This window comes from Hypanus sabinus, chromosome 2 (genome assembly GCF_030144855.1).
Source record: "Hypanus sabinus isolate sHypSab1 chromosome 2, sHypSab1.hap1, whole genome shotgun sequence".
In the NCBI taxonomy this organism is placed as follows: domain Eukaryota; kingdom Metazoa; phylum Chordata; class Chondrichthyes; order Myliobatiformes; family Dasyatidae; genus Hypanus; species Hypanus sabinus.
Genome location: NC_082707.1, coordinates 158,163,845 through 158,308,023, shown reverse-complemented (window position 1 = coordinate 158,308,023; position 144,179 = coordinate 158,163,845). Strand labels below are relative to the sequence as shown.

The 144,179-nt window shown below is 40.5% G+C and overlaps 2 protein-coding genes across 4 annotated transcripts; one reads left to right on the top strand and one right to left on the bottom strand.

The window, feature by feature from the left end:
* Nucleotides 1–84,998: 84,998 nt before the first annotated feature.
* cdkn3 (cyclin dependent kinase inhibitor 3) lies at nt 84,999–111,317 on the top strand. 3 transcript variants are annotated; one of them, XM_059957752.1, is made up of 9 exons: nt 84,999–85,411; nt 90,775–90,857; nt 94,506–94,561; nt 104,127–104,204; nt 105,078–105,122; nt 106,586–106,808; nt 108,356–108,387; nt 108,517–108,617; nt 110,294–111,317. In XM_059957752.1, exons 1-9 carry the CDS (start codon nt 85,403–85,405, stop codon nt 110,381–110,383), a joined length of 717 nt encoding a protein of 238 aa, XP_059813735.1. In that variant the 5' UTR covers nt 84,999–85,402; the 3' UTR covers nt 110,384–111,317. The 3 variants fall into 3 exon arrangements, with proteins under 3 accessions (XP_059813735.1, XP_059813741.1, XP_059813751.1); XM_059957758.1 differs by lacking the exon at nt 104,127–104,204; XM_059957768.1 differs by lacking the exons at nt 94,506–94,561; nt 104,127–104,204.
* Nucleotides 111,318–114,036: 2,719 nt separating this feature from the next.
* On the bottom strand, nt 114,037–142,780 carry cnih1 (cornichon family AMPA receptor auxiliary protein 1). The gene is made up of 5 exons (XM_059957777.1): nt 142,622–142,780; nt 141,945–142,013; nt 127,664–127,776; nt 117,157–117,300; nt 114,037–114,668 (listed from the first exon to the last, which is right to left on the bottom strand). Exons 1-5 carry the CDS (start codon nt 142,700–142,702, stop codon nt 114,641–114,643), a joined length of 435 nt encoding a protein of 144 aa, XP_059813760.1. The 5' UTR covers nt 142,703–142,780; the 3' UTR covers nt 114,037–114,640.
* Nucleotides 142,781–144,179: the final 1,399 nt, after the last annotated feature.

The window sequence follows — 144,179 nt, the reverse complement described above, 5'->3', positions numbered from 1 at the left end:
AAGCTGATGAATAAAAACTGGAGCAGTCTGATGCAGAGAGCAATATAACATGGAATAATGTGGTCTTCTAAGTTGTTTCCTCCTTGTCAATCTTCCGTGGGGAATGCTCTTTGTTCTTCTGTGAGTTATAAACACCGATCATGATTGTACCATTGTTGGCCAACTTCTGTCAGAAAACATGGATCACCCATTGAAAACACTGCTCACCCAATGACATCATTAACTGTGGAAATGACACCAGGCAAATGTCAACAATACCAAGGGCATTCAAGCCTGTAAATGCCTGAGCCAATTACCTAACAGTAAACAAATTGATCGCCAGAACCAGGGCATTAAATAGCCTTTATATGTCACAAGCATGCAAAAACAGAGGAAATGAGTCCAATTTCTAGGTAAAGGTGCTTCACTTTTTAAAAAAAATATCTGACTATAAAATGTTCTTCAAACAAAATAATTTCTGTCTGCAATTAAATTAATGCATTAGAAGAACATATAAAAGAGATGCTTGGATATTTTGATGTGGGTGGTCTGTGCAGATTGGTGTTCCAAGCATATCAGCCCACAGATAAAAACAAACCAGAATTGACCTGTTGTTCAAGACTTTAAAGCATAAAGCTTAGCATATGTACAAATTAAATTACATACTGTATATAAGTTTTCACAAGCTACTGAACCTCTTTACTTCCGATATTGTTATTGGCCCTGCTTAGAAAGTCAATTCGTTTTTGGATTTCCTGTTTAATCTTGAAAAGCCTGTTCTCATTGTTTACGTCTCTTAGGAGAAACATATGGCTTAACCTTTTAACTGCTGACACAAATATTATTTCGTTTAACTTAATATCTTAAAGTGACTTAAAATTTCTTTCAGCCTCACTTAAATCCAATAAGCATCCTTTTTTTTGTAAACATGTTCAATCAAAATATTTAAAATGCTCTGCCAAGAAAGATGCTCAATTTTTGAGCTAATTAAAGAGTTTGAAATGCTGGGTGTCCTGTGAAGTATCTATGTCGAGATGAAATGGTAAACAACAATCATTCGGACCTTTATACCATGCAAAGTAATCTGAAAATCCCTGAAAGCTGCTTCCTGCAGGGGACTCCTCTGACACTAACCAGCTCCCACTGACTGGAAATAGCCACTTGAGAAACTATCACTTCCTTTACTTATCAACTTCTGAAGAGACAAACCTACATAAAGAAAAATTACTTAAATGCCTGATCTAGCTCCTTACACTTAAACTGCGTACACTGCTGTTTACACTTTATGCAAACAATGGCACATCTTTCATGTAATGCACAGACAGAGGGCTACAGGATTCATGCTCTCAACTTCAATTTATTTGGGAGATTTTGTGTGTGCTCTGCTCACTTTGAAGGATTCCAACTAGTGATAACTGACTTTCTCAAGTGCAATTCATTACTTGAAAACATGGTTTTAATTTCAGTTACTTGCATCTCAAAATACTTGCTTTGAAATAGAAAATACTGGTGGAACGCAGCAGGCCGGGCAGCATCTATAGGAAGAAATACAGTCAACATTTCGGACCGAGACCCTTCGTCAGGACTGAAGCCTTTTGTGTGTGTCGCTTCAATTTCCAGCATCTGCAGATTTCCTCGTGTTTGCTTTGAAATGCTTTTATTTTCCCCAATTGCAATTCTGATTCATAGATGCGTGATTCTACAGTGGCAAGATCTTTAGCCAAGTGACAACCTCTACCTGTAAACCTAACTGCAGACATTGCCAAACCTTTCAGTGTGAGGGATAATTGTCGTCAAGCCTGCTCTTGCCCTCATTCGCGCACATGGAATCCTTCCAGTTTAGGTTACTAATTGTACATCAGAAACAGAAATCCAGCTAATTTGCTTCTCCATTGCAAACAAGACCAATTTGTGAGAATGAGGGCAGCATGGTAGTGTAGTGGTTAACACAGTGCTTTACACTACAGGTGACCTGGGTTCAATTCCCACCGCTGCCTGTAAGGAGCTTGTAGGGTTTCCTCCGGGTGCTCTGGTTTCCTCCCACAGTCCAAAGTTGTAGTGGTTGGTAGGTTAATTGGTCACTGTAAATTGTCCCGTGATTAGGCTAGGTTTAAATCGTGGGTTGCTGGGTGCCACAGCTCAAAGGGCCACAAGGCCCTGTTCTGTGCTGTATCTCAATAAATAAACAAACAAACAAACAAACTAATGGAATATAACTTACTCAACTAGGAAAATTATAAGTAAGTTGTTACTATACCTGGGATGGGTGGATGATCTTTGGCATCCCTGAGTGGTAGAAATAGTAGAGGTAAAAGGGCTGGTGTTGCTTCTCCTGTCTGTCCCTGTCCCACTAGGGAAGAAGACATGCCATATCCCCGTTAGGACCACTGGACTCAAAAACAGTTATTTCATCCGGCTGATCAACACCTCTACTCATTAACGCAGCCAATCACCCCACCACCACTATATACACATCACCTAGGGTCACTTTATGTACACACAATCAGACTATGTGTAAAACAATTACTTGTACATTGTGTTTTATAGGATTGCTTTTATATTTATAATTTTTGCATTTCTTTGTTTTTTTATGTTTATTGTGTTTTACTATTTTGCATCAGGCCCAGAGTAACAGTCATTTCAGTCTCCTTTGCATTCTTGTACTGAAAAATGACTGTAAACAATCTTGAATTGAATGGGAAGTACGGGGAACCCATGTTTGGTGATGAAATCTTGCTGAAGGTGACAGGAATAATGGAGGCTGATGCATTGATCGTGGAGAGTGCTGTGCTGGAAGAGGGAGTTCTACCCTCACTTTCGGTGAGATGAGAGGCTGTGTAGGAAATAGAGCAGACACAGTTGAAGCCAGGAAGCCATGATTAAACCATGCCCGTTTTCTAACTTCTCCAATTTTGATAAAAGGACCTTAACCTGAAACATTACTTCTCTTTTTCTGACTATGCCATGCGTTCTGCTGGCTAAGCCATCATTCTCCTGCAGAGGAAACGGCCACAAACAAACGAAGTCTCAAGTTGCATTAAAAAATGCCTCATCCACACCATTAACTTGCTTGTTCACTCTACTGCTCCTGACTGAGCTACATAATTTTTCAGCATTTTCTCCTTCTGTAGTATTCATACACCCATCACATCAAAGATTCATTACCTCACCACAAAACTGGGTTGATAAGAATGGCAATGGTAAATAAATTGAGCAACATCAACATTGCGAACACTCTGTAACTTAATGCACAGAGGGCAAAACTTGCAACACCATAAAAAATGCAGACTGTACAGAAGACGAGAAAGTGTAGATGGTATAGCTGTGAAACTGAGAGAAGGTGATAAATTCCATTGGTTCGATTCAAAAGTCATTCTGGAATAGTAGAAGCTTCACCTGGAAACAGCAAAGAGAACGTCCATCCATTCTATTCATTCTTCCAGAGTGAGGGACTGAACTGTGCTTTGCTTTAAACTTGCAGACTGCACTCTCCGCTCATGGTACAGTTTACACAGATTATACTGTATATGCGCTTTCCTGAACAATCTAAAGTTCACAAGCATGCTTGCAAAAACCAGTGGCTCATGACCAATGCCTATGTCGCTCCAAGTTTGACATCATATAACCCTGAGATTCAATCATGCGTTTGAGCTGCGATCTTATTTCCAAATTCATTTCAAAATCATTCCTGAATGCCTGGTTTTACATGTTTGTATCTACTTATCTTACACTAAAACCTGACCTCCATTGCTGTACTCCCTTTAATGACTTTTTTTCAATTTATCTGCCATTATTTGATTGAAATGATCATTTTGGTCCAATATTCATGTAGAATTGTGAAGAAGGGATGAAGGAGGGGGATTTTCAGAACCTGGAGGGAAGGTTTTTCTTAAATGATAGTGATGAGATTAATCTTAGATTATAGTATAAATTTGATAAGGTGATATGTTGGGCAGAGAAATGGTAGATGGAATTTAATCCTGATTAAATATGAGATGCTGTATTTGGGCGGGGACTAACAAGGGGAGGACAGAGAGTAAATGATGTTAAGTCCCATGGGAGAGCAATTGAGAGAAATATATATATATATATAAGGAAGTCCATAAGGCACTGGAGTAGAATTAGGTCATTCAGTCTATCAAGTCTGCTCTGCCATTTCATCATGGCTAATCCCAGATCACACACAACCCCATACAACTACCTTCTCACCATATCCTTTGATGCCCTGACCGATCGGAAACAATCAACTTCCGCCCTAAACATACCCACAGACTTGGCCTCCTCCACAGTCTGTGGCAGAGCATCCCACAGATTCACCATCCTCTGCCTACATTCCTCCTTACCTCTGTTCTAAAAAGTCACCCTTCAGTTTTGAGGCTGCGTCCACTAGTTCTGATTATCCCCACCATAGAAAACATTCTCTCCACATCCAGTCCTTGCAACATTAAATAAGATTCAATGAATTCCCCATGCAATCTTCTAAATTTCAATAAGTGCAGGCCCAAAGCTGCCAATGCTCCTCTTATGTTAACCCCTTCATTCCTGGATCATCCTTGTGAATCTCCTCTGGACTCACTCCAATGACAACACATCCTTTCTGAGAAATTGGGCCCAAAACTGTTGACAATACTCTAAGTGCAGCCTGACTAGTGTCTTATAAAGGCTCAGCATTGTCTCCTTGCTTTTATATTCTATTCCCCTTGAACATAAATGCTCTTAATGAGTCTCTTAATGTGAACAAAAGAGATGGCTGTTGACTTCAGGAGGGCACGGAGCGACCACTCCCCGCTGAACATCGACGGCTCCTCAGTAGAGATTGTAAACAGCACGAAATTTCTTGGTGTTCACCTGATGGAGAATCTCACCTGGTCCCTCAACACCAGCTCCATAGCAAAGAAAGCCCAGCAGCGTCTCTACTTTTTGCGAAGGCTGAGGAAAGTCCATCTCCCACCCCCCCATCCTCATCACATTCTACAGGGGTTTTATTGAGAGCATCCTGAGCAGCTGCATCACTGCCTGGTTCGGAAATTGCACCATCTCGGATCACAAGACCCTGCAGCGGATAGTGAGGTCAGCTGAGAAGATCATCAGGGTCTCTCTTCCCGCCATCACGGACATTCACACTACACGCTGCATCCGCAAAGGAAACAGCATTATGAAGGACCCCATGCACCCCTCATACAATCTCTTCTCCCTCCTGCCGTCTGGGAAAAGGCTCCGAAGCATTCTGGCTCTCACGACCAGACTATATAACAAATTCTTGTCCCAAGCTATCAGACTCCTCAATACCCAAAGTCTGGACTGACACCTTGCCCTATTATCCTGTTTATTATTTATTGTAATGTCTGCACTGTTTTTGTGCACTTTATGCAGTCCAGTGTAGGTCTATAGTCTAGTGTAGCTTTCTCAGTGTTGTTTTTCTTTTACGTAGTTCAGTCTAGTATTTTGTACTGTGTCATGTAAACTATGGTCCTGAAAAATGTTCTCATTTTTACTATGCACTGTACCAGCAGTTATGGTCGAAATGACAATATAAGTTGACTTGACTTGACTTGACTTGAACATTGTGTTTGCCTTCTTTACCACAGACTCAACCTGTAAATTAACCTTCTGGGAGTCTTGCACAAGGACAACTAACTCCCTCTGCACCTCTTATGTTTGAACTTTCTCCTCATTTAGATAATAGTTGCAAACTTGTTCCTTTTACTAAAATGCATTATCAAACATTTCCCAACACTGTATGCCAACTGCCACTTTTTTGCCCATTCTTCCAAATTTCTCTAAGTCCTGCTGCAGTCCTATTACTTCCTCGGTACTACCTACACCTACACCTATCTTTGTATCTTACGCAAATTTTCCCACAAAGCCATCAATTCTATTATCCAAATCATTGATAAGCAATGTGAAAACTAGTGGTCTCACTAGTCACTGGCAGCCAACCTTTTATTCCCACTCGCTGCCTCCTGCCTGTCAGCCATTCCTCTATCCATGCCAGTATCTTTCCTGTAATGCCATAGGATTTTATCTTGTTAAGCAGTCTCATATGTGGCATCCTATCAAATGCCTTCTGAATATCCAAGTAAATGACATCTACTACTTCTCCTTAGTCCACCCTGCTTGCTACTTCCTCAAAGAACTCCAACAGATTTGTCAGGCAAGATTTCCCCTACAGAAACCATGCTGACTTTGAGTTATTTTATCATTAGTCTCCAAGAACCCGGAGAGGATGCACAGAGGATATGGGCACCTGAATGAGCTGCCAGGAGAAGTGGTTGAGGCAGGCACATTTGCAATACCTAAGAGACATTTGGATAGGTACATGGAGGGTTAAGGGCCAAACACATGCAATTGGGACTAGCATGGAGAACGGTGTGGTCAACATGGATGAGTTGGGCCAAAGGGCCTGTCTCGATGCTGTATTACTCTATGACTATGAAATTCACCAGGACGTTATGTAGTACAGAGGGTGTCAGTTACAAGGAGGCATCAGATCTGCTAGGTTTGTTTTCCTGGGTGGAGAGCTAGCCAAGGGTAGACCTGATTGAAGTGAACAAAATTATGAAGGGTGTAGGTAATAATAAACTTTTCCTCAAGGTGGAGTTTCCCAAAGTCTAAGGACCTAAACTTAAAGCAAAGGAAAGGCATTCAGAGGAAGATATTTCCACCTAGAGGGTAGGTGGATCCTGGAATACACTGTCAGAGAGCATGCTGGAAGTAGACTCGCAACATTTAACACGTACCCAGACACGCACTTTGTTCACAAAGGTATAGAAGGCTACAGGCTAGTTGCTGGTGAATGAGATTAGTATAAATGAGTGCTTGATATTCGCCATAGATATAATGGGCTGAAGGGCCTGTAGAACTCCATGACTGAGGACTGGGTACTGCGGCCTTAAAATACTACGCCTCCTTAAAATAGCTTATTGAGCAACCCATTTTCTGAGAACAGGACAGGGATCCTGAATGCCCCCTTTAACACTACAAGTAAACAATCACACTTTTTTTCTATCTCAGCTTTTCAATCTGCTTTGGCTTGGTGGAGTTAAAGTTTCCTGCTACTTACTTTGAAATATAATTATGCTCTGCTTCTATTTGCATGCTCAAGCATTGTAGTGCATATTCGCATTCTTGGATACCAATCCACATCACAGATCTCGACTCTCCTGTTATATGTTGCAGTCTTTACTTTTATTTATTTATTTAGAGACACAGCAGTGTAACAAGCCCTTGCAGCCCAATGGGGCCATGCTGCACAATTGCACCCATGTGACCAATTGACCTACTAACAGTGTGGAGTGTGGAGGGTCAGAGAGATCTTGGGGTCAGAGTCCACAGGACGCTCAAAGCAGCTGCATAGGTTGACTCTGTGGTTAAGAAGGCGTATGGTGTATTGGCCTTCATCAATCGAGGATTTGAATTTAGGAGCTGAGAGGTCATGTTGCAGCTATATAGGACCCTGGTCAGACCCCACTTGAAGTACTGTGCTCAGTTCTGGTCACCTCGCTACAGGAAGGATGTGGAAGCCATAGAAAGGGTGCAGAGGAGATTTACAAGGATGTTGCCTGGATTGGGGAGCATGCCTTATGAGAATAGGTTGAGTGAACTCAGCCTTTTCTCCTTGGAGCGACGAAGGATGAGAGGTGACTTGATGATGTATAAAATGATGAGAGGCATCGATCATGTGGACATTCAGAGGCTTTTTCCCAGGGCTGAAATGGTTGCCACAAGAGGACTCAGGTTTAAGGTGCTGGGGAGTAGGTACAGAAGAGATGTTAGGGGTAAGTGTTTTACTCAGAGAGTGGTGAGTGCGTGGAATGGGCTGCCGGCAACGGTGGGTGGAGGCAAATACGATAGGGTTTTTAAGATGCTTTTAGATAGGTACATGGAGCTTAGTAAAATAGAGGGCTATAGGTAAGCTTAGTAATTTCTATGATAGGGACATGCTCGGCGCAACTTTGTGGGCCAAAGGGCCTGTGTTTTGTTGTAGGCTTCCTATGTTTCTATGTGACCCTTATGTCTTTGGAGTGTGGGAGGAAACGGGAATACGTGGAGGAAACCCACGCGGTCATGGGGAGAACATGCAAACACCTTACAGGCAGCAGCCGAGTTGAATCCGAGTCACTGGCGCTGTAATCATGTTATGTTAACTTCCACGTCACCTTGCCGTCTCAGATACGATTTTACCATAATACAAATCAAAAGTTTTGGAAAACCTCAGTTAAAGCAGCACCTGTGGAAAGAGAAACAATATTATCATATCAGGCCAGGTATACCTCATCAGAACTGAAAGAAGGAACAAGCTAGTTTTAAGTTGCAGATGTCATGATTTTGGAATGAAAGGGATATAGAGAGCACTTTGAAAAAGGTCAACTTAGTGAAAAGATGTCAATGAAGCTATTTCGTTTGGCAGATTAAAGATGTTAGTTAGAGAGAGAGGAAACAAACAAAGTACTATGTAAAAGCTGCAAAATGTGTTCGCATGACCTATAGCAGAAATGGCCAAGCAGGGAAAGCAAGTTGTGGTTGTTGAATCAGTATTGTACCTGGAAGGATACAAGCTTTAGCTGTTTCAGACTTCCAGTATCTGGGGTGTTTCAAACTTTATTTTTAGAAATTGGAATCCTGGGCATTCATGAATTCCAACAGTTGGAATTGAAATAAACTATTTGCAAAAATTGCACAAGAGACTCTACAAAGAAACTAGACAAAAAGAGGCTGACTAATGAAGAAATAGAAACAAAAGGCATTAGCAACCACTGTCGATAGCTTTAAGTTCTAAGCTATGTGTTTCATCCAAGCCAAAGTGATTGTAGCAGACCTGCTATACTCTTAACTTAGAGAATATAAAATCATTTGCCGTACCTTGCACCCTGGACATCCCTAATCTGCATGCTTCAGCTGCTCATAATTTTTTCTTCTAAATCATTCTGCTGACCACTAACCATTCAATTTTGGCTTAAAGTCCAAACTTGCAACAGCTTGAAGTTCCTGGGTGTCAGCATCTCAGAGGATCTATCCTGGGCCTAATCCTTTGATGCTATCACAAAGAAGGCAGGCTAGATACAGTAGGAGTTTGAGGAGATTTGATATGTCACTGAATTTCTATACACGTACGGTGGAAAGCATTCTAACTGGTTCCACCACTGTCTGGTATGGAGGTACCAATGCACAGGGTCAATAAAAGCTGCAGAGGGCTGTAGACTCAGTCTCCCACCAACAAGGACTTCTTCAAACTACAGTGCTTCAGGAAGGTAACATCCTTCACCATCCAGGACATGCCTTCTTCTTGTTACTACTACTGGGGAGGAAGTACATGAGTGTGAAGACTCAGTGGTTCAGAAACAGCTTCTTCCCCTCTACGATCAGATTTCTGAACAGTCCATGAACCCACAAACATGACATGTTATTTCACTTTTTTGCACTATTTATTTATGGTTGGGTTTGAGTTGTTCACTGATCTAGGCAAATTACTTGCAAGTAAATTGCCAAGATCAGAGAACAACTCATCCTATCCATCAACAACCTGAGCTACACATATTCCACATTATTTCCACAGTTTATTTATTTCTGTCATTTATGATCATTTTTATGTCTTCGCACTATATTGCTGCTGCAAACCAACAAATTTTAAATCATACATGCCAGTGATAATGTGTCTGATTCAGATACTGAGCAATCCTGCGCCCTGGTAGTTACTGACACCAACAACTCTGTATTGACTCAAAACAAAACCCAGCAAGCAATCAGCTCCATTAGGAATGAACATTGGAAACATACACAGAAGACATTTAAGGAAGGGAGGGATTGAAACATAATAATATCTTCAGACTAAGTTGTGATTGACCCACTTTAGGTAGTTCTATTTTTCTCCCCATTTCTCCCACATTGAGATATACTTGCCAAATATTTAGCTAATTCTATCATAGTAAATCTTCACCCTTTCATTTCATGCAGGGTTTTGTGCTAGAAATTAGAACGTGGAGCTGAATTTCTGAATGTACACAGATCCACATCAGGAGAATTAAATATGAAAACTTAACGCGATGTGAATTCTTATAGCAAGTGACCGATAATATTTTGGCATGGCATTACTTGATTGGCAAAATGATCTACACTTCGAGAGAAGTTACTGAAAAGCAGATGGTATCCATAACTTTTGTTTGGTTTTCCTTTCTATGCCTCAGGCTCATAAATTAATTGTATTGACCTTACCTACAAATAATAGCCCATCTTAGATCAGTCAGGGGAGTGTTAGCTATTAGTTTTGGGCCATACCATAAATCACAAAGTGTTTTCTGCTGTATCCCCAGGAATTCATGGAAAGATTATTCTTAGTCAATTAACTTTGTCAAGAAAATTAAGCAGACCTCAGGTAAAAAAATTTTTGGAATACATGGCTTTCTGCCAGATCCAGGGCATTTATTTCAGATGCTTCTTGTAGTCAAGACAGAGCAATGACATTTTGATAATTTGTTACTACTTCATGCGAAGAACCCCAAAAATTCAGAGGAAACAGCATTTTAAATCTTCCACAATAGGAAGAGAATACTAATGTCTCTGGAGATATTAATAATGTAAATGCTTGAAAGCAACAAAAGATCAGAACTTATAAGAAAAAGAAATAGACTAAATGTTTATCTCCAAATTCCAGAGCTATCATTGTGATGAGGAGTTCAGGAGTCAGACTCCTAATACAAGTTACCCCATTCCTGCTGCCATTAATCCAGGTTGAATAGCATGGGAATACATTACAGCTAATAGTTAACATATCACTGATTTACACAATTTACGCATCTAAGCACAATTGTTCTCATTTGGGTGTCTCACTGAATATCATTTGTACTATATACTTTGGGAGTACAACAACACAATGCATGATCTGAAATAATCTAGAATATGGATTTACTTTCAAGGAATGTACAACTCAGGTTCTCTGTGTTATTTATAATTGTGATAGAAAAGAGTTTGCTGACTGCAAAGGTTCTAAACTCAAAGGTCTTAAGCCCTATTGCATATAAACAGCCACAAATACACTCACAAAAGGAAGGTTATACTGTAACTACCTAATCTTCAAAGACTAGTTCACTTCCCTGTTTATTCTCCATGGTAAGTTTTAGCTGCCAATACCCACTATTCAAGCAGTGAGTCCTGTTTCCCTACCAAAAAGAAGACACTTCCAGCTAACAAAGTAGTTTAAAACAGTTCATTTATTTGCAATATACAAATTTGAATCCACACATTATTAAAACATGTTTAAAACTCACAGAGAATTTCTATCTTAAAAGTTTAGTTCCCAATTGCAAACTGTTTCTAAAGCAAAAAGCATTTCTTAACCCCAAAAGGTTCCCAAAACACAGATAATAATCCCTACAAACTAAAAAGGCATACCATGATGCGGACAAGCAAGTCATCTAACAAGTTGAAGCAAGACTAATGCTATTCAAGCCACTTTCCTATCATTCTTCTTGATGTTCCCCAGTCATTACTAATAAGCCTGAACTGCTTTCTACATTTATACCATTTTTCTACTACTTGGCTGACTTCTCACGCATATATTTCCTCAGTTGTCCTTTCAACAGAAATAGTCTAAAAACCTTTTGGAGCCATAGTTCTTCAGCTACTTACCATTAGTGCTATAAAACCATGAAGCTAACTTCTTGAGAACATAATATCTATCAACTGAAAACAGATAATAGTTATTGATATGCTAAATAGTATTATTCCTCTGTTCTGCAAGCTTCCTTGAACCAAGCAATTTAAGAGTCAGCTTGTCTGTTTGAAACAACTTCAATTAAACAACTCATTGTCTTATATTGCATCTTGGGCAGTAATAAAACAGGTGTAGTGTGCTAAAGCTTACTTCTCCCAGACAGAATGTCTACACCTACAACGCTTGTTTGCAAAGCTGGCCTTCAGACAATACTTGTTTTAACCTCAAAGTGATTAGCGCTTACTGCTTCCATTTACACTTCAAGAGCTAAAGACTGACTTCCTTTTATGACGAGAAGTCAAACAATATTGCTGGAAGTGTACTTACATCTGTTTTTGATCTTACAAGTGGCAGATGCTGTGTTTAAAAAGCAAGATTAGCAACCACCCAAGAAAGAGAAAGAGACCTACTGGCCAAGAAATGAATATCCATCACAATATTGTTATTTGTTTTTTGTTGTTTCTGCACAGTTTGCCTTCTTTTGCACACTGGTTGCTGTCAATCTTTGTGTGTGGTTTTTCATTGATTCTATTGTATTACTTTCTTTTACTGTGAATTCCTTCAAGAAGATAAATCTCAGGGTAGTATATGCCAACATAGACCTACTTTTTTTGATAATAAATTTACTTTAAACTTTTAAACATCGATGCTGACAGCCTTTGTTTCACTCTGAGAGATCTCAGTTCTGGCTATGGTTTCAAGGATCTCTTTCCTGTGGTATTGCTCTAATTCTTTGCATGCAGCAGGTTATTGAAAGACTAAGGTTTCACTCCAATTTCAATGTTTAACTGAGTTACTGATCACCAGTAGCTGGGCTTAAGAGATCATTGGAGCGATTTGCTGACACAAAGTTGCCTGAGTCTTATCTTAATTGGTAATCCTACATCAGTTGTGGAGAATTTGGTTGGCACATGTACTGAGGTTCAGTGAAAAACTTTAATTGAATACCACTCATTCAGATCATTGAGGTATTAGAAGGTCAAAGCAATAAAAGTGTGCAGAATAAAGTGTTACGGTTGCAGAGAAAGTGCAGTGCAGCTAGACAATAAGGTGCAATGCTAAAACAAGATAGAGGTCAAGACTCCACCTTATCACACTAGGGAGCCATTCAATAATCTTATATGAGCTACCCTTGAGCATGGTGGTATGTGCTTTTGGGTATCTTCTGCCTGATAGAAGTCGGGGGGGGGGGGGGAAAGAAGAGAGAATATCCACTGTGGGTGGGGTTTTTGACTATTTAAGCTGCTTCACTGAGAAGTCTACACAGAGTCCATGGAGGGGAGGCTGGTTTCTGCAGATTCTTTCCGGTCACAGGCAGAGTAGTTGCCATACAAAGCTGTGATGCATCTGGATAGGATGCTTTCTGGCGTACACCGATAAAAGAGACCGTGCCTAATTTCTTTAGCCTCCTGTGGGAAGTAGGGGCAAGGGTGACATTTCTTGACCACGGTGCCAGCATGTTTGAACCAGGACATGCTGACATGATGATGTTCACTCCTAAGAACCTGAAACTTTCAAATCTCACAACCTCAGCATTGTTGATGTAGACAGGAGCATGTACACCACATCCCTTCCTGAAGTAACTGACTCGTTCTTTTGTTTTGTTGACTATAAAGAAATGCTTATTATGATGCCCTGTCATTAGATTCTCTATCTCCTTCTTGTACTCTGATTCCTTATTATTTAAGATATGGCCATTCTGGTAATAATCATCTGCAAACTTGTATACAGAGTTACAGAAATCTGATCATGCAGTCGTGAGTGTACAGGGAGCAGAGAAGGGGGCTGGGGCACCAGTGTTGAGGATAATCATAATAGACAGGTTGTAACCTGTCCTTACTGATTATGGACTGTTTGTCAGAAAATCATGATCCATTTGCAAATGGGTGTTGTTGAGTCTCAGGGCAAGGAGTTTGGAGATGTGCTTGCATGGAATTATAGTACTGAGGGGGCACCTGTAGTCAATAAATAAAAGTCTAGAGACAGTAGGTGTCTTTACCGTCCAGATGTGCCAGAGACAATTGTAGGGCCAGAGAGATGACATCTGCCATAGACCTGTTTCAGCAATGGGCAAATTACAGTAGGTCACGGTTGTCTGGGAGGCTGGAGCTAATGGGCGCCATGACCAACCTCTCAAAGCACTACCTTATGATAGATGTCAGAGCCTGCAGGCAACAGTTATTAGAGTAGGTTACCTTGCTTTTCTTGTACTGAGATGATAGTGGCCCTCTTAAAGCAGGTGAGAGCCTCATATTGAAGCAGGGTGACATTAAAGCTATCTGCAAAAGCCCTGTGAGCTGACCTGTGCAGGATGTAAGAACATGACCAGGGACACCTGTCCAGGCAGATACTGATCATGTACCTGTCTGGGCAGATACTGATCATGTACCTGTCCAGGCAGATACTGATCATGTACCTGTCTGGGCAGATACTGATCATGTACCTGTCCGGGCAGATACTGATCATGTACCTGTCCAGGCAGATACTGATCATGTACTTGTCCGGGCAGATACTGATCATGTACCTGTCCGGGCAGATACTGATCATGTACCTGTCTGGGCAGATACTGATCATGTACCTGTCCAGGCAGATACTGATCATGTACCTGTCCAGGCAGATACTGATCATGTACCTGTCTGGGCAGATACTGATCATGTACCTGTCCGGGCAGATACTGATCATGTACCTGTCTGGGCAGATACTGATCATGTACCTGTCCAGGCAGATACTGATCATGTACCTGTCTGGGCAGATACTGATCATGTACCTGTCTGGGCAGATACTGATCATGTACCTGTCCAGGCAGATACTGATCATGTACCTGTCTGGGCAGATACTGATCATGTACCTGTCTGGGCAGATACTGATCATGTACCTGTCCGAGCAGATACTGATCATGTACCTGTCCGGGCAGATACTGATCATGTACCTGTCTGGGCAGATACTGATCATGTACCTGTCTGGGCAGATACTGATCATGTACCTGTCTGGGCAGATACTGATCATGTACCTGTCCGAGCAGATACTGATCATGTACCTGTCCGAGCAGATACTTTCTCAAGATTGTTTAATGTCATTTACAGTCCTAGACTTCAGCAGGGAGTGAATCTCTGGGTTCATCCACAGTTTGGGGAAACCCAGATTCTCCTATTTGGTGTACAGTCCTCAATTCACTTGATGATGTAGTCTGTAACAGTGGTGGCATGTTTATTTAGGCTGGCTACCAACACAGTCACACAGAAGCTCATCTGCTTCCTGAGACCAGCAGAATAAGACGTTCTGTATCAGATCCTCCTATGTCAGCTTCTATTTATATGCAGGGAGAAGCAGTACAGCCTGGTGGCTTGATTTACCAAAGCTGGTAGACATCTTTGATGGTTGTATAGCAATGATTCAGGGTGCTTGAGCCATTGGTAGGACAGGAATCATGCTGTTAATATTTTAGTAACATATTCTTGAAGTTGGCCTGTTTGAAGTCACTGGCAATAATCAAGAAGATCTCAGGGTACGCCATTCTCAGGCTCTTGGCCATAGATTGAGTTCATTGAGTGCACGGTTCACAACCACCTGGAGTGGGATGTAGACTGCTGTCAGGAGAGCTGAAGTGAACTCCCATGGCAGATAGAATGGGTAACACTTCACTAATAGATACACTGATAGGAGAGCAGGGGTTAATTCACTGATTTCTCACCATCCCTGTAACATGACTGGATTTGAGCCATTCTTCAAACCCTGCCACCAAGTACTACTTGGTCACAAATGTTGGAAAATCATCAGCCTAGAAATATGAATGTGTAGCACTATTTATTACAGTGCATAAATGTGGGGGGGGGGGGTGGTTTGTTTTCTGGATTGGAACTGAATTGTAATTTCTGTGTTGAATCTCACCACTCTACTTCCGTTGGCCAATTCAAGCCAAGTTGAGTTGAGTATAGTTTCATGTGTATAAAATACAAGAAACTGAAAAACTTTCAGTTACACACAGATAACACACAGAATATAAAGCATTAATTATTATCCAAGACATTGAAGAGAGAGAGAAAAAAATACTGTACATAAAAAGCTTAGTGCAAAAGAAGGACACAATCAGAGAAAGGGTCATAATGGAGCAAGAGGTGATCCATGGTGTTCTATTGCTTGAAGTTGGATTAGGGTTGTTCCTGGTAGATCAAGATTCTGACAGGACATAGAACATAGAACTTTACAGCACACTACGGTCCATTTGGCCCATGTTGCTGTGCTGACTTTTTTAACCTAACCCTTCCCTCCACCTTAGCCCTACACTTTTCTATCATCCATCTACCTATCAAAGAGCTTCTTAAATGTCCCCAATGTATCTGGCTCTACCCACCACCCCTAGCAGGGAGTTCCATGCACTCATCACTCTCTGTAAAAAAATTACCCCTGACATCTCCACCTCCCCACCATACTTCAATTTCTTTATTTACCTTAAAATTATGCCCATGTTTTAGCCAATTCCATCCTGGGAAAATGTCTCTGGTTGGCCCCTTGATCTATGCCTTTTTTTTTTATCATCTTGTAGACCACCTTTCATTCTCCTTCACTCCAAAGAGAAAAGCCCTAGTGTATTCAACCTATCCTCATAAAACATGCTGTCTAATCTAGGCAGCATCCTAGCAAATCTCCTCTGCACCCCCTCTAACTCCCACATCCTTCCTATGACCAAAACTGATCACATTATTCCAAGTGTGGTCTAACCAGGATGAATGCAGAAAGTAACTGTTCCTGAAACTGGTGGTGTGGAGCTTGAGGCTTCTGTACTTCCTGCCTGATGGTAGCAGTGAGAAGAGGGCTGAGCCAGAAGAAGTCACCTTTCTGAGTTCCTCTTGCTAAAGCTTTCAATGCTTGGGAGAGTGGTGTCCATTATTTTCTGCAGCTCCTTGTGCTCCTGTGTTTTCGAATTGCCATACAGAGCCACGATACAGTCAGTCAGGTTGCTTTCGACATTTCACAAGTAGAAGTTTGTTAAAGTGTTTGATGTTGTGCCAAATCTCGTTAAGCTTCCAAGTAAGTAGAGACACTGGGGTACCTTCTCCATGATTGCATCAATGTGCTGTGCCCCAAAAGGTAACCAGAGATGTTAATGCCCAGGAATTTGAAGCTGCTTTTTCTCTCTAACTCTGAACCACCAATGAGAGCTGGCATGTGGTCTCCAACTTCCCTTTCTGAAGTTAGCAACTAGCTCTGTAGTCTTGTTAACATTAAACTCGATGCTGTTATTACAGCACTACTCAACAAGATGTTCTGTCCCACTCCTGGACACTGACCCATCACCACCTATAATTCAGCAAAGCTATTGGAACTGAGCTAGCCAGATAGTCGTGAGAGTAAAGGCAGCAGAGCACAGGGCTAAACATACAACCTTTGGGTTCACCCCTGTGTTGATGATCAGTAAAGAGCAGATTTGTTACCAATCCATACAGACTGAGACCTGCTGATGAGGAAGTTAAGGATTCAGTTCTAAAGGGAGATACAGAGGTCCAGATCTTGGAGCTTAGTGATAATTTTGGAAGGGATGATAGTGTTGAACACAAAGCTATAGTCAATATATAACATAACATATCGAGATGATCCAGAACAGTGTGGAGAGCCAGTAAAGTAGCATTTGATGTTGACATACGTGGCAACAGGCAAACTGAAGGAGATCCAGGTCACTTCTGAGGCAGCAGTCGACTGGTAAGATAACCTCTCAAAGCACTTTAGTCAGGTGGATGTTTATTGAGCAATTGCGCTTGCATTGATAAATGTGCATATAATGACATTCCTTTAGTATACTGCAGGGGAAGCTTGTACCTGCTGTCGGGAACTCTCAGAACAGCAATGATTAAATAGTGGTGCATGACTGACAATTGTACACTTTGAAGAACCATACAGAGCTCAACAATGAGAAACCGATTCAGGCAGGGCCCTTTAATTTAATTGTTTACCAAAACACCTCAAGTCCACATTCTCATAGCTCACAATTCTAGGGCAATCCATTCCCCCACCCTCTGATCTGTCATGCTCCTCCCTCTCACTTACCAATTAGTCAACCCCAATTCACTCTCCACAGGCCTGATTGGAACCAACCGACTGAGCCAAGCCTCAACCTCCAAGACTCACTCCCCAATGACTCAACCTCCCTCCAAGGCAGTGCCCAGTGAAAAGGATTTAACTGAAGGGAAGGTAAATGCCAGCTTAAATTCAGGATCAGAGGCACATTAGCCGAGAGGGAGGGTAGATCTAAATTCAATGGCTGAAATGAAAGATTATGCTTGGTAGAAAGAGTTCCTTTAAGTTGACTTGAACTGAGGGAGGTCGTGGAATATAGCAAGTCTATAGTTAAAGGGACAGAGGGAAATATGATCGGTTTTGAAGGAAATTGCTAATAAGGAACAAAAAGAGACACCAGTATGAATATTATATCAGTTTAAAGAAGAACAGATAGTTTAATGGGAAGAGAGAGCTTAACGAAGTCAGGGCTGGTGGAAGCAGAAGATGAGTGGCCCTGTGAACTGACAAGTAGAGATTGCAGATGAAGGCCAGACTCAGCTGTAACTCCAGACAGTGAGCAATCAAACCCTCAGACACCTTGTGAACTGACCAGAAGACCACTTTTGTGTCACTTTGACAAATTTATGAATAATATCATGAAAAGTATATTTCTCAAAAGCCCAAGTCAATGTGTCAAAAAAAGACAATTTCTCTGCAAGAAAATTAGATTAGATTCAACTTTATTGTCATTGTGCCGAGTACAGATACAAAGCCAATGAAATGCAGTTAGCATCTAACCAGAAATGCAAAAGAATAGTGTTATTTACAAAATAACTGCGAATAAAAAGTAAATGCTACAGCACACAGATATAAAAGTACTGAGACAGTATAATGTGGATGCGCTGTGATGTGAGGTTCAGCAGGGTCACAGCCTCAGGGAAGAAGCTCTTCCTGTGCCTGCTGGTGCAGAAGCGGAGGCTCCTGTAGTGCCTTCCGGATGGGAGGAGAGTAAAAAGTCCATGGTTAGGGTGAGATGCATCCTTGATAATGCTTTTCACCCAGCCCAGACAGTGTTTATGGTAGATGTTCACCATGGTGGGAAATCGGGTGCCGATAATCTGCTAGGCAGTTTTCACCACATGCTGGTGTGCTTTGTGGTCCGATACAGGACAATTATCACACCACACTGGTGAGTATGCTCTCAATGGTACAGCGGTAAAAGTCCGTCAGTATCCTGGGACAGAAGTAAGCTTTCTTGATGCTCCACAGGAAATAATGGCGCTGTTGCGCCTTTTTTGATCAGGATGGAGGAGTTCAGGGACCAGGTGTGATCATCGGAAACTTGGGCACCAAGGAATTTGCAGCTTGATACACACTCCACTACAGCTCCATTGATGTAGATGGGGACATGAGTGTGGCTTCTTGCATGCCTGAAGTCCACAATAATCTTCTTGGTCTTCTGGGTTTTAAGGGTCAGGTTGTTACCAGCACACCACGTGGCCAGGTGAAAAGAAAAGCCAGGAAAGTTTCAAAGTTCTGATCATAACAAGATTACACAAGTGTCAGAATACTACCAACGTGGGCAGCTTGAGTTACAATATCCCAGCTCAGGGATGATACTAAAACCCAACCTAAATATTCACAGCTAATGTGAATCCAAGCCCAAGAAACTGACACACATCATCGGGTGCTGTCAGGCTCATGATAGATTGCCAGTATCTGCTTCTATGTGCTGCAGTAGTACTGGGAGAACCCACCACCAATGTCTCTTCAGCTAGCTTTCTTAGTGCTATCGGTTCTCGTCAGACTTCTTGTGTTTTCAAGGTTGGCATGTAAGAGTTATGAGTTGTCCTCATTTAAATCCACAGAGGCAGCAAAACCAATTTATCATCATCTTGTTTCCAAACACCATCAGTCCTTTCAAACAGGAGTATACGCCAGAATATCCCATTAAGATTTACTACTGGTATTCTAGTGCTTTGATGAAACAGATGGCATTTAATCAGCAAATAATGTGGGCAGTTTACCAGTATTGCTCAGGAATGGAGGAGTGTTCAGTTCATTTGTGCCTTATCTATTGACACAGCCAGTTGTGCAGTAATCGTGCAGCGTCACTGAGTAAACTTCTTGACTTTGTGGATCATGTCACCGCAAGCAAATTTAGTAGTTCAACATTTCACACAGCTGCAGAACACACTCATTTCCGAACCAAGAGACAGATTCTACCAGTTCCAGGGATGTAATATCAACCTGGCTTCTGACCTTTAGATCTTTAATCACTCCAGATAAATAATGACCTTAGACTCACTGAAGCTGAAACTCCACAGGGGTTCTGCTGGCCTCCCTGTCGCAACTTCAGACAGACACCAGTCAAACCTTCATGACATTTCAGCCCATTTGCAAATAACTGCATGTGTTACATGGCCAAAATATGAACTTCTTTGTGGCATCTTGTTGCTCAACTGAAGACATCAGTTCTTTGCAAGAATACTGTTTCGTAGTCATTGATCATCTTGCAGCACTGTGGCTGAGTTGCCAATAATTATTTGAGTGTCTTTGATGATGTATTCAGCAGACGTGGTGGTTAATGTCAGAGCACAGTCCTGTCCTCCATTAGTGCATGTACAGTGGCATTGCAAATCGAGTAGAGTGTGGACATTTGTTTCCTCTCTACCTACATCCTAGGCACTCAGGCGAACGGTGGCAATCTCTACATCTGAGATCTTGCAAAACAATGGTTCGAACTGGGAGTCACAAATTCTGTGCCTTAACCCAGCAGTCAGGGTAGCTGGAAACTGTTGTGGGCAAATGGGAGTAGTGTCCAAGGGCAAAAAGGTCAGCATGGACATGTTGGGCCAAGGTGGCCATTTCTGTTCTGTATAAAACTATGACTCTGACTCCGTTTTGATAGGAAACACTCAATGAAGGGGTAAAAAGACATCGATGACATTGAAAATGTAAACCAAGATGTAGCAGTAAATTAAGGGAGACAAAATGTGGGAAATAATAGAAGCAAATGGACTAAATTTGAGGAGCAAGAGGTTGGATCAATAATTACAGAGCTCCCAGCTGCTCTGTCCTGCTAATACTCTGGTCCAGTTAAACAATAACCCCCAGATGTTGCCTGTACAGGGTACCAATGGAATACAAATGCTGCCATTTGGTGCAACAGAATGGAGAATGCTGCAATATTATACAATAAAGAACGTGCTTATATAACTTAGAAATCAGGCCGTATCTGTGGGGAAAAGGGAAGAGTTTATTAAGATTTCAGGTCAAGACTATCTATTTTTCTCCCTATCATTGCTATCTGGCCAGCTGAGTTTCTCCCATACATTTTCCATTTTTGCTTCAGATTTTTACCAGCTACAGTATATTGCTTTCTATTACAGCCTTATTTTATGATTATTGTGCTCAATATCTTCTCATGTTCAACATCCTCATTTTCTTCAAAATATAGTCTGACATCCCTTCCACTCAACACAATGTCATAAGATACCTTATATTCAGTTAACAATATCGGGGTTCTGAGATCACCACAGAATGCCCTGATCCTGTACTCCAGCTGTCATGATTGATCTTGCATCACCACATTACACTCTTCCATGCAAAATCCCTGCTGAATATGTACTTCTTCATCCTGAAACCGAGGCTCTAAATCAGGGGTTCCCAACTTTTTTTATGCCATGGAGCCTTACTATTAACCAAAGGGTCCATGGACCCCAGGCTGGGAACTCCTGCTCTAAATGAAACAGATATTTATCTTAAATTGAACAGGTAAGTTATGGCATCTTTGTCAATATATCAAATCTATCCAAATTTCCCTCTGTACCCAAACTTTAAATGCATTGCTCCCTTCTTAAACTGGGAAAACCCTGCAGTTTCAAAATTGCTGCTGAACTAGCACAAGTCAGCAAAACATTCTTCTGCGTCAAAAGCTGAACACTGGTCTTGAATGAAGCAGGTTTCTCAGATAAATCCAGTGCAAACCTCTTTGAAGTTAAGTGAAAGGCCTCTTTTTTTGCCCTCTTTAAATATTAACTACATATGCAGCCTTTGACAATACTATCTGATGCAATGTGCAAAGTGAAAGCTTTGGTCTCCAACTCTATCACAGAGACTTCCGTCAACGTTGCATCAGAACAAGAAACAGGAGCTTGAAAAGGCCACTGAATAAGGCATGGAAAGCTCACTGAGTCTGTTCCACTCTTCAGTTAGATCATGGCTGATCCCTTAGAAGACAAATTAAATCAATCTCAACATTCAATATATTCAATGCTAATCATCTGTAGCCCTTTTGGATGAAAAAAAAACCCTGAACATTCACATTCCTCTGAGGGGAAAACATTTCTCCTCATTTCAGTCCTAAAACCCTCATTATGAGAGTAAGTGGCCATTTCTCCTCCTTTCAGTTAAAGTGGCCATAATTCTCCGTACAGGGGAATCAGCCCTTTGGCATCTATCCTGTCGCCCCAGATCTTCTTATGTTTCAATGAGATCACACCTTTCCTCTAAACACCAGCTGACATGACTCATTCCGCTTAATCTCTCCATATGGACAAATTAGGAACAGTGGTACACTACTCAGCACCTGGAATCTGCTCTGCAACTCAATACTGAACTGATTGTAACCTCCATTCTGCTAATCTTTCATCCCCTTGCTTATCAAAACTCTATCTGCCTTGGCTTTAAAATATTGTTTCCACTGTTCTTTGGGGAGGAGAGTTCCAAGCGTTTTCAATGTTAAGAGAGAAGCTTCTGCCACTTAAACCAGTGATGCTTTAGTTTTAAACAGTGGCTTTCTGTTCTAGGTTACACAAGGAAACTTACTTTCCTCATCCTGTCGTGACACATCCCAGAGTAATCCTGTATAGTTGTAGCAACATTTCATTACTTTTTCAGAAAACTGTATTCTCTTTCCTAATTGCTTGCTGCATTTGCTTATTAAGTTTGGTTTAACATACTCCCAGATCTGTCTGACCACAAACACTTAATAGCTTTTCTCCACACAAAAGAAAATATTTTTTCTGTTCCTGCCTCAAAGTATGTGACCTCACATTTGCCCACATTCACACACTAATTGCTGCCTTCCTCCTGACTCAACCTGACCAAGTTTCTTCCAATGCTCTTTATGTTTACTACTAATTTTCAACATAGGACATGCAGCCAGAAGTCAGCAACAAGACAAATATAAATACTAGCACACTTGTCATTACTTCACTGGACTTCATATGGAGCCTCAGGGCAGAGCCCAGACATGCTAGGAGTTCCCAGCATTATGCAGGCAATTCCAATTTTGTAACCCTACTTACCATAGCAGAAGTGATCTATCCATATGAATGGAGATTTCCGACCTGGAAGTTAGGAACACAAGGGGAGGTTCAGTTCAGTGATACATTGCTTGAATATTGTACTTCATTTTGATATTTTATTCATCATTAATTGGCATTTTAATTGATTTTTTAATATAATTTTTAAAATTGTAAGTAATTTTAGTTTTAACTATTTAGAATATTTTCAACCCCGACCTTTGTCTGCTGTCAAAGACCAACAGTGTGTTCAAATGGCTGGCTGGACGATGTTCCAAAGTGGGAAGCCCAGTATGATTATTCTCACACCCATACATCATCCCCTGTTAGTATCAGAGTGGGTCATGGTATGAGCCAGTCCAGACAGCAGACCAAGCATAGCGTAATTCAACCCATCATGATCCCTTGAGCACTCTATTTCAACTTTGACAAGATCCCATTAACCTTTATTAACTGGTCTGTAGCTCCCTACATTGTACAATACTATGCAAAAGTCCTCGGCACATATATATAGCCAGGGTGCCTAAGATTTTTGCACAGTATGGTATTTGCCAACGTGGTGCAGAGAGCACGTTTGTAAATCTGGTGGGAGCAAAGGATGTTGGGAATGGTGAGGATGGATGGGAGGGGTGTGGGACAGGTGACAAAGAAGGAGTTCCAGGGGTGGTGGATGGTGTGGGTACGCCCGGTACTGAGTCAACAGGCAAGGTCATTTGATTCAAAACAATTGGTTCATTGATCATTACAGACTGTCTCTGTGGTTTTTCCCGCTCCCTCCCTCTCCCTTCCCCTTTTTCCAACCATAATCCTCTCTCCCTGTCCCCTTCCCACTCTCAGTCACAATAGAGACCCAAATCAGAGTCAAGTTCATCATCAATCACATATAGTCACAAAACTTATTTTCTTTTTTTGTGGGCAGAGTATAGGGCAATACATAAAATTAGTACAGAACTGTGCAAAACTCACAGGCACCCTGGCGATATATATGTACACAGTATTATAGCTCTGTATTTTATTGCACTAGCTTCCTTCTAAACTGCGGTGATCTTAAAGATGACCACTGGAACATCCACAAACTCCTAGAATACAGAGCATCTGAACTAGGACACTTAACGACTTCTTGTCACATTAAATTTTCCTGAACTTTTGTTTGTAAATATAAATTCAAATCCCTTATTCACATTAAATGGTTATTTCTGTCATTGTTATTCTGTCTCCTGTTATGAAGACAAGAATCCAAATTGTTTTTTTAATCATCCCAGCCATTTCTTTAATTTCCACAATTGACTCCCCTGCCATTCATCACGTTCACTTCTTTCTTCCTTTTGGAAAACTTTAGAAGCTCTTACAACCAGTATTTACATGTTCAAGTTTTGGCATACACAGCAATGTACCTAAAGTGCTTTAGGACCTCCTGTTGTCCTGGTATGTTCTTTCTTTGTTTTTCATACCTTAACGGTGCAAACAGAGGTATAATGTTAAGCTATTAGAAGTTTGGCTCGTGCACAAAAACATAGATGGTCAGGAAGTCACTTTGTGCACACCTGCTTGTGCAAGAAAATTAATTTTGCATCATTCAAGATAATTCCACTGTTCAAAGTAAAGCCACAATATCAAGTCTCCCCTGCTGCACTATTTAAAATGGCACTCTGTGATTCAGCTTGCACCTTTATTCAGGATATAGTAAGATGTTAGCAGATTGGAAGTGTTGCTCACCAATTTGATATACCGTACAGCGAAATGCAGGCCCACCTTATTCTGGCGAACCATGCTGCAATAGTAACCTTTCCCTTATCTGTTGCCACACCCTCTAAAATCTTGAGATCGAAATCACTCTGGTATTTCCTGCCAAACAGTTTAAATGTTTTTACTGCTAGAAAGGCACCTTGTAATGCCAAGAAAACCAACTTTCCACACGGTACTTCTTACATAAAGACTTCCAAAGATGACACAGAAATTGGTGTTGATGCATACTTTCCTAAAGCTATACCATCTTCTACCATGCTGAGAAGATGAATATGCTGCCTTCAACCTTTAAGAGTTCTGATTGTATGCTTGTTTTCCCCTCCCAATGATAATGCATTCCCACAGCTAGGCCTAATCCAAGACAGGAATTCATGAAGTAGCTGGAGTCTGCCTTTGCAGAATATCACGATTGCTCTGACACAAAGTCGGTGAGTATTATATTTGTTGAACTGAGTTACTGTCACTTTAGAATCAGAAAATGCTCTCTTGGTCAAGGATACATGAATCAGAAAAAGAACTTTGAAGGAATGCCATGGGCAATTGCTGTTGTGAATTGAAACAAAGGATAACGATGATAGAAACAAGATTGAAGACTAGAATTAAGATGACAAGCTCAATGCATTATCAGATCATTTTTTAAAATTTGGAAAAAGTAGAAAGGTGATCTGGATTAGATATCAGTCCTGATGAAGCATCTCGGCGCGAAACATCAACTTTATACTCTTTTCCATCGATGCCGCCTGGCCTGCTGAGTTCCTCCAGCACTTTGTGTATGTTGCTTTGGATTTCCAGCATTAGCAGATTTTCTACTGTTTTAGAAATGCTGTTTTACTGGTGATGGTAACACAACCTGGCTTCCATTTTCTCTCTGGTTATAGAAAGGTGACAAAATAGTAAGAAATGAGTGAAACGAGGTCCCATACTGGGATAAGTTACACCACCACCTCAGATCTCAATCACTGCTCTGTTATATAGAAAAAGACTCCAATATACTGCTTTCTTTCATTAAAATCAATAAACATTGACCAGCTCAATTACTCCTCCAGGACACAGAATGTCCACCACTCCAGTTAAAACCTGCTGCCATATTTAAGGCATTATCACATTTGAAATGTTCTATGGCATCACAAAAGGGAAACAATAAAATTGTATATTTGTGACTTTACTACTGGTAGATGTCCAACGACATATGACAGCATGAATAACGAGTCTAAAGTCACAGCTAGTGTAAAGACACTGTTCAAATCTCTGTTCCCTTTCATTTCATGTTCATGTGCTCAAGATGAAAAACATTTTGTGCATAATGGAGTAAATATTTCAGCTGCACTTGGCCGAAACAAGAATTTCAGTCCAATTGGATCCATTCCAGAATGCTAATATTAATCTATTATTTCTGCACAATCATAGCTTAATAGCAGTGTGCACATTAAGAATACATTAAGGACAAATTATTATTACTTTATTACTTAAAACTCAGTAAATGATTTGTTGAATGGATTCCTACTTTGAAAACATTTTTTCCTTAATAAGCCACCGTTTCCATTTTGACTTTGGGTTATTTTATCATAGGTGATAAGAATGATCAGTTATTTCAATACAGATGTCAAATCTAACTGTTAGAAATTTGGATTAGCTTCATCATCAGATAACATTTGGAGAATTGAACAGCTCTATAATATGAATGTCAGTAATTTTAATCTGCCTTTTGTCATTTTAGATACCAATGGATCTACCGGTTATCATCAGCATCTCCTATTTTAGTATTTGGTTCATCACTTTTGCTCTTGAAGTCATGAATATCATTAGTTCAGCCCTGCAAAATATAAAACAGGATCATTTGAAATTCAAAACTGAACACCAGCAAAGTGATTTACATAGCACGTTTGATCCTGCAAAATGTCACAAGATACAGGAACAACAGCAACCAAAATTTAGGAAGCAGACACAAGGAAGATATTGGAACAAAAAAAACAAATATTTGATCAATGAAATAGGTTTCAATAAGGAAAGAGAAATGGAGAAGTGGGGAGGTTTAGGAAGGGAACTCCAGATCTAATGGAGCAGCTGGTGGGATTGTGACTGTGAGGGATACGTAAATTCAATCATTTGACAGCAACTACACTATCAGAATCAGAGCCTGGTTTATTATCAGCAGCAGGTGTCATGAAATTTGCTAACTTAGCAGCAGCAGTTCAATGCAATGCATTATATAGAAGAAGAAAACTAATAATAAAACAATGATTAATAATAAATAAATTGTGGTATGCGTATATTGAATATATTAAAAATCATCTAAAAACCAGAAATAATATATATTTAAAAAGTGAGATAGTGTTCACAGGTTCAATGTCCATTTAGGAATCAGATAGCAGAGGGAAAGAAGCTGTTCCTGAATCACTGAGTGTGTACCTTCAGGCTTCTGTACCTCCTACCTAATGGTAACAGTGAGAAAAGGGCATGTCTGGGTGCTGGAGATCCTTATTAATGGACGCTGCCTTTCTGAGACACCGCTCCTTGAAGATATCCTGGGCACTTTGCAGGCTGTTACCCAAGATGGAGCCGACTAAATTTACAACCTTCAGCAACTTCTTTCAGTCCTGTGCAGTAGCACCCCACCCAAAACCCCATACCAGTGATGCAGCCTGTCAAAATGCTCTCCACAGTACAACTACAGAAGTTTTTGAGAGTATTTGTTGACATACCAATTCAACAAATACTCCTAATGAAGTATAGTTGCTGTCTTGCCCTCTGTATAACTGCACTGACATGTTGGGACCAGGTAAGGTCCTCAGAGATCTTGACAACCAGGAACTTGAAACTGCTCACTCTCTCCACTTTTGATCTATCTATGAAGATTGGTTTGTGTTCCTTTGTCTTACCCTTCTGAAAGTCCACAATCAGCTCTTTCTTCTCACTGACGTTGAGTGCCAGGTTGTCGCTGCGACACCACTCCACTAGTTGGCATATCTCGCTCCTGTATGCCCTCTAGTCACCCCCTGAGATTCTACCAACAATGGTTGTATCGTCAACAAATTTATAGATGGGATTTGAGCTATGCCTAGCAACACAGTCATGGGTACAGAGAGAGTAGAGCAGTGAGCTAAGCACACACCCCTGAGGTGCACCAGTGTTGATCATCAGTGAGGAGGAGATGTTATCACCAATCCGCACAGATTGTGGTCTTCTGATTAGGAAGTTAAGGATCCAATTGCAGTGAGGTACAGAGGTCCAGGTTCTGTAACTTCTCAATCGGGATTGTGGGAGTGATGGTATTAAATGCTGAGCTATGATCGATGAACAGCATCCTGACATAGGTGTTTGTGTTGTCCAGGTGGTCAAAAACTGTGTGGAGAGCCATTGAGATTGCATCTGCCATTGACCTATTATGGTGATAGGCAAATTGCAAAGGGTCCAGATCCTTGCTGAGGTAGGGGTTCAATCTAGTCATAGTGTGAGTGTTACCAGGCGATAGTCTTTAAGGCAGTTCACGTTATTCTTCTTTAGCACTGGTATAATTGTTGCTGTTTTGAAGCAAGTGGGAACTACCGCCCACAGCAGTGAGAGGTTGAAAATGTCCTTGAATACGCCCACTAGTTGATTGGCACAGGTTTTTAGAGTCTTACCAGGTACTCCATCAGACCATCTGCCTTGCAAGGGTTCACTCTCTTTAAAGACAGTCTAACATCGGCCTCTGAGACAGAGATCACAGGGTCATCAGGTGCAGCAGGGATCTTCACAGCTGTAGTTGTGTTCACCCTTTCAAAGCGGGCATAGCAGGTGTTGAGTTCATCTGGTAGTGAAGCATCGCTGCCATTCATGCTATTGGGTTTCGCTTTGGAGGAAGTAATGTCTTGCAGACCCTGCCAGAGTTGCTGTACATCCGATGTCACCTCCAACCTCCTAGGAAATTGTCTCTTCACCCTTGAAATAGGCCTCTGAAAATCTTTCTTTTTAAATCTTTTTATTAATTTTAAACAAACATAAATGAAACATGAATACAAAATGTTTGAGAGTACATAATTAATAGTTTAAATAGACATTTAGATATGTAATAATAAAAATATATAACCTCTCAAACCCAGAACAATAATGAACAAAGAAGTAAAAAGAAAAAAAAAGAAAAAAAACTCCCCAAAAAAAGAGAGAAAAAAAAACAAAAAAAAACACTAACCAACATGGGCCATTGAGTAATATTAAGTACATATACAGTAGTGCCAATAACTCCGAACCTCCATCCAATCGATTAAGGATAATATAAGTAAGGTTTAGGAAAAGACAATTCAACTCATGTGAAAATGTTGAATAAAAGGTCTCCAAGTTTCTTCAAATTTAACTGAAGGTTCAAAAACCACACTTCTAATCTTTTCTAAACTCAAACAAGAAATAGTTTGAGAAAACCACTGAAATACAGTTGGAGGATTAATTTCTTTCCAATTTAATAATATAGATCTTCTAGCCATTAATGTAACAAATGCAATCATTCGTTGAGATGAAGCAGATAAACGATTATTATCCGTCATTGGTAAACCGAAAATTGCAGTAAGAGGATGTGGTTGAAAATTAATTTTTAAGACTTTTGAAATAATACTGAAGATATCTTTCCAATAATTTTGTAAACAAGGACAAGACCAGAACATATGAGTCAATGAAGCAACATCAGAATGACATCTGTCACAGGTTGGATTAAGATGAGCCAGTTTATCCTTAGACATATGAGCTCTATGTACAACCTTAAATTGTATTAGGGCATGTTTAGCACAGATAGAGGACGAATTTACCAATAATAAAATTTTTTCCCATTGCTCAGTAGATATAAGACAATGCAACTCTTCTTGCCATTCCTTCTTAATTTTTTCTGATACATCTAACTGTAAATTCATGATCATCTTATAAATGATGGCTACTAAACCCTTTTGATAAGGATTAAGAGCTAAAGTTCTATCTGTAATGTCCAATGGACATTCTTTCAAAAAAGACTAACTCATTATACAAAAAATTTCTAACTTGCAAATATCTAAAAAAATGGGTTTTAGGTAAATTATATTTATTAGATAGCTGTTCAAAGTACATAATGTTATCATCCAGAAACAGATCACGAAAACATGTTATACCTTTTGTTTTCCATAAAAGAAAAGCTTGATCCATAGATGAAGGCTGAAAAAAATAATTAGATATTATAGGACATGATAAAATAAATTTATTCAAACCAAAAAATTTACGAAATTGAAATCAAAATTTGTAATGTATATCTGACTATAGGATTAGTTATCTGTTTATTCAATTTGAATAAAGAAAAAGGAAGTGAAGATCCTAAGATTGAAATCAATGAAAAATCTTGCACAGATTTACATTCCAAATTTACCCATTGTGGGCAAGTAGCTATAGTCCATTCTTGTGTCCAGAATATTAAATACCATATATTGACTGCCCAATAGTAAAATCTTAAGTTTGGTAAAGCCAAGCCGCCCTCCTTCTTAGGCTTCTGTAAATATTTTTTACCCAATCTAGGGTTTTTGTTCTGCCACAAATAAGAAGATATTTTTGAGTCAATAGTATCAAAAAAAGCTTTAGGAATAAAGATTGGTAATGCTTGAAATAAATATAAGAATTTAGGTAGTATCATCATCTTAATAGCATTAACTCTACCAACCAATGACAAAGATAGTGGAGACCACCTAATAGCAAGTTGCTTAATTTGATCAATTAAAGGTAAAAAGTTAACCTTAAATAGATCTTTATGTTTTTCAGTAATTTTAATACCTAGGTAAGTAAAATAATTTGTAACAATTTTATATGGTAAATCTTTATAAATTGGAACTTGCATATTTAATGGAAATAGCTCACTCTTGTTAAAATTCAATTTATAACCAGAAAAATTACTAAATTGAGCAAGCAAAGACGAAATAGCAGGGATAGATTTTTCAGGGTCAGATATATATAATAACAAATCATCAGCGTACAATGATACTTTATACGTCCTCTCCCCATGGGTAATACCCAGAATATTAGGTGATTCCCGAATAGCTAGAGCCAACGGTTCTAAAGCAATGTCAAATAGTAAAGGACTTAAAGGGCAACCTTGCCTCGTACCACGAAATAACTGAAAAAAAGGGGATCTTTGATTATTGGTAAAAACCGAAGCTAAAGGTTTATGGTATATTAATTTAATCCATGATATAAATTTTGAACTAAAATTAAATTGTTGCATTGTAGTAAATAAATATGGCCATTCAACTCTGTCAAATGCTTTTTCAGCATCTAAAGATATAACACATTCTGGTATTTTAGTTTAATTCTTTAATTCTTAAAAAAGATAAAGACCCTACTGAATGTGCATCCTATCGACCTATATCCTTATTAAATACGGATTTTGGCTATTAGATTAGAAAATATATTACCTTGAATTATTTCTGAAGATCAGACTGGATTTATTAAAAATTGCTATTCATCTTTTAACATTAGAAAATTAATTAATATTATTTATACTTCTTCAGGCCTCTGCAAATCATACCTGGTTTTCTGGTACAGGCCTGGGTCGCCAGACTTGAATGCCACAGATATGGCCTTCAGCAGGCAATGTACCTCCTGGTTCATCCATGGCTTTTGGTTTGGGAATGTGCAGTAAATCTTTGTGGACACACACTTATCCACACGGGTTTCAATGAAGTCGGTAACAACAGCAGCATACTCATCCAGGTTCGACGATGAATCCCTGAATACACTCCAGTCCACCGATTCAAAGCAGTCCTGTAGGTGCTCCTGTGCTTCCCTTGTCCAAACCTCCTTGGTCCTCACTGCTGGTGCTGCAGTCTTCAGTCTCTGCCTATACTCAAGGAGTAGAAGTACAGCCGGGTGATCAGACTTCCCAGAGTGAGAGCGTGAAATAGCACGGTAGGGTATCAAAGCACTACTCATGTTCTTTTTGTTGTAAAAGAAAAATACCCCAGCAACAGAAAGTGAAGTCCAAGATAAATTTTCAGATTTATCTAATAGTAATACAAGCCACAGGTTTTGTTTCTGAATGAATGCAAAAGTAAGGTTAAATGAAGATCAAGTTCCATTCTGCACCTGATGAATTCTGTTAGTCCAATCCAATCCAATTACAAAAATGACAGTTTAAGGAAATGGAGACCCTGGAATCCAGATGTGACTCTTCTGGAGATTTATTTTCAAGGCCGTGAACGCTTTGACTATCCAGCTCAGTTTGCTTCTTCATCTTTCACATTTTTTTTCAAACCAGCCTGTAATTTCCTTGTTCATTTCTGGTCTCACTATCCTGCCGTGGTTTTCATGTTATCGGACCAAACTCTGGGCAAACCATAGAACTATATATAAACGACATTTGAAGAGCTATGTATGAACGATACCAGAGGGAGCATTGTTTCAAAATAATAACGATATTTTTGATATTTGCCAAAGGGTTTTGGCCCGAAATGTCGACCTTTTCTATACATGCTGACTGTTTTGCCGCTGCTCCGAGTAAGGTACAGATTCTGTTAATTTCGTGGCTGGCTGGGACTTGCTGGCCGTTTACTGCCACTCCGAGCAAAGAGACGAATGGACTGTCGTTGTGTGGTTTTGTCTCCTCGTTGTCCAAGTCTGTTCCAGCTGAGTTGGTCTGGCTGTTTGCTGCTACTCCAAATTGAGTATTCTGTCTTTTCGTGGTCTAAGTCCAGTCCAAGTCCAAGCTCGTGGTCCGAGTTCTGAGTCCAAGTCAAGATCCAAGTTCCAAGTCCAAGCCGGGGTCCAGGGTACGAGTCCAAGCCGGGGTCCAGGGTACGAGTCCAAGCCGGGGTCCAGGGTACGAGTCCAAGTCAAGATCCAAGTTCCAAGTCCAAGCCGGGGTCCAGGGTACGAGTCCAAGCCGGGATCCAGGGTACGAGTCCAAGCCGAGGTCCAGGGTACGAGTCCAAGCCGGGGTCCAGGGTACGAGTCCAAGCCGGGGTCCAGGGTACGAGTCCAAGCCGGGGTCCAGGGTACGAGTCCAAGCCGGGGTCCAGGGTACGAGTCCAAGCCGGGGTCCAGGGTACGAGTCCAAGCCGGGGTCCAGGGTACGAGTCCAAGTCAAGATCCAGGGTACGAGTCCAAGCCGGGATCCAGGGTACGAGTCCAAGCTGAGGTCCAGGGTACGAGTCCAAGCCGGGGTCCAGGGTACGAGTCCAAGCCGGGGTCCAGGGTACGAGTCCAAGCCGGGGTCCAGGGTACGAGTCCAAGTCAAGATCCAGGGTACGAGTCCAAGCCGGGATCCAGGGTACGAGTCCAAGCTGAGGTCCAGGGTACGAGTCCAAGCCGGGGTCCAGGGTACGAGTCCAAGCCGGGGTCCAGGGTACGAGTCCAAGCCGGGGTCCAGGGTACGAGTCCAAGCCGGGGTCCAGGGTACGAGTCCAAGCCGGGATCCAGGGTACGAGTCCAAGCCGGGGTCCAGGGTACGAGTCCAAGCTGAGGTCCAGGGTACGAGTCCAAGCCGGGGTCCAGGGTACGAGTCCAAGCCGGGGTCCAGGGTACGAGTCCAAGCCGGGGTCCAGGGTACGAGTCCAAGCCGGGGTCCAGGGTACGAGTCCAAGCCGGGGTCCAGGGTACGAGTCCAAGCCGGGGTCCAGGGTACGAGTCCAAGCCGGGGTCCAGGGTACGAGTCCAAGCCGGGGTCCAGGGTACGAGTCCAAGCCGGGATCCAGGGTACGAGTCCAAGCCGAGGTCCAGGGTACGAGTCCAAGCCGGGGTCCAGGGTACGAGTCCAAGCCGGGGTCCAGGGTACGAGTCCAAGCTGAGGTCCAGGGTACGAGTCCAAGCTGGGGTCCAGGGTACGAGTCCAAGCTGAGGTCCAGGGTACGAGTCCAAGCCGGGGTCCAGGGTACGAGTCCAAGCCGGGGTCCAGGGTACGAGTCCAAGCCGGGGTCCAGGGTACGAGTCCAAGCCGGGGTCCAGGGTACGAGTCCAAGCCGGGGTCCAGGGTACGAGTCCAAGCCGGGGTCCAGGGTACGAGTCCAAGCCGGGGTCCAGGGTACGAGTCCAAGCTGAGGTCCAGGGTACGAGTCCAAGCTGAGGTCCAGGGTACGAGTCCAAGCCGGGGTCCAGGGTACGAGTCCAAGCCGGGATCCAGGGTACGAGTCCAAGCCGGGGTCCAGGGTACGAGTCCAAGCCGGGGTCCAGGGTACGAGTCCAAGCCGGGATCCAGGGTACGAGTCCAAGCCGGGATCCAGGGTACGAGTCCAAGCTGAGGTCCAGGGTACGAGTCCAAGCCGGGATCCAGGGTACGAGTCCAAGCCGGGATCCAGGGTACGAGTCCAAGCCGGGATCCAGGGTACGAGTCCAAGCCGGGATCCAGGGTACGAGTCCAAGCCGAGGTCCAGGGTACGAGTCCAAGCCGGGGTCCAGGGTACGAGTCCAAGCCGGGGTCCAGGGTACGAGTCCAAGCCGGGGTCCAGGGTACGAGTCCAAGCCGGGGTCCAGGGTACGAGTCCAAGCCGGGGTCCAGGGTACGAGTCCAAGCCGGGGTCCAGGGTACGAGTCCAAGCCGGGGTCCAGGGTACGAGTCCAAGCCGGGGTCCAGGGTACGAGTCCAAGCCGGGGTCCAGGGTACGAGTCCAAGCCGGGGTCCAGGGTACGAGTCCAAGCTGAGGTCCAGGGTACGAGTCCAAGCCGGGGTCCAGGGTACGAGTCCAAGCCGGGGTCCAGGGTACGAGTCCAAGCCGGGGTCCAGGGTACGAGTCCAAGCCGGGGTCCAGGGTACGAGTCCAAGCTGAGGTCCAGGGTACGAGTCCAAGCCGGGGTCCAGGGTACGAGTCCAAGCCGGGATCCAGGGTACGAGTCCAAGCCGGGGTCCAGGGTACGAGTCCAAGCTGAGGTCCAGGGTACGAGTCCAAGCCGGGATCCAGGGTACGAGTCCAAGCCGGGGTCCAGGGTACGAGTCCAAGCCGGGATCCAGGGTACGAGTCCAAGCCGAGGTCCAGGGTACGAGTCCAAGCCGGGATCCAGGGTACGAGTCCAAGCCGGGGTCCAGGGTACGAGTCCAAGTCAAGATCCAAGTCCAGGTTCCTAGTCCAAGTTTTACCAGTTTGTTATCCAACATTACGTCCATGTTGACATTTAGTCCTCGCTCCCTGGCCTTCCTAATCAATAAACACTGTTCTGTTTATACTACCTCTGTGTCTGTGTCCTGCACTGGGCTCCACTCCCAACGCCCCCTTGTAACAATATGCTGATTCGTCACCATCTTTGATTCAGCCTATGGCAGTGGTGTCATCAGCAAACTTGAACGTGGCACTGGAGCTATGCTTAGCCTCACAGTCATAAGAACCCATTCCAGATATCTAAGTGCTTCCAGTTCAGGTCTCTTGGTCATCGCCAGAGTTAATCATGGCTTCACCGGTGGCTGGGTCTCCCATATACCTAAACTCTGGAATTTTCCCACCAAATTTCTTTATCTCTCTATCCCCTTCAAAATGCTCTTTTCAATGTCTTTCTTTGATTAGGCAGCAGAAAATAGACAGTTAGTCTGACCTCAGAGGTTGAGGTCAATTGTTGAGGATGAGCCTATGGAGTACTTGGTGACACAGGACAAGTTAGGACAAAGTCAGTGTGGTTTCCTTAGGGGAAAATCTTGCCTGAAGCTTTGAAGAGTTTACAAGTAGGATAGACAAAGAGGATGCAGTGGATGTTGAATATTTTGACGAGATTGCACACATGCGGCTGCTTACCAAGTTAAGAGCCCATGATATTACAGGACAGTTACTGGCATCATTAGAGCATTGGTTGATTGGTAGGAGGCAGCGAGTGAGAATAAAAGGAACCTTGTCTGGTTGGCTGCCAGTGACTAGTGATGATCTGCAGGGGTCTGTGTTGGGACTGCTTCTTTTCATGCTGTATATAAATGATTTAGATGATGGAATAGATGGCTTTGTTGCCAAGTTTGCAGGTGATACGAAGATTGTTGGAGGGGCAGGCAGGTAGGAAACAGAAAGGCTACAGAAGGAATTAGACAGATTAGGAGAATGGACAAGAAAGTGACAAATGAAAGACAATGTTGGAAAATGCATGGTCATGCAGTTTAGTAGAAGAAATGAATGTGCAGACTATTTTCTAAACAAGGAGAAAATCCAGAAATCTGAGATGCAAAGGGACTTGGGAGTCCTTGTACAGAACACCCTAAAAATTAACTTGCAGGTTGAGTCAATGGCAAGGAAGGCAAATGCAATGTTAGCATCATTTCAAGAGGTCTAGAATACAAGAGCAGGGATGTGATGAGGAGGCTTTATAAGGCACTGGTGAGGCCTCACCTTGAGTATCGTGAACAGTTTTGGGTTCTTTATTTAAAAATAAATGTGCTGGCATTGGAGAGGTTTCAGAGGAGGTTCACAAGGATGATTCCAGGAATGAAAGGGTTATCATACGAGGAACATTCAATGGCTCTGGGTCTACATTCGCTGGAATTTCGAAAGATGAGGGGGGACCTCGTTGAAAACTTTTGAATCTTGAAAGGCCTAGATGAAGTAGATGTGGAAAGGATGTTTCCCATGATGGGCGAGTCTAGGATAAGAGGGCACAGCCTCAGGATAGAGGAGCGTCCATTTAAAACAGCAATGCAGATAAATTTCTCTAGCCAGAAGGCGGTGAATTTGTGGAATTTGTTACTGTAGGCAGCTGTGGAGGCAAGGGTGTATTTAAGGGAGAGATTGATAAATTCTTGATTGGCCATGGCATCAAAGGTTACAGGGAGAAGGCCAGCGAATGGGGATGCGGAAGGGATAAAAGGATCAACCATGATGGGCCAAATGGCCTAATTCTGCTCCTCTGTCTATGGTCTTATAGTTCTAATCACTTGCTCTAAAATATTGATCAGTTTCAAATTTGCCTGATTACAGGTCAATGTAGCACCTCTCATCATATTGCTGTTAATAAAATTATATTACTACATGTTATTATAGTTTTTCAACTGATATCTTACAGAGCTTGCCTTGGATATCAACTGTTCATGAAAGAGTAAAGGGCAGCCTATATGCTTTTGAGAATTCCTGAGAGGCATCCACATTATTAGTCGAGTGGAGTTCACATTAATGACAACCTGAGTAATGATTCAATGGGCTAATACACATCTGTTACAATGGAAAGGTGTAACAGTTGATTTGTCTGTTCTGGTGCTGGTGAGAGAGTAGATCTGCAGTTGGGATAGGAGGTGAGAAGAGAATGTAATCCTGGGGTTATGGTTAATAGCTAGCCAGTGGTGGAAAATGTGGATGTGAAATGGTGACAAATTCACCTCATCTTGGACATCACTGGCACTCATTTCCTGAACAAGTGCGTTAAGAATGTGCACATTGCTTAATTTTCAGAGGCCTGTAATAATGGAACAATATTTCAGCACTAATTAGCACTTTCAAGCAAAAGGAGAAAAAGTGCAGCACATTAATGAGTCATTCACTCTCATTCCTGTGTTTGGGTGACTTATGACTGAATTCAGTAAGGAGGAATACAGGTGATCACACCCTGAGATTACTCTGTCCTCATTGCTGTGAATTACTGAAAAATACACAGTTCATCTTGAGTTCTTCTTTCCTGCACCTGCAAAGTGCTTTTTGCATTTACACTGCGTTCAACTTCCAAAGTTCAACTGCAATATGTTTTCATCAAAGTCAAAATTGAGTTTATTTTCCTATCTACAATTACATGTATATGCACACATGCAATGAAAGACATACAGACAGCAGTGTCTCAGTCATGGAGATTCAGATACACAACATCCAAAGTGCATAAATTAAAAGATAAATTGTACAAAAGTTTTATAAGGAAGAACATAATTAGAACACAAAAAAACAATCCCATTGTGGTGCAAAGCTGCAACAGTGTTGCTGTTCTGTTGTGGTGATTAGGGTTGTGCAAGTTTGTTCAAGAACCAAATGGTTGAAGGGAAGTAGCTGTTCTTGAACCTAGTAGTGTGGAACTCCAGGTTTCTGTACATCCTGCAAGAAGATGACACAGCTCAGATGGTAGGAAATAGTAAATGTTGCCTGATGCCTGGCCAGTCTTTTCCAAAAAATCTTCATTACAGTATCAGACTTATGAACTCCAGATCATTGTAATTTACTATCTTAATCCGGCTTAGAGTAGAGAAATTGGCCTCTTGCAGCTGCCCAGGCATTCAACAAGATGATGGCTGCTCCTTTACCTTCAGTGAAATTTCGACTCAATGAATATACCCGAAACCATTTTCTCTAAGTAACTCCCATATTTTCCCCCCCAGAACATTTTTCACTGTGCCATATGTTCTCCTAACAGGCACCAGACCTAAAACGAGAGTAATCCAAAACTCTGCAGACTCCACCACAACCAACTCGCCCATCAACCAGATTTTCTGATCAGCAATGCCTCAGAGCCTACTTGCCTTTTGCAGGCAATTTGGTAGACACATGCTTATTAAGGTCCTTTTCAAAAGTCAGCTCATCTGTGATCTGCACAGCTGTCCAGTATAGGATGGAAGTGAGGGGTGAGCCGGCAGTCAGGAAGTACCTGATCTCCCACTCCAATACTTCACAAAGAGTCGTCAGCATTACAGTCTGTGCCTGGCAAATGAGGCATTCATGAGGGTCACTGACCTGGAATCAAAAGTTAAGCTCAGGCAAGTGATTTATGTTGCATAATCTTACGATTTTAATTCATTTTTTTTATTATGTGTATTTTAAGTAACTATGTAATGTTTAATTTCTTAAAATTCTTTTGAAGTTTGTTAGTGCATCTTATTATTTTCCAGAGGTTCGGTAGAGGAATGCTGGCAAAGTTCTCACACCAACCCACAAGCCCACTTAGAGGAATGAATACGACTGCAAGAACAGCATACGCAGTGAATTTTGATGAACAGGCCAGATTGAGCACGATCCAGCAACAACTCAGCTTTGAAATCCTTTGCTTTCAAATTGCTTCATGGCCTCCCCACAACTTAACCTCCTTCAACCTTACATCGCTCCAAGATCCTGGCCACTTGTACTTCCTGAGTTTATTTTTTGCACCATTGGTGGTCATTACTTTGGATGTCTGGCACTAAGTAATGGAATTCCCTCTCAAATACTCTTTTTTTCTCTCTATGACCCTTCCTCCTTTAAAGTGCTTCTTAAAACCTACCTCCCTGTCGAAGTTAATAGTTCTTTATGTGGATCAGTGTCAGATTTTATTTGGTAATTGCAGACCTAATGACTGTGAAGGTCAGTGTAGAGTCAAAGAGCCCTTTGTCACACTATTCACTCTGACTATCAGGTGCCCATTTACACTAACCTTATTTTATTCTTCCGCACTCTCATCTACTCCACCTGACTCTACTGTTCGCTAACACACCAGGGGTAATTTATGCCGGCCAGTCCACACTTCTTTGGGATGTGGGTGGAATCCAAAGAATCCAAAGGAAACTCATGTGGCCACAAGAGCAATCTCCACTCAAATCAGCACCAGAGGCCACAAGCGAACGGGGAGCAACAAACAATCCGCTGCATGAACTCAGAGGGTCGAGCAGCACCTCTGGTGGGGGGGGGGGGCATGAATTGTCAACATTTTGACCCAAAGTGTTGACATTTCTTTTTCCCGAATAAATGCTGCTTGACCCACTGAATTCCTCCAGCAGACTGTTTGCTGCCCCACATTCCAGCGTCTGCAGTCTCTTATTTCACCATTAGGCATGATTTCTACAGACGTACCATGGAGATCATTCTGCGTCGCTGTCTGGTATGGGGGAGGCGGTGGGGGCTAGCTTTGCTACTGCGCACAATCGAAAAGCTGCAGAGTTGTAAACTTAGTCAGCTCCATCATGGGCACGGGCCTCCATAGTATGTCCAGGTCATCTTCAAGGAGCAATGCCTCAAAAAGGTGGCATCTATCATTAAGGATGCCCATCACCCAGGTCATGCCTTGTTCTCATTGCTATCATCAGGAAGGAAGTACAGAAGCCTGAAGACACACACTCAATGATTAAGGAACAGCTTCTTCCCCTCTGCCATCCAATTTCTGAATGGACATTGAACCCATGAACATTGCCTCACTACATTTTTATTTATATTTTGGCATTACTTATTTAACTATTTAAAATATATAAATATACTTACTGTAATTCACAGTTTTTTTTCTCTAGTATTATGTATTGCATCATACTGCTGCTGCAAAGACAACAAATTTCACAACAAATGCTGGTGATATTAAACTAGCTTCTGACTCTGAATTGCTGGAGCTGTGAGAAAACAGCTCTACCAGCTGTGCCATTGTGTCCACGTCAAAGTAGTCCTCTATGTTTCAATGACCTTCGACGGAAGTCTATTTCTTTCCCTTTAGGAAGCTGGGTAAAATAGAGGCTGTAACTCCTGTCACCGAAAGTCCAAATTGATCCTGTACTATAGGCTCACTCATGGTTGGAATGAGTTCTACAGAATTTTTTAGTGACTTCAGCTGAAGGAATTGTGTAGTGTGGCAAAAAGCCACCAACAACTTTTGGCCTCTTATCTTCTACTTCTGGTAAGATGGTGGCAAGTTTAGACACAGCAGCCTCCTGGGGACCAACAAAAGGTGATTTTTTTCTTTGTTAAGTGTGTTAAATATGTTTTTTATGATTGCAAGACCATACTGGACTCCAAGAACTTTGGATACAGCAGGTGTACCACATCAGTGAGCCGTTCTTTGATCGGAATAGCTGGTCGGGGTGTTGAAGGAGCCAGCCGAGGTGTCTGAGGAGGAGGAGCCGGCTGGCAGGTTGGAGGAGGAGGAGCCAGATTGGGTTCGGAGGAGCTGACCTGGGTGCAGACTGTGTTGCTACTCGAAGGCACTGGACGATGCATGAAGCGGCGTGCAGTGCAACCGTGAGTGAATGTTTGGACGTTTCTCTTGCAAACTCAAGACCCTGATAATGTAAGATGCCACTGCCCAGTTTCCCTTGTTTGGTGGTGAAACAGGTGAAGTGGGAGCTGCATAGCTTCGGTTACAGGCATGTCTGCTGTTGCAGTCCAGATGAGAAGATGCCAGAGGCGGTATAGCATGGTGTCCATGCTCTGTTTTGGGAGTTGGCCTCTCCTGTTGGTGAGAAGATGCCGGAGAGGGTGTAGTGTGGTGTCCATGCTCTGTTCTGGGAGTTGGCCTCTCCTGTTGGGGTTCCCATCCAGTGTTTGATTGGTGGACACTTTCCACAGATTGCGTCAATTTATGTGATGTGTCACTTAGGGTCTTGGACTGCATGTGCATTTTTTTGCATGACTATGCTTCTTTTTTGTTCACTATGTTGAATGTGCTGTGTATGTTTTGCATCTTGGCCCCAGACGAATTTCATTCCACTGTATCCATGAATGGTTGAATGATAATTAAAGTTGATTTGAATTTTTTTAATTTTGAGAAATAAAATTTATTCATATAGTTATATGTAGGAAAAAACAATGCTTGGCTTTCTTTACTTTCCTAGTGATATTCAGTCTATATATTCACAGTCTTATCAGTTCTATGAAGAATCAAAATTAGATTTATTATCACTGACATATATAACCACATAACCATATAACAATTACAGCACGGAAACAGGCCATCTCGGCCCTTCTAGTCCATGCCGACACTTACACTCACCTAGTGCCACTGGCCCACACTCAGCCCATAACCCTCCATTCCTTTCCTATCCATATACCTATCCAATTTTACTTTAAATGACAATACCAAACCTGCCTCTACCACTTCTACTGGAAGCTCATTCCACACAGCTACCATTCTCTGAGTAAAGAAATTCCCCCTCATGTTACCCTTAAACTTTTGCCCCCTAACTCTCAAATCATGTCCTCTTGTTTCAATCTCCCCTACTGTCAATGGAAAAAGCCTATCCACGTCAACTCGATCTATCCACCTCATAATTTTAAATACCTCTATCAAGTCTCCCCTCAACCTTCTACGCGCCAAAGAATAAAGAACTAACTTGTTCAACCTTTCCCTGTAACTTAGGTGCTGAAACCCAGGTAACGTTCTAGTAAATCTTTTCTGTACTTTCTCTATTTTGTTGTTATCTTTCCTATAATTCGGTGACCACAACTGTACACAGTACTCCAAATTCGGCCTTACCAATGCCTTGTACAATTTTAACATTACATCCCAACTCCTATACTCAATGCTCTGATTTATAAAGATCAGCATACCAAAAGCTTTCTTCACCACCCTATCCACATGAGATTCCACCTTCAGGGAACTATGCACCATTATTCCTAGATCACTCTGGTCTACTGCATTCTTCAATGCCCATGTATGTCCTATTTGGATTATTCCTATCAAAATGTAGCACCTCACACTTATCAGCATTAAACTCCATCTGCCATCGTTCAGCCCATTCTTATATAAACTTTGTTTTGTGGTAGAAGTACAATTGAAAACATAAAAAAATACTGTTTTACTTAGATAGTTAGATAGATTTAGCAAAAGAGGAATAGTATGGTAGAGTTCATGGGTTCAAGGACCGTAGAGAAATCTCTTTATAGAGGGGAAGAAGCTGTTGCTATAATGTTCAGTTGCGGGTCTTTAGGCTCCCATACCTCCTCGTTGATGGTAGTAATGAGAAGAAGGCATATCCAGTTTGGTCAGGACCCTTAGCACGGGATGCCACCTTTTGATGAACTGCCTTTTGAAGATGTCCTTGATGGTAAGTTGGCTTTTGCCCATGATGGAACTGGCTGAGTCAATAATCCTTTGCAGCTTTTTCTTAAGCTGTGCAGCGGAGCTTCCGTACCGTCTGTTGATGCAACCAGTCAGAACACTCGCAGCAGTCTAACCGCGGTTCTCTGCACTTGTAGTATGAGCACATTCTATCATACAGAGCACCATCTCTACCCATGTGTCAGGATCTGAGCAATACCAAACGTTCAGTGTCTGTGAGACTTTTAAGTATGGTTTAACACTTCAGTGTCTTGTGGCAGAAGGATCTTAAGCGGTAATCCTCTCTGGGCTTGATACAAAGTTTCTGTTAAGTCATTGGAGCTACCAGATCTCAGAGAAACCAAGAATTCAGTTCCTCAGAAGTCAGGGAGAGGAAGAATTATCCGACACTCTCACTCTTGAATACAGTCAAACTGTCCAGTGTGCGTGAGTGCAGGTGTGCGCGTGCACACCTGTGTGCGTGTATGTGCACATCATATGATGATGTGATTGAGCACAGTATGAAGATCATAATAACTTAATGGTTTACCAACAGCTGTACATGAAGAAGGTGACGTTTTCAAGCAGTATCTGTGCTACGAAACTATACCACCAAGCATCCATTCCTTCAACAAAGTATCTAGAATGATTATGTAAGAAGGATTATGTCTACTCAAATGCAGTTTATGACCTTCTAACAGTCATGCTTTCTGATAATCACTCCCATTTATCCATTATGTTCTATAGCGCTACATGAATCTACTCTTTGCTTTTCATTAATTGCTGGGTACTGATACAGAAAACTTATTTCATTGGCGCCTATTTCACCACGCTATGAAAGTATTTTTTCAGCAAGTATAGCAACCACTTTCACAATGATAAAGATGCAAAGTGATAGGTTTAATTGTTTCAATAATGTAACTTGTCTTGAGCCAAAGAAACAGGATTTCAGATACAATATCACACTACTGCACAGACTTTATTCACATGGTTTAGTCTTTGTAATTAACTACACTTCTCAACACAAAAGTGAATTGCAAGGTTTTGGGACTCACACATACAAATTGATTGCTAATTTAATTTTGATTTTCTCTTCAGATGTCAGATTTAAGGCCAGTGGTCTCCATCTAGTGGTGGGTTATTTCTATGTGTGATACAACCTCAACATTGTACATACATCTGCAAGTCTTTAAAAGGACCAAATGATATACTATTCGGATAAATCAAACCTGTAATAAAAATAATGATCTTAAACTATTTTTTCTTTGGCAATAAACATAAAAATTGGATTAATAAAAAGGAATACAGAACTGTAATATACCATTGAATAAGCAGAAAAAAAGTCTGTATTTTATGTTGGATTATTTTAGAAAGATGGAGTAGAAATGATATTAAACATCTGAGCCATTTGTATTTCTGAGGAAATTTCTCTAGTAACAGTGACAAGGATGTATGCCTGATAAATTTTTTCAATTTATGCATCTGAGTCACAAAGTTTTGTGTTCAAGTCCTGCTCCAGAGATGTTAAAACTACTGAGGATGTTCTGAGCGCAATCTCAACAGCTACAGATTGATTTCTCTGTTTAATCGTGCACCTAATGGACAATAATTGCTTCTCTTTAAACAGATGCTGCCAGACCTTTGTCATTATCTATTCTCATTATTTGATTCTGAGGGAAGGCTGAAATATGAAGATTGACTTATGATGCACTTCATTTGATGGATGCCTGAGTTCTGCTGGGGAATCCAAACTCCAGGGGCTGGAAAAAAAACTCACAGTTCGCAAGCAACATTTCATAATCAACAAAAGGATTATACATTAATGTTTAAGAGTATCTTACACATGTATTTGGCTTACATTATTATTATGTTATAATCTAAATTTCAGGCTGTTTCAGGTCAACCTATGATCAAAATCCTCCTGACTTCCTCCCCACCCTATCACAGCTGTTTCCTCTTCTTCTCCCCTCGCCTCTACCCTTTCACTCCACCTTAAAGCAACTGTTCCTCTAAGTTTACCCAATTCCATTGGAAGTTCATCGACCTGAAACTTAAACCCTGTTTTTCTCTTTCCACAGATGCTGCCTAATCAATTGCAGATTTTCTGTCTTTTCTGTACAGTATTTTTTTTGGAATTTAAGTACTGTTGCATTTTCATTACGTACAAAAAAAAGCTTTAACATGTATACTTGGTTTGATTGCATCCAATCAATGATTAACTTTTTTTTTTAAAAAGTGATCATTATGAAAATGCCACAGGATTTGGGAAAATCATAACCATAACTGAGCTATTATTCTTGGGAGAACTGTTTCAGTGTAAATATGCTGTGATTTTTCGTTCATATGAGGGTCAGCCTGATTATGAAAATCATTTTGTTAAAGGCTTTCCAAGTATTGGTGAATAGAAATATAAAATTTCCTATTTCAGCAAGAAACATGAGCATCTTCTTGGAATAGTTTTTTAAAAATTACACATGTGTGTATTCAAGTGTTCAGTAGAGTAAGCTCCTTATCCTGCATGGATTTGCAAATGATCTGACAAACTTACTCAAGAAGATCACTGACACAGCAGATAAAGAAGCATCTATGGATATTATCTTCACTTCTTAGGGCCCACTTGATAAAATTCTGCATACGTGACATGTTGTCATTTCATTGGATCAGTGGAAACAGACAGTAAAAATAAATAGTAACAGTCTCAAACTGGTCCAATGTACATGTGCTTATCCCCAAGAATCTATTTTCATTATACCAGGTCCACAATCCCTTATCCAAAATCCTTGGGGCCAGTTTCAATTCGGAATTCAGAATTTTTCGGATTTCAAAATCCCTCCTCATTGGTTCCGGGACCCCCCCCCCCCCCCCCCCCGCGGATACCAAAAGACACTTATGCTCATGTCCCTTATCTAGCCTGGCTCAGTGCAGGTGGACTTTAGGACCCGGCGGAGCTCCAGACCTACACACATCCTCCCATATACTTTAAATCATCTCTAGATTACTTATAGTATCTAATACAATGTAAGTGCTATGGAAATAGTTGTTATATGGAATAATGACAAGAAAAATATTTTATTTCCAACAAAAACATTCAATTAAACATAAAAATATACAGCTTCAAACAAACCTAATCAAACACATGGTAAATGACTTACTGGAATAAATGCAGAACATCACTGTCACTATAAAACCTCAGTAGTTTGTCTTTCTGTTTCTTTAAATCATATACAGTGGTAGTTCTGACACCATATTCTTCAGTAAGATGCCGCACAGACACACCAGGATCAAGCTTCTGCAATCACTCCACTTTCTGCGTTATTGATAATGATAGATGCTTCCTTCTCTTTTTCTCATTGTTACCCATAGGGGTACCTGCAGCTCTTTTTGACATTTTCACAGTGAAATTAAACGGAAAGTCAACAGTGAACACAAAATATCAGTGAACAGCAAATGCACATGTAACCAGCATGAGCGCTGAGCCACAACTGACATCTGGCCGCCTCTGCTAGTGCTGCCACGTCACACCTGAGTGACGTCAGCTGTTGGGGAAAAAAAACTACGGTTTTTGGAGCTTTTTGGATTTCAGAATTTCAGATAAGGGATTGTAGACCTGTATAATTGAATGATGTATGAATGAATGAATGAATGAATGAGTGGAAAGCTGTACAGTATATCCCAGTTTGCAATTGACACAAAGTAACCTGGTAAGCTGCAAGTCAGAAGAGTATGGAAACCTTTTCATTCATACACTATGCAAAGTTGTTCATTTCATGTCAACATAAAAGGCATAAACACTTTCGTCCGAGGAAGACTGATGTTACACATTATGGATCTGAAAAATAAGATTCTGAATAACTCATTAATTGGTGAAAATATAACCATTTAGGACTTTTAGGGGGAGATGCACAAAATAATTCACTTCATCAAAGAAGCTATATGGGAGTGCAGGTGCTGTGTAATCACAATCATTTGCCAACATAGCTCTCAGTTACTATATGGAAAGAGCAACTATATTCAACTTTTATACACAGGAAGGCAAAAGCAATCTTCCTCTTTAAACAAAAAATATCAGTCCTCTCCATGATGCAACAGAGAATACTAAATTCCTGGAGACTCCTGATTATTAGGCATGGGAAAAAAGTTTGAAAGCAACTGTGTCTTAGCTGCTGTTGTACGTGCTCTGATATGGGGTTCCTCTAGTGCTTGCAACAGGTGACAGAGCCCTCTGATGATTTACTGAGGCTGTTTGTCCTCAGTTAGGGAACAATATGGAAAACACAGCCTGAAAACTTGCCAGCTTAGGGCATCCTACACTGTGCTGTCCTGCTCCTTTTCTCAACCATCTCTGCTGACTCCTGTCTCGTCCACAGTTTCACCTGCTCCTGCAATCCCAAAGGCAGACACAGCAGTCCATCTAGAGCAGGGGTTCCAAACCGGGGATCCACAGAATCCTTGGTTAATGGTAAGGCTCCATCGCATAAAAACGTCTGGGAACCCCTGATCTAGAAAGAGATGAAGCACCAATTTCCAAGAAAAGAAAAATAAGATCCCATCTCAGGTGAATATCAAAGGAAAGAAAACAGTCAAAGTGACTTAGATGAGAAATTATCTAGCAACATAAAAGCAAAGGAATAATCACCAATGAAGCGATACACTCTTTAAGAATACAGCAGGGACCATCCTAGCATTGGTGTTGATCGTTTTGGACAAATTTACAAGAAACAAGATCTTCCTTTTATTAATTCTACATTTGCTTTGTTTTAATAGACTCCCTTGTTCCCAGATAGTGTACTACTTTAATTAAGAATGCTTGATCAATATTTCTGTTAATCTAAACGTACTGTTCTTCTTTAAGACCCTCTCTGAATTCCTTGACAAAAATGCAATAGTGTTTCCCATTTTTCTGCATTAGATTCTTTTCTATAGTCAATCCCCGAGTATCTTATGCCCTCTGACCAAAAGGAGACAATTTGAGCACGATTCCTCCTCACTAAACTCTGCCTTTTCAGGAGTAATACCAGACACAGGACAGGAAATGCAGGCCCATCAAGCCCAGAATGCTAGATGTCTGCCCCCTGCAGAAGTAGTAAAAACACAACCCCAGATTTTTTGCATTGAAGAAAGAATTCCTCTCTTCAAATGACTTCTTTGCATGTAGATTATTTTCTTAAATTTTGAGCAGCCAACTGGAAATTATATAATCATTCTTTAATTGTGAATTTTACTAATCTTTTGTCCAGCAAATGTAAAATTTACAGCACAGAAGGAGCTCATTGATTATGCAGGCAAAAGTTATCAAGTATTTTATTTCAGTAAGTATTATTAATCTAAAATTGCTCATTTGATATGCTATATATTTTCTAATATTTAACCTGCTGCAATTTATGGTGACGCCACTTCAACTAAACAAAAACTTTAAACAAACCATACAGTTCTGTAGCAAATTTCATTTCATTCTTAAGTTAAAGTTTCCTGTTGTACTGTTATGTCTGGCTTGAATAGAAATGACAGAAATGATTAGTTTGAAATGAAAAAAGCAGTTTAAAATAGGTTGGCTCCACAACTTAATTAACCACAAATGTCAAGAGAAAACCACCCTAACTGTGTATGTATGAATCAAAAGATTTTACTTAAATCATTTTGTAATTATGGAATTTTCATGTAGATATTTGAAAATTTAGTTCTTTCCAACAAATTATCAAAAAATAGGTTTTAGTTTCTCTGGGAAAACCTACCACTTAAAATCTAATACGTATCTATTTTATTTGTAAATCTATATGTTCTGCAAGCTAGTTATACAATTTTAAAACTCATGCATATAATAATTATCAATTGAAATGATTCAGTTTAATTCTAAAAAAAAATCTAGTAAATTTTGATATTAACTATATATATACATTCAATTTATAAGTAGCAGAATAAAGAAAAGTTTTTGTGCAAATTTTATATGATGTGTATTGTAAAACACGATAAATTTAATACATTCATTTCTATTAATTGTACAGTAGTTAATTTCTGTTCTATTAGAATTATACAAACTCCTAGATGGCAGTATTTTAACAAAGTCAACAATAATATCATTCTTTATTGAATATAGGTTCAACTTAGATTATAGTCATGTTATATTTTCAGTCTCTGCGGACTTAGAAGTTTTCTAAGATCAACCTTCAGGGAAAAAGTGAGCATTAATTATGGAACTCAAGCTTGGCACGTGTTTAACAGGACAGGTAATGCTTCAGTCTGCCAGGGATTTCTATAGCTTGCTAAAGTGTAATAAGAGGGAGCTGATCTAGGGAAGTGTTTATTTGACTCTACTGTCTTTGTAGATTAAGTCAACATTTTGACAGTTACATTTAAGGCAAGACAAAAATGGTCTGCATCAGTCACAATCATCTGTTTAACAATTTCACTATCACATTTGCATTATGTACATATTCAAATATATATAAAGAAATGTGGAATGCCGAGTGACATTGCTGTTGTGTGGCACATTAAATTATTTTAAAAGTCAGGTCTTAGAGGTATATTTAGAAACATTTACATATACAGTAGATTATGTACATACAGAAATTATCCATTCAGCACTGAACACTGTTCTGCCTCCTCCCATCTTATCACATCTAATTCCATTAGCACCATTTTCTATGTCTTTCTCCCTTACATATTAATCCAACTTCCAGTGAAACATATCTTTGCTTCAACCACTCACTGCAGTAAAAAAAAATCCATTTTCTCAGTAAAAATAAGTTCCTACTAGATTTCTTGTATCAATGACCTCTCGTTTTGCTCTTCTCCATGGGTGGAAACACATTGTGTGTCTTCTCTATTAAAATTTCTCATCATTTTAAAGACTTCTATCAAATGACCTCTCAGCCTTTCTTTCAAGAGAAAGGAGACCCAAACTACTCACCTAACAGATATAACCACTGAGCCCTAATAACCTCATAAATCATTTTCATATTCTCTTTGCTGCCTTCATATTCCTTTGAAGATATGCTGATCAAAAGTAAAAACAGAACTCAAAGTTTAGTTTAAACAAATTTTATCACAACTCTCTGTTTTCAATTCTAACCTTTCTAGCACACCTAGTTTGCTTTTGTTAGAACCTTAATGGCATTCTCTGTACACCCCGAAGCATTTGCTCTTCTAATTCAAAGAAACCTCCCCACTTCTCCTACCAAGATGCAACTTCATACATCTCTACGATTTTATTAATTTCCTAATTATTCTACTTAGCAAGTTTAGACAGCTCTTATAATTTAAGTCCTCAATGTTAATCAACCTTGCTAATTTAATATTATCTGCAAATTTAGAAATCATGTTTAGCTAAGGTATAGGCAAAAACTGTCCTTGTTAGCAAGGCCCATGCTCCAGAAGATGAACAAGTATGACGAAAGAACCTAAAACACAAATAAAATACCATTGCAGAAAAATTTTTGGAAGAAGACCGCGAGGCTTTGAGAAGAAGTGCGGCGGCCGCCATTTTCAAATTGCTTCTCAGATCGGAGTTCTGAGAGGCAGGACTGCACAGGCGCGCGGAGGAGGCCTGGGAAGGAGGGAGGATATAAAAAGAATGCAGCCTTAAGCAGCGGGCCGTGGAGTGAGCCGGGAGCAGAGTGTAGGGCTTGGGCTCAGAGGGCTTAGGCGGAAGAGGGCACAGTAGGCTTATCTTTTAGTTCTCCTTGTTATTTTCAGTTATTCGGGAAGTATGAGTGTGAGGGCAGCTTGTTGTTCTCGGTGTCGGATGTGGGAGATCCTGGAGTCTCCGAGCCTCCCGGACGTCCACATCTGCGCCAGGTGCACCAAACTGCAGTTCCTGAGGGACCGAGTTAGGAAACTGGAGCTGCAGCTCGATGACCTTTGCCTGGTCAGGGAGAGTGAGGAGGTGATAGAGGGGAGTTACAGGCAGGTGGTCACTCCGGGGCCACGGGAGGCAGATAGGTGGGTCACGGTCAGGAAGGGGAAGAGGCAGGTACTAGAGAGTACCCCAGTGGCTGTACCCCTTGACAATAAGTACTCATGTTTGAGTACCGTTGGGGGGGGAGACAGCCTACCTGGAGGAAGTGACAGTGGCCGGGTCTCCGGCACAGAGGATGGCCCTGTATCTCAGAAGGGTATGGATAGAAGAAAGAGGACCATAGTAATAGGGGATTCGATAGTCAGGGGTTCAGGCAGGCGGTTCTGTGGAGGTGATCGGGAGTCCCGGATGGTAGTTTGCCTCCCTGTTGCCAGGGTTCGGGACGTTTCTGATCGCATCCAAGATATCCTGAAGTGGGAGGGTGAGGAGCCAGAGGTCGTGGTACATGTAGGTACCAATGACATAGGTAGGAAGGGGGAAGAGGTCCTGAAACGAGAGTACAGGGAATTAGGAAGGCAGTTAAGAAGAAGGACCGCAAAGGTAGTAATCTCGCGACAGTGAGAGTAGGAATGGAATTAGGTGGAGGATGAATGCGTGGCTGTGGGATTGGAGCAGGGGGCAGGGATTCAAGTTTCTGGATCATTGGGACCTCTTCTGGGGTAGGCGTGACCTGTTCAAGAAGGACGGGTTACACTTGAATCCTGGGGGGACCATATCCTAGCGGGGAGGTTTGCTAGGGCTACAGGGCAGACTTTAAACTAGTAAGATGGGGGGGGGGGGGGGAATCAATTTGAGGAAACTATGGGAGAGGAGGTTAGTTCACCAGTAGAGCAAGTAAGTAGACTGTGTGTGAGGGAGGAAAGGCAGGTGATGGAAAAGGGATGCGCTCAGCCCGAAGATGTAGGGGAGAAGAAAGAAAAGGATAATAAATTTGAATTCATTGTTAGGGATGAAAAGAGAGGAGGAGGTGGAGAGTATCTTAAATGTATCTATTTTAATGCTAGGAGCATTGTAAGAAAGGTGGATGAGCTTAAAGCGTGGATTGCTACCTGGAATTATGATGTTGTAGCTATTAGTGAAACATGGTTGCAGGAAGGGTGTGATTGGCAACTAAATATTCCTGGATTTAGTTGCTTCAGGTGTGATAGAGTAGGAGGGGCCAGAGGAGGAGGTGTTGCATTGCTTGTCCGAGAAAATCTTATGGCGGTGCTTTGGAAGGATAGATTAGAGAGCTCCTATAGGGAGGCTATTTGGGTGGAATTGAAGAATGGGAAAGGTGTAGTAACACTGATAGGAGTGTTTTATAGGCCACCTAATGGGGAGCGTGAGTTGGAAGAGCAAATGTGTAAGGAGATAGCAGATATTTGTAGTAAACACAAGGTGGTGATTGTGGGAGATTTTAATTTTCCACATGTAGATTGGGAAGCTCATTCTGTAAAAGGGCTGGATGGTTTAGAGTTTGTGAAATGTGTGCAGGATAGTTTTTTGCAACAATACATAGAAGTATCGACTAGAGATGGGGCAGTGTTGGATCTCCTGTTAGGGAATGCGATAGGTCAGCTGACAGATGTATGTGTTGGGGAGCACTTCGGGTCCAGTGATCACAATAGCATTAGCTTCAATATTATGGAGAAGGACAGGACTGGACCTAGAGTTGAGATTTTTAATTGGAGAAAGGCTAACTTTGAGGAGATGCGAAGGGATTTAGAGAGAGTGGATTGGGTCAAGTTGTTTTATGGGAAGGATGTAATAGAGAAATGGAGGTCATTTAAGGGTGAAATTATGAGGGTACAGAATCTTTATGTTCCTGTTAGGTTGAAAGGAAAGGTTAAAGGTTTGAAAGCACCATGGTTTTCAAGGGATATTAGAAACTTGGTTCGGAAAAAGAGGGATGTCTACAATAGGTATAGGCAGCATGGAGTAAAGGAATTGCTCGAGGAGTATAAAGAATGTAAAAGGAATCTTAAGAAAGAGATTAGAAAAGCTAAAAGAAGATACGAGGTTGGTTTGGCAAATAAGGTGAAAGTAAATCCGAAAGGTTTCTACAGTTATATTAAAAGCAAGAGGATAGTGAGGGATAAAATGGTCCCTTAGAAAATCAGGGTGGTCAGCTATGTGTGGAGCCAAGGGAGATGGGAGAGATTTTGAATGATTTCTTCTCTTCGGTATTCACTAAGGAGAGGGATATTAAATTGTGTAAGGTGTGGGAAACAAGTAAGGAAGTTATGGAACCTATGACAATTAAAGAGGTGGAAGTACTGGCGCTTTTAAGAAATTTAAAAGTGGATAAATCTCCAGGTCCTGACAGGATATTCCCCAAGACCTTGAGAGAAGTTTGTGTAGAGATAGCAGGAGCTCTGACGGAGATCTTTCAGATGTCATTAGAAACGGGGATTGTGCCGGAGGATTGGCGTATTGCTCATGTGGTTCCATTGTTTAAAAAGGGTTCTAGAAGTAAGCCTAGCAATTATAGACCTGTCAGTTTGACATCAGTGGTGGGTAAATTAATGGAACGTATTCTTAGAGATAGTATTTATAATTATCTGGATAGACAGGATCTGATTAGGAGTAGCCAGCATGGATTTGTGCGTGGAAGGTCATGTTTGACAAACCTTATTGAATTTTTTGAAGAAGTTACGAGGAATGTTGACAAGGGTAAGGCAGTGGGTGTAGTCTATATGGGCTTCAGCAAGGCCTTTGACAAAGTTCCACATGGAAGGTTAGTTAAGAAGGTTCAGTCGTTAGATATTAATGCTGGAGTAATAAAATGGATTCAACAGCGGCTAGATGGGAGATGCCAGAGAGTAGTGGTGGATAATTGTTTATCGGGATGGAGGCCGGTGACTAGCGGGGTGCCTCAGGGATCTGTTTTGGGCCCAATGTTGTTTGTAATATACATAAATGATCTGGATGATGGGGTGGTAAATTGGATTAGTAAGTATGCCGATGATACTAAGGTAGGAGGTGTTGTAGATAATGAGGTGGGTTTTCAAAGCTTGCAGGGAGATTTATGCCAGTTAGAAGAATGGGCTGAAAGTTGGCAGATGGAGTTTAATGCTGAGAAGTGTGAGGTTCTACATTTTGGCAGGAATAATCCAAATAGAACATACAGGGTAAATGGTAGGGTATTGAGGAATGCAGTGGAACAGAGAGATCTAGGAATAACAGTGCATAGTTACCTGAAGGTGGAGTCTCATGTAGATAGGGTGGTGAAGAAGGTTTTTGGAACGCTGGCCTTTATAAATCAGAGCATTGAGTACAGAAGTTGGGATGTAATGTTAAAATTGTACAAGGCATTGGTAAGGCCAAATTTGGAATATTGTGTACAGTTCTGGTCACCGAACTATAGGAAAGATATCAATAAATTAGAGAGTGCAGAGACGATTTACTAGGATGTTACCTGGGTTTCAGCACTTAAGTTACAGAGAAAGGTTGAACAAGTTAGGTCTCTATTCATTGAAGGTTGAGGGGGGATTTGATTGAGGTATTTAAAATTTTGAGAGGGATAGATAGAGTTGACGTGAATAGGCTGTTTCCATTGAGAGTAGGGGAGATTCATACGAGAGGACATGATTTGAGAGTTAGGGGGCAGAAGTTTAAGGGAAACACGAGGGGGTATTTCTTTACTCAGAGAGTGATAGCTGTGTGGAATGAGCTTCCTGTAGAAGTAGTAGAGGCCAGTTCAGTTGTGTCATTTAAGGTAAAATTGGATAGGTATATGGATAGGAAAGGAGTGGAGGGTTATGGGCTGAGTGCGGGTAGGTGGGACTAGGTGAGATTAAGAGTTCGGCATGGACTAGGAGGGCTGAGATGGCCTGTTTCCGTGCTGTGATTGTTATATGGTTATATATAAAAACATGGAAATCTCCAATTCTGTTGCTAAACAATATGCCTACTCTCCGTACAAGCTGAAACGATAAAGGATTTAAACTGAAGTTAACTAATTAACAGCTGCTCAAATATTTCACCCATGAATATTTGCTTCAAAAATTGAGTCTTGCCTTCAATAACATTTGTACTCCAATAGATCTTAGGGAGACACCTCAATTGAAAAAAATAAGTTCATTCCAAAACACATACCTAAATTAATATTTTATTTCATCTGGCATCAACTCCTCCTGATGGAACTTTCTCCAGATATGTGTGGACTTGTTGTATGACTTTTACTTCCAAGTAAATAGAAAGTGTTTATAAAGCAGTCACACTGGTATTAGTACTGTATATTCTAGTGAACTTCAGAGCAAAGCAGAGGCAAAATGTTCTGACCCATCTGCTGGCAATGTGTAGTTTAATTAGTTGCTATAAAAGTGGGATCTAATGTCAATAACATTTTTTCCTTGAAACTTCCTTGCAGAACCCAGTTAGCCACCAATAAAGAGAAAGAACAAGTTCCCTGGCAACATCTCATCATAAAAGGCAATTTAAAAATATCATATACCCTTCCCAAGTTTCTGCACACTCCTTTGCTTCTTTAACTAATTTTGTTCCCAGTGTTTTAATTAAGAGCGCAGAAGTATTCAACATCCAGCAACTCCCCCCCACAACCCTGCCACAGTCCCCAAACCAACCTCTGCTGTAAATTCTAAATACTGGGGGAAATTATCCATCTTTTAATGCTTTCAAGACAAAGTGAAGTGTGGCTAAGAACATGAAAGTCTCATTAACATGATACTTACAGGTATTCTTATTTAAAAATACCATATATTATTTACCCATATGCATCCCTTAAACCAGTAGCATTGCTCTGATAGGGTTTCTAATCACTGGCTTAGTGTCTAACCATCCAACCAAATAGCCAGAAATCACATACAATAACTTGCAAGTATTTAGCAAACAAAGTTGTACGTTTTTAACAGGGGACGCACCAGGAGCTTCCAGGTATATCAGCTATCACAACAGCTAGAACAGGAAACTTTGTGGTCAGTAGTACACTGGGAATTTGCTTGAGGGAGCAGGAAACAGGTCTTGTGCAGAAGATGTGCTTGGAGTGGAAATAAAAAGAAACTGAAGAGAAACATGGAACAGGTGTGACTGCAAGCTGAGAATATGAGGCATCTTCTTAAAGGGTACCTGGTCATGGTTGGATGCATCCTGAGAAAATTAAGACAGAGAAAGGGACAACTGAGTTAGTCCTCAAAGTCCATGGCATTGTTGCATACTATTGGAAGGAAAGGGAGAAGTTAAGAAGATACCAAGTAGCAGAAAAATATAGCTCTGAGTTACCTTTGCATTCTGGGATGGGATGAGATAGATGACAGAGAAGAATAAGGCCCAATAGTGATTTGCAGGCTACAGGAATACCTGGTGGTCGATGGCTAAATCATTTGTCTACTAGATATATTCATGTCCATTTTTTTATCTAAAGGGTGTGGGATAGTTGAACCAGCTGCTACTTGAAGAAATATCATGATGAATAGAGAACTAAAGACTGGGCAGTTGGGACTTTGAAGGTCCAAGGAGAATGATAATCTTTGAGATGTCTTATTGTAAAACATTGCAGCTAATCCTGCTAACTACAGGAAGTTGCATTCTTCCTCTTCCCAATCTTCACCATGCTCCGCACACAAGCAAATTACAAACATCTGTCCAGCAAATGTGCATGAAACACATAAATTTGTGGACATACTCTGCCCAGAGGTCCAGACAAAGCAAGCACTCTGGAGGTTTTCATGAAATCCTACATTATGCAAGTGTTTCTACCTACACAGCACGACACCACAGGCAGCTAAGAATGGGTCAGTAGAAATGCCATTACTGTCTGTCAAGAATTCTTCACCAGTTAACTGGCCAAAACATAAACACATAATTCAGTTCTGTGAAACAATACCAACCTAATTTCACAAAATTAATTCTACTAGTGAAGTGTTCTCCAAGGTATTTTCATTCACCTTATCTATTTGTATCTAGACAAAGTGGTGAAGGTGGCAAGTGGCATGATTACTATACTGAGTACAAGAGTTACTACTGAATACGGCAAGTGGGGTACTGACTACAAAGAATTTGAACTTCATGTTGCAGCTTGCAAGCTATTAGTAAAAATGCATCCAGATTGCTGAGTGCAGCTCTGGCCAGGGTGTAGAAACGATTCACATGGTTGTCACCAGAATTGAAGGGCTTGAGTTATAAGGAGAAGACAGGCCTGAGAACTGCATGCCGGTGAAGGCTGGCGAGCCTGCCTTCCGTTGTAGGAAGGTTACTGAAGGGAGTTCTGAGGGACAAGATCTACCATCCTTGGATGGTCAAGGCCTGGTCGGGAAAAGTCAGCACGGTTTTGTGCATGGAAAGTCATATGTGATGAAATTCTTGGTGTTTTTTGAAGAAGTAACGAAGAGGATAGATGAAGGTAGGGAAGAGGATGCTGTCTATATGGACCTTAATAAGGCCTTTGTCGAGGTCCCAAATGGCCGGTTGATCTGAAAGGTCAGGTTGCATGTAATTCAGGGGAAGCTAGCAATGTGGGTTCAGAATTGGCTCGCTGATAGGAAGCAGAGGGTGAATGCTAAATGTCAATTCGCCAACTGAAGGCCTGTGATAGTGGAGTGTCCCAGTAGTTCAGTCAGGGAAATGGGCTGAGGAATGGCCAATGATTTTTAACCTAGTTAAGTGTGAGGTGATGCATTTTCGACATCAAACCAGGGTGGGACCTAAACAGTGAAGGAGAACTGTGGAACAGAGGGAGCTGGGAGTACACGTGTGCAGTTCACTGAAAGCAGCCATGCAAGTAGACGTGGTGGTGAAGAAGCTGTTTAGCATGCTGGCCTTCATCAGTCCAGGCACCGAGTTTAGGACTAGAGGCATTATGCTGCAGCTATGCAAGTTGATGGTAGACCACATTGGACTATTATGTACAGTTTTGGTCACCTGTATAGCAAATATTGTTAAGCTGAAGAGGGCGCAGAAGCAATTTATAAGGATTCTGCCTGGACTGTTACTTACTAACTTATTGCCCATTACACTGCTGGTACTTAGGGCAGCAATGAAGGTCCTCCATCTGTCTGTCTATACCGTCATACACAGATATAGAAGGATTCTTCATTGCTGTTCCCTAACAAGATCTTTTGACCAGTTGGGATTGTTAGCCCTGAGCTGAAATCCCAGACCTGGAGGAGTGGTGGACCACTCTTAGTCTAGCCTCTACCCTTTGACTTGTATGGCATGGGTGAACCTACCAAGAGACAAACCACAAGGCCCTGGCTCCAGCTCTCTGGGTCATTGAGGCACTCGGGCCTTCAAACTCCATGACAAGGTTGTGGTCCTCTTGCAGGTGTCTGGAATAGAGTGCCTCAGTTATAGGGAGAGGTTGGCCATGCTGGATCTTTATTCCTTGCAGGGTAGGAGAATGAGGGGACACTTCATAGAGTTTTATAAAATTGTGAGGGATACGGATAAGTTAGATGGTCATAGTTTTTTCCAAACCGAGGGGATACAGACACAAGATAAAAGACCTGTGAGGCAAATGAGTACCCGGAATGAGCTGCCAGAAGAAGGCAGACATCACTAAATAGGCATTTAGATAGGTACGTGGAGTGGAAGGGTTTGGATGGTCATGAGCCAAACACAGGTAACAGACCAGTTGGGCCGAATGGCCTGTCTCCCTGCTGTATTATTCTATGACTCTATGACAGTATGAGAAATTAGATAGATTGGTACTGTAATTCCCAGAGTGAAGGAGATTGAGTGGCAAGAGGTTATTATATCATGAGGGGTATAGATAACTTTGATGGTTACAGTCTGTTTCCCAGGATAGTGAAGTCTAAAACTGAAGGACATAGGTTTCAGGTAAGAGGGGATAACTCTAAAGGGACCCAATGGACATGTTTTTTTTTACACACCATGTGTATTTCCAGTGAACTTCTGCAGAAAGTTGGAGAAGCAGGTATAATCATATCATTTAAAAGACATTTATACGTTCACAGGTAGGAATGGTTTTGAAACACATGGGCCAAATATAGGCAAATGGGATGAGCTAAAGAAGACATCTTGGTTGCCATGGACCAGTTAGCCTGAAAGGCCTGATTCCATGTTGTGTATCGCTATGACTCCATCATGCTTTAAAGTTATAACACAAAACATCTGTATAGCTACCTTTTGGATAGCCGGTAAATGTTTACTGAATAATAGAGACCGAATTTCTTCTCAGAATGATTATTATTTGGCAGTTTTACAGCTGTCTCAGATGTCCATTTGCTTTTTTGTATCACTAAATCAAGTGTTGGTTGTGTGTGGTGGATCTGAAATGATGTAAGTTAGGAAACTGAGTGACCTACCTTGATTAACTGTGATAGACTTTTCACATTAATTTGATGTCTGTCAGGGGAACAGCTGTTTCAAAGTTAACGGTTAAGTCTTTCTGTGAGTTCCCTCTGATGATATAACCCTATTGTAATAGAAGTATGAGTTATCACAATTTCTGGTAGTGTGAGAGAGTCATAAGAACTTTTGTTACCACCAACTCATGAATGTCTATTTAAAGTGCCAAGTAGTGCTTAAAGTATGTAATTAACCTCTGTCCAGACAGTGAATCAATAGGTTGCAGAAGAATAAACACAAGATTATGCAATGCTGGAAACCCAGAACAACACACACATGATGCTTGAGGAACTCAGCAGGTCAGGCAGCATCTATGAAAATTAGTAAACAGGCCGAGACCCTTCTATATCTCTGTGAGGAACTAGGTAGATTGGTACTGTTATCGCTGGAGTGAAAGAGTTTGAGTGGTAAGCTAAAACAGGCTCAGAAAATAGTGAGGGGTTGCTTTTCTACCAGAGCTGATGAAGGGTCTCAGCCCAAAACTGTTCATTCCCCTCCATAGATGCTGCCTGACTTACTGAGTTCCTCCAGAATTTTGTGTGAATTGCACAAGAATTTTATGAACTACATAAAGTTATGTAACAAATCCAAAAGGAATCTAATCCTCCCAACATCAGTCTGTCAGTAAGTCTGTGGAACTCTTCTAGATTTCTGGTGCAGCACTCAAATGGCACGATCAGCACGTCCGCATGTGTTCCCAGGAGGGAAAGGTGCTCTCATTCCATCTGTGTTTGGCTGCACAGGTCTCTCCAGCCTGTAGATGTCGGCATGAAAGATGCAGCAGCTTCCACGATAACCAACAGGATCTGGACGGTCTGTCAATTTAGGAAGCAGCTACTGCTAATCCAATATTGCCTTGCACCCACCCTTTTGGCCAGAGTACAAACCAAAGCCGCTTGCCCAGTCTGCCCAGCACCAACCCTTGCTGGCAGCCTTCCCACACTCAGTCACAGGGAAATGCCAGTGGACAGCAGAACTCTGTGCCAGATTCCAAGCACAAACGGCGTGCAGCAGTGGGGAGGGAAGGGCTTTGAACCAGGAGCTGGGCATAGTAGCATGCATCATGGTGTCCAAGCAAACAACTTTTCTAAAATTGCAGTGTGGTAACTGATGCACCATCAATAACTCACACTGAGACGTAAGGCGAGATATCGGCTTTTATTGACTGGAAGAAGGAACCAGGAGTGAGTGTCTATCATACAATGTCCTGGAGACTGAGGCCGAGCGTCAGGCCTCAGACCTCCTTTATACAGGGGCCTGTGGGAGGAGCCACAGGAGCAGTCAGCAGGGGCGTGTCCCGACAGGCACATAGTTCACCACAGTAACATTTGCACAGGTCATCCAATTCTGCTAAAATAAAACAAAGTTCTGCTGAGCAGTGCTAAGCTGAGTATAAACCTTTTCATTTCGATATTTAAGGACTGAGTTGTGCTTTTTGGTCATTTTAGGCTTTTTTTCAACCAATTTAACAAATATGGGCACAGTAAAAAGTTTCCCCAAACTATTCTGTTGGCATTCAAGGAATGAAGAAACATGGTGCTGGGGGTTCAGGATGGTGTGGTGAGGTGGGTGTCAGAGGGAATGGGTAGATTAAGAGGAGGGGGAAAGTGGATAGTGAAGAGAGGGTTACCTGAAATTTCCAGTTTTCCTTCTCCTCCTCACCAGCCCATCACCACTCACTTCTCCTACACAGACCCATCCCCAACAGTTCCTGTCTGTCCATCACACCTCCTTTACTTTGTTCCCCGGTCCACCTTCCTTTTCTATCACACTGCATCATCTATAGCCTTTGTTCCCTCCCACCTACCACATTCTAGCTTTTGTCGCTGTTTCCACTCTTCCATCCTCCATCCGCCAATCACCCCTCCTCACCTGGATCCACCTCTCATGTTCCAGCCCTTATTCCACCCCTTCTCCTCACTTTTTTTTATACTGGCTATCTCGCCTGCCTCCCCACCTTTCAGTCCAATCAAAGGACCTTGACCCAAAACATTAACAGTCTGTTTCCCTCCGCTAATGCATTGCGCGTTGTTTTGCATTAACGACCAGCACCGTCCAAGGATTTGCTGGAGGTAGCCCGCAAGTGTCACCATTCTTCCGACGCCAACACAGCACACCCACAGTTCATGAACCCTAACCGTATGTCTCTGAAATGTGGGGGGAACTGAAGCATCCAGAGGAAGCCCATTCAGTCATAGGGAGAATGTACAAACTCCTTACAGACAGCTGTGAGATTTGAACTGCCATCAGTGACGTTGTACGTGATTGAGCTAGCTCCTACAGAACTATATCACCCTAGGTGATTAATAACAATGCAGACTATCAAAAATAAAACAAACACATGATTGGTAATGATACTGTAACCAATTAATTATAGAATTGTTATAAAGACTCATTTGGTTCACTAATTGCCTTCGTGGGAGGATATACTGTATGCCAGCCTTACCCTATCAGGCCTAAATGTCTCCAGACCCATCAACATGATTCACTCACCCATTTGAGACCGAGAAGAAATAAATCTGGACAAACTCCCCACTTTAACCTGGACACCAAATACATCCACGGGCAATTAACCTTGCAAAGTGCCACTCAAATATTTGGGGATTGTTGTCCACATTGAGAGCTGTTCCAGAGGTTATCAGCCTCACACAGTGTACTCGCATAATCACACCTTACCTATACCATGTCAATACTCTCCATTACAAACCTTGGACATGTCCCCTTCCACTGCATGAAAAAGAGATGATGGGACAGTAACATAGAGGAAGGAGTGAATAGCCCTAGGAGTCCTCAACATTGACTCCAGATTTCATGTGTTCTCCGTGATACCAGGTCAAACATGTCAAACCTTTTCCTGTCCTCCGTTAGCTGTTGAGTCAGAGTTTCTCCATGACGACCACCAACACTGGAAAGAAGCAAAAAGGGAGCAAGGGAACAGAATGTACTCTGGGGGGGGGGGGGGGGGTGATGTGATTGTCCAAAAGTAGTCACTCGGATTGTTTAGTGGTGTGGCGTAGGGTCGGTAATGGGAACATACACAAAGGATTTTAGGATGTGGGGGAGAGGTTTCTAACCTGAACTTATATTCCATGTAACCAAATTGCCATTTATGTAACATGATGTGCTTGATCAGAGGATATTCATTCATTCCATCCAATTCATTCTCATCTCTTGAAATGCTACACTTTATTTGTCAACCACTGAAGTGGGAGTTAGATGAAGTGCCTCCCTGTCACTGGTCCAGAGATGATCTCTGAATTATATTCATGTACTTCTGGCCTGACACATTCCCTCTTCCGAGGATTTACTTTTTGAATGGAAAGCAGTATTTATGAACTGATGAAAGAAAAAGGTGCAGATGCCCCAAAATCTAAAATAAAATTCAGAAAATATTGAAACCACTCAGCAGGCCAGGCAACACAGAGTCAGAGAGCTCTATAGGCAGCAACAGGACTTTCAGTCGATCTAGTCCGTGCCGAACTATTATGCTACCCATCCCCTTCAACTCGCATCTGGACCATAGCCAACCCACACCATGACATCTGAAAAAAGCAAAACAGAGTTGACCTTTCAGCTCAAAGACCATTCCTCAGGTCTTCAATTTGACACGTTAATTTTATTTCTCTTTCCATATTTCTGGCCTGGCTTCCTGAGAGTTTCAAGCACTTTTTGATTTTCTGGTTTTAAATGTTGGCTGTCAACGTTTAAATAATCCCACGAACCCTCAAAAACTAGAAAATTCCTCTAGTTTACATGCCTCTACTAAAGCATATTTCTTAAACATGGGGTTTGGGAAACTTGGGGTTAATCTAAATAACCAGATCAGACCTTGTAAATTAGGGTATGATATGATCATTCACCACACAATCTCCATCATGTTCATTGTTCTGGTACAACTTGGTTTGAAGATGAACTATCTTTTTAAAAAAAACTACATACAGACTCCAGTATTGCAGTCCAGGAGAATTCTGCTTATTATCCATTTCAAAATGAATAGTTAAATATAAATTAAAATAGAATTCTAGGTTTCATGGCATTCTTAAAAATAGTTAATTTCTTTCTGGAGCCAACAGCATTGTGCTCAAGCAGGCATTGTTCAAATGAGATTTCCCAAACCCCATGCTTAAGAAATATGCTTTAGTAGAGGCATGTTAACTAGTAGAATTTTCTAGTTTTTGAGGGTTTGTGGGATTATTTAAACGTTCACAGCCAGCATTTAAAACCAGAAAATCAAAAAATGCTTGAAACGGTCAACTCAATTCTTTTCGATCTGACACCTGTTACTATAAAACATAAATTAGAACCACAGATGGAGTATTTCCACTTCATCTTCTGTTAACCTAGTTATTCTTAATTATTAGCCAAATCAACACTCTTTTAGTAGAAATACTAATTCATGCAACATTATTTAATTAGGAAATTCAGGAGAATTTTTAACTGATTGCTACACATTGTTTCATAATATTGTCCATCTTATTATTCACCCCTTTGTCTTTTCAAATGTCTTTCCTCCTGACTGAGTACAATCATCGTTACTCATTAAACCTAAATGATACCATTCGCAACTAATAGTGGTTTCTATGACCCTTTTCTGGCATTGGATTTTCCGTAATTATGCGTCAAAACTAAGGACACCAATCTATCCCACAAGCAAGAGTCATAACTGGGATGTGAACTAGAATAAGTAGTTCATACTATATATGGAAACAGTAAATTATTCCAAAAACAAACACAACTCCACAGCTCAGACAAAATCACGTACATAAAATTCAATGGAGATTTCACTGCAATGGATGGGCAGGGCAAGGAATCATTACACAACCAAAACAGTGACCTCCACTCAACCATTTCTTATGAACAACGTGCCGCAATAAAGTTTTACTCGGACTTGCTAGTGAAATGTTTCCTTTTGCTACTCCGGAATCCCTCTTCACAGAGAACCATTTACCCTCAACTCATTGGAGGAACTATGGATGGTTAACACATTTTCAAATGCACGTATCAGCTCTGCTATCAGTTTCATAAAAGCAGTTGACGTATCACAGTGTATTAATATCCCACACAAAATCTTCATCAATAAGCTCTGGGCAATGAAGATCACCTGCTATCTCCACTCAACTTTCAGCTCTCTAGCCTCAACACCTACAGTAAATGTAAAAGTATTTCAAAGTCTCTGTATCTTTGGGAAAGCTTACCCAGGGTATCTGGAACAACCAACTTGTAAACTTGAAGGTGATGATACCTTCAAGGCCTGTGATTCACTTTAAGGCTGTTAAAGCAAGGTCCTGTCCCTACACCTCCTCTCTTACCACCATTCAGGGCCCCAAACAGTCCTTCCAGGTGAGGCAAAACTTCACTTACGAGTCTGTTGGGGTCATCTATTGCATCCGGTGCTCCCAGTGTGGCCTCCTCTACATCAGTGAGACCCAACGCAGATTGGGGGACCACTTCGTTGAACACCTCCGCCCTGTCCGCCACAACAGACAGGATCTCCTGGATGCCAACCACTTCAACTCTGCTTCACATTCCCATTCAGATACGCCCATAAATGGCCTCCTCTACTGCCATGGTGAGGCTAAACTCAGGTTGGAGGAGCAACACCTCATATACTGTCTGGGTAGTCTCCAACCCCTTGGTATGAACATCGAATTCTCCAACTTCCGATAATTCCCTCCCTCTCTCTTCCCTCATCCCACTTTCACTCTGCCTCCTTTTCTAGCTGCCTATCACCTCCCTCATGGTTCTGCCTTCTTCTACTACCCATAGTGCTTTCACCTTGCATTCCTTCGTCACCTTTCCTGTCTATCTTCTTTAGTTCTGACAAAGGGTCTCAGCCCGAAACGTTGACTGCTCTTTTCAACGGATGCTGCCCAACCTGCTGAGTTCCACCAGCTTGTTTGAACATATGCTCCAAATAGCTAGTAAATTGATCAATAGTCACCACAGCCGACAAGTTACCTCTTCTCCCGCTCCCCTACCAAGACTATTGACAAATTAACTACTTGTTAGTCAAGCCAAGGGATTTGATTATACGGTTTGTTTTTACAGTGTTATATAATCTAAAATTGCCTTTATCTGAAGCAAAATGCAGTAGCAGCCATTCCAGCACAGTTTCATATCATTCCAAAGACTCAACTGAGTGACCACCTGGCACTCGACTCCCCATTAGTCACAGAGAGGATGGTGCCATTCCCTGTAACCAGGGAAAGGTAACTACATTACAGGGCAATTCCACCAATTAACCATTCGTACTCCCATCATATCAATGAATTGATGGTTTATTGTGACCACTATACGCCACCTCAACCTCCCCCCCCCCCGATCTAATTCAAAATCCCCTCTGATTTACCATTGGTCCAGGACCTGACAACCTGGCCTCACACCCATCCACCTTATGAGCCAAACCACGTCAATGCAGATTTGCTCCAGCCCTGCAGCCGCGCCTCACTCCCGATTTATTTATTGATTTTTTATTGATTCCAGGCCCTGATCTTTGACCTCCACCCCTCTTTACACAGCCAGCATACTTCCAATAATAAACATCTGTCACGTCCGTTCTGTATATTCCAAGACCTTGGTCTGCCAATGCAAGTAATTTGTAGGTTGGGTTAATTGAAGAAATAAATAACAGAGGTTACAAAGATAATTCATACTAATTTAAAATGTTACAGCATGCCATCCAGTTTATCAACAATAAGAGATGGCCAATAAGTCTTGGCTAAACCAGCACCACCTAGATTCTAAGAACTTGTTAAAATCCTGTCCATATACACATAGTTGCTGTTTTTCCAGAGCTTCTATAACAGCTGCGAGCTTCCATGGACAAATTGGCTGCCCTATCTTCATCTACATGATTGATTTAACTTTTTGAGAATGTTAAGATGATGATTCTTTTCCCATGGGAGTCACACATCTGTATGCCCAGCATCCTTTGCTACTAAGTAAAAAGATTTATATGTTGGTAACTATATCTGGACTGTCTGGCTGAAATTCCTTGATCTCAGGAAAACTGGGACCTCTAATTGACACATTTACTTAAGCCAATGCCAGACTGGTATAATCAAAAAGTTTTAACTCCTGTAATTTTTGGGCTTTTTTTTTGTAGGAGTTGCACATCCACAATTCATGAGACTCCATTCTATCTAGCTTTCTATATATACACTGATAACATGCAAAAGGTCGAAGTCTCAAGGTCGATGAGTCCAGAGGTAGAAAGCCCAAAACATCAAAGACCAAAGTTGGTGAGTCAGGAGCTAAAGGCCCAAAGGTGGAATCTGCAAGTCCGAGCCAGAGACTGAAGGTTAGAGGCCTGATGTTTGTGATCCTGAGAGTCCAGGGCGAAGGACTGGATCATTCGGTCTGTGAGAAAGGGGTTTGCTTCACTGTTGATGTCCTGTTTTGTTCCGATGTTGCTGTTGCTGCTTGTGCTGTTCTGCTGTATTTGGGGGCGTTGGCCCCGGAATGCATGGTGACTCTTGCAGTCTGCCCCCAGCACTTACTTTGGTGTGACGGTTGTTGATAAGCAACTCCGAATCTGAATCTGAATCAGAGAAAGTGCGTTATTGCAACACACACAAAATGCTGGTGGAACACAGCTGGCCAGGCAGCATCTGTAAGAAGAAGCACTGCCGACATATCGGGCCGAGACCCTTCGTCAGGACTGGTTAAGTGAGTTATTGCTCCTATTAGCATTTGTCCCAACTGCTATCTTTTCCTTGGACCAGTAATTAACATTTATAAGTTATCTACTTTTAAAAGCACTGAGAAAACGTACAGTGAACTTGCAGGCTGTAAGTTAGGTGAAAAGTAATTAAAACTTCAACAGCCCAACATATAAGTGTTTGCAAACGTTTCTTCTGGCAAAGGAAGAGGTATGGACTGGGATCATGTGTCAGCGGTGGTCAAAGCAAGCAGACACAGGGGTCAGATGTCACAAAGCAGGTAGCATGTGGCCCAAGGTTAAATACCATGCCATTGAGGAAAATGGGGAAGGATAGTCAATACATCAGCAGGAAACATAAACAGACTAGCTGAGACCAACTGGAAATGGGTCAAACAGATGCACAGAACACCTCAAAGTGGCTGGGATTGTCAATGACCCTGCTTATCAAGGAAAAAGGCTGTAAAAATTAAGTGCATCAATATCCTAGGCTCAAGCCAAAAGAATCAACACAGAAAGCAGGGCAGGGCAACCTGGGGTAGGAATGTAAAGGCCAGCCAGTAGGAAGCCTGTAACCACAGACTGTGTGACAGTGCCATCTAGTGTATTGTGTACTGAGAGCAATCTTGGGCCTGCAGCCTGGCACACTCCATAACATATTCACGCTGTTCACCTTTTAAAAATCATTGACCTGACAGAGAAACAAAGGTGCTCAGCATCCTTACAGCTACATGACTCAATTGGTATAAAGTTTTCAAACTTTAATGAGGACATATCAAATAATGTATCTCTGATGATTAAATAAGCCATTCTGAACAGACAAGTTCCCATATAATTGCAATTGGTATTGGTATTGGCCTCTTAGTGTCACATGTACCAAGTTACAGTGAAAAGCTTGTTCACACAGATCAATTCATTATACAGTGCACTGAGCTAGAATAAGACTATAAAAACATTAGATATAGGAGTACAGTTAGGCCATTTGGCCCATCAAGTCTGCTCTGCCATTTCATTATGACTGATTCATTTTCCATTTTACAATAAAGTGTAAAAGCTGCAGAGAAAATGCAGTGCAGGTAAAAATGCAAGATTATAACAAGGTGGATTGTGAGGTAAAACTCCATCTTATCATTAAAGAGGTCTGGTCTAGAGTCTGATGACATTGGAACAACAGAAGCTGCCCTTGAGCCTGGTGGTACGTGATTTCAAGCTTTTGAATTTTCTGCCCAATGGAAGAGGGTGCATGGAGGTCTTTGTTTATGCTGGTCATTTTACTGAGACAGTGAGGAGTATAAACTGAGTCTGTAGCAGGGAGGCTGGCTGTCGTATGTTCAGAGTTGTGTCTACAGCAGTTATTTGCAGTCATGAGCAAAGCAGTTGCCAGACTAAGCCATTATGTATCCAGACAGAATAGTCTTTTTATGGTGCATCGATGAAAACTGATGGGGGCATGCCAAGTTTCTTTATCCTCTCGGGGAAGAACCTTCTTGGCATTAATATGATGGTACCAGGAGCAGTGAATGCTGATGTTCACTACCTGGATCTTGAAACTCTCAACACTGTTGATGCAGACAGTAGCGTGTGCTCCATCCTCCTTCCTGAAGTCAATGACCAACTCATTTGTTTTGTTGACATTGAAGGAAAGGTTGTTGTCATGATACTCTGTTGCTAAGTTCTCTATCTCCTTCGAGCACTCCAACGCTTTGGCATAAGTTATGGTGCTGGTGACGTACAGTGATGACTTGCTGACAGCAGACACAACTATCTCTACTCTTATACTCAAAGATGATTTCAGTACATCTTTGAATATTCTCCTCTGACTGCCTGCCAACCTCTTGCTGTGACAGAGCTCATATTAGTCAGATTCAAAAGTTTGGTATCAGCCTTTCAAATGAGATGACCTGCCCAAAGTAGCAATCAAAACTTAATCAGGTGCTTAGGGCCTACACTAACCAGGAATGAGAGGTTATTGATATTGGTTCACCTAGTCTTCCAGATACAGCGTTGATGGAACCCTTCCAATGTCTCAAGGTGTCTTTGGATGTCTGCTGAGGGTAACGTATGATCTCAGATTCAGGAGTTCCAGTTGCCCAGCAGACTACGAGTTTTATGCCATTTCTAAGGTCTTGATTTACAAGTAACTTTTCGTCAATCAGCCAAGGATTGTACTTGAACATTGTAGGAGATGGTAAATTTCTTCACTGATGTGTGCCTTCCACGAAAAGTGGCTCCTAAGATACAGATATCACTGTGACCCTTTATTATGGGGAAGGGGCAATATGATGCAGAGGGACAGGTTGGTAGGAGACCTTTGTTTGAGTGTAAGGCCCATTCCTTCATACTCTTATATTTCAGGATATCAACAGGTGAATAATAAAAATTATCTTTACTTTTGTCATTGCCAACGGGTTCAATAGGTACATTTAATGACAGCAAAATGTATACAATATACATCCTGATATTCTTTTCCTTCGCAAACATCCATTAAAACAGAAGTGTGTCCCAAAGAATGAATGAGAGTTAAATGATAGAATCCCAATGCCCCCCAGCTGCCCCCCCCCACACACAAGCAGCAGCAAGGCAACGACTCCCCCCCCCCACAACAAAAAAAGCACTGGCGCCCTCTGCTGAGCACTCAAGTGTTCAGCAAAGCATCAGTAAAGACACAGACTTGCAGTACCCCAAAGACTACTCATTCACCCGGTATTTGACATACCACAGGCTCTCCTTCTCTCGCTAATAAGAGAAAAAGAGGTGTCCCTGTTTCACAGCGAGACAGAAGACACAACAAACAACTCGCTGATTTATGGTGTTAAGAATCTCTTGCGGCGCTTTTTCTGACCTCTGTGCCCAAAGAACTCAGGTCTCTGGGCAGATAGCCCGCAGCAAGCACGTTGCTTCCAATCTTCCATGTTCTCCCATGACGCATCAGGCGGCGGCACCAGCCTGTCTCCAGAGTCACGAAAATCCGGCACCCTGAAGGCGTGCTCACCTTTCAGGCCGTGTCCTTGGGATATCGAGAAACGGCTGGTCCTGAGGTCCTGACAGCGGGTCCCATTCCCGCAAAGAACCGAAGTCAGAGTCTTCAAAAGACCCTTGAAAGGGATAAAAGAGATACCAAAGGTGGAAATAAAGCTGTTTCTGAAGATGCAAGCAAAGGAGTCACCGTTTAGTGCTATCAAAACTAAGCTCCGCCCTCCAGTATGTGATTGAATAAATACAGATAATGTAGTTAATGATAACAAAGCTTCTACCTCATGGTACACCAACACAAATAATAAACCAATTTCCAATGGACGTCTCAATCTACATCAACCCGCTGATGACAGCTAAGTCCCACACCATGTTCACAATGTCACTTACATCTTCAGTGTGGCAAAAGAGAGTACAATTGGCCTCATTAATACATCAGGCTGTTTCACCTTTAAGAATAATTGATATGACAAAGGAGTAAGGATATGCAATAAGAAATCAGGTTGGTGAAAGGGAAATAATGTATTAAAGTAATAAATCAGAAAATGCCAGAAATACTGAAGCAGGCCTAGATTGCGGATAGTAACGGGGTTACAAACTTTCTCGGGTAAGACACTTTTCATGAGCACTGTGAAAAATGAGAGTCGTTACAAGGTTTTAAGCAAGTTCAGATGTCTGAACGGGTAGTTAGAAAGATGGGCAGTTAGCAGTACAAGCAAGAAGATCTAGTATGCAAGACAGTTTATATGACTAAAGGACAAAGCAGATATAACAGAACAATTAAAACAGACACTGTCCAAATGATTTCAATTTATTGAAATTAATATTGAGTCCAGAGGACTCCATTGCATCTAATTTGAAGCATAGGTGCTAGAAATTGCATCAGATTTTTAATGGTCTTGAAATAGTGTCGTAAGTTATCTTGCAAACATGAGGAAGTCTGCAGATGCTGGAAATTCAAACAACAACACACACAAAATGCTGGTAGATCACAGCAGGCTAGGCAGCATCTATAGGGAGAAGTGATGTCGACGTTTCGGGTCGAGACCCTTCGTCAGGACTAACCGAAAGGAAAGATAGTAAGAGATTTGAAAGTAGTGGGGGAGGGGGAAATGCGAAATGATAGGAGTAGACCGGAGGGGGGTGGGATGAAGCTAAGAGCTGGAAGGGTGATTGGTGAAAGTGATACAGAGCTGGAGAAGGGAAAGGATCATGGGACGGGAGGCCTCGGGAGAAAGAAAGGATGTGGGGGGAGCACCAGAGGGAGATGGAGAACAGGCAAACAACTAAATATGTCAGGGATGGGGTAAGAAGGGGAGGAGGGGCATTAACGGAAGTTAGAGAAGTCAATGTTCATGCCATCAGGTTGGAGGCTACCCAGCCGGTATATAAGGTGTTGTTCCTCCAACCTTGCATGAAGAGTAGGACTTCAGCTGAGCTGGGGATTTCTCTGCGTTAAGCCTCTCTGAAACTAGACTTTTAACTGCAGCACTCACCTTATTGTTGCATGCTCTACAGCTATTAGCAAGTAACACATCAGCTGTGATCCTCAGAGACGCTCCTAAAGGGAGATACCACAACCCCAGCAACATTCTAGCTACAGGGGAGTATAGCTACTGAAGGAATAAATACTGCAGTGAAAGCTGAGAGGATGGGGATCTGAGGGAGATTGGTCTCAGGAGGACAAAGAACCTAGGAACCAAAGAAAACAGGAGCAGGAGTAGACCGTCAGGCCCTTCAGGCCAGTCCCACCATTTAAATATGGCCATGGTTGACCTCAATTTCTCTTCTGTGTCATTTCTCCATTCCTCTCTTCTCAATGATCTACCAAATATGTATCCATATTCACTTCAAATACCTCTAATCATACACCTTCCATCACCCCGAGGCAGAGATATGCAGAGATTCACCACCTTCAGGTAGAAGATATTTCAACATACGCCAGTTTTAAGTGACCACTCCCTCATCTCAGTGCCTTTGTTTGCAACTCTTCCACAAGTGAAACCACCCCAACATCGATCCTGTCAAGCCCGCTTTCGGTTTTATATGTTTGCATGAGAACACCTCTCATTCCTCTAACTCCAAGGAAGACAAGCCTGAACTATTTATTCTCTCTTGGTAAGAAAAGGCTTCTAATCCCAGAAATCTGAAGAATCTCCTCTCTATTGCCTTCAATGTGACAATATTTTTTTCTTCAGTTAAGATGACAAAAACTGCATGCAGTATTTCAGTTGAGAATTCACCAACATCCTCCCTACTTTTAAATTCCAGCTCCTTTACAACAAAGGCCAAAATGATATTTGCCTTCCTAAAACCTTGTTGGACTTTGTTGCTAGATTTTGTGATTCATGCTCACTCTGTACTTCACTCACTTATGGAATATATCTCTATTTGGATAATAATCTGACTTTTGATTTCTTTTGATGCATGATCTCACACTCTTCCACATTAAAATCCATTTCCCGCTCTTTTCCCATTCACAAAGCCATCCTATATCCTTTGGCAGAACTGCATTAGTACAGTAACTGCATTAGGCCCTACCACTTAATTTCATATCAGCAAATTTGGAAACATTACATTTTGTTCCTTCCCCCAGGTTCTTTATGTAAATAGTGAACAATTGCAGGTCAAGAACTAGTTCCTGTGGTTCTTTACTGGTTACTTCCTTCCAATTGGAACAAGACCCATTTATTCCAACTCAAGAAAGCTAATTTTCAATCTGTACTAATACACTTCCTGCAGTACCTTTTAATTTATACACCAGCTTCCCATGTTATATCTAGTCAAATGCCTTTTGAAAATTCACTGCAATACATTTATAAATTCCCCTCCAGCAACTCTTCTGGTTACACTTCCAAAGAATTAAAACAATTTGTCAATCATGACTTATCTTTCATGATTTATCTTTCATAAAACTATGTTGGCTGGGTTTAATTATATTCAATTTTACTAAATGATTAGCTAGTTCATCACAGTTTATTGGCTCGAGCATTTTATCAATAATAACTGTTAAACTAACTGGTCTGTAAGTGTCTTGTCTTCTGTCTTTCTCCATTTTTGATCAAAGAAGTCACGTTTACTGTTTTCAAATCTTTTGATACATCCTGGAGTTTATCAAGTTCTGAAAACTTTCAACTGCAGGGTTCACTATCTTTGCAGCCACTTCATTTAAAATTCTAGCATGTAGTACCTCAGGCACTTCCTTCCTTCCTCCACCACTGATGCTGCCCTCACCCGCATCTCCGCCATTTCCTGGACACACAAAGTCACCCCATCTTCCTGCCATCTTAACAGGGAGAGAGTTCCTCCTGTCCTCACCTACTACCCCATGAGCTTCTGATCCCACACATCATTCTCTAAAACTTCCACCATCTTCAGCGGGTCCCTACCACCAAACACATCATTACTCCCACCTACTCTCTGCAGGAATCACTCCCTTCGTAATTTCCTTGTCCATTTGTCCTCCACTGATCTCCCTCTTGACACTTATCCCTACAAGCAGCAGAAGCTGCCCAATCACCTCCTCTCTCACTTCCATGTAGGGTACCAAGCTGTCCTTCCAGGTGAGGCAACACTTCACCTGTGAATCTGTCAGGATCGTCTACTACATCTGGTGCTCCCAGTGAGGCCTCCTCTTTATAATTCCTATCCCCTTTTCCCTTCCAACATATCAATCCACAGCCCCCTCTTCTGCCACAATGTGGCCACTCTCAGGGTGGAGGAGTGACACCTCATATTCCATCCAGGTAGCCTCCAGCCTGATGGCATGATCATCGATTTCTCCAACTACCAATAATTTTTCCCCTCCCCCCTTCCCTCTTGTTCAATTCCCCACTCCGGCCTCTTACTCCTTCTCCTCACCTACCTTTCACTCCTCCTGGTGCCCCTCCTCTTTCACTCTCCTCACCTATCAGATTCGTCCTGCTCCAGCCCTTTACCTTCTCCACCGATCACCTGCCAACTTCTTATTTCATCCCTTCCCCCCCCCCCCCCACCTACCTGGCTTCACCATATGTGGCAGCAGAGCTCAGCCCCTGGGTCCTAGTGCTTTGGACAACCCAGTGTTCGGTCAATTTAAACGCCAGCCCAGGTAGACTGAAGACGCAGGGTGTTAGGACCGGAGGTGAGACTCGGGTCGACTTGAAAATAAACATTATCAAGATCATACTTAGTATTAATCTAATAGTATATAATAAAGAAACAGATAATTGATTCTCTTCTTATCCATGAAAAGAAGAAAAAAGATAAAGAAACTTTTATAATTTTAGTATACATTAAAAAATCCACAAAACAAAAAACAAACAAAAAAAAAGAGAGAAAGTAAAAAAGGGAACTGGGCTGCTCAAACTGAGAAGAAGAAAGAAAACTTTCTGATCAAATCCAACTTTTCAAGAAGGTAACTGGAAGAGCCATAAATCAAAGCATGTGAAAATATTGAATAAAAGGTTACCAAGTTTCCTCAAATTTAAAGGATGTATCAAGTGTCCGACTTCTTATTTTCCCTAAACTTAAGCAGGCCATAATGGAAGTAAGCCAATAAAGAGCAGTAGGTGGATTAGAATCCTTCCATTTAAGCAAAATGGCTCTCCTAGCCAATAAAGTTGTAAAAGCTATCATCCATTGAGTGGAAACAGGAATATATCCTTCTTCCAATGGAATGATCCCAAAAATTGCTATAAGTAAATTCGGTTGTAGATCCAAATTCAAGACTTTTGATAAAGTTTTAAAGACTTTTTTCCAAAAATTATCTGTCTTGATACAAGACCAAAACATACATCTTAAAGTAGCCACCTCAATATTACATCTATTGCAAACAGGATTAATATTGGAAAAGATTACAGGCTAATTTGTCCTTTGACATATGCACATGATGCACTACCTTGAACAGTATCAAGGAATGACGGGCACAAATAGATGAAGTTTTTACCAAATGAAAAATTTTATCCCATTGATTACCTGAAAGTCACTCTCGAAATTCCAATTCCCACATAGCTATAATTTTATCATTAGATAACATACGCAAATTCAATAACCATCTATAAATTATAGCTATCAGTCCTTTTTGAAATGGTTTAACCTGAAAAAGAGTATCTATTATATTGGGTGAATAAGCCGAGTGGAAGTTTGGAAGTAAACTACGTAGAAAATTCCTAATTTGTAAATATCTAAAAAAGTGTGCATTAGATAGGTCATATTTATCCACTAACTGAGTGAAAGACATTAAACAATTCCCCATAAACAAATCTAAAAAAGTTACTATCCCTTTGGTTTTCCAAATTGAAAAGGTCTGATCAGAAAGTGATGATTTTTAAAAAAATTGAGATGGATTTTATGAGAAAGGACAAAATTATTAAAATCAAAGAATCTACGAAACTGAAACCAAATTCTTAATGTATGTTTAATAATGGGATTAAGGTCTCGACTATCAATCTTAGAAAGCAAAAAAGGAAGAGGAGCTCCCGGTAAAAAGGCCAAAGATACTCCTTCACTGAGGTTTTCTCCAAATCCACCCATAAAGGACAGTCGTGTATGTCTGAGAAATGAATCCAAAAAGAGATATATTGAATATTAATTGCCCAGTAGTACATTCTAAAATTTGGCAAAGCCATACCACCTTGCTTTTTTAATTTCTGCAGGAAAGGCTTACTCAATCTAGGATTTTTATTATCCAAAATGAAAGATAAAATTTTAGAGTCTTTTCTATCAAAAAACAGTTTAGGAACAAAAGAAGGGATTGCTTGGAATACATATAGAAACTTCAGTAACACTATCATTTTAATAGCATTAATTCCACCAATTAATGATAATGTCATAGGGGACTATTTAGAAAGTACTTGTTGTGTGTACTCAATTAATGGAAGAAAGTTATATTTATAAAAGTTGTTAAAATTTTTGGTAATTTTAATACCAAGATAAGTGAAGTTATTTTTAGCAATACTAAAAGGAATTTGGTCATATTGATTGAAATACTTGTTAATATGAAATAACTCACTTTTGTACAAATTTAATTTATATCCAGAAAAACTACTAAATTTAGAAAATATAGGTAACAAAGCAGGAATAGATTTCTTAGGATCTGAAATATAAACTAACAAGTCATCTGCATACAACAAAACCTTATGCACTTTATCTCCTCTCTTAATACCTTGAACCTTATTGGAGTCCCAAAGAGCAGTAGCAAGAGGTTCTAGACCCAGATTGAATAACAACAGACTAAGAGGGCAACCCTGCCGGGTACCTCTGTATAATGCTAAAATAAGGAGATTTTTGATTGTTAGTTGTAACTGCCGCCATAGGGGCTTGATAAATCAGCTTAATTCAGGAAATAAAACCTGGACCAAAATTAAATCTTTCTAAAACCTCGAATAAATAGGGCCATTCTACCCTATCAAAGGTTTTCATGGAAACAATACATTCAGATTCTTTAGATGGAGAGGGATGAATAATGTTCAATATTCTCCAAATATTAACATATGAGTATCTATTCTTAATAAATCCAGTTCTCAAGCCTGTTAGCCAAAATCTTAGAAAGAATTTTACAATCCACATTTAATAAAGAAATTGGTCTGTAGGACGCACATTCAGATAAATCTTTTTCCTTTTTTTGGGAATTAATGAAATTGATGCCTCATAGAAAGTTTTCAGGAGGGTCCCAGAAGATATAGAATCAGTGAAAATTTGGCATAAATGAAGTATTTTAGTAAATGTCTTTTAAACATCTACCATAAATCCATCTGGTCCTGGAGCTTTACCTAATTGAAAAGAAGATATAACTCTTGCTATTTCTTCTCGATTAATGGGTGCATCTAAAGTATTCATATCTTGGGTAGAGATTTTGGGTATATTCAATCTTTGCAGAAATTCATTCATAAGAGTAGTGTTGTCTGGAAAATCAGATTTATAAAGATTAGAGTAGAAGTCCAAAAATACCTTATTAATTTCCTGACAATCTGATGTTTCAGTTCTATCAGATTTTCGTATTTTCAAAATCTGCCTTCTAGCCACAGTTGCTTTGAGTTGAGCAGCCAACAATTTACCTGACTTATCTCCATGTATATAAAATTGACTTTTAGGTTAAGTTGCTGCTCAACGGGATAAGTCAATAGCAAGTCATGCTGTGTTTGAAGTTTCACCCTTTCCTTATATAAATCTTCAGTTGGTGATACTGAATAAACTTAATCTATTTCTTTATTCCTGTTAATGATCACTAAAAACTCCGCTTTAGTTTTCCTTCTTAAAGCTGCTGAATATGAAATTATCTGTTCCCTAAGAAAAGATTTCATCGTATCCCAAATAACCAAATTTGACATACCCTCAGTTGTATTTAATGCACAAAATAAAGAGATTTGCTCTTTAATAAAACTTACAAATGCTGAATCATGGAACAGTGCAGCATTAAATCTCCACTGAGATGCATTCCATGTATCATCAGGGAACTTCAGTGTTAGTCTCATGGGTGCATAATCCGACAACGCAATAGCGTCATATGCACAATCAGCAATGAAAGACAACCAATCATGTATCTAACAGAGAATAATCAGTTCTTGAATATTTATGATGTACGTGTGAAAAAAAAGAAAAATCCTTATCTTTAGGATAAAGAAATCTCCAAATATCCACCAAACCATATTCTAGTAAAAAGGAATTAATACAGAACACTGCCTTATTAGGAAGGCACGGATTGGTTGATGACCTATCAATCGAGGGATTGAGACAGCAGTTAAAGTCATCGCTCATAATCAACTTATACTTATTTAAATTCGGCAGTGCAGAAAATAACCTCTCAAAAAATCAGGGCTATTTACATTAGGTGCATACACACACACCAAAGCCATCTTTTGACCACATAACAAGCCAGTAACAATTAAGTATCTTCCAATTGAATCAGTGACAGTATTAAAATGTACGAAAGAGACTTTAAAATTAATAAAAATAGACACCCCTCTAATTTTAGTTACTGATAAAGAGTGAAAATGAGAGCCCTTCCAAAATTTAAAAAAACAGCTTTCATCTTCCCTACAGATGTGGGTCTCCTGCGCAAAAATAATATTGGCTTGAAGTGTTTTAAATTTCTTAAAGATCTTTCTACACTTAATAGGTTGGTTCAAGCCATTCAGCCGTTCAGGAAATTATATTAATTTTATTAACATCCCTACTAAGACAAGGTTCAAGGTTTTATAAAATAAATTAGTGCGCCGACTCAAACCAAACCCGCAGGGAAGAACAAATTATTGATTTGATCAGAAAGGAAAAAAACAAAATAATTGACAGGAAAACCTCTCAGGATTGCCCAGTCAAAAAACCTAAACTAATAGCACCACCCCTCTCCCCCCAAAGCCAGAGAAAAAAACATCCAATAGGCAGACAGCATGCTAAACTAAACCCTTTGTGTCTAATAGGCAGACTCTTTTTAAAAAAAATTATATACTGACACCACTGACTAAAGACACAACATCAATTATGTTAAAAAAGAGAAATTCCAAATATTTTAATACTATGTCCAACAGAGGTTAGAACGTAGTTGACAGTAGCCATCTTAAATTTGTTTAATAAAAATTGATCATATATCCAAAAATTAGATCCAACCAAATAATATGTTATGACTGATATTAAACTCTTACAAATCCTAAAGAAAGAGGAAAAAAAAATAAAACAGCCCAAATGATGTCTAGACCAACACAGAACTTAAATTGAACTTCCAGTGATTCAGCTGAAAATGACTCTCAGCTAAAGATTAAATTTGATATTATGTCTAATAGATGTTAGAACGGCATTAACAGTGGCCATCTTAAATTCATTTAATAAGAATTTATCAAATATTCAAAAAAGATAGCTCCAAGCAAATAATATGTTATGACTGGTGTTAAATTCTTACAAATCTTAAAGAAAAAAATAAAAGAGTCAAAGCGATGTCTATGCAGACATAGAACGTAGATTGAACTTTCAACGATTCAGCTACAAATGACTCTCAGCTAAGGAGTAAGTGTTGGAGTTGCTTACACAACCGTCTTAAACTCATTGACAAATTTCCAAGCCTCCTCTGGGGAATCAAGTTGCTTTGGACGAGCGTTAGGCAGAAAAATTATCAAACAAGTTGGACAACGCAGAGAGGGACGACGGTTCTTATAAAGTTCAGCCATCACTTCCCGATATTTAATTCTTTCTGCATAAACCTCAGGGGCAAAAATCTTCAACTATAGGAAACTCTACTCCATTATAAATTAGCTTTCCCCGCTTCCTAGCATCTCAAAGAATTACTTCTTTAGTAGCAAAGTAATGCAGACAAAGAATCATCGGATGCGGCTTCATTTTGACAGAAGGCTTCGGGCGGGGAATGTGGTGAGCTCTATCTATTAACCGAAAAGTTTTGAGTATCTCACTAAAAAGTGAGTATAACATATTCGTAAAAAAACTTTAATAGCTCACCGGTTTCCATATTTTCAGTATACGTAAATTCATCCTTCAACTTCTGCTATCCAGATCAATCATTTTCTTCTTAATTCTTGATAATTCCAAAGAAACCTCAACAATTCTATTTTCCATGGTAGAGATCATTATTTCCTGTTCTTTAATCACTTGATGTATTGTCTTCTGTTGTCTTCTGATCCTATTGGTATCCTTTTTAAGCATTTTATATTGAGATTCCAGATTCCGCAAAGATTCCTGGACAGCAGAGACAGTTTTTTCAATCTTTTCATTAGCATTCATCAGTTTATCAATTTTAGAGTCCACCATTCCCATCTTGGTATTAATATCTCACATCAAAGAAAACATTCTTTCTGGAGTAAAGGCTTCCTCTGCCTCCTTTATTTGTTCAGTTTGTTCAGTTTCAGAAACAATTTTGCCACGTCTTAATTCCTTTCCAATTTGGGTTCCAGCCATTGTAATTAAATCATAAGTCCTTCACTAAAAGTAATGGATCTTCAAAGTTTAAACAAAAGTAGGTTGTAAAAGGAAGGAGTAGAGCCAACACACGTCTTACTCCACGAGCTGCCCCGAAGAGCCTTCACCACCTTCTTATTCTGGCATTTTCCTCCTTCCTTTCCAGTTCTGATGAAGGGTCTTAGCCTGAAATGTCAAATATTTATTAATTTCTATAGCTGCTGCCTGACCTGCTGAGTTCCTCCAGCGTTTTGTGTGTGTTGCTCAGGATTTCCAGCATCTGCAGAATCTCTTGTGTTTATGATGGGTCCACCTTTAACCCTCCCTGATTTCTCCAATATTTTTATCCATAATAATTGGGATTTGTTTACAGTATGTGTGAAACAGAAATAATATCTTCTCCTCACTAACAATCACCATAAGTACAAGTCAAGATAAAAATGCTTAGCCGACTGCTCTACTCTCTCTACACTCATGACTGTGTAGTTAGGCTCAAAGGCCTTCAATAAATTTGCCAATGACACAGCTGTAGTTGGCAGAATCTCAGACGGTGACTGGAAGACATACAAAGCTGAGATAGACTGGTTAGTTGAGTTGTATCACAACAATAGTCGTGCACTCAAGGTCAGTAAGCCCACAGAATTGATTGTGGACTTCAGGAAGGGGAAGTTGGCAGAGCGCACACCAGCCCTCATTGAGGGGTGAGCAGCATCAACGTTTCAGAGGATTGATCTTGGGCTGAACATATTGAAGCAATCACAAAGGAGACAGTCCAGTGCCATATTTCATTAGGAGCTTGTGGAGATTTCGTATATAATTTCTACAGATGCATAGTACAGAGCATCACTGCCTAGTATAGAGGCTCCAATGCAGAGGATCAGAAAAGCTACAAGGGTTGTAGACTCAGTCAACACCATCTTGAGCACAAGCCTCCCCACCATCTTCAAAAGACAATGCCTCAATAAGGCAACAAGGGTGGGAGGGGTATGGTGGACTATGTTTCAGGTATGCGTTGATAGGACTAAGCAGAATTACATCTAGACACAAATTAGATGAGCCGAGAAACCTGTTTCTGTGCTGCAGTGTGTGATGACACCAATCAAAGCGCACCTGGACTATAACCACCACCCTAAACCTCTCTCAAGCATGTGCATTTCCAAATTTCTCTTAAATGCTGAGATAAAATCAAGCTAGCATCCACCGCTTCCACACATGCATCACCCTCTGACTGAAGAAACTCCCCCTCATGTTCGCCTTAAATATTTCACCTTTCACCTTTAACTTCTGACCCTAGCTCTAGTCTCACCCAACCGCAATGGAAAAAGTCTGCTTGCTTTTATCCCATCTATAACCTTCATAATTTTATATACCTCTATCAAATATCTCCTCATAAATCTACAGTCCAAGGAATAAAATCCTAACCAATTCAAACCTTCCCTCTAAACCAGGTCCTCAGGTCGCAGTGCAACATCGTTGTAACTTTTTGCTGTACTCTTTCAATTTTATTCATCTCCATAGATGCCGTCTGACCTGCTGAGTTCCTCCACCATTTAGTGTGTGTTGCTCTGGATTTCCAGCATCTGCACAATCTCTTGGGTTTATGATTTGTCTACTTTTAGCATTCTCTCTTCACACCCCCCCCCCATTTCCCCGAGTAGGTGACTAGAATGGAACTGAATTGACTTTATTACTTACATCCTTCATCTACGAGGAGTAAAAATCTTTACATCATGTCTCCATCAAAATATGCAATGTGCAATTTATAATAAATAGTATTTACAACAGCACAGTCAATATAACATTAGAAATACAGTTGTGTCAGCATGAATTAATCAGTCTGATGGCCTGGTGGAAGAAGCTGTCCAGGAGCCTGTTGGTCCTGGCTTTTATACTGCGGTACTGTTTCCCGGATGGTAGAGGCGGAATAGATTGTGGTTGGGGTGACTCAGGTCCCCAATGATCCTTCAGGCCCTTTTAATACACCTGTCTTTGTAAATGTCCTGAATAGTGGGAACTGCACACAACATTCAAAATTTGGACTCACCAACATCTTATATAAATTCACATAACATCCTAACTCTTGTACAGGCAAAGTATTCCAAGTAAAATGACAGCTGAGTTTACGAATGTGTGACTTTCAAACAAGAAAAGCAAAGACTGGTCTTCTTTTAAATAGTACATAATCATAAGGAAATGGATTAGTAAAACTTGGCTGCTACTTATGTAAATATGGACTTACTTTTATCATACTACAATCACAATGGGAGATAAGTTGGTGAGGTGCACTGCTGTTGACATCATCTATGGAAACTTTATCCTAGTAAGAAGTGCTTACCTCCAAAGGCAAATATTGAAAGATCAGAAATTACATTTCCGGATAGTTGCTAAAGTTGTGCATAAAATTACTGAAAATGAAGTCAGATTTGAAATGTGTAACAGCATTTTAGTTTGAAGTTATGCAAAGAAATTTCTTGAGCAAGGTTAGTTCCTTGAGCTTATTTTGAGCTTCTTGGGAACCACAAAGGGCATTAATAGAGGGATATCCAGGTATTGCAAAGAATCGTAGCTGCAGGCACTAAAAGCTTGAGATCACACCAGTGATCTGCAGATACATGCAGATATTTTCCTGACAGCAATCCATCCAATCAGCATAAATAAGAACACATGATGGACAACAAATCCAATGCTGAAATTTACAATTATTTCATCAACAAATATCTGGAGGCTTGAATAGAGGGAATCCTCCAAGAGGACCAACCTTGTCTTAGGATTTGGAGGCTTGCGTGCCTTAATGACCTGGAGAGCTGTTGGCTGAAGTCAGGGCCTTGTGCTTTGACTCTTGGTAGGGTCACCCATGCCAAACTCATCAATGGGTAGAGGCCAGAGCAAGAGTGGTCCACTGGTCCTCCTGGTTCAGGGTTTCAGAAGGGCTAACAAACCTCGACTGGTCAGAAAAATTTGTTAGAGAAACAGCAATGAAGAATCATGTATCTGTGTGCGACGGTGTTCCTGAGTCTCCACCCAGGATTTGTATGGCTTACATTAGTGATAACTGAGAGGAAATTACTGGCATAATGAACACCTTCAAGATCAAGGACAAAATTTGGGATGTATAATGCTGCCAAGCTTGCACAAATAACTGTGGAAATGCATCAGAGGGTGCCAGTGAAAGCAGATGGACAGGGTCTGGATGACTAAAGGCTGCAACTGGTGAAACAGATATACACTCAGGAATGGAAGACAGTCAGCATCATGGTGGTGTTGCTGACATTTTGCAACACATGAGGATCAACGAAGTACAGCATCCACACCAAGGAGGAGAAGCTGTACCAGAGCTGTGTTCTATCCACAATCCTGTACCAGCCAGAATGCTTGCACGACAGAGCGTGACCTTGCCAAGCTGTCATCATTCCACACCATGAGCTTCCGAAGATCTTCTGCATTTTCTGGCCTAGAAAAATTTCCAACTACACCCTACTCCTTCAGTGTCACCAAGAGGACATGGCCACAATCATCATGAGGCGACATTGGAGATGGATTGGGTGAGTAATGAGAAGAGAGGCATCATTATGAAGGTGGCACTTCTGAAGGGTGCAAGAAACCAAAGACAACTTGGCGCCCATACCATAGAGGTAGAAGTGAGGTCACTGGACCACACCGGGGCTACAGTAGAGATGGCTAAGGACAGACAGAAATAGAGGACCTTCATTGCTGCCCTAAATGCCAACAGCGTAACAGAATAGAGGGAACGGTAAGTGAGGTAAAGGGATGAGGTAAAAGAACAAGTTTTGTTTGGGAAGGTTTAGTGTGGATGACAGGATGGTTAGGATGGAGGAGTGAAGTAGTTTTGTGGAGGGAATATCTCAACAGATTATTGAACTGGGGAGAAGGGGAAGTAGGGGAAAAGACAAGTGCTTGGAGATAGTTTCAGACTTGGTTGTCATTAACGATAGATGATAGCTATTGATTGTTGAAGCCGGTAGTTTGGAAGATGAGGGTGAATGACTTTTAGCTCTCAGGATGGGGAAATAGTGAGAGCATGAGTGCAAGAATTGGAGCAGACACAGGTGATGGACCTCGATGAAATTAAGTTATTACTCTTCAACTATCAGGTTCGTGAACCCGTGTAGATAACTTTGCTCACCTCAACACGGAACTAATTACACAATCTATACTCACTTTCCAGGACTCTATACTAATTTTCTCAATATTTATTTATTTGGTTTTTTTCCCTTTGGCATTTCATTTTTTAATATTTATTGCTTGTCTTCTTTTGTGCATTGCTTGTTTGTCTTTTTTGTGTGTAGTTTTTCGTTGACTCTATGGTATTTCTTTCTTCGACTGTGAATGCCTGCAAGAAAATGAATCTCAGGTGATATACACATACTTTGATAATAAATGTAATCTGAACTTTGAAAATCTTTGCTTGAGAAAGAGAAATTGAAAATGTTGCAACATTTTCATGGAGTCTAAGGGAATGGAATGCAATCTTAATAGGAAGGAGGGTAAAAGGAATTGTTATCAAGGTAACTATGTGGTTTATCATAAATATTAATCTCTTTCTCTAAACTTTCAAACATATCTGAGTATTTACCTTTTAAAATAAAAGGTGAAGGAGTTTTTGTTGATAGTTTTTGACTAACCATCACTTGGAATTCATTGGTGCACCAGTTTAACAGTATTTCTGGGGTACAAGGTCTCTGCTCTATTCCACTTCACAATAATCACAAATACAAGGGATTTACATGCCAAAGACATCAACAGAGCTGGAACTCCAGCAAACACGATTAAAAATCTTTCAAAATTACAAAAGCAAAAAAAATTCAGATGCTGGAATTAAAATGTCAATTCTGCTTCTACTTTTGCACGTGATGCCTGCTGACCTGCTAAATGTTTCCTGACTTTTCTGATTTATCTAAAAATATTTGATACACAAGTTACCTAAAATCTGCTTTGGTTTTGGCCAGTTACATATAAAATAATTGTACAGCATTAAAAACTAATTAGCTAATTAAGACAATGTCAGATTTAATAAAGTTATTAGTTTGGTGCTATTTCCTTACTCATTGACTAAGCCCTGAAAATGTTCCTTCTTCAAAAAAGCAACAAATGCTGGAGGAACTCAGCGGATCAGGCAGGGTCTATGGAGGGAATAAACAGTCGTGTTTCAGGCCTTCAAAAAATACATCTAATCCCCTTTCACAAGTTACTGTTGAACCATTTTCTTCCATTGTTTCAAATCGCACTGTTACAGCATCACAGTATGGTGAACCACGTGTATTAAATGCCAGGGAAGAAGACCCAATCCCCTAATTCAACCTAGTCAAAATACTTTTCCTCATCCTCATTTTTTGACAGAAAGTCTGTTTTCATTTACTTTAGCTTCCTTACTCTCTTCTATTTATTGCAATATTTGTATTTGTAGATGTATAAGATAAGGTAAAATAAAACTTTATTTATCCCGAAGGAAATTATTATTGAAGGTTGCTCAGTCGGAAATATATACTTTAAAATACAAAATGTGCATTAAAAAGGAATAGTGATAGTTAAGGTAAAATACGTCCATATTTAAGTCGAGTTTATATAAAATCCGTTAGCAACTATTACATAATTTACACACACATCTGTAGTATTTTTACGTAAACTTAGCTCAATGTTTAAATAACAGCTCACATTTAAGCACCTCCAAGGAAGCAAAGTTCGGCATTATTGGAACGCTAAATGAACCAATAAAACGATGAGAAGTAGAAAACGTAACCAATCAACTCCCGCGAATTTAGGGTGTTGCTACATGCATAAGCGAACCAATCGAAAAACGCATAATAAACCACCTGGCCGCAATAACGAATCAAAATTGGTAAGATAGGACCACCCCTGACCAAGTGATTGGCTATTGCACCAAAATAGATTTTTTTGAAATCAAACGTATATAAGCGGCTTAAATGTGACGCGGAATAGAAACTGAGCTGGTGATATGCGAGGGGCTGGTGGTAGAGAAAGAACAGACTATGAGTATAGTTTGACAGGTGTCCACTGGAGTTAAATTTGTTAGCAAAAGAGCTGGTATAAAATAGGAGTTTCATATAGGAAGGACTACAGAATTAGTAGGAGAGTGCGGGTGTGGGGAAATAGCCGGGAAGTTAGAGAGATTGGAAAACGATTTCAGAAGGAGAGTGTCCGAAAAGAGGATAGCAGGAAAAAAGGTAAAGGAGATCGAGGAGAGAAATCAGCTGATGAGAAACTAGAGATGAGAATGGTAACAGCAGAGTAGTCAAGTTTAACGAGGCGGCAGAAAACACCTGCGGCGACGAAAGAGTGAAATCTCAGAAACGCGGAATAGTCGGTGTCTCCGTGTTGTGATGAATCTGGTGAGTTCAGTTCCTGAAAATGTTTTACTTGTAAAAATAAGGAAAGGATAGAAATATATTGTAGGCACTGAAAAGAGACATGGAATGCCCCTGGCACTTTCATACAGACGTGTCATTAACCCGCCAGATTATAAACAATGTAATATTGGTATCCGATGCAATTTAATATGCTACAGTGTGAGGGGAAGCGACAAGGTGGCGGGATCTGAGAATGCGTCACTTGACAGCACTAACCTTAAAAGCTCAAAGCCTATTTAAGCTTTTGCAGTGATGATTCGGAATCGGTTGGATTATATGTAAGTAATTTTAGTATCGAGAGTACTTTCCTTATTTTAATTTTATTATTTCTGTAGCTGGTTTTGAGTCAGTTTGTGATGTTACTCGTGTGCCTGGCTGGCAACGTGTTCCGTATTTCTATGTATGTGGCCAGTAGTTCTTTTTCACTGTCGGTTAAGAGGTGGTGTAATTTGTAAGTGTGGGTAGGTAAAACCATAATACATACCACCGTCGCTTTGGATTTTTATTATTTATTTTGGGAGAAACTAAAATGGGAGAGTGCACAGTTTGGAAGATAATCTGAATAAAAAGCAATTTTTAAAAAACTGAAAGAATGAACCATCCATGTTCATCCTACAGTACTTTGGCGTTTTGCTCCTATCGTGCAACATTTTATCTTTGTTAAAATTCTTCGATGCTAGGCAAATGCGTTTATTGCTGTACTCACTGGAATCAGAGGGTGTCTTCAGTTTGGAGGTCTGCGGCCAGTGGTGTGTTATAGGGATTGGTGACCGTCCCCGTTCAAAGTAAATTTATTATCAAAGTACACACGTCATCATATACAACCCTGAGATTCATTTTCTTGTGGGTATACTCAATAAACCCATAATAGAACCGCAAACAAACTGCAAATACAAAAGAAAGTAATAAATATCAAGAACACAAGATGAAGAGTAATTGAAAGTAAGGCTATAGATTGCGGGGCGAGTCCTGAAGTACCTGGACTGCCTGATGACAGCAGTGAGAAGAGAGCCTGGCCCGGGTGGTAGGGTCTCTGAAGACGGATGCTGCTTTTCTGCAATAAAGATTCACGCAGGTGTGCTCAATGGTGGGGGTGGGGGGGGGGGGCGGGGAGGAGGAGACTGTATCCACTGCTATTTGTAGCATTTTCTGTTCAAGGGCATTGGTGTTTCCATACCAGGCTGTGATATTGCTAGTCAATATACTCTCCACCACACATCTGTGGAAGTTTGTTAAACTTTAGATGTTGTGACAGATTTTCACAAACTCCTATGACACTGCCGTGCTTCCTTAACAATTGCACTTGTATGCAGGGCCCAGGACAGGTCCTCTGAAATAATAACACCAACAAATTCAAATTTTCTGATCCTCTAACGACCGGCTCAAGGATCTCTGGTTTCCTCCTGAATTCCATAATCGGGCGCCTTGGTCTTGCTGCCATTGAGTCAGAAGTTGTTATAGCACCACCCAGCTAGATTTTCAGTCTCCCTCCTGTATATGATTCATCACCACTTTGACTTGGCCAACAACAGTGGTGTCCTCAGCAAACTTGAATATGGCATCGGAGCTGTGCTTAGCCGCGCAACATAAGGGTAAAGCAAGTAGAGCAGGGGGCTAAACACACAGCTTTGTGGTGCACCTGTTTGTTGGAAATCATGGAAGAGGTGTTGCCAATTTGAACTGACTGGGGTCTGCAAGTGAGGAAATTGAGGATCCAATTACACAAGGTGCTATTAGGACTTGAAGCTTATTGATTAACTTTGAGGTGATGATAGAGCTGTAGTAGAGCTGATGCCCAGATGTAAAGGGCATCTGGATGCATAATAGTTATATAATCGCTCTCCAGATATTCTTGGGTTGAGTGAAGAGCCAAATGACCTGTTGCTGTGGTAGGCAAATCGGGGTCAATCCAAGTTGTTTCTCGGGCAGGAGTTGTGGTGTTTCAATACCAACCTCTCAAATCACTTTGTCACAGTGGATGTAAGTGCTACTGGACGATAGTCACTGAGAAGTGACAAATTAACATTTTCTTGGCCACCAGTATGATTAAAGCCTGCTTGAAACTGGCGGATACCTCAGACTGCTCTGAACACTTCAGCTGGTACTTGGCCAGGTACCTCCTCTGGGGCAGATGCTTTTCTAGGGTTCACCCTTCTGAGGGCTGCTCACATGTCACCCTCACCTGAAATCACAGGATCATCGGGGGCTGTGGGAGTTCATGACTGTTTCCATCTTTTGGCATAGAAGGCATTGAGCTCATCTGGAAGCAAAGCCCCATTGTTGTCCATGCCACTTGATTTCTCTTTTTAAGAGATGATTGTATTTGAGCCCTGGCACAACTATCAAGAATTCTTTGTTGATTCAAGTTTAGTTCAGAATTACCGCTTTGCCTGTGAGATGGTTTTCCAGAGGTCGTACTTGGACCTGTTGAAACTTCCTTGGTCACCAGACTTGAATGCCTCTGATCTGACCCTCGGCAGATTGTGGATTTCGTGGTTCATCCAGGGCTTCTGGTTGGGGACACACTCGTCTACAACTGTTCTAGTAGTCCATGACAACCATGGTGTATTCATGGTTGTCCATAAACGAGTCCTTGAACATGGCCCAGTCCAGTGACTCTAACCATCCTGTGACAAACATTGTTCTAATCTCTGGAGCTTTGTTCTTTAGCCTCTGCCTTTATGCAGGTAGAAGGACAGCTAGGTGACCCAGTTTACTTAAATGGTGTCTGGGTGTGGAACAGTAGGTATTCCCTATCTTGGAACAATAGTGGTCTAGTGAGTTGGGACCTCTGGTGTTACAAGTGATGGTAATTGGGCAGGATTTTCTTCAAGCAAGCCTAACTGAAATCCTTGACTATAATTTGAAATGTAGTTTTAAATGACAATTTCAATGAGAATATAGTGGGCATGATTACTACTCTGGTTTAGAGGACAGTGGGATATTGCACTGGGAACTATTTCTACTGTGGAAGAGTTGAATGTGCTCTGGTAAATTGAACCAGGCAGGGCTTGCACCAGTAAATTGTAGGGCTCTAGAGACCAAGGGATGTATAGTTTCCTGAAAGTGGAGCCATGGGTCGACAGGGTGGTGAAGAGGGTATTTGACATGCTTACATATATCAATCAAAGCACTGAGTACAGGAGTTGGGATTCCAATTGTACAAGTCATTAATAAGACCACACCTTGTGTGCTGATCTAGTTGCCCATCTAGGGAAGGGTGGATCCACAGGGGTCGGAGTTGTGAGGACTGAAGGATTGAGTTGTAAAGGGGCTGGGAATGTTGGGGCTTCCCCAGCAGTGTCGATGACTAAGGGGTGACCTTATCAAAGTTCAAAGTAAATTTATTATCAAAGTACGCAAGTCACTATATACAACCCTGAGATTTATTTTCTTGCAGGCATACTAAACTATAGAATAATAACCATAACAGAATCAATGAAAGACTGCACCAACTTGGGTGTTCAACCAGTGTGCAAAAGATGACACATTGTGCAAATGTAAAAAGAGAAAAAAAAAATCAAGGACATGAGATGAGTCCATAGGTTGTAGGAACATTTCAGTGATGTTGAGTGAAGTTATCCCCTTTTGGTTTGAGAGCCTGATGATTGAGGAGTAATAACTGTCCCTGAACCTGAGGCTCCTGTACCACCACCTTGAGGATAGCAGCAAGGAGAGAGCATGATCTCAGTGCTGGGAGTCCCTGATGATGGATGCTTCTTTCCAGCAACAGTAGTTCATGTAGATATGCTCAATAGTTGGAAGGGCTTTACTCGTAATGGTCTGGGCTGGAGCCACTGCTTTATGTGGAGTTTTCCATTCAAGGGCATTGGTGTTTCCATGCCAGGCAGTGATGCAGCCAGTCAATATACTTTGTACTGCACATCTGTACAAGTTTGTCAAAGTTTAGATGTCATGCTGAATCTTCAAACTCAAAAGGAAGGAGAATAAGTACACAATCTCCTTTTTTGAGTTTGAAGGTTTAGTATGACATGTTTAGATGATATAAACTTTATACCAACTGCAGGGAAAAAGTGAACAAGCTGCCAGAGGAAGTTGTAGAGTTGAATAGAATTGTAAAATGTAAAGGATAGAGATACATAGATAGAAATGGTTGAGGGATTGCTCGGGTACATAACTTGATTGGCATGGATGAGGTGGCCAAAAGGCTTGTTTCCCTGTTGCACAAGATAGGAAACTAGAAATGTGAGCAAACCAGGATATTTCAATGAGTGAGTCAGCACAATAAGACCTGTTGTCTCTTGCACACCATTGTGGTGATCTCTGTTCATATGTGCAAAATAGCCAATGGGACTCAACCTTTGACCCTGAGTGTGCCAGCCAAAGCCATTGGCTATGGTCATCCATAATTTCCTCAATGGGTAAACTGAAAGCTAACATGCTGGATTCCAGTGACACAGTTGAGAAGGCCTTCCTACAAAACTCCCTGAATGCATTAAAGTTGTTAAAGCCCTACTCCCAATTTGTCAGCTGTCACATCCTGACGCTTGGAATGTTGGAAAGCTATTAAAAAGTAAATTAAGTAATTTTTAGGCAAAAATAGTCATTCCAAAAATAAATAATCCTAAGAACAATGTTTAAATTACTTTTAAAATGTAAGTTAGGTGACACGGTAGCATAGTGATTAACAGAACACTTTACAGTACAGGTGACCCAAGTTCAATTCCAGCCACTGGCTGTAAGGAGTTTGTACATTCTCCTTGTGACCACATGGGTTTCCTCCCACAGTCCAAAGACTTGGGGGTTGATGGGTTAATTGGTCATTGTAGATTGTCCTGTGATGAGGCTTGAATTAAATCAGGATTGTTAGGTGGCATGGCTCAAAGTGCCTATTCTGCTCTGTATCTGAGTAAATAAATAAGGAGCTTGCCTTTACTACCCTGTTTATCATTTCTACCCTTTACCACTCTGCATCCATATCCTATGTTTAATTGCTGGGTACAATAACAAGATTGAGCATCACTGCTGGGAATCCAGAAGCAGCCATCTTGATGAAACAATGCCCTCATTGATTAAGTACATTTAGAACTTTTTGCATTTGACTTGACATATGACACTGCCTGGAGACTTATCTGGAACACTTGCCAGCAACATCTGATCTAAAATTATAGATTTAGTTAAACTAGTAAATAAAATCTGGAAGATTTCTCCATTCATAAATTAATATAAAATAGAAAGTTTTTAACGATTTTCAATATTGAGCATGTAATTTATTATATTGATTCATGAGATCTGAGTTTAAGTAGGAATGTTTCATGTTTGTCTCTTATTCTCAGTACAGTTGCAGCTGACTTCTATAAAATTGTTTATAATTTTTTTGCAAGACTCCGACAACAAGGGCAAGTGAATTTGATTCTTCAGATGAAGAATTTGAAGAAGAGCACCACTTGCCACTCCAAGTATCTTGGTGAGTGTCTCCAGCAAATACTCTAGTGATGTGCTGCACACATACAGTGACACACAAACACTTGGCTCAGCAGGCATAGCATTACTATCATTTGTGAAACTTGCTACAGAACTTGTTTCTGCGAGATTTATTGCTCTATCTTATTCCTCTTGTGTCTTGCTTGAATATTTTAAGATGGAGGATTTAAGATTAAGTACAGTTTTTACAAATGTAATGATATTTCCACCAATTTCCAAACTCGTAATTTTTTTACATTTTTAAATTTTTTTTCATTAAGTTTGCAATGTGGAAACAAATATTGGATTGTGATGCACTCTGAAAGTGTTGAAACCTGTCTTGACTTGTTATGTGATCCTGAAATCCAGTGTGGCTGACGTTTGTATCTTCCGTCATCAGTTTCTACAAATAACTAGAGTAAACATTTGACCAAAATGAAACACTTGCCCTAACCAGCTGGTAATTGTGCTGAATTCAATTGTCTTTCAGTCCTGCTCATTTAAATCATTTTTTAATGTTATTACGTATCATTTCAGACATCTCCAATTCTTTTAAAATAAAGACTTGAAGATTTAATTATGATGATGCACATCCTGATCTAAAACCGTATGGCATAGCATTTTTCTTCTCCCTTCAATTGCTAAAGAAAATCTTGAATTTGTGCCTTGGTAATCAATTTGCCCAACTGTGATATTAACTATTTAACTATTCAAACTTTTAATAATTTTAACCTCTATTACATCTCCTCAGACTATTTCTGTTCCATTGACATACTATTTAATCATTTTTCATGATCTATAACATACTGATGAATTTTCATTGTATCCTTTTTGTCTTTGCTATAATATGGTGCCCATCCTTTCAGTTTTAAGACAGTTTAATTATTATCTTGTATGTATTTATCATCCCTTTTTGCTTTTGGCCAATAAGGTGCCATGCACCTAATTGTCATAAGGTGTCTCTTACATTGTACCTTAGTGCTTTGCACTCCAGTTCTTGCAGTGGACTCATGAACAGAGAATTTAGCAATTTTTAGATATTTCTGCATGTCTTCTGTTACACTTGCATTCGTTTTCACCTCCATCAGCATTGCATGCTGTGCTCTTGGTGTGATCTTTGCAAGATGCTCACTCCTAGGAAGAGTAGCAGCAGTACTGTTTCCTCTATTTTCTAGATTATTTCTATTACTGTGGGATGATGAACACTCAGATCTTTTGAAATATTTTTGTAAACTCTTCCAGCTTCATGCATCTTTGCAATTCTTCTGAGGTCCATTGAAAGTTGTTTTGATCCATGCATAGTGCACATAGAGATCTTTCCTAAGATGACACCTCCACAACCCACATCTCTAATCTCATCTCATTGATTGAAACACCCAACTCCAAATAGCTTTTGTAGAAGGCATCACCCCAGAGGTTCACATTCTTCTTCCAACAAATGCATGTAATATTGAATCATTTCCTCAATAAATTAATTATTTAGTTCGGTTCCCTCTTTACCTGGTTTTAGAACACTTGAAGATGTGATCAAGTTTTAAGTCACATTTATGCAGAAATGGAGAATATTCCACAGGGCTCATAGACTTTCTATTAGAGGTTTATTATGCCTCTAATCTAATGCTCATGATGCCCATCTCTATTTCTCACCATCTCCCTCGACCCTCTGTGCTCAAGCTGCTTGACATTTTCCAGAAAAATATTTACTATTTCAGTTTGCAGACCATTCCTGACAAAGGGTATTTCACATCTTTTCCAAGATGTGACTGGACTTGAGTATTTTTGGAATTTAACACACGCAGAATGCTGGAGGAGCTCAGCAGGTCAAGAGGAAAATTAATAACTGGTGTTTTGGGCCAAATAATTGTAATTTTATGGGTTTTTTCTTGGATTTCCAGCATCTGCAGTTTTTCTTTCCACAAAGATGATTTACATATTTATATTGAATGATTGTTTTTAAATTAAACTTGATAAAGCTTCAGGATTCAGTTGAACTTGATAGATTTTTAAGAGAGGGAGCGATTTGCAAACTAATCGATGTAACATTCACTCTAACCCAGAATGATTTTGAACAGCATTGATTCATTTCAAATGTTCCTACTAAACATTCACACTGGGTTAGGAGGACATTAATTGCATATATTTATAACATGAGATAGTCCAGCCAGGTATCTCCTCCTCAAAGGGGAAGGATAATGTTCATTTGGGTAACAGTTTTTGGGAGCTTGATGATAAACCACACAAGTAAGTCAACTGGAAGGATAGTCAGTGCAGAAAAGAGTTTTTCAGCCCACTGAGTCCAGCTGACTGTTAAGCACCTAATCCATTTTACTTTCTCCACCTTCCCATCAGTTAACCCCTCTGCACAGTAGAGATGATTTACAATAATCTATTGGCCTACCAACACACACAATGATGGGGAGAATGTGCAAACCACACCAGCAGCATCCGAGGATGTGATGGCACTCTTAGCAGCTGGAGCTGTGAAGCAGTAGGTACACTGTGCCATGCCAAGTTGGTAGCAAAAGGGAACAATCTGCATTTTGAGAACCATTTAGTGCTTCAGGCTGCTGGAAAACACGTGTACTTTAAGAAGACACCCAAACGCTACTTGATATTCATTTGCTAAAAGGACTGTCCAAACACAACCATTTTTTAGACCACTACAATAATCAATGTGGTACATCTTTATTGTCAATAAGCAAAAGCTGTTCTTTAAACTATTTATTATTCCAGCTGTTAATTACAGACTTGAAGAAAAAAATTACTTCAATTTGGCTTAGTTTCATTTAAGTATGAATTGCTCAGTTTTCAGAAAGTTGGAGAGTCATCTGCAGGATTTTCTGCTTGTGTACAAAAGCTAATTGAGCCCTCCTTTGGTCAGGGTTGACTATGGATGGTTGTGTCCCAGCTGTCTACAATATACGCAAGCCAGGGCAGCACAATATGGAGAGCAAGCTGTTGCCATACGGAGCAGGCTCCCCCTCCCCACGCAGCTGATGAATCCAAAGCAATAACAGATCGATCCAGTCCAGCTACAGTGGTGTTGCAGAAATTGCCAGTCAGTGTTGAACTCAACATGGGACTGCCTTAGGGACTCCAGCTCTGGATTCAATACCGAAGCCTTCCCCTTGAACGGGTATAGCCTCAAAGCAGGGGAAATTTCCAATCGGAGCTTTCCTCCTTCTAGTTGATCCACCAACCACAGCTTATGAATCCATCTGCCTGAAGCAAATGTTTTAAAGGCGCCAGTAACACGCCTTTGCCCCTTCTCCTGTCAGTAGAAATGATTCCCCTGAGCTTAATAGCTAAGCCACACATGAAGGCCAGGAACTGGACTTGGTTGTCAGAGGTTATTTGAGACACATGCCGTTGGGTGCATTTAATGGAGAGTGAGAGCTTATCCTCACTTCCATCCCTGGCTATAACCCATAAATGCTACTATCCTGAGACAGTCTGCATAATGAAATGAGGCCAGGATGTAGAGACTGGTGACAACAACTAAAAATCTAATTATCTGTCCAGTCTTCATAAGCAGATGAAAGTATTTGTAGAGGCTGTTGCCTTCCTTGACAATTATCTACTGTTGTCTAATTTTGGTGGGTAATTACCTTTTGGAAGCGAGGATGGAATTTCTTTATTATAAATTTAATAGGTTGGATTTAGCTGTGCTGAACTACCAACAGTCCCTTGGAATCTGTGCACTACCAGGTAAGCCACTAATTTTCTTCTCATAGAATATAGAACATAGAAAATCCACAGCACAGTACAGGCCCTTCGGCCCACAATGCTGTGCCAAGCATGTATTTACTTTAGAAATTACCAAGAGTTACCCATGGCCCTCTATTTTACTAAGCTGCATGTACCTATCCAAGAGTCTTTTAAAAGACCCTGTTGTATCCACCTCCACTCACCACTCCCTGCGTGTTTTTTTTTTAAACTTACCCCTGACATCCCCTCTGTACCTTCTTTCAAGCACCTTAAAAGTGTCCTTTCATGTTAGCCATTTCAGCCCTAGGAAAAAGCCTCTGACTATCCACAAGATCAATGCCTCTCATCATATACACCTCTATCAGGTCACCTCTCATCTTCCGCTGCTCCAAGGAGAAAAGGTCAAGTTCATTCAACCTATTCTCATAAGGCATGCTCTCCAATCCAGGCAACATCCTTGTAAATCTCCTCTGCACCCTTTCTATAGTTTCCACATCCTTCCTGTAGTGAGCTGACCAGAACTGAGCAGAGTACTCCAAGTGGGGTCTGACCAGGGTCCTATATAGCTGCAACATTACCTCTCGGCTCCTAAGCTCAATCCCACAATTGATGAAGGCCTTCTTAACCACAGTCAACCTGCGCAGGAGCTTTGAGCGTCCTATGGACTTGGACCCTGAGATCCCTCTGATCCTCCACACTGCCACGAGTCCTACCATTAATACTATATTCTGCCAGCGTATTTGACCTACCAAAATAAACCACCTCACACTTATCTGTGTTGAACTCCATCTGCCACTTCTCAGCCCAGTTTTGCATCCTATCAATGTCCTGCTCTAACGTCTGACAGTCCTCCACACTATCCACAACACCTCCAACCTTTTGTGTCATCAGCAAATTTATTAACCCATCCCTCCACTTCCTCATCCAGGTCATTTATAAAAATCATGAAGAGCAGGGGTCCCAGAACAGATCCCTGAGGCACACCACTGGTCACCAACCTCCATGCAGAATATAACCTGTCTACAACTACACTTTGCCTTCTGTGGGCAAGCCAGTTCTGGATCCACAAAGCAAAGTCCCCTTTGATCCCATGCCTCCTCACTTTCTCAATAAGCCTTGCATGAGGTACCTATCAAATGCCTTGCTGAAATCCATATAGACCGCATTACTGCTCTACCTTCATCAATGTTTAGTCCCATCCTCAAAAAATTCAGTCGGGCTCGTAAGGCATGGCCTGCCTTTGACAAAGCCATGCTGACTATTCCTGATCATTATGCCTCTCCAAATGGTCATACATCTTGCCTCTCATAACTAATCGGGGTGATTGATAAGTTCATGGCCTAAGGTAGGAGATGAGTTATTAACTTCACACTTTCTGCATAATCACTCAGAGTTGAACAGCATGCACATGTAATGACAGCTGTATAACTCATCATCTACCTTAGGCCACGAACTTATCAGTCACCCATCTGAGGACACTTTATGGAGGTCCAAGACCCGTATGCTCCATGACCGCTGGACTAAGTGTGTAAATGTAGGAGGGGACTATATTGAAAAATGTGCTAGGTTTACTAAAATTGACTCCTACCTTAGGCCACAAACTTGTCAATCACCCCTCGTACTTTTTCCACTGTCACACTTGATTGGTCCTATTCTCTCACGTCTTATCCTCTGCTACTCACATACTAGCAGAATGCCTTGGGGTTTTCCTTAATGTTGCTCGCCAAGGTCTTCTAATGACCCCTTCTGGCTCTCCTAATTTCATTCCTAAACTCCTTCCTCTATCATTACCTAGATTTTTGTACCTTTTGTAAGCTTTTCTTGACTAGATTACAACAGCCTTTGTACACCAGTTTCTGTACCCTACCATTTTTTCTGTATCTTATTGGAATGTACCTATGCAGAACACCACACAAATAGCCCCTGAACATTTGTCACACTTCTGCCATACATTTCCCTGAGCATCTGTTTCCAATTTATGCTTCAAGTTCCTGCCTGATAGCTTCATATTTCCCTTTACTCCAATTAAATGCTTTCCTAACTTGTCTGTTACTATCCCTCTCCAATGCTATGGTAAAGGAGATAGAATTATGATCACTATCTCCAAAATGCTCACACTGAATGATCTGACACTTGACCAGGTTCATTTTCTAATACCAAATCAAGAAAAGCCTCTCCTCTTGTAGGCTTATCTACATATTGTGTCAAGAAACCTTCCTGAACACACCTAACGAAATCCACCCCATCTAAACCCCTTGCTGTAGGGATATGCCGATAGATATTTGGGAAATTAAAATCTCCCACCATGACAACCCTGTTATTACACCTTTCCAGAATCTGTCTCCCTATCTGCTCCTGGATGTTCCTGGTACTATTGGGTGGTCTATATAAAAAAAAACAACAAACAAACACTCAGTAGAGATATTGACCCCTTCCAGTTCCTAACTTCCACCCACAGAGACTCAGTAGACAATCCCTCCATGTCTTCCTCCTTTTCTGCAGCCGTGATACTCTAATCAGCAGTGCCATGCCCCACCTCTTTTTGCCTCCCTCCCTGTCCTTTCAGAAACATCTAAAGCCTGGCACTCAAAGTAACCATTTCTGCCCCTGAGCCATCCAAGTCTCTAATGGCCACAACATCATAGCTCCAAGTGCTGATCCACACTCTAAGCTCATCCACTTTGTTCATGATACTCCTTGCATTAAAATACACATCTTAAACCATCAGTCTGAGTGTATCCCTTTTCTATCACCTGCCTATCCTCCCTCTCACACTGTCTACAAGCTTTCTTGATTTGAGCTAACTGCCCCTTCCTCCATTTCTTCGGTTTAGTTCCCACCCCCCAGCAATTCTAGTTTAAACTCTCCCCTGAAGCATTAGCAAACCTCCCCACCAGGATATTGGTCCCCCTCGGATTCAAGTGCAACCTGTCCTTTCTGTACAGGTCGCTCCTGCCCCAAAAGAGGACCCAATGATCCAGAAATCTGAATCCCTGCTCCCTGCTCCAACCTCTCAGCCATGCATTTATCCTCCACCTCACTCTATTCCTATACTCACTGTTGTGTGGCACAGGCAGTAATCCTGAGATTACTACCTTTTGAGGTCCTGCTTCTCAACTTCCTTCCTAACTCCCTGTAGTCAGGTTTCAGGACCTCCTCCCTTTTCCTACCTGTGTCATTGGTATCAATATGTACCACGGCCTCTGGCTGTTCTCCCTCCCACTGCAGGATATCTTGGACGCAATCAGAAACATCCCAACCCTGGCACCTGGGAGGCAAACTACCATCCGAGTTTCTTTCCTGTGTCCACAGAATCTGACTATAGAGTTCCCTATTGCTACTGCCTTCCTCTTCTTTTCCCTACCCTTCTGAGCCACAGGGCCAGACTCTGTGCCAGAGGCATGGCCACTGTTGCTTCCCCCAGGTAGGTCTTACCCACCCACCCCCCCCGCCCCCAGACAATACTCAAACATGTGTACTTATTGTTAAGGGGTCAGCCACAGGGGTACTCTCTAGTATCTGACTCACCCTTCTCCCTCCTGACTGTTACCCACTTATCTGTCTCCAGAGGCCCCATTGTGACTACTTGTCGATAGCTCCTCTCTATCACCTCCTCACTCTCCCTGGCCAGACGAAGGTCCCTAAGGAGATGCAGCTCAATGCACCTGGCACCGATGTGGTCGTCCGGGAGGCTGGGAGTCTCCTGGACATCCAACACCCAGTACAGAATACCAGCCTCACAGACATACTTCCTATTCCTATCCTTCACAAGTAACTTACCTCGCCTCAGCCAGAGCCCTCCTACTCTGACTCCTGCTCCACTGCTGCCCGCTCTATAAAGCTGTCTTTTAATTCTTCCCGCCAGTCTAACTCACTGATGTCCACACTGCCTGTGCAGTCGCACTTCGATTAAACTGCTGAAGAATGATCTCATATAATACTGTAAGTTTGAAATGTCTATGGCAGTGTATGACAGAATGGCTACACTTACCCAGAATTATAAGTTAGAATCAGGTTTATTATCACTGTCTTGCATGATATTAAATTTATTTTGTTTCAGCAGTACAGTAAAAAGTCATTAAATTATAAAATTAACGATAGTGCGAATAATAAGGTAGTGTTCATGGGTTTGCAGATCCATTAAATCTACTGGCGAAGGGGAAGAAGCTGGTCCTAAAATGTGTCTTCAGGTTCCTGTACCTCCCAAATGGTAGTAACGGTCCTACATTGTGTGGGTCCTTAATGATGAGTGCCTCTTCTTGAAGGTGTCGTTGTTAGTGGGTAGGGTTGTGATCGTTATGATGCTGGCTGAGTCTACAATCCCTGCACCCTCTTGTGATCCTGAACATTGAAGCTTCCGTACTGGGCTGTGATGTAGCCAGTCAGAATCTCTATCATAGATCTATAGAAAATTTCAAGAGTGTTTGGAGACATGCCAATCTATTGAAACTCCTAATGAAGTAGAGCCACCGGCATGCCTCCTTCATAATTGCATCAATGCATTGAGCCCAGGACAGATCCTTTGAGATGTTGACTCCCAGGAATTTGAAGATGCCACTGCCTTTCCACTGCTGACCCCTCGATGAACACTGGTGAGTGTTCTCTCAATTCCCCTTCCTGAAGTCCACAATCAGTTCCTCGGCCTTGCTGATGTTAAATGTGAGATTGTTTTCACAACACCACCCAGCCACCTGATCTATCCCTGACTTGTATGACTCATTACCATTGAGGTTTTACCAACAGAGGAGCCATATGCAAATTGTAAATTAAAAGTTCATTTACTACCTGGTGATCCGAAGGACTTGATGTGTTTTGTCATGGGTAATTACAAGCAGCATTGGATACTTGGATGGTTTAAAGTACAGCACGGCAATATACCATTCAATGCAGCACATTCTCCACTAACTGATGGCTGTGTCTGTATTCACAGGAGTTTGGAAGAATGAGGAGTGATCTTATTGAATATTGAAAGGCCTAGATAGACTGCATGTAGAGGATATTTCCGATAGTGGGGGAGTCTAGAACCAGGGGGCACAGCCTCAGATCACATGAATATCCTTTTAGGTCAGGGATTAGGGGGAATTTTTCTAGCCAGAGGATGGTGAATCTGGAATTCATTGCTACAGACAGATGTGGAGGCCAAGTCACTGGGGATATTTGAAGTGGAGGTTGATAGGTTCTTGATTAGTAAGGGCATCAAATATTACAGGGAGAAGGTCGGAGGAAGTGTATAAGATGGAGAGGCATTGATCATGTGGATAGTCAGAGGTTTTTTCCCCAGGGCTGAAATGGCTAGCATGAGAGGACACAGTTTTAAGGTGCTTGGAAGTAGGTACAGAGGAGATGTCAGGGGTAAGTTTTTACGCAAAGAGTGGTGAGTGTATGGAATGGGTTGTGGGCAACGGTGTTGGAGCCAGATATGATAGGGTCTTTTCAGAGTCTCCTAGATAGGTATATAGAAAAATCGAGGGCTATGGGTAACCCTAGGTAATTTCTAAAGTAAGGCCATGTTCGGCACAGCATTGTGGGCCGAAGGGCCTGTATAGTGCTGTACGTTTTCTATGTTTCTAATGGGATTGAGAGGGATAATAACTCAGCCATGATTGATTGGTAGAGCAGTTTTTTTTTGTTCCTTTCTTTCAGGGAGAGAAAGGACTTGACTAGTAGGTTATATTTAACAAGATTTAATTAGAAAATTCTAATTGGCTGCTTTTGGTGACAGTTTTGGGCTTTTGTGGCCCTGGGATTTCAGTGTATACTGGCTGGGTGTTGGCAGTGAAAGAAAGGCTTTGTCTCTGCCCCCTCCCCATCCCTGCGAATCATGGAAATACACGAGACTGCACATGCTGGAGCAATATACAGTATTCTGGAGGAATTCAGTAGCTCAGGCAGCTACTCTCTGTCAGAGAAAAGAATTGTAAATATTTTGGGTCAAACCCTGCATCAGGAGTTCTTGCCTCCTGTAGATGCTGCTTGTCAGCTGGGTTCCTCCAGCAATGAAAGACATCTTCACTTTAACCTACAGTACCACTCACAGCAGGAGGCTGCTCTCTTCTAGGTTTTTATAGACAAAAGCCAGCCATTGTTGCAGCAACTATGCATCTTAATCCATCAATTCCAGGTCCAAAGAGTAGGATCAAGACTGGAAGTGAGATGGAGTGGGTAAAGAAAGGTGGAGGGGAGGGGGTGCTCTGGATTCTTAATGTTTTTAAATCTATAATCTAGGAGCAAATAGTGCTTAAATTTAACTAATATGTTATAGGAGGATAATTGTCTTGTGAGGATAGGTTGAGCAAAGTAGGGCTCTTTTGACCAAAGAAGGATGGGTGGTGAATTAATAGCTGTAGAAGATGAGAGGCAGAGTGACATAAATTGAGGGGACAAATTTAAGGTGATTGGAGAAAGGTATAGTGGGATGTCAAGTTTTTTTTAACGTAGTGGAAAATGCATGGAACGCACTACCAGGGGTGAAAATACATTAGGGACACTTAACGGACTCTTGGGTAGGCACATAGATGAAAGAAAAGTGGAGAGCTATGTTAGAGTAGAAGGGTTAGATTGATCTTGAAGGAGGTTAAAAGAACACACAACATTGTGGGCCAAAGGCCACAATCAATGGCTCTTTGTGCAATTAGATTTTCTATTTCTTCACTTGCAGACCCCAGTTCCAACATCTCCACAATATCATCAGCACAGGTGCACCACAGAGCTGTGTGCTTAGCCCCTACTCTACGCACTTTACTTTTGACTGAGACTAAGCACCACTCCCATGATACATGTAAGTTTACTGATGACACCGAAGTCATTGGCTGAATCAGCATATAGGAGAGAGATTTGGCTGAATGGTGCCACAACAAACTCTCCCTCATTGCCAGCAAGACCAAGGAGCTGATAATTGACTTCAGGAGGAGGGAACCAGAGGTCCATGAGGCAGTCCTCATTGACTGACCAGAGCTGGAGAGGGTCAGCAATTTCAAATCTGTTATTTCAGAGTATCTGTCTAGGCCCAGCGTTCAAGTGCAATTATAAAGAAAACACTGCAATGCCTCTGCTTCCTTAGAAGTTTGAAGATTTGGCATGACATCTAAAACTTGGACAAACTTCTGTAGATGTGTGGTGGGAAGTTTATTGACTGGCTGCATCATAGCCTAGTATGGAAACACTAATGACCTTGAATGGAAAATCCTATGCAAAGTAATGGATATGCCCAGTGAATCACGGGCAAACCCTGCTCTACCATTGAGCACATCTACACAGTGCACTTGCATAGGAACGCAGCATCCATCATTGGGGACCCCCAACACCAAGACGATGACCTCTTCTCACTGCTGCCATCAGGACTTGCACCACCAGGTTTGGGAATAGCTATTACCCCTCAACCATCAGGCTCTTGAACCAGGGAATAACTTTATTCGTCTTTTCACTGAACTATTTCCACAACTTGTGGGCTCATTTTCAAGGACTATTCATCTCATTTTTGATATTTAGTACTTATTTATTTTTTCTCTTGTACTTGCACAGTTTGTCTTTTGCATGTGTCAGTCCTGTTGGGTGCAGTCTTTCATAAATTATATTGTGTTTCTTGGCTTTACTGTGTATGCCTGCAAGAAAACTAATCTCTCTGTTGCATATGCTGACATTTATGTACTTTGGTAATAAATTTACTTTCAACTTTGTACTGTGCTATATTGTTCTATGTTCCTAAATCTCTTTTAAAACTCCTTCACCTCACCTAAACATGCCCTCCTGTTTTAATTCCCCTTTGTGGGGGAATTGACTTTTGACACTATAGTTTTATATACATCTATTGGTCATATCTGTTTCCCTTGCTCCAGTTGAAAACAAGCCCCATTGGTCCAGTCTATCCCTATAATTCAAGCTCTCCAATCCAGGCAATACCGTGGAGATCTTTCTCTGCACTCTGTCCCGCACAAGCACATCATTCCCATTGTGTTGAACAGAACTGCACACAATCATCCAAGTGCAGTCGAACCACTGTCTTCTAACGTTACAACATAACGTCCCAGTTTTTATGTTCTGTGTCCCAACCAATAAAGGCAAACATCCCCTATATGCCTTCACCATCCTACTGATCCACCCAGATTCTCTCTCCTTGTCTGCTTTTTCCATCCCTTCATATACCCCATCCCATGCTCAAAATAACATAAACATCACCTTTCCCCAACTCTTTCAGTCTTCCTATCATCCCTCCCCCATTCAGTTCTACCTATTATCTGGCAACATTTGTTTCCACCCTTTCCCCACCTGACTCCAATTGCCCACCATTACACCCCCCCACTCCCTTCAATCTGGTCTCACCCCTCCCTCGCCTCTATACTGGCTATCTTCCTGCTATACTTGTGTAACACTAAGGTTTCACTGCTAATGTAATGGCCTCTATGTAATGTTCCACTGCTAAGATAATGGTTTCTCTGTAGCAGCAATGTTTGGGTTATGAGACGGTGGGGACTTTGGAATGTATATTAGACAATGAGAGGAGTGTTCTACTTTCTTGTGGGTCTAGAAGAGGGATTTTCATGGTCTTTTGTTGGGGAGAGATGAAGAGAGAAGACGCGAATGGAAAGTTGGCTAGCGACTTAATCTGGGGGATGATGCCCCCCCCCCCCCCAGCCCAGCCAAGCTTTGTGTGGATGCTGTGCAATGTGTCCTATTACAAATCAGTACCACAAAATGACAAACATTATGCAGTCCGCTCCTCAATCCACTCCGTCTGGCAGTCTACCAACTCTCTCCACTCGCTTGATCTCCGAACAATTGTTTTTGTTTTATGAAACATTGGTTGGGCCAGAACTGGAATACTGTCTGCTGTACTAGTCACCATGCTGTAGGAAGGACATGATTGCAAAGGAGATTTGCCAGAGTGTTAATGGCTGTTTTAGAGGTTAGTTCTGTTTTTCTTAGTATGGAGGCTGAGAAGGAAACCTGATTGAAGTCTACAAAATTATCAGGACTAGACAGGGTAGATGGTCGGAAGCTAATCCCAATAAGAGCTATCAGAAGCTTGGGAGCGTGATTTTGGAGGAGGAGGAAGAGTGTAGAGAATTTGGGGGGGGGGGTGGGTAGTCATGTTAAGGCAGGCATTTATCAAATCTAGAATCACTACCCAAGTATTGCAATATTTAATAACCATTTTGGCAAGCACTCGACTTCCCAAGGCATTGGAGGCTACAGATAGAGCTGGTAAATAGGATGTGTGTGGTTGAGTGGAGCAATAGCATGGATGTGGAAGGCCAAAAGGACTGGTGTTGTGCTTTGACTCTGAATCTGATTACACAAATGTCACCTTTCAATTGAGACATTCAAACTCTTTAAATAGGCATGAAAGATTTCCACACTCTTTCCCCACACCAAAATCATAAAGAAAATTTGTATATGACTGCATTTCCATTTATAGTGTAAGAATACATCTTAATCTCAAAGGGTATTCCTGGTCAGGCAGGGAAGAGATACTTTTACACTTATGGTCTGTTGATCTGAAATATTAACTGTTCCTCCCTCCACTGCTGTCTGACTCACTGAATATTTCCAACATTTTGTTTTTAAGATTTCCAGATCTTACAGCTGCTTTTGGCTTTTAATCCCTACCCTGAGGTATTTCCCAAAGGACACTTTTGTCTTCAAGGTACCTCAGACATGCTGCCATCTGCTTACCTGTCCAACTATGTAAATATTTAACTGAAAGCTTGCTGTTAATAAGTTTTAAAAACTTACTATACTGCTAGACATGTAGCATTCAACAATCTTGGATTATGAATGCTCAGTTATAGGGTTCTACATTGTTGAAGTGGTGCCTTGATCCTGCACCATCTATGCTGAAATTGTACCCATCTCATTATGCCTATCTATACTAATCCCACTTAACTGCATTAATTCCACATTTGTCTGTCCTGCTTATTCAAGTACCTGTATGGATGTTGCTTAAATGTTCTTTCTGTTCCTCCCTCCACAACCTCCTGTGCCACTTTCTGCAGCTTGCTATGATCTTGAGCAGCTGCCTGCTACTCCCCCTGACTCCACCATACCAGATGGTGATGTCATCCTTTCTATAGTGTGGTGACCAGAACTCCATGAAATACTTGAAGTATGGTCTCACCAATGATTAGTACAGTTTTAACTTAAAGTCCCAATTCTTTAAGTTACTCAGTGTTTCAGCTGATGAAAGGAAGCATTCCATATGCTCTCCTCATTACCCTGCGCATCTGTGTTCCCATTTTCAGGGAACTATATACTTGCACCCAAAGATTTTCTTATGATACACTCCTCCCTAGGGCCGTTTTGCTCATTGTGTATGTTGTGCTGTGGTATAACCTCCCAAAAAGTATCAGATCAGTTTCCCAAATTAAATTATTTCCTAGTTGATCTAGATCTTGTAGTTCTTATCCAACCTTCTTCACTGTCCACTATATCACCAGTTCTGGTGTCATCTACAAACTTGCTAAGCATGCAACTTGCATTGTCAACCAAATTGTTAATAAATACTGTTTTATTTAAACAGGTTGTAAATTTAAAGATGTAAGGAGAAACCTTCAGAAAGATCTAGGTAATGGATATTTTGTTTAAACTCTAGACGAATTTCAATATAGACATTTCAGGATTGTACTGTACAATGTCAATTTTTCATAATTTTTTAAGAATACATGGGGTAGGGAGTAGCAATACTATAAAAGTATCTCTAGGACCATTTTTGTAATCAGAAGCTACATCTGCCCATGTGTCAAACAGAGCTGAAAAATATTGCTTTCTTATTTACTATTTTCACTATCTGTAATAGCCAATTATATTTTGTTTCTATTTTGAGTAGTGATTTGTCAGTGCTATAAGGGCAAATTGGTTTTGCCATAATGGCAGTAATATGGGTTACTTGAATTGCTTTCCTTTCCTTTCCCAACCAACAGTAACTAACTTGTGGAAACAATTACAAATGTGTGTATTAGCTTTTTTAGACAAATTCTGCAAACCATACAATTGTTCAACTCTTGTTATGAGTATAAACACTTTAGAGATGTATTAGTGCATATAATATAGCCATAGAAATTAGGAATTCAATCACTCAAGTCTCTGTGGCTTATCTAATTGTAACCTGAGCTCTACATTCCTGTATACCTACAGTAACTTTTCACCCACTTGTATCAAGTTTTAAAGATTAGCTTTATTTGTCACCTACATTGAAACATAGATTCAACAATCAACAATGCAAGCATGTGCCGAAGGCAGCCCGCAATTATTGATTTGCCTCTTGTGCCAATTAGCATGCCCATAATTTTCAGCCCTAACCTGTCCATCTTTGGAATGTGGGAGGAAACTGGGGAACCCAGAGGAAACGCACACTGTCGTAGGGGAAATACACAAATTCCTTACAGACATCAGAGGGAACTGAACCAAATCACAGGCACTCCAAAGCATTATACTCACCACTAGCCCAATCTACTTCTGGCTTAAAAATACTTTGCTTCTGCTTCTACTATCTTTGAAGCTGACCCTGAGAAAGGAGGGAAAAACACTTCTGGCTTAAATAGGTTATGCTTATTATTTTTTAATAAATGCTCCTTGTTCCAAATTCTCAAACTTTCATGGAACTGCTTCAAATGTGTTAACATCCTTCCTCATACATGAAGACCAAATTATCTGCATTTTATTCTTAAATTTGTCAACATTTAGATACATAGGATAAATCTGATATTTCTTCCTCTTCCCCTGTCTGCCACTCCCCACATTTGCCAGATCTTTGCCCAAACGTGTAATCTACCTACATCCCTTTGCAGCTTCATATTGGTTCTCTTTATATTTTCTATTGACCAAATTATTAGTGCCTTCATTCGTTATTTGTAAAAGGGCTTCAGCACTGAACTCATTCTCATCGATCCACAAGAAAAAAATATTAGTTTCTTGCTTTTTGTTAGCCATTTAATAGTGTATACACTCCTTTCCCCCATGAGCTTTTGTTTTGTGAATTAATATTAGATGTGGCAGTAATTCATAATATCAATCTTCAATTATTGACAGAGGACCTCAAGAGCTACAATATACAAGATGTATTTGTGTTCTGCACCAAGGGAGAAATGGTGAAGTACAGGGTTCCAAACTTGTTAGAATCATACCAGCAGGAAGGATTCATGGTGCATCACCATCCTTTACCCGATGGAAGTGTTCCTGATATTGCAAGCTGTTGGAAAATTCTGGAAGAGTTGAGAATCTGCTTGGAAAATGGCAAGACAACCCTTGTTCAGTAAGTGGTATTTCAGTCTCTTGCAAACTTGCATAGTAAAATCTATATAGTTCTTTAGAGATTTTAATTTTTGATAATGTAGTGACAACCATCAAATTCCAGCAAGGCTATGTAATGCCCCGATTCACATCTTTACTGTTTATGCTATAGTACTTCATTTAGCAGTTCTATAAGAGCAGTCTGTTCTGCTTTCAGCTTGTTGGGATTTTTGTTGAAGATGAGGGATGATGAGGAATCCAATTAGGATGGTAGAACTGAGGAGGGTTTTCTGGTGAGGGATACTAAGGTTGGTCTTGTGGGTCTTAGTTTTGCTCGGAGGGAGATGAAAAGAGAAGACACGGGAAAAACGGTCGTAGGATATGTCCCGGTTGGAGAGCTGTTTGTTCAAGATGGATTGCAAACAGACGTTCAGAAGATGGTGTGTGCTTTCATGCTGACTGAGGTTCAAAATGCACTCCAACTAGTGCACATTTGACTGTTTAGTTAAAATGGGCCCTTTTCTTTCTGTTCTTTACAAACCCTTCAGTTAAGATTCATAAATAGAATTCCTTTAATCGTATGCAAAGTACTGTCTGTTAATTCATGGCAGTAATGTATAGAGTAGCAAATTACACAGCATCTACACAAACCAGGGTTTGAGGGCGGGGAGAGAGCTGTCTCAGTCTCATGAGTTTTTTGGGACCAGAGAGTTTTCCCTAGACTTGCGCAGCCAAGGAAATTTAATTTCCAAATAGTTATACTATTATGGGAAATTCCTTCAGCTGATAATGCATAGAGCTATGAAATATCAATTGCGTTGTATAGGAGCTTTAATGTAGCAACATATCCTATGGCATTTTGTATAAATTCCACCCAGGATATCTTAAAACTGCCGAGCAAATGTATAGACTCAAGGAATGGGCTCTGAGGAGTCCTTTGAAGGAGGAAAGAGAATTAGAGGATTATGAAGGAAACTTGAGTTTAAGGTGTGGGCAGTTTGAGCAATTTCAGAGATTACAAGATCAATGGTGAAATGAGGATTTAATTGAAATATTTTCGCCACCCTCATCATCTCCCATTTCTACAATATTAGAACACAGACCTCAATTGTTCCCTAAAGGCTTTTGGATAAGTGAACCTTCCCAGTGTTATTGCTGAGAATAATGACCCCTCAACCATCAGGCTCTTGTCCCAGAGGGGATAACTTCACTTGCCCCATCACTGAACTGTTCCCACAACCTATGGACTCGCTTTCAAGGATTCTTCATCTCATATTCTGGACACTTATCGTGTATTTCTTTCACTGATTCCTTTTATTTTTCTTTTTGTATTTGCAGTTGTCTTTTGCACACTGGCTGAATGCCCAAATTGGTGCATCCTTATGTTTATTGTGTTATAGTTATTTTATAGACTTGCTGGTTATGCCTGCAAGAAAATTAATCTCAGGGTTGTAACAAAATGTACTTTAATACATGTATTATGAACTCTGATATGGATATTTTGATCAAACTTTGACTATTGTGACTTGAAAATGTCAAGTATATTAAGCAATTCTGATATTTTTGCAGATGTTATGGAGGTCTAGGACGCTCATGTCTAAGTAAGTGCAAATTTCTGTTATGTATTGTAATTTTCTTTCAGCCCCTGCACCCACTCAAAATGGACCCAACTGAGGAATTCTATTTAATGACTGATTATACCTTTGTGTATTTTCATAAATTTGTTTTAGTTGCTGCATGTCTCCTTCAATTGTCTGATACCATGCTACCAGAAGAAGCAATTAACCTTCTTCGTGAACTAAGAGGAACCAGAGCTATTCAAACTGTAAAGGTAAAGTGGACTATAAAGCTTCTCACTACCCTTTTCCTTTTTAATACTTCTGCTATCTCTTTTCCAGTTGATTAAATCTGGCTGGAAAAATTTTCAGGTGGAAAGAAAATTCTTGTACTTACAAGATGTCTAAAAATTCTTGTATTGTCACATTCTTGTATGTTTTTTTGGCTGCTATATTTTAAATTGTTTTGGCTTTGTACAGATAATTTAGCTTCTGGTCTCTTAATTGCATTTGCAAAGTTGTTCAATGTTTTGCTGTGCTCAGGTTTTGACAGATTGCTCGAGCCTAAAAGCTCATCTAATCTCCCTTTGACAAGAAAGCAGGAGTCCTGCAGCTGTGCCCCCCTTCCCCTCCTGTCTTCCTTCATCTGCTTCCCAAAGCTTGAGGCAACTGAGTTGCTGTTCAGCTTTGTTATTATTATTACACTTGAACAAAGCACTTGGGTAGCTGCTGTCTTTAGGAAGCAGGTCAGGGCATAGATTAAAGTTACTCAGCACTCCCAAGGCACTCGCTGGCTACTGAAGGCAATGAAGATTTGAGTGTGGGTATTGAAGGTTTTGTGGAATAACTCCAAGGTGCTACTTTAGTGTTTACATTGAGGCATATGGAACTCTGAACTCTGGCTGGACGGTAGAAAAAGGGGGAACAATCTCAGGCCATGGACTTGGCTATTCAGGACCATGATCAGAAATTCCAAGCTTGTTAATTTAGTCCAAGTTAGAAAATTGTTTTTTTAAATATATTCAAAACTGATCAAAATAAGGAGGAAATCATGTGGGCAAACCAAATACAAAGAGTTATGATTTTAATGCTAAACTGAAGGAGCAAAGGCCTACTTCATCTATTTCCAACCTCCAACACCAGTGTATACTCAGTCTTTTTTAAATTAATACTGTAGTTACCCTTAACGCAATTCCCACTTTCTTTGTCACAGCTCCCTTACCCCAAATCTTGCTTTTAATTCCCTCATGATTACTTTCCTTCTCAAGCCCCATATTGCTTCTGCTCAACTGCCAGCTTTTCTTTACAGCAGACATTGACATAATAGACTATAAGATGTGTCACTGTAGCACTTCACATTTTGAATTTGTAACTCTTGGACAAGCCTAAATACAAGATGTGTATCTGTCACAAAATGGGGAGAGCAACAGCATATAGACCTTAAGCATATAGCATTAAGGCAGCATATACCACTTGCTCATTCCCACTAGATAACTTCACCTATCCTTCTACCCTCCATTTCTGCAGTTAGGCCAGCTAACAAAGAGACGAATGAGCTATTAATTCCCCAAGGATCAAGAAAATGGAGTAAAATACAAACGTGCCACTTAAAAATACCACAATCCTTGAAATGCAACATACTGTGTGTAATGCAATGAGAATATACTGTAGGTGAAATCTGATTTCATCATGGAGACTCCTTAGAAATGTCCTTCAGAGATCCAGCATCTTCATTCCAGAAGCCAACTGCTATGGAATAGGGCCGCCTCTGCTATTACACTCGTGTTCAGCACAAACAAACCATTCATTTTCAGAGAGCTTGGCCCCAGCAAACAATGTCATAGCATTCAATTCTGGAATAAGAGTTAAGTAAAAGGTGATTGGAGCTTGTCTATTTAGGAATTAGAGCTTTATTAAAGAACTGAAAAATGAATGTTTCTCATTTTGACAGCAATACAACTACTTGCATGATTTTCGAGATAATGTGGCAACATACTTGGAAACAAAGGAAGACTCGCCATGTCGATCAGTGTCAAGATGAAGGTTAATGCAGAAATTTCAGACTGTATATTGTCATTTGTAAAATTGTAAATATTACATCTAACTTTTTGATTTAAAAAATCTTTTAAACAATCAATACTTAAGACTTCAAATTATTGTATACAAACTCTTTATCCAAATACCTAAATTAGTATAAAGAATAACTTGTATTCAGCAACTACATGGGTTGAATTCAGTTCCAATAGGTGTTATTCTTTGCCTATTTTGAGTTCACTGATGAATTGGGCAATCCTGAGACTTCAGTTGCTCCTTTTATATTATCAATAAAATTAAGTTGATGGTAATTTCTATTAGTTGATTGTAACTTAATGGAAAATACCAATGTTGACATTCAAAGTATAGGTAGCTTAACTATTTTCTACATTAGTGCATTTGCTCCTTAGAAAATGCACTTTCATATACCCCATCTTTACAGAAGGATCTTGGCAGCAACATACACTTTCTTAACATTGTCAATGTTTTGTCAGGAATTGTCCAAAAATAGGCAAACTGGGTAGCTGAAATGGAATACTGCAGTTTTAAAAAAAAAAAAAACCTGAAGGGGTGGTGGTGCTGCCATTCTTTATGAACAACTATGGGTTCCAATATATAACTTGAAACACGAGGAAATTCTCCTACTCCACTATTGACCACTTAACCAGATTATCTGATTTAGTAACTGAGTATATAATTGTTACAATAGTAATTTTATTTAACTGTTCAATTAGCTAAGAAGTGTCTTAATACTTTTCATGGACGGTGACCACAGCCAGAAGTGAGGAAATCTGGCTCACTTATTTTAACATGTTTCAATATTCAGCATATAGCAGTCTGATTATACATATTCTCTCCACCATAAGCAGACTCAATCAGTAGTAGCACAGTGGCTATTGTTCTATTTTCCAAGCATCAGTTTTAAAGACTATCCAATCCCATCTTCCCTTCAATTATCTAATTCACTGTAGAAGTTTCAAAATCTAATCTACTTCCACTGCCGTTTCAGGTATTGGATTCTAATTTATAAATTGCAACAAAAAATATGATCTAAATGAAATTAACAAATTCAAGTAATGCAACCCTTGTAGATGCAGCTCTTGGTTGTCTTAGATCTCTCAGACTATTTCAATTTGTCAATTTGATCTCATGCTCATTGACAAGGCTGTATACTGGCACAGTAAAAACAACTTGCATCTACATAATGCCTTTCTGCACACATGAAACAAAGTATGAGAATTTATTTGCAATAAAGTTGATGCAATGATATATTCAAGTATAAAGTAGCATACAGTTAGTGTCCAAGTTACTAATGTCCAACTTACAGACATCTCATACTTACGAACCGAGAAAGGAGAACGCCATCTGTCATTTTAAGTCATTGCAGTTAACATTGTGTTTAACTTTGTATTTGGCTTAAATTTTTCTTAGTAAGATTGACCCTGACTCCACGCCTCCCCCCCCCCCCCACCCCCAATTTAGTGACAGACTGCTCCTGTGCTGGGTTGATGTTGATCTAGTGACTCCTGTACCATCGATGCCAGGTTGATGTCAAGCTTGCAACTCGATCTCATTTAAAAAAAAAACACTGCCACCTCTGGTTTAAATTCCCATATGGAATATAGTGGAGGACCAAATACCCAAACCCAGTACAGCCCCCACTTGTCCCATTTAATCTGTCTCAATGTGGTGGAGTTTAGGACCCGGGGAATTCAGTGCAGTGGTCCTTAGGACCCAGCATACCTCAGGACTGCCACCCACAGTGTTTCTGTTCCATTGACGGGATGCAATCAAAGTGTAAATAAAGTGTTTGGAAAGAGGAGAAACACCATCGGTCATTGGAAAAGCATTAGGCTACAGTCGGTCAACGATCAGAACAATTTTAAAGGATAACAGATAAAGTGAGAATAATGGAGCATATGAAAGGCCCTGCCCTGATGAAAGCTACAATTATTACTAAGCAACGCAGTGGTTTAATTATTGGAATACATATGTCTCAAGTGTTTTATAATGCATAGAAAGGAAAAATATATATCAAGAGAAACATTTGACTAACTGACGCTAAATACCGGATGTACTTGTTCTGACTTGCGTACAAATCCGACTTAAAAGACGGACTTAGGAACAGAACTCGTATATAACCCGGGGACTGCCTGTAATTGGGATGTCTGTCAGAAACTAATTAAGCAACTGAAATGCTGACATATGGTAATGCTTTCAAAGTGCTGATGAATGTTTCTGGAGTAACACAAGGCTGGGGGAGCTCAGCAGGTCAAACAGCAATAAGAGTCAATGTTTCAGATAGTTGAGTGGACCAGAGGTGAGAGACATAAGGGAGGTGATAGGAAGATACAAACAAAAAACCTACAGCACAATACAGGCACCTTGGCCCACAAAGTTGTGCTCTATGTACCTATCCAAAAGTCTCTTAAAAGACCCTATTGTATCTGCCTCCAGCACCGTTGCCAACAACCTATTCCACGCACTCACCATTCCCTGCGTTTTTTTTAAAAAAACAACTTACCCCTGACATGTCCTCTGTACCTACTCCCAGCACCTTAAACCTGTGTCCTCTTGTGGTAACCTTTTCAGCCCTGAGAAAAAGCCCGATTATCCACACGATCAATGCCACAAGATGAGATGAGAGGTGAGTATACTCTTTTCCTATCAACCTCTTCTTCAGTGTTTACCTTTCCATCCATCTTCTAGTTTCTCATATCACCTCCCCTTCTCCATCCCCACCTACGTACCTACCTTACCCTTCACACTGCTTCACATATCACTTTCTAGCTTATACTCCTCCCACTTCCCCAACTCCTTATTCCAGCTTCTTCCCCATTTCTTTACCATCCCGATGAAGGGTTTAAGCCAAAAATATTGATTCTATTCCATTTCATAGATGCTGTCAGACCTATTGAGTTCCTCCAGCACTCTGGATTTCCAGCATTTGCAGGATCTCTTGTACTAATGAATTTTTCTAAATTTTTGTTAGGGCAAATGGAAAGTGGCATACTTACTCTTGTGCAACAGGTTATTTGTCAAAAGACTCATGTTTTGCTGCAAGATCATTTACATTGTAAACAGTTCATAATTTTGTCATAAACATAACTGAGAAAATAGACAACCTTGGAAACAAACAATACACAAAATATGCAGTCTTAGTGAACAGTCTTTGATCAATTTCTCCATCTCCATGTGATTTTCAGGACATGAATGTGTAAGGATTGTCTAAATAATGCTAAATCTCAATTTGTTAACTGGGGCATTTTTAATATTGCACACAACTTAACCCTTTGTACATCTAAATGAATAAGAGTATTAACATCTATGGTTCACCCAATGCTGTTATTTATATTTAAAGCTTTTATTTACGTATTGAGAAATAACATACAGCTATAAGTGTACCACACATGGTGACAGCAAATCTTTTTTAAACAAACCAAATTCACAGAACTTTCCTATTCTGGGACTTTGTTTCAACTTCAAAAATAAATTCAGAGAAAAAGATAGGAGACTTAAATTTATGCTATACTGTAGTTCAACTTTGAATTTACATATAGCTCAAATCAATGGAGTATTTTGGCACTGTCACCACAGTTAAAACAGCTCAACATCATTTCTGAAAGTAAGAGAAAACTTTACTTAAGAAGACACGCTACAGAATTTTCAAATGAAAATTTATTCCCAAATGGATCCTTTCTCATGCAAAATATGACCATCGTTGGTTATATTTGTCATTGCTTCTGTGAGTACAATATCAAGCCATTTTTAAAAAACTCTGCCTACAGTGAACAACAAAGTTAAATTCACTAAGTTGATATTTTGAGATTTAACTACTCAAACAATATCTGGATATCCAAATTTGTTAGCCAATTACATTTTTTAAACATTTAGGCCTAATTACATATCTCTGTATTACATAATATACCAACATTTCTAAATTACATCATGAGTGCAGTTTCAATTTTAGATTCAAAATGTAATCTTGCAATAATTGATTTTCATACAAGTTCAAACATAATTCAGACTTTTGGGTCAAAGCAAATTAAAGAAATCCTGTACAGGCAAAAAATTATAAAGTCTGGAGGCAAAAAGTTCATGAAAAGTGAAGGAGAGCATTTAATCTGCATATATGAAAGCATATCATATCTGATGAGTTATAGGTTAAGTTGATGAACTCAAGTTCTCAAAAAACCATCATCATCCTTTTGTTTCCTTCATGGAGTGCACAGCTGCATTGGATCTTGGAATTGCTTTTTTTATTTTAAGAACTCACCAGCACATAGATCATTCTGTAAAACATTAAAAATGCAAAAATCTGTCAAAATATTCCATTTAGTAACAGTAACCAAATTCCTTTTAGTGAACTTCTTTACTAATGCATTCATCAAGTTGACAATATCACTCTCAATTTAATCACTCTTCCAGCATTAATTCTGTGCTTTCTAGAAACTATTAACTGAAATAACATTCATTTTTACAGTCCTATTATCTTAGTTTACAAATTACGTAAAATAATGGAAATCTGTCTTTCATCTTGAAAGTGACCACCTCTCCCAAATTACCTTTTTGTCCATATTACTTCTCTCTACAAATCTGTTCTTATGTACTCCAGTGCGCTGCCACATTTCCAAAGTCTTTGAATATTAAGGGAATCAACAGATAAGGAATTAATGCAGCAAAATGGCACCCAGGTATATATAGTGACCCGTGATCATCTTTAGCGGTGGAATAAGCTTTTGTGTTCTCCAACACAAGCAAGCCAATGAACTTTCCAGTTGGTATCCAATTTTCCTCTGTTCTAATCCCGGGAGCTTCCATAGGAAAAAAGAATAAGCAGCGAGTTTGATTAATAGGATTTGATGTTAAAATCCCTAAAGTTTCTGCACTGCACTTGACTTGAGTGGAAGTAGTTCTTAAAGATGACCACTAGATGATGTTACTACCATTACGACACATCTTCAGTTGTTTACCTCAACATCACTGGGTGTTTCGGCCTTTTATCACAAGACACCCTCAGCCGAGGCAGGCCCACCACAGGCTGATCAGACCTGGGTGTGTGTCATATGGTTAGTGTCTAGATGGTCACTTGGCAGCCCAGACAGCCTCCCTTCTTTTCAGCCTCAGCCAGTGACCGCTCATTTCGGCAGCATTAGCAAGTGCTTTGATTGCCTTCCAATGGGCCTGCCCGACTCCTACTTCCCTCAGCAGCCTTACAGTGGAACTGGCTACAAAGCCTCTGCACCCCACCTCAACTGGGCGCACTTTTACGTTCCAGCCTCGCTCCTTTGCTTCAACTGCAAGGTTGACATATCACAGACTTTTCTGTTCATAAGCCTCATCAACAGCATCCTCCCAGGGAACCATCAACTCAGTGATAAAAGACGTGCCGCCAGGAGTTGGACCAAAGGACCAGGTCAGGCCGCAGGTTGGTCATTGCAATTTCAGACGGGAAGGTAGGTTTCTGGCCTAAACTGACACGCATTTCCCAGACCCTGGCTGCACTCAGTGGGCATGAGTCGTGAGGCAAGGGGTTAGACACCGGTTTCTCTCCTTCCTGGATGAAGGATGGAGATGTGGAACCATTATCTGGGCACAGAGGCCTGCAGTTGGTGGTTACTCTCTTACACTCAAGTTCAACTGCCAAACACCCCAGCACTTGGTTGTGTCACCAGATGTATCTGCCTTGTATTAGGCTGGTCTTGCAACTAACCAAGATGTGCTTGAGGGATGCCAGAACTGCACACAGAGAACAGGCTAGATCCTCTCCCAGCCAAAGATTTAGGCTTGTAGGAGAGGGCAGGACATCATACGTTGCTCTGATGATAAAGTTCAATCTATTTGACTCCATGCTCCACAGCTCCATGTGAAAATGTAATGACATCCTTCACTCACCATTAACTAATTCTATTTATTATATATGTCTTCAATCCTTAACATAAAAGTTGATCAACTTTCACAAGGATTAAACTTGGTTTATTCCATTGTTTCAAACCTCACAAAACATTTACAGATCCTTCCAATATTTAAAACACCTCTCCAGTGACTGTCCATGGTTTCTTATCCAATCTGATTTTGCCATCCCCTCTAATCTCAAATGAAAAATCACAAATCTTTGGCTTTTCTAAAAATGACACAAAATAATTTATTTCATACGAGACTTTTCTCTGAACAATTCCTCATTGTATATCTAGCCCTAATTTGGTGAAAACTTGAATGCTTTCCACACTGGACTTAACAGTGGTGCAAAATACATAATTGCATGAAGTGAGATTGGTTTACACAATAATTTTCAGCCAGGACAGGATGACCTGACAGTTTTATTCACCGATCACACCACATGAAAGTATGAACCAATCTAGTAAAATAAATGCAGCCAAGGTATTGGGCAATAAAACCAATTTTGCTGCAGTACTCAGGATTTGAGCATCATCTAACCACATCTTGAAAATTAGCCAAATATGTGCTGGATTTCAAGCTTTATTATGGAAATTCACTAAAGAATTACATTATTTCCCTTTCTCTTTTATTATCCGCAGTGTTTCAAATCCTGAGCTTAATATTTACAAATCACAATTTCTCATTTCTTCAATTTTCAGTTTTGTGCTTTGCTGAAGTTTCTCAATGGAAAATACTCAAAGGAAAGATGAAAAATTATGCCTTTACCTTAACACTTTAAAAAAAATCTATCAGTCATGCAAAATATTTTGGTGGTGCACAAGGAATAGAAAATGGGTGAAAACATATTCAAGAGTGTAATTCACTTTGACATCAACTTACCCATATAAGTAGTAAAAGAAGGACAACAGATAAAATGCTAGTTTGCACCATCCTTCCTTCTGACAATATGCTAGTATATCAGCATTCATAATAGTGGTTGGATCATACAGGCCTGGAACACTCATCACTGGTCTTGTCATGTACCTGCAAAGAGAAATATCCTGATTAAAAAAAGAAAACATTGTCAAGTAACGTGAAAATCTCATTTTCCATTATTGAGTTTAAAACCGATAAAGATAAAAATCAATAAGCACTAAATTTTAATCATTTATAAAACACGGGAATAATAGGATAACAACCACAACCTGCTAGTGTTAATACTAGAAGAGCTCTCCTAGCTTTCTGCAACTAAAACTATCAAAATTCTCTATTCCCTTCTCCTTTGGTCCTATACTTGTCCAGGGTATCCTTCAATTCATTAATGCTATTCTTTTCAGCGACTATGTGGGTCAAGTTCCATATTCTCAAAAGAAAAAATTTACTTGAATTACCTTCACTTACCTCCCTTCCCCTCCCCACCACCTTATTCTGACTTCTGTCCCCCTCCTTTCCAGTCCTGTCGAAGGGTCTCGGCTTGAAACTTTGCTTGTTTCTTCCCGTAACAGATTGCTGCCTGACCTGTATCGTTCTTCCACCATTTTGGATATGTTAATCCAGGTTTCCAGCATCTGCAGAATCTGTCATAGTTCTAAATTCCTTATTGGATTTCCTGGTGACTGAATGAATTATGCTCTACCTCACAAATCTTCCATTAACTACTTAAGATCCATAACTTTTAAAGATTACTAGGAGATCACCTTCAGTGTTTTCTCAAAAGAGACCAGTTTGTTCATCCTTTTCTGACATACAAATTCTTGCATTTCTTGGTTCATCCTTCTCTATACCTTCTCCAGATTTGTTTCTAGCTGTATCAACCAAAACAATATGCATTGTTCCAACAGCGGCTAATCAAGGTTAATATAGGTTTAGCATTACTTCGTTATTTCTCAAAATGAACCACTGAATTCAATACACATTTAAAAATAAAAATTGCTTTGTGAACCTGTGTACTTTTAGTGACTGATACTCTATAAATCATTTATTCAAAACAAATTATATTTTATAGGATTTATATAGTATCACACATTTTCATATACTTCAGTGAGGGATGAGAACACAATTTCACTTGATTGAAATAGGGTTACAGTACGTTAACTACACTGTAACCATTCCTGGTACAATCAATATACACTCAGGTAACTCTATTAGGTACACCTGCTTGTTAATGCAAATTTCTAACCAGCCAATCACGTGGCAGCAATTCAATGCATAAAAACATGCAGACATGGTCAATAGGTTCAGTTGTTTAGAACATAGAAGAAATGTGTTGTAAGTGACTTTGACAGTGGAATAATCGTTAGTACTACACTGGGTGGTTTGAGCATCTCCGAAACTGATCTGGGATTCTCGTACACATTCTCTAGGGTAGTGGTCACCAAACTTTTTATGCCCAAGATCCCCTACCTCGGCCTTAGTGAAAGGCAAGATCGACCCCAGATCTATTAGTCACACGCATGCACACCGGGGTAGAAAAGACTGGAAGTAAAACCCCACAACCCAGAAGTAGAAATAATGTATAAACACCAGGGATACCCACCCTTTTTTGCACCGCGGACCGGTTTAATACTGACAATATACTTACTTGCGGACCGGCTGACGGGAGGGGGGGGGGGGGGGGGGAATGTTAAACACGACCGAATACAGCGATACTCGAAGCAGGTGCCTTATGTCCAGTCTATTCTGCAATTTAGTTTACATGGCTCTCAGCACTTAGCTTCTGTCCCACTTGCTCACATTTTTTCCGCTCACAAAACTCAACGGGTTTGGCTTTAAGTTCAGGGTGCTTAGACCCAGGGTACCGAAGCAGTTTTGAGGGCTTCATTGCCTCATTAGACAGCCACCGGGCCCGAACTGCAGCCTCCCGCCTGCCTGCCACCTTGGCCAGATGTGGCTGGGGTGAGAGGACAAGGTGAGGGCCGGAGGTCCCCGTGCCGGGGCCGCAGCGGTTGCAGTTCAGAGAAAGCAACCGACCCAGGAGTGCGACGGGTGCCTACCCACCCCCCTTGTAGGATCCATCGACCGACAAAAGTTTGTTTCAGTACATCGCAGCAAGGTAGCTGCTCTGCTACTTACGAAACTCTGAGCCCAAATTAGGTCGTCTGCGAATATTTTAGCACCAGGTTCCCTACGAACATTCGGTGTAGTAAACAGGTTGAGAGGTGACGCCCAACTGTCCGCATTCCAGGTCGGTAGCAATGGCACTTCCCGCCAGCCGCGCGAGGCCAACCAGTGATCCCTGGCGCGAGGGTGTCACTACGTTTAGGTGACTGATGACCTTGCCTGGGGTCACGTTCAACAGTAGGCATGACAGGGAATGAGGAAAGGTGCAGCTGACTCATATTGTTTCCTCGCGGCCCGGTGGTTGGGGACCACTGAAGTACACTGTGTAGAGCGGGGGAGCTACACACATGCACACTGGGCAGAAAGAACGGAACTAAAACCCCGCAACCTGGAAACAATCTCTCAACAGTATTTGTGTATTTATTTTTCTTTACTTTTTTTTCCGGGATCTACTGGGAAAGTCTCAAAGATCGACCAGTCCATCGTGATCAATGGGTTGGCGACCACTACTCTGGAGCAAAGGTTTCCAACCTGGGGTGCAAGACTCCAACGCATAAAAAATATTAAGAACCCCAGCTATAAAACATACAGTGAGTTCTGAGGAGAATGGCCAGTCTGGTTCAAGCTGACAGGAAGACAACAGTAACCCAGATAACCACAGGTTACAACAGTGATGTGCAGAAGAGCATCCCTGAATGCACAACATGTAGGAAATTGAAGTGGCTGGGCTACAGCAGCAGAAAACCACATCGGGTCTCCTTAGATACTCCTGTACCTAACAAAGTGGCCACTGAGTGTACTGGGTAGTTTGGTACAATCAAACATTCCTCTTCCATCAATTTAAAAAATTGAAGGTCTCTTCAATTGAGTGTTTAAAATAATGAAAAAGCTCAGTAGAAACCATCACCTGGTAAATAGTTTATTACTGTCACGTGTACCAAAGTACAGTGAAAAACTTAGTGAAAACTTTTTTTTGCATATCATTCATATAGATCAATTCATTTAAACAATGCAATGCATACTAAAACAATAACAGAAGGCATAATTCAAGTTACAGATAAAGTGCATTGCAGGTACACAATAAGACGCAAAGTTGTAATGAGGTAGACTGCGAGGTCAAGAGTCTCCTTTTGTACTAGAGATCTATCCAAGTATTAAAACAGTGGGACTGAATCTGTCCCTAAGCCTGGTGCTACATGCTTTCCCTCTTTTGTATCTTCTGCCTGACAAGAGGGAGAGGAGCGAATGACCAGGATGGGTGAGGGTTTTGATTATGATAGTTGCTTTACCAAGGTAATGAGAAGTGTAGACAGAACCCATGGAAGAGAGGACGGTTCCCATGATATGTTGAGCTGCATCCACAACTTGTTTCTTGTGGTCATGGACATACCAAGCCATGATGCATTACTACATACACCGATAAAAAAAATGGTAAGGGTCAAGGGGGAAATGCTAAATTTCTTTAGCCTACTAAGGAAGTGGAGATTTTGTGGCTGTAGAGTCTACAGGTGATGTTCACTTCTAAGAAATGAAGTTCTCAACTTCTCAACCTCAGCTCCAGCGATGTAAGCAGGAGCAGGTGCACTACCTCCCCTTCATAAAGTCAATGACCCAGCTCTTTTGTTTTACTGCCATTGAGGAAAAGTTTGTTGTCATGACACCATGTCACTTAGGCTCCCCATCTTTCTCCTGTACTCCAGCTCATTATTATTTGAGATACGGCTCATTACAGTAGTATCAACAAACTTGAAGAAAATGCTAGCGTATCTGGCTATTCAGGGAGTACAGTAGAGTGCTGAGAATGCAGCCTTGTAGACATCAGTGTTGAGAATAATTGTGGCAGAGGTGTTGTTGCCTGTTCTAGGTAACAGTCTAGTGGTTAGAAAGTTAAAGATCCAAGAGAGGAGCTGAATCTCAGATCGAGGAGTCTGGAGATGAGACAGCTTGAAAATTACAGTCCTGAAGGTGGATCTGTAATCAATAAACAATAGTCTTAGATGCCTTTACTGTACTGATGCTCCAGAGATAAGTGCAGGGTCAGGGAGACGATGCCTGCCATATACTGCTTCGGCAGTAGGTAAACTGCATTGGGTTGAGGCTGTATGGATTTAATGCGCATCATAACCAGCCTATGCCAAAAATAGAGTCAGATCCACTGGGTGGCAGTCATTAAATATTTCTTTTTTTTTGGTTTCAGGATTATAGTGGTCTTTGTAAAGCATGTGGGAACCTCAGATAGAAGCATGGAGAGGTTAAAAATGTCCGATAATCTCCCCACCAGCTGATATGCGCAGGATCCAAGAACACAGACAGAGACACCATCCTAGCTAGGTACTTTCTGCAGGTTCACTCTTCAGAAGACTGATCTTACATCCATAATAGTGACTATTTCAGATGCATTGGATGCTGTTGAGGCAGGTTTAATTTAGAGGATAATATTAGAACTTGATTGTTTATATCAATGATTCAGGAAGCTTTTTTATAAACCATACAATATGCCATGTATCTGGTGGAAATATGGCTTTTTAACCCTTTCCACAGGGCTATAAATGGTCATAAATAAATTCATAAAATCAAAATTGAGAAAACACTTTCATTAGGTAAAGAATCAAGGGATAGAGATAAAAGCACTTAAATGAAAATATATTTGCATAAACAAAGTTTGTGAGCCTTTGCAAATACTTGGTTTTCTGCATTAATTACTCATAAAATGTGTTCTAATCTTCATCCAAGTCACATTAATAGACAAACACAATCTGTCTAAACTAATAACACACAAACAATTGTACTTTTCATGTCTTTATTGAACACGTTGTTTATTCATTCACAGTCCTGGCTGGGAAAAAGTATGTGAACACTTTATTTAATCACTGGTAGAACCTCCTTTAGCAGCAATAACCTCCACTAAATGTTTCCTGTAGTTGTTGATCAAATGTGCACAACGGCGAGGAGGAATTTTGGACCATTCCTCCATACAAAACTATTTCAGTTCATCAGTATTTTGGGGATACCTTGCATGAACAGCCTTCTTCAGGTCATGCCAGAGCATCTCAATTGGGTTAAGGTCCTGGACTTGACCATTCCAAAACACAAATTTTCTTCTTTTTAAACCATTATTTTGTTGATTTACTCTTGTGTTTCTTGTTGCATCATCCAACTTCTATTAAGCAGGTGACTGACTGCTATGCAGACATTCTCCTGTAAAATGTCTTGATACAATTTTGAATTCATGTTCCCTCAACAAGTGTAAGCTGTTCAGGCCCCAAGGCAGCAAAGCAGCTCCAAAACATGATGCTCCTTCCACCATGCTTCACAGTTGGGATGAGGTTTTGGTATGTAGTGCCCTTTTTTCTCCAAACATAGTTGTGTACACTTCTGCCAAAAAGTTCAACTTTTGTCTCATCTGTCCATTCAACATTATCCCAGAAGCATTGTGAAATATCCAGATGGTCTTTTGCATCTTTGAGATGTGCAGCAATGTTTTGTTTTTGGAAGGCAGTGGTTTTTTTCCCCATGGTATCCTTCCATTCTTGTTCAGTGTTTTTTTTAAAATAGTGGACATAAACAGAGACTTTAGCAATTTCCAGAGATTTCTGTAGGTCTTTTGCTGTTACCCTTGAGTTCTTTTTCACTTCCTTCAGCATTACACGTTATGCTCTTGGTGTGATCTGTGCTACTCTCCTAGAGTAGCAATGGTACTGAATTTCCTCCATTTACAGACAATTTCTCTTACTGTGGGCTGATGAACACTCAGGTCTTTAGAAATGCTTTTGTAGCCTTTTCCAGCCTCATGCAACTCTACAATTCTTCTTCCAAGGTCCTCTGAGAGCTGGTTCAAACAAGGCTTGATGCACATACAGATCAGGCTATGTCAGTAATCTGACTTGTGTGTGTCTTTTTTAAGGGGCAGGGCAGCTCTGCAACCCAATCTCATCTCATTGACTGGAACACCTGACTCCAAACAGCTTTTGTAGAAGGCATTACACACACTACTTTGAACCTAGACTATGATTGTTTAAATGATATACTCAGAATTGACAGAGTAGTATAATTGTTTGTATGTTATTAGTTTAGGCAGACTGTGTTTGTCTATTATGGTGACTCAGATGAAGATCAGCTAACACTTTGAGTAATTAATGCAGAAAACCAGGTAACTGCAAAGGGTTCACAAACTTTTTCTGCAACTGTACATCAGTGTGATTGAATGACAGAATAGACTCGATTTTATACACACAAATAAGAAACTCAAAAAATCAAGCTTATTTGCTTTGGATCTTTTTTGACAGTTCAGTTTTCATGCAGATATGCAAAGTGTTGGGAAACATTCAAAGAAAGAAAGAACAGGTTATTAACTCACAATGAGTTATTAATCACCAAATACCCTTTGTCATTCCTTCCACCATGCCATACCATCATGGATAAAGAATGATTTGTATACAGGTAGAAAATAGTAGTTCAGGTTCTTAAGATCTATTTTTAAAGCAGTAAGTAGTGACTTATCCTTTCGCTCTATTTATGATGCAATTCTAAACTATTAGCATGTTGTAAAATAAAACAATGGAAAACCATCATGGTTTTGCACCTTAGAATATGATGACCTCAGCACCATGAGGGCTAAAAGCAATTCCAATATTATTGTCATACTTCCAATTCCAGAATCTACTTGATTCTTTTGAGGAAAACTTATGAAAATGTTCTTTCATGGGAAAGGAAACAAACAAAAGTAGTAGATACCAGGTACTACCCTGCGGTTTGTGAAAGAATCAGTCAAAATGGCCCAGTATTTTTCTGGATATTATTGAGGTGCACCCCTCTGGAAACCACTAAAAATTCCACTACTTACTAACTGTATACTGTGTATCATGCCTGGAGCTTTAGAGCAACCTAGATGTCAGTTTGAAATATTGGATAATGGAGTTAATGCTGCTTCCACTAAAAAGAGATTTTTTTTTTAATGCAGACTTTCATGAGACCTTGCAATAAACCTCCACCACAGATTAACAGAAAATCTTGTAAGCTTTGTTGAAATCCAAAATGTCATACTTAATATTTTTCCAACATGAGAATCATAAGTAGCAGTAATACAAGGCTAAATCAGCCCCTTGAGTGAATCTAGCAATCTGTAACATCTTGTCTGGTTTTAAACACAACTTTCCTATGATCCCTCTCATACCCACCAACTCCTCCTTTGTTCAATAATGAGTAATAATATCAGAATATTTAATGTATTTACCCCCACAGCTCCCTATAGGAAAGAACTGTTGAGTCACAATCTGAAATGGATGAAACTATGCCCGATTCTAGATACCCCCATTCTCCAAACGTTCACTTTGTCAATCAAGAATCTTGTCTTTCAATATGATCACCTCCCATTTTTTTCTTTGCTCCAGCAAGTATTGTCACAATCTCCTCAACTATTCTTCATGTCAATCCTGTCATCCCAAGAATTAATCCGGTGAACCTTCACTACATTGCCTCTAAAGCAAAAACATTGCTTAAACCAGCAGAACAAAGCTGCTCATAATCCTCCAGATGTAGTTTCATTAGCATCCTACAAAGTTGCATGAAAACTCACCTATGGTTATACTCCATGCTCTTTGTAACAAAGGTCAACATTCAACCACCCTTCCTAATTATTTGCTGACACTGTGTTTCATGTATAGTAAAATACTGATGATCTGCTGTCTGACTCTTCAGGAATTTCAATGGTTCAACTTGGCTCGCAACTGTCATTTCCCCACACTGGCCTGGCACTTTATTCTTTAAACGTACTGGAGTCACTGCAAGATTTAATACAATGTAGTGTAGTATATTATATTAAAGTTAAAGGTGAATTAAAATTGTGTGGGATAGCACATTATTTAAAATGGCATGAGCTACAAAATGTTGCAATGCACAAGGATCTGGAATCCTAGTAAAACACCAATTATTGCACATGTTTGGGACTATGGTGGTGCTACACTGTCAAAAGTTCCCTTTATCCTACAGATAATGAAATTTGTTAGATACATGGACTTGAGGTTCTCAATATCATCCTGAATGCTTACTCTCATATTGGAGGGAATATGGTGAGGATATTGCATTTTTTGATGGAGACTGAGAACACTGGTATTATAGATAGTGTAGATGACTGGCAAAGAATACAGTGGAATATAGATCAGTTGCAGATAAGGGCAGTGAAATTGTAAATGGAGCTTAACACGGCCAAATGTGAAGTGTTGCACCTTGGCAATTCAATGCAATGAGACAGTACAATGTTAACAGCAAAACTCCTAATAGTGTTGATGAGCAGTGGAATCTTCAGGGTCTAAGTTCATAATTCCCTGAAAGTGATTACATAGATTGATAGGGTGAGAAAGGTGGCATATTTATTTATTATTGAGATACAGCATGGAATATACCCTCTCGGCCCTTCAAGCTTTGCAGCCCAGCAAACCCCAATTTAATCCAAGCCTAATTTACATTGACCAATTACTCCACAATGGTAAGTCTTTGGACTGTGGGAGGAAACTGGAGCACCCAGACGAAACCCACGTAGTCACAGGGAGAATGCAAAAACTCCTTATAGGGTAACAGTGGAAAAAACCTAAGTCGCTGGTGATATAAAGTGTTGTGCTAACCACTACACCACTATGCTGCCCTTTATTATGGCAAGCTTGTCTTTATTAGTTGAGGAATTGAGTTCAAAAGTCAGGAAATTTTGTTGCAGCTTTATGAAATTTTTGTAAGGTGACACCTTTTTTGCACGCAGTTCTGGTTGCCCAATTATAGAAAGGATATCGAGGAATGAGTGCAGAAGAAGTTTACCAGGATGCTGTATGGATTAGAGAGCATGTGCTACATTCTCTGGAGCGGCGTAGGCTGAGGGGAGGTCTGATAGAGGTTTCTGATTATGAGAGGCATAGATGGTCAGACAGTATCTTCTTCCCAGGGTTGAAGTATCCAAAACCAGAAGCATGCACTTAAGGAGAGAGGAGGTAAATTATTTATTTATATAGACATAGACAGTGATGGGTGCACTGGAATGTGCTGTCTGGAATGGTGGTAATTGCAAATATATTAGGGATTTATAAGATACATTTAGATGGGTACATGAATGTGAGGGAAATGGAAGGATATGAATATTATATAGGCAGAAGGGATTAGTTTAGTTTGCCATTCAATTACTGATTTAATTGGCCTGACACAATATTGTGGGCTGAAGGGCCTGTTCCTGTGCTGTACTGTTCTATGTTCTATTCCTGAAAAGTTTCCTGTCCATCTGTTGACATCTTACTATGACAGAAGTCAAAATTGAACATGTGTTTAGGCAAACAAATGAAACGGCCCATCCATCAAAGCAGGCGAGAGTGTAAATGAGGCCCCAATGCTGGGAGAGGACCCAAGATAAAGTGAAAAGATTTTGTTTGCACGAATCTAGACAGGTCAATCCATACATAGTAAAACATAAACACAGAATGCAGAACATAGTATTTGTTAAAAAGAAAATCCAGTGCAGATAGTCAAAAATGGCAAAAGCTACAGTGATGTAGATTGGAAGATCAACAGTTCACCTTTATGGTACAAGAGGTCAATTGAATAATCTAATAACACAAGGATAGAAGCTGTCCCTCAACCTGGTTATACATGCTATCAAATGTTTGCGAACTTTGTCCAACAGGAATGGGAAGAGAGAATGACCATTGCCAGAGGGGTTCCTGATAATGTTGGCAGCCTTCCCAAAACAGCGGGAAGTGTAAACACAAGACACCTCAGATTCTGGCATCTGGAGCAATAAACAAAGTGGCAAGTGTAATCAGAATAAAGACTTTTATGCTTCCCTGATACAGCTTCCATGTCACTCAGTTTTATTCAGTCACAACAGATTATATGTTATTGCTCAAAGCAATCCCATTTCCTCACTACTTTTCCCTGAAACATGTCCACATTCCCATACATGTTCAATCTGATACAATTCTAACAACTGAAAGTTATCATTTACATAATGACAGCAACTTTATAGTTGGACTTAAAATTCCAAGAATAAATGCAAGACCGGATTAAAATCTAAATAATTTTATACTAACAGCTCAATTATCACATTTTCATGAATTAAATTTCTTATTCTGATGTCTACTGCACTTTTAAGTTATCAACATGCTGGTCTTTAAATATTCCTATCTAAAAATTGATAAGATCTGTTGGGCTATAAAAGAAAAATCACATGGAACAAAGACAGAAAGAACAAAGTTTTACCAAAAATGCAAATAAACTAACAAATAAGTGATGCGTAACTAACATGGTAAATTCAATTACTGATACAAAATGAAGAAACACTGATGTAAAATACCAGACAATATTAACTTACCTCCAAATATGATAGCCCAGCAATGGCATATTGAGACCAAGTGTAAGCCATTCAGATGCACAGAGAAACATGACACAGAAGAAGGCATGGATAAGGTACTCGGGAAGTACCAGCTGAAAAGAAAATCTTAAAATGAGTATGTTTTATTATATTTGCTTACAGTTCTAAAAGCTGGGCAAAAAATCCTAATCTTTTGTTTTATGTAAGTATCCTATAGCAAGAGATTTCATAGTTACCAAAGCAATAGACTTTTCCAGTGGGGCTCATTTTGAATACAAAGGATTAATTATTAAAAGTGCTATATCTGGTGCTCAGTAAAACATATTAAAATACTGCTGTTTTAATTATGGGCACCAGAGTCCATTCAGCCAGAGTAAAGAAATTTAAATTATTTTCTTTGCTAGTTTTACGAGTTCCAGAAGTCTCAATTTAGTTCTGAATATATGCAAATCCATAATACTAACCATAATCCAGCACTAATCAGTGTCAAATTAGCAATTTCAAAAACCACAGGGAAGCTGAAAGACTTTATCAAGGACCTATCCATCCCATGTAAAATGAGTCATTTACCAACACTGTTTGAAATATGGGAGAACAGGTTAGATCATACCCTATATATATATATATAAAACCCTGCATGGAATTAAAAGGAAATAAAAGCATGCACTTCAATTGAAAAAAAATAAAAATAAAATTTTCTAAAGAAGCATTTACATGCCCTGTCAAGGTTGTAAATGTGATGAGAGGCAAGCATGGCAGAGCAACAGAAGCAGCACAGAATGACCCTATCAAATCTCATTCAAATTACATAATTATTAGAGCATACAAAGGAACAGCAGCTTGGAGTAAAACAACACATGGGACATCTGTACAACATGCAAAGCTATGTGACAGTTAATTCTGTCACTATTTTAGAAAACTTGTTCCTAAAAGAACTTTAATCCCTGAAACAACCAAAGTTTGTGATGTAAACCAAATCGCAGTGACCCCACATAACATCGGAATATGCCATTTCAAGGGCTGACTGCCCTGCAATCATGTCAATCTTCAAACTCAGAACTTCAATTGGAAGAATTTGAGAGCTTAATAAAAAGTCAAACATTTTGAGATTTATTTTAGAGCAGTATAAGGTGCATACAAAGGCGATGCAAAAATAGAGGATAAAAAAGTGAAAATAATGTGAAAAACTAATTGAAATTCTATTTATGACTAATCTTTTTCTGCCTCAGATTTTGAATACGAGTTTTGTATTCAAACTAGGAAAATGACAGGAGACACAAGCAAAAGACAGAAATGGACAGTAAGTGCAGAGCAGAGCTAAGGGAAAACTCTTTACAGTAGCACGTGATAAACGAAAAACAGTCATACTAGATGTTAACACTTAATATTGCTGAAAGTCAAGAATAATCAAGGTGTAGAGGTGAAATTTAAAAACTAAGTGCATGTAAATATAATGACAGGTAAAATCACAGAACCTTCCTGAACTGATAAACAGAAAGAGGATAACCAAGGAGAGTAGAGAGGGCACACTTGAGATGGAAAATAAACCTTGTGTGCAGGGGAAATAACTTCTGAATTAATACCTGCTATTGTCTTCACAAGAGAGAGATACAAAAAAATATTAGAGAATATACTGTATGCAATGTTGGCTTTCATAAATATAGCAAGAAGAATAAAGGGTGTAAAGGTAGTAAGGTAGAAGGGCTGAAGCATGTGTCCTTCAATGCAAGAAGCATCAGGAACAAAGGTGATGAACTGAGAGTTTGGATACACACATGGAATTATGATGTAGTGGCCATTACAGAGACTTGGCTGGCACCAGGGCAGGAATGGATTCTTAATATTCCTGGATTTCAGTGCTTTAAAAGGGATGGGGGGGGGAGGGGAGGAGGGAGGCATTACTGGTCAGGGATACTATTACAGCTACAGGAAGGGTGGGTAATGTAGCAGGATCCTCTTTTGAGTCAGTATGGGTGGAAGTCAGGAACAGGAAGGGAGCAGTTACTCTACTGGGGGTATTCTATAGGCCCCCTGGTAGCAGAGATAACGAGGACCAGATTGGGAGGCAGATTTTGGAAAGGTGCAAAAATAACAGGGTTGTTATCATGGGTGACTAACTTCCCTAATATTGACTGGCACTTGATTAGTTTCAAGGGTTCAGATGGGGCAGACTTTGTTAACTGTGTCCAGGATGGATTCCTGTCACAGTATGTTGACAGGCCGACTAGGGGGAATGCCATACTAGATTTAGTATTTGGTAACAAACCGGATCAGGTCACAGATCAGTCAGTGGGTGAGCATCTGGGGGACAGTGATCACCGCTCCCTGGCCTTTAGCATTATCATGGAAAAGGATAGAATCAGAGAGGACAGGAAAATTTTTAATTGGGGAAGGGCAAATTATAAGGCTATAAGGCTAGAACTTGCAGGTGTGAATTGGGGTCATGTTTTTGCAGGGAAATGTACTATGGACATGTGGTCGATGTTTAAGGATCTCTTGCAGGATGTTAGGGATAAATTTGTCCCAGTGAGGAAGATAAAGAATGGTAGGGTGAAGGAACCGTGGGTGACAAGTGAGGTGGAAAATCTAGTCAGGTGGAAGAAGGCAGCATACATGAGGTTTAGAAAGCAAGGATCAGATGGGTCTATTGAGGAATATAGGGTAGCAAGAAAGGAGCAAAAGAAGGGGACATGTGAAGGCCTTGGCGAGTAGGGTAAAGGAAAATCCCAAGGCATTCTTCAATTATGTGAAGAACAAAAGGATGACAGGAGTGAAGGTAGGACCGATCAGAGATAAAAGTGGGAAGATGTGCCTGGAGGCTGTGGAAGTCAGCAAGGTCATCGATGAACACCTCTCTTCAGTATTCACCAATGAGAGAAAACTTGATGATGGTGAGGACAATATGAGTGAGGTTGATGTTCTGGAGCATGTTGATATTAAGGGAGAAGAGGTGTTGGAGTTGTTAAAATACAGTAGGACGGATAAGTACCCGGGGCCTGATGGAATATTCCCCAGGCTGCTCCAAAAGGCGAGGGAAGAAATTGCTGAGCCTCTGGCTAGGATCTTTATGTCCTCATTGTCCACAGGAATGGAACCAGAGGATGAAGGGAGGCGAACGTTGTACCCTTGTTCAAAAAAGATAGTAGGGATAGTACGGGTAATTATAGACCAGTGAGCCTTATGTCTGTGGTGGGAAAGCTGTTGGAAAAGATTCTTAGAGATAGGATCTATGGGCATTTAGAGAATCATGGTCTGATCAGGGACAGTCAGCATGGCTTTGTGAAGGGCAGATCGTGTCTAACAAGCCTGATAAGAGTTCTTTGAGGAGGTGACCAGGCATATAGATGAGAGTAGTGCAGTGGATGTGATCTACATGGATTTCAGTAAGGCATTTGACAAGGTTCCACATGGTAGACTTATTCAGAAAGTCAAAAGGCATGGGATCCAGGGAAGTTTGGCCAGGTGGATTCAGAATTGGCTTGCCTGCAGAAGGCAGAGGGTCATGGTGGAGGGAGTACATTCAGATTGGAGGATTGTGACTAGTGGTGTCCCACAAGGATCCGTTCTGGGACCTTTACTTTTCGTGATTTTTATTAATGACCTGGATGTGGGGGTAGAAAGGTTGGGTTGGCAAGTTTGCAGACGACACAACGGTTGGTGGTGTTGTGGATAGTGTAGAAGATTGTCGAAGATTGCAGAGAGACATTGATAGGATGCAGAAGTGGGCTGAGAAGTGGCAGATGGTGTTCAACCCGGATAAGTGTGAGGTGGTACACTTTGGAAGGACAAACTCCAAGGCAGAGTACAAAGTAAATGGCAGGATACTTGGGAGTGTGGAGGAGTAGAGGAATCTGGGGGTACATGTCCACAGATCCCTGAAAGTTGCCTCACAGGTAGATAGAGTAGTTAAGAAAGCTTATGGGGTGTTAGCTTTCATAAATCGAGGGATAGAGTTTAAGAGACGCGATAAAATGATGCAGCTCTATAACTCTAGTTAGGCCACACTTGGAGTGCTGTGTCCAGTTCTGCTCACCTCACTATAGGAAGGATGTGGAAGCATTGGAAAGGGTACAGAGGAGATTTACCAGGATGCTGCCTGGTTTAGAGTATGCATTATGATCACTGATTAAGGCATCTAGGGTTTTACTCTTTGGAGAGAAGGAGGATGAGAGGAGACATGATAGAGGTGTACAAGATATTAAGAGGAATAGACAGAGTGGACAGCCAGCTCCTCTTCCCCAGGGCACCACTGCTCAGTACAAGAGGACATGGCTTTAAGATAAGGGGAGGGAAGTTCAAGGGGGATATTAGAGGAAGGTTTTTCACTCAGAGAGTGGTTGGTGCGTGGAATGCACTGCCTGAGTCAGTGGAGGCAGATACACTAGTGAAGTTTAAGAGACTACTAGACAGGTATATGGAGGGATTTAAGGTGGGGGGTTATATGGAGGGCAGGGTTTGAGGGTAGGCACAACGTTGTGGGCCGAAGGTCCTGTAATGTGCTGTACTATGTTCTTTATTCTAAGAAATATAAAGAGTTACTATTTTTGAAAGCAGAAGAATTGCAAGTTAAAAGCAACTGTGGTAGCCTGGGAAATAAATTGACAGAGTAACAGAATACAAAATAATATCAAAGTTTTTTCTGAGTACAGGGAAGTATCCCAGAGGTCAGAACTGAAGCCACTCTTCTTCTAAATCCATATAATTATCTAGGCTTGGATGTAAGTACATTACTTCCAGATCTAAAGATGACACAAAACAAGGCACAATGAACTAGTAATGTAATTTTCAAGTGTTTTATTTTGTAAGAACACAATAAAGATGGGGTACAAGAGCACAGAAATTGGTCACAGTTGGGTAGGAGACAAGGTGTGTGAACAGTCCATTGAAAGTGAACAGGATGAGAGAATGATTTAAAGGTAAAACATCATGAAAGAATATAAAACCATAAACTACACTTCTGCCACCAAAGGAACAGCATGTCTACTTTTGAGCATCACAATTTTGCAGCAATATGAAAGGTCTGAACAACCTACAAAGGAGATTTAGTGAAATAATTTTGGGGTTAGGTACTGTAATGCACTGATTAAGATTTTTACTGATATGCTAAGAGGCATTTTATTTCAGCAGTTTTGTGTAAAAGCAGTGTGTCCTGCTGTTAAAATGTTTTGACTTCAGCGAAAGATAAAGGAGCCATGTTGTCCAACCTAGACTTGTTGCGTCAGCCAATCAGGATTGAGGGATGTTCTAGAGAACTGGGTGGGAAGAGATTTCTGATGGGACAGTAGTCTGGTTGGTTGGCTTTCGGCAGGAGCTGTGGAGCAGGGCAGAAGGGATGATGTTGCAGAATGCCGTTGGAAGAAGTGCTTTGTGCATGTGAATGGCTCCAAGGAGGAAGGGTCAATACTCCTGAGAGAGCTTATTCATTCGAGATGGTCTTTGAGGGAAGTTTGGACTGTGGCACGTGCTTTCATGCGGACAGTGAGTCCAGCGCATGAGTAAAGGAAAGAGTAGGGAGGGCATCCTTGAGCTGGAAAATAAACCGAGTGCGGGGGAAATAACTTCTGAATTAATACCTGCTTTTGTCTTCACACGAGGAGAGAGATACTACTCCAGAAATGAGCTCCACTGTTTATATGCACATTGGACTGGTTTAACTGTAATAGGGCCTTTTATTTTTCTTTTCCTTGTAACTGTATATCAGGTAAGTATACTTTATTTGTAATTTTATACTGGTGCACAATCTGTCATTTCTGGGCTACTGATACCTCTGTATGAGCAGTATTTACACAGCATTCGCTCAAATCGAGTATCCTTTAATAGGAACATCCTGACATTCTTGTTGGTTGAACCCCCAAATCATGCCACCCTAGATATGTATTGTTTATGAAAGGCAGTCTTCTCACTACTGAGTCACATGGTTGTTAGCAGAGTTAGCTAATGAACCAAGTTGATGTATGAGGCCCAGTGAAGGGGTTACAGTACTTTAGTTAAAGTGGAGCAGAAATAATTCTCAGGATAGAAAGGGCTGTGAAATATCTTTTTTTAAAAACTCTCAATGTATTTTAATTAGCATTGAACCCAATTCACAGCAGAATCTTGCTTAAGGTATTAATTCTTGACAAACTTTGTCACACGCTATTCTCTTTTCCCAAATGACTGTTCATAGAAATAAAATAATGGCGATGGAAAATCTATAGTAAGGTTTTCCAGCATTTCTTAAGCTTGTATTGAGCCTTCAGGTAAGCTTTACTAAGTATTGCCTCTTTTGAATCTTCAGTCATCTCTTTCTAAACTTAATGTACCTAAGAAAGTCTTTAGATTTTTGTATCTCAGTGCCTGGGGCAGGGACTGGGTTTTCAAAGACTATTACCTTCAAACGTCCAAAATTCTCCAAGAGAAAGTAATTAATTGATGTTCACCTAACTTTTCTTCACATTAAATTTTGGGTAGAAATTGGGCAAAACAAAACAAAATCCTAAAGGGTAGAGGCATAAATCAAAACTGATTAATTGGCATTGGGGTCAAGACTAGGGGTTATACAAGACCACAAAATAAATACAAGCAGGAGATGGTTGGTTGCTCGCCATTCAGTAAGGCCAAGGCTGATCCAGTCTGGGCCTCAACACCACTTTCTCCTCTCCCTTTACTCTCTTATTGCTATAATGTTTGTCGATCTCCATTTTGAATGCACTTAATGACTTACAGCTGTCTGGGACAGAAAATGGGAATTCCTTTAATCTGAAGCTATGTTTTATTCTCACTAAAGGAATCATCATTCCAGCATCCACCCTGTCAATCCCTCATCAAAACCTTCAGGGTTTCAAAGAGATCAATCATCATACTCAAATGAGTACAGACCCAACCTTTCTCCACATGACAACACTTTCATTACAGGGAAAAAAACTTAATAAACCTTCCCTGCACTGCCTTTAATGTGAGCACATTCTTCCTCAAATAATGGAGAACAAAACAATGTACAGTACTCCAGGTGCGATCTTACCAGTGTTTTGTAAAGTCGCATAAAATCTTCCTTACTTTTACACTCCACAATGATTTCTAATTGACCAGCATTCCATTAGCCTTGCTTGCATGCCAACTGTTTCAACAATCTTATGTACTGTATGTCAGATTCTTTTGTATCTTTAGTAAATTTGGCTGCTGTAGATTTAGCCCTTTCATCCAAATCTTCAATATAGGCTTCCATAACTCACAAGGCACCACAACAGTTATGGATTGCCAACTCAAAAGTATCCTATTTATCCTAAATGAATTTTCTGTTACCTGCCTATGCTTTCTATTACCCCATCCCTGTGTTTCTCTTCTGCAGCAACCTGTTGTGGCTCTTTGTTAAAGCCTTCTAGAAAACCAACTGATTGAGTGAAGTGAGTCTATTAAAAACATTTTGGAGAAATGTATAAAATAACCAGAAATCCTAAATATTTAAAATAATTCTTGCAACCAAAACTCTCCTTCATACCTGTTTTTTTAAAAAAAACAAAAATTCCACTGAAATGAATGTGCTTACAGAGCCTATACATGGTCTAATCTGAGCAGTATTCATGATCCCTAATAAAGGTGCTGGGGATGAGATACTGTACAACTTAGTATAAAAATATGGATCCAGAAAACATGTTTAAATGTTTGCAAATGAAAGAGATGAAGTATTTTGTGCCAAAATGGTGATGGAATGTTGAGTTCACGAGTTAAAAGAATGATAGGTGAGAATGAAACCCATCTCACATTTTTTAGAGATCTTGCATAAAACAATCTTGAATTTCAATTTTATATGTCATTTCCTACACACAAATGTGTAAAGAAATAATTGTTACTCCGGATCTGATACAGTGTAAAACAAACCCCACAAAAGATAACAAACACAATAATAAAAAACACACAATAAATATAAATACCTAAGATAGCTTATATACATAGCCTGATTGTATGTTCATAAAGTGGCACTAAGTTGTACATAAAGGTGACTGACAGGAAGTAATAAAGTAGTGGAGTTAGTGGGTGGAGTTGTTTATCAGCCCTACTGTTTGGGAAAGGAACTTGTCTGGCAGTCATAGTGTGGATATTACATAGCCTCTTCCCTGATGGGAGAGGGACAAATAGTCCATGATCAGGGTGGGTGAGATCCTCCATATGTTATTGGCATTTTTTCAGCACCTTTCTATATACATGTCCTTGAAGGTGGGTAGGTGGGTAGGCTGGTACCAGTGATGTGTTGGCCAGTTTTGACTACCTGTTGTAAAGCCTTAATGTGTAGTTTCCGTACCAAGCAATGATGCAGCTTGTTAGGATGCTCCCTACTGCATACAGGTGGTCCCTGTTTTTCGAACGTTCGCTTTACGACAGCTCACTGTTACGATAGGCCTACATTAGTACCTGTTTTCGCTAACCAAAGAGGATTTTCACTTTTACGAAAAAAAGATGGCCGCTTTATACATGTGTTACCCCAAGAAAGACTGCCCTTGTGCAGGCAGTTGTGTGCGCGTGTACGTGCATATGTGTGTGTGTGTGTACACAAGTACGTATGTACCCGTGGACGTGCGTAGGCATGTACATGCTGATTTTTTTCTTCCAAATCAATTTTGGCTCGCTCTCTTCCCGTACATACAATATTTCTACTTTATATAGGCTGTATATTTATCATATCATACCTGCTGTTACTATATGTTAGTGTTATTTGGTATGATTCCGTAGGTTATTTTTTGGGTCTGGAAATGCTCAAAAATTTTTCCCATATAAATTAATGGAATTGCTTCTTCGCTTTACGACATTTCGGTTTACAAACAGTTTCATAGGAACGCTCTACCTTTGGATAGAGGAGGAAACCTGCAACTGTAGAATGACTTGAGTATGGATGTGCGAAGTCCAACTCTCTTCAGCCTCCTCAGGAGGCACTGGCGAGCCTTCTTGACCGTGTGGGATGTGTTCTAGGACCATGAGAGGTGTGTTATGTGAAGCTTCTACTGCTGTGCAGTCAATGTAAGGGAAGTGTGAGTTCACCTAGAGTTGATAACCATCTCCTTTGTCCTGTCGATATTATGGAAGGGGTTATAATCTACAAACACGATCAAGAGCTAGGAAGTTAGTAGAGATATTGGACCAAACGTCATCCTCCTGTGCCAGAAGAGTCTGATTTTCTCCATTAGAATGTTTTTCAGTATTTTTCATAATTAAATTTTTCAATTGTTGAGATAACATATTGTTTTATTTTAGTTTCTCGTTCTTTATCAGTTGCTGCATTAGAAAGGACTTAAATAAAAGAACCCTCAAGCAAATACAATATCCTGTGTTCTAGGTAACAGCAGAAAGCTAAGGTCAAGTAGAAATCCTGTTCACAGCATGCACAAGCATTGCCAAAATCAAAATGTGAATTGAGAAAGTTATGATGGTGACTACATATCTTATTCACTGACGTATCAATTGTATCATCTCTGAACTGAGTCAACTATCTGGCCCTCATTTATCAGGAAATTAAATATTTCCACAATACCATAACATCAGTCCCATTGGTTAGTCGTTCTTTTAAAATGGTGGATCAACATCAGTGCTTTTCCACCCATCTTCTAAGCAGTACAGGTGCCAGAGTCTGACTATGATTGGGCAAGTAATACTTCAATTTACAGAAAACAATGAAAAATTCATTACTACTCCAGTGAATATGATATAATATTCAAAACTACTCCAAGGTACAACTAGCTGGTCAGTGAGTAAGTGCACTGTATGCAAAGGTACAGCAAGATTCAGATCTTGTTTGAGACTCAGATCAATGTCAATCCCTGTATTAACGTAGCTAGAAAACAACAGCTTGCTTCAAATAGAGAGAAAAAACGGAACAGAAATAACTCCGGAGTTCAGAGTAAGCATGATAAAATAGAATTGCTGTTCAGTTTTAGCCCCCCCCTCAAAAAAATGACTCTACGGATTACAATTTTTGTGCAAAATATTATGAACATAAAAACAAAAATAAAATTTTAAACACACACAAAATGCTGGAGGAACTCAGCAGGTCAGGCAGCATCTATGGAAATGAACAAACCATCAACTTTTTGAGCTGAGACCCTTCTTTAGGGCTGTAAAGAAAGAGGGAGATGAGAGAATAAAATATGGGGGGGGGGGGGGAGGGAGGAGGGAGGAGGATAGCTAGAAAGTGACAGGTGAAGCCAGATGGATAGGAAAGGTAAAGAGCTGAAGATGAAGAAACCTGATAGGAAAGGAGAGTGGACCACAGGAATAAGGGGAGGAGGGCCCTAGGGGGAGATGATAAGCAAGTGAGAAGAGGGGAGGGGGTAGGCTTTTTTTTACCGGAAGGAGTAATCTATATTCGTGTCATCAGGTTGGAAGCTACTCAGACTGAACATAAGGTGCTGCTTCTCTACCTTAAGGGTGTCCTCATCGTGGTACAAGAGGCAACTATGGACTGACACATCAGAACACGCCTGGGAATCGGAATTGAAATGTTCGGCCACCAGGAAGTTCTACTTTTGTCAGATGGAGTGGAGGTGCTTGACAAAGCAGCTTCACAATTTACGACAGGTCTCACCAATGTAGAGAAGGCTGATACTTTCTTGAAATTTCGACTTCTACTACATGTCCATTTGTTATTCAGCACATCATATAAAATGCTTTCAGAAATTATTTTTCTCCTGGTTTGCAATACAAGAATTCTTTACTATGATTGACTCCTTAGCCAGCTTGATGACATCACAATTTCTGAATACTGAAGACCATCTTTGAGCTTGCAGATGCAGTAACCAATATCAGAAGAGACCATGCCACAAACATCAGAATTTTTAATGGACAAATTTCTTCATATTTAGTAGAAAACATTATTGACGTGTCAGCAACAAAGCCATTTAAAGGAAAATAGATTAAAGAAGAAAAAACAATGGAAAAAAGAAAACTGTCTAGAAAAGAAAGCAATAGCATACATTTAACACCGAGCAATGTTACTTTATTATAAAATTAGCAGCAACCTTGGGATTCTTCTAGCAGATCATTTTATGTAGAGATCCTAAAAATTGCCAGTGCTGCACAGAAGCACGCCTCTTCAGGCTGCATTGTTCATAGCTTTGCCTTATCGATATGATGGGAATTTTTAAAAAATCACTTATCTTGAATCAAAGACATGACTTTAAACCACTTGCAAACCAGGCTCTTACTAAAATATGGTGCTTTATAGCACAAGGTTTTTGTAAACATGCTTTACAAAATGTAAACATTTATCATTACTTCTTAGTAATCAATCTGGCCCTAAAAGATCTTATAATGGTTATAACCACATATGAATTTTCTGGTCAAAGGATTTTGATGTGATTTTAAATAATGTCTATGGTATTTCTCCTAATCCTGTACATTATAATCTTCATATAACACATAATATTGAAAAAGTTAAAGAAAACTTTCTTCCTGAATGCCTGCTCAGAGCAATCCAATAGTCAACAGACCATCAAGGATCACCTCTCTTCTCACTACTACCATCGGGCAGGAAGTACAGGAGCTTTGTCCCACACCACCAGGTTTAGAAACTGTTACCACACAACCATCAGCTTCATGAACCTGTGTGAATAACTTCACTCACCAAAACTCTGAACTGATTCCACAACCTAGACTCACTTTCAAGAACTATACAAGTCATGCTCTCAGTATTATTTATTTTTTATTTGCACAATTTTCTTCTTTTACACAGTAAATGTTTGTTAGTCTTTATGTTTTCATAATTTCTATTGTTTTTATTTTCCTGTAAATGCATGCAAGAAAATGAATCTCAAAGTAGTATGTTTATGATAACACATACATACTTCGATAATAAATTTACTTGGGGCTTTTAATGGACTTCAGTAACTTTGAACTCAACCAGACATCAGGAAAAACTCAAAGGAAAGCTTTCTGGTAGGTCACTAGCGTGCATTGATGGCAACTATTTTTGGGGTGAATTTGCATGAAGTCAAAATTTTTGTAAGTCAGGTTATTTTCACCTATACCCTCAGAAAATCCTTGCTCAAAGCACAATCTTGTTGGTATTATGTTGAAATACATCTCATTTCTAATAAAAACTGTGCTGTAGTTTGCAACAAATCAACCACTGGTTCAATTAGCAAATGACATGTAGTATAATTAAAAACCTATTAAAATAATTTCAAATCTACATCAATTAGTTTGGTTCAAAAACAATATAATCTGGTCTAATGTACACACGTTAACAGTAGTTTTGGATGAGAGAATGGAGAACTTCAAAAATCTTGAACAAAATAATCAAGCAGAATTACAGAAGAGAATGAGACTATAGCATCATACATGTCCTCTGCTACTACACAAAGGAAACATGGTCACACACATATTCATTGGTAACTAAATAAGATCCAAATAACAACCTTAATGCACTCAGTATTCAAAATGCTCTAGTAATGCAGTGTCATAAACAAACCTATAGAATGCTGAATCATAAGAACAACAGTTGGAGAAAAGTAATGTGCTACAATGTTCTGACTTAAAACAGAACCATGCCCCACTGTTCTCTTCCCCATACATTTCTCAACTCTCATTACAAAAACTTAACTGCTGTTGATACCAAACGCAAGATACATTCACTTCCCATCATGAATTCAGCAACCTTTCAAAGACCTGTGGGATCTACTTTACTGGAGACCACTACTGTAGCCATTCTATGGAACACAAGTGACAATGAAGTAAAGGAAACTGAGGACAGTCCCAACAGCCTGTAACAGCTAGTTGCTGTCAAAAGCATGTTTAACTATTTTTAACTGTCCACAATGTTCAGTGATACTTAAAAACAGCTTCAAAACATTTAAATAATTGGGTTGGAAAATAAATTTAGTTAAAATACATAAAATCATGTAATGTGAAGTGAAATGCAAAATATCTTAATAACTCCATTCGAATGCTGCTTGGATATTCAGCTATTGCTATCATAAAGCTACAAGTCTGATGCAAATACTTAAAGCTACTTAGCTCATATACTCTGGAATGTAAAATGGGTTTAATGACAAGTACAGCAATGCAGCAGGAGATCAAATGTACTGGAACCAGATTATGAAAGTACCTCCAACTTCCATGCTGCAATGCACAGATTTAAGACTGGTGGCGTGGTGATAATGCCCAATGCAACTGACCCCAGTCCAAATCATTGTGTAGAGGCAGTGCGGTAAAGAGCCACAAAGTTTATCTTGTTTTAACAAAAGCTTCAGAAATGCACACTTTTCCCACACTGAAGGCAGTACAGAGTAACTTTCCTACAAGGTATGTAAGGTGTTCATGCAGAGGAAGTGTGTCTCTAAAGAAAATATTTTCTTCTAAACTTAAAAAAGCAGGTCAAGGAAATACTAGCTTAAACTGGACATAGAAAGATCCTCTAGATAGATTAGGATGTGTGACACATCCACAAATTATTTAAGAAACGATTCTACTAATGGAAAACGGGAACTTGATGACCTTTCTGTAAATAGAGAACAGTATGCCAAATAGTCCCATTATCCATAATTAATGGTCATTTCAGCCAATAACAAAATCGTAAGATTGACATTTTGCGAGATCATTGATTAAAAAAATTACATTTGACAGTTTTAAAAGCATTGCACATCTTCTGCAAGTATCTTCTCATTCCTTGAAAGGCAGCACACCAGAATTTCAACATCAAGATGAGTATTTATTAGCAACAATTAAATGCTTCACCATATGCACAATAATGGGTTATGTTTAATGATACTGGGCCATTTACAATAGTCTTTCAGTTAAATGGCCTTCACAATATTTTCATTTGTTTATCATTTAAGGAATCTTTTGATTTTTTAAGGTTACTAAATATCATTCTAATTTCAAAATATATTCAAGTTCCAACTGTTCCACTCAGCTATGTATATTAGCACAGGTGGACAAGGCACAAGTTTTAATAACAACATACTGTTTAATTTATTTCTTGCAAATTATCAATTACAATCTGAAAGACATTCACATATGACCTCAGGATTTTCTTTAATGAAAGGCATTTAACTAGAAATTAGTACAAACCTTTAATGCCATTTTGACTCTTTTAATCTTTTTGACCTTTACAACTGTCTTTGTACCGAAGAAAATGACAAAAGCAGATTGAAAAAATGTTAGTATGACAGCTGACAAGATCAGTGTAGATTAGCAACAGTCAGAATACAAAGGTTAAGGCAGCATGAATCAACAGACTCAAAAGAAAAATCGTTTAGTAGGAAGAGAAATAGAAAATTCACATATATACAAAATTCACTCCACATTAACTTACAGGATTTAGTGTATTACATTGGTCTATAGGATTCTTGTAGTCAGTCTTCAATTCATCAAATGCGATAATCTGGAAAAGAACATTAACGGGTATAACTTACTATCACTTACACCAACATTTTCAGAGACCGTCGATAAATCTAATGTAAACAATGAAATATAGAGAAATCCAACTTAAATCTATTCTGCATACAACTCCTCTTGTCAGACTTCTTAAATTAAAACAATGAATACATCATCCCGGATCCACTTAAGAAAGCTACAACAATAAATGGTAACACCCTGATGCTGCCTGAGCTGCTGAGCTCCTCCAGCATTTTGTGTCTGTTGTCTTGGATTTCCAACATCTGCAGATTTTCTCCTATTTGTGATGAGACTAATTCAATCCTGTACATGACCTATCTATGCCGTTCTAGGAGTGTACAAGTCATAACGAGAAAGCTTTAAACACAGGGCGCAGATGATAATATTTTAATAATGATTTACTACTAAAGTGAAGAATCATTATCTTATTTTGACGTTATCTCCTCAGGCCTGACAATAGGTGTAAACTATGGAGGCCAAACTGAACCCAATACAATCACACGCCCTTCCACTTATCTGTGAAATAAAAATATACAATACGGCTCCTCCAGGAAAAAAGGGCAGGGACCAAGATCAACATAATCGGATACTCACATGCCAAATGGCAAAGAATATCAGAGCAGCAGTGAGTAGCAGCGCCAACATGTAACAAAAGGCCGCGAATGTAAACGCCATCTTGGCTGAGGGCAGGCGCCGCTTGCCGGGTGTGCGGCGCGCGAAGACAGGGCCTGATACGTCAACGCCGCGCCGTCACGTGACGTCCACAGCCCCGCCCTCCGGAGTTCGAACCGCCCCTCGCGCGCGGGCCGGGCCGGACCGGGGCGGGACGACCGGCGGTGACGGCGAGAAAATACAGCTTTAACCCTGACATTTACTGCTCGGTTCAGCAGACTTACTACATACAAGAGAGATCTCAGATGCTGGAAATCGGGAGCAAACAAAAAAAAAACACACAAACGCCAGTGCTGGAGGAACTCCCCAGGTCAGCCATCATCGAGAGAAATCAGCATCAGTCGACGGTTTCGGGCCGAACCCCTTCATCATTACTGAATGACTCCTGGTTAACTTCCAGCAGAAAATTACTGGAGCTAAAGAACAAGTTGTGAAATACAGCAGAAAGCCCTGGAAAAAACTGGCAGCCAAAACGTGGGTTCGGTGTTTTCATGGCCATTGTAGCTTAAACGCACAAGGCATAATCCCACAGGCTGCCAAGAATGTTGGTGAATTTATTATAGACATATGGCCACTGGAAGAACCTAATAAGCATGTCTAATCCTTGGTTTTAGCCCACACCAAACCACTCAGCCCTGCCCTGCTGCTGAATCTAATTGACAGACCTCTCATATTCCTACTAAAAGCCTGACCATAAAGAGCTTAACGATCAAAAATCCACAACCTCCTTTTCACATTTGGGAAGAGAAGGATGTACCAGGGCACTTCATAGATGTCACAATCATGACCATCTATAAGAAATGAAACTATTCTAACTACTGTTGTAACTACAGAGGCCTCTTGCTGCTGCCTGGCACAGGAAAATTCTTTGGTTCCTCCCTGTGGCCAAGAAGTTGCTCTTTGAATCTTATCATATAAAAGGTAAAATCTGCAGATGCTGGAAATCCAAGCAATGCACACAAAATGCTGGAAGAACTCAGCAAACTAGGCAGCATCTATAGAAAAGAGTAAACAATTGACATTTCAGGCCGAGACCCCTCCTCACAACTTGTGAAGGGTGTCCACTGGAAAAGACAATTGTTTACTCTCCAAATCTTAATTGTGGATTTTGCCCATTAGAGGCATCTTGTACAGGGTTGTAACTCATAGAAAAATGTTGAAAGAAGTTACCACTTTACATGCTCCTCAAACGTCAATCAAACTTTTGTCATTGTTCATCAGGAGGGACTCCACACCACTCTTAGTTATCTACCCACTTGGCCCTTACATTTGTTTTATGGGCCACCAGGTCCAAAAACTGGACCAGTTTCATGAAGGCTGGAGTCAAATAAGCCAACACCATTAAATCCCATAACTTTTGATGCCCTAACTAATCAAAAACCCATCATCCTTCACTTTAAATACACCCAATGACTTCATGATTGTGGCAATGAATTCCACAGATTTATCACTCTCTGACTAAAAAAGAATTCTTCATTCT

Bases quoted from the DNA above. Each gene is read 5' to 3' on its own strand.
- cdkn3 (XM_059957752.1), top strand. The intron at 90,858-94,505 runs GTGAGTGTCTCC...TAAATTTAATAG, and splicing joins TTGCCACTCCAAGTATCTTG to GTTGGATTTAGCTGTGCTGA. The intron at 105,123-106,585 runs GTAATGGATATT...AATTATTGACAG, and splicing joins AAACCTTCAGAAAGATCTAG to AGGACCTCAAGAGCTACAAT.
- cnih1 (XM_059957777.1), bottom strand. From the start codon at position 142,702: ATGGCGTTTACATTCGCGGCCTTTTGTTACATGTTGGCGCTGCTACTC. The intron at 142,014-142,621 runs GTGAGTATCCGA...GTTCTTTTCCAG, and splicing joins TATTCTTTGCCATTTGGCAT to ATTATCGCATTTGATGAATT. The intron at 117,301-127,663 runs GTAAGTTAATAT...TTCTCTTTGCAG, and splicing joins CTGGGCTATCATATTTGGAG to GTACATGACAAGACCAGTGA.